Raw genomic sequence first — 144,179 nt, 5'->3', positions numbered from 1 at the left:
CATTTCTTCTTTTGTTTTTTGTTTTTTATGCAAGTACTTAGTGCTATGAACTTTCCTTTTATTATCACTTCCATTTTGTCCCATAATCTTTGGTATTTGTCAATTCATTTTCTGTAACATGAAAAATAAATCACTGGGGTTCAAGCTTCAAGTGAAATATCAGAAAAGCAAAGCAGTTGGCCCCTAGCTTACTTCTACCTCACTGTGAAATGGCTGATCCATGCGTGAGCTCTCCCCAAGTCTCAAACTGTTGTCTCTCCTCATTGTGGCTGGGAAATGAATCTCTTTCTCTGAGACCATGTCTCTGTCTTATATACTAATGTTGGGACTAAAGGTGTGAGCTATAATTATCTTTCTTTTTTATTTATTTTTAATTTAAATTAGAAACAAGCTCCTTTTACATGTCAATCCCAATTCCCTCTCCCTCCAATTCTCTCAAGCTCCCCACCTATGCCGTATCCCATCCCCTTTCTGCTCCCCAGGGAGGGTGAGACCTTCCATGTGGGATCTTCAAAGTCTGTCATATCATTTGGAGCAGGCCTAGACCTTCCCTCATGTGTCTATTCTGAGAGAGTATCCCTCTATGTAGAGTGGGATACCAAAGTTCAGTCATGTACTAGGGATAAATACAAATCCACTACTAGAGGCCCCATAGACTAACATCCTCATTCAAGGGGTCTGGAACAGTCCTATGCTGTTTTACCAACTATCAATCTGGGGTCCACGAGCAACACCTTGTTCAGGTCAGCTGTTTCTGTGGGTTTCCCCAGCCTGGTCTTGACCCCTTTGCTCTTTACTCCTCTCTCTCTGCAGCTGGATTCCAGAGTTCAGTTCAGTGCTTAGCTATGGGTGCCTGCTTCTGCTTCTATCAGCTACTAGTTGAAGGCTCTAGGATGGCATATAAGGTAGTCATCAATCTCATTATCGGGGAAGGATATTTAAGGTGATATTTTCGTTAATCCTATATATTGCGACTTTGCTGAAGGTGTTTATCAGGTATAGGAGTTCCCTGGTAGAAGTCTTCAGGTTGCTTATGTAAACTATCATCTTCAAATAGTGAATGTTTGGCTTCTTCTTTTCCAATTTGTATCCCCTTTGATTTCCTTTTGTTGTCTTATTGCTGTAGCTAGAACTTCAAGTACAATATTGAAGAAATATGCAGAGTGTGGGCAGTCTTGTCTTGTTCCTGAATTTAGAGGAATCACATTGAGTTTCTTTCCATTTAGTTTGATGCTGGCTGTTCGTTTGCTGTATATTGCTTTTACTATGTTTAGGTATGTCCCTGTTATCCCTGATCTCTCCAAGACATTTATCACAAAGGAGTGTTGGATTTTGTCAAAGGCCTTTTCAGCATCTAGTGAGAAGATCATGTGATTTTTTATTTCTTTGTTTATATGGTGAATTACATTGATGGATTTTTGTATGTTGAACTATCCCTGCATCCCTGTGTTGAAACCTACTTGATCATGGTGGATGGTATTTCTGATATTTCTTGGATTCGATTTAAGCTGTAGTAGTGTTTCTTTTACAAACTTGGATGCCTCTGTGTTTGGGGCATAGATGTAAAGAATTAAAATTTCATTTTGATGTATATTTCCTTTAAGAATCATATATTGTCCTTCACTACCATATTTGATTAGTTTTGGTTTGAAGTCTATTTTGTTGGATATTAAAATTGGTGTACTAGTTTGCTTCTTAGGTCCATTTGCTTAGAATATCTTTTGCTACCTTGGCATCCTGACATAATATGTATCCTTGATGTTGATTTATGTTTCTTGGATGGATCCTATTTTGTCATAAATATGGATCCTATTTTGTCATTCCTTTTTTTAGTCTGTCTTTTTATTGGGGAATTAAGATCATTGACATTGAGAAGTGTCAATCATCAATTATTGTTGATTTCTGTTATATTGCTGTTGATGGTGGTGGTGGTGGTAGTGGTGATGGTGGTGTGTGTGTGTGTGTGTGTTCTTCCTTTCTTTTGATTTATAGGCTGCTTATTTCCTATATTTTCAAATGTGTGTTTATCCTTCTTTATGTTGGAATTTTCCTTCTAACACCTTCTGTAGAGCTGGATTTGTAGATAGACATTGTTTAAATTTGCCTTTATCATGAACTCTCTTATTTTCTTAATCTATTGTGATTGAAAGTTTTGGTGGGTATAGTAGTCTGAGCTGATATCTGGGGTTTCTTATAATCTGCAGCACATCTGTCTAGGTCCTCTGTCTTTTTAAAGTCTCCATTGAGAAATCAAGTACAATTCTAATAGTTTTGCCTTTGTATATTACTTAGTCTTTTCCCCTTGTAGCTTTTAATATTCTTTCTTTGTGTAGTGTTTTGATTATTAAGTGTTGAGGGGATTTTCTTTTCTGTTCCAATCTATTTGGTCTTCAGTATGCTTCTTGTATCTTTATAGGTATGTCCTTCTTTAGGTTAGGAATTTTTTTGTATGGTTTTGTTGAAAACATTTTTTTCTGTGCCTTTGATCTGACTTTCTTCTTTTTCCTATATACCTATTATTATTAGGTTTAGTCTTTTTATAGTGCCCCAGTTTTCCTGGATAGTTTGTGTCAGAAGATTTTATATTTAATATTTTCTTTGACCAACATATCTATTTATTATTCTATCATACCTTCCAAGACTGAGATTTTGTCTTCCATTTCTTATATTCTGCTCGTGAAGCTCACCTCTCGGGTTCCTTTTATAGTTCCTATAATTTTCATTTTGAGAATGCCCTCAGTTTGTATTTTCTTTATTGATTCATTTCCAATTTTGGGTCCTGAAGAATTTTATTTCCTTACACTATTTGAGTATTCCTGGATTTCTTATTTCCTATTAAGGATCTCTATCATATTCATAAAGACTGTCTTAAACTCTTTTACTTGTGATTCAGCTATATTGGAATACTCAGGGCCTGCTGTGGTAGGTTAGCTGGGTTGTAGTGGAGACATATTGTTCTGACTATTGTTATGTGTTTGTGCTGGCATCTCAGCATCTGGATTTGGGATGATTATAAATCTAAATATTGACTTTTGGATTTGTTTTTGTTGAGTGGGTATTTTATTCCTTGGTTTTTGTTTCCTCTCTGTATTTTCAGGGTGCAATAGCTGATTGTTGAAAATTTTTCCTGCCCTGAACATCTGGTGTGTTCTTAGGGAATGCCTCTGTCATTGAAACCTCAGTAATTGTAATGAGTATGAAGAAGAAAGATTGGTGGAGATGGTCTTTGTCACACCTTGAGGATGGGATCAAAGAGGAAAGGAGACCACAGCAGGTTTGTAGCTACAGAGGCAGGGATGAGACTAGAGAGATACTGGATTTAAGGAGTGGGGGAGAGGTGGGGAACAGTCATTGGCCTACTGGTTGCACTGTTAGGGGAAACTCTTGAGTTAGCTGGGGGTGCCTGCTAAATTGGGGTTGGGATGCAAAAATCAGCAGATAAGGGAGAATTTAAGAGAGAGTGATCTGTGAAATCCACAGGAGATGGGGAGGGGCTGTAGCTGCTCTTCAAGTACAGCACTGGGGATGAGAGTGCTGAATTGAATCTGAGGAAGAGAAAGACAGGAGAAGGTCCATGGGCAGCCTACCTGGTTTTCTGGTAGGCATGGCCTCTGGTTTAACAGAGCTTCCAAGATTTTCTCTTAATATCATTCATGAAATTTGTTTCGTCTCATAAGTTTATGCTCATGTTAAGTTAACTTTTGTGGATAATGTGGGCTGAAGTCTCAGGATCATCTTTCCCATGTCACTATGTAGCTGATCCAGCACCACTTTGATGAAAACATTATAGCTTCACCAGTGAAATTAATTCACCTGACATTTTGTAATCTACTGACTGTAAAGGCATAGGCTAATATCTGTGCTCTAAATTTGGCATTTGCAACAAACTAATAAATTAAATATCACTATGCTGGTTTTCCAAACAAGGAGCTAAGAAGCAAGAAAGTTTGGTATGCATCTATACAGTAGGGTGACTATAAACAACAATGCTGTTCAGTGTGTTTCAATTATTGCTCCATTTCTGTGGTGGAACATTCATTCCCTTGCACATAACCTTTCTTTTCAGGGACTCTAAAGACTCAAAACTATTATTATAAAATGTTATACTGTTTTATAAAAATTGTGGGCAGCTATTGTTTTGAAATAAGTCCAATTATCCTGATAGTGAAGAAGTTCCATCTGTCTTTCTCCTTAAAGTAAAGTGAGAAGGCCTGGGCAACCTATGGGGCCTTGAGCAGTGGATCAGTGTCTATCCCTGGAATACAAACAGTCATCGTGTGCCCATAGCACAAAGAGGGATGCTCTCTCAGCCTGGACTCTTAGGGGGAATGCCTGGACCCTACCCGGAGTGAAATGACAGACTCTAGATATCCCCTATGTGGAAGGAATTGGCAATAGGGTGGGAGGCTGGGGGGGAAGGGGAGTGCGGGAGGAGGGGAGGGAGAGGGAACTGGGATTGACATGTAAAACAAGCTATTTAAAATTAAAATAAAAAATTATAAAGAAAAGAAAAAAGTAAAAATGTAACCTAAAATATGTAGGAGTGAATGTCACAAAGCTACCAGCCCAACAGGGCGGGGTCAAGGTAGAGATAAAAGGAAGTGAAAGGAAAAGAGGGTCCCCTTTTTTCTGCTGGAAGCCAGCCATGCTTCTGACTCCTGGTCAGTGCAACACACTCTCTCTCTCTCTCTCTGGTAAATAAATATATTGTTTTCCCTATATAGTATCGAGTATCGCTATAAAAATAATCTTTAAAAGTGGGAAATAAGGGTAAATACTTAAGGCAGTTAGATGCTATGTCTGTTTAGCAAGCTAACAGTGGAAGGCCCTTTCCTGGAAGGTGTGACCTCCGCAGCCACAGGTTCTTGGCCACGTTTAAGGGACCAGGTGTGATGAGTTTCCTCCCATAAAGGAATCTTAATTCCAATAAAAATATGTTGGTTACTCCCATAACTTTCATACTGCTTTTGCAGAAAAGGATGGGTGGTGCCAAGCTATTTCTGTACATCTTCATCCTTATTAGAGAAGCTTCTTGTAGTGAATGGCTGTGAATACAATGACTCACAACTAGTCAAAATACAGAGAAGAGATGACTATAGAATGCTCCGTCCCAAATGGAACATCTCTATTAGGCCCTTGGAAAGGCACGGGACATAGCAAAAAAGGGCATGGAAACCTTGTGGGAGCTAATAGTTGAGGAGGACATCTGTGCAATAGTGTCTTCCAGCTATGACAATGATGTTTCATGCATGGGGTCACAGTACCTGTGTCTGTCTACACAAGACCTCACAAGATCAAGTTAGCTAACATTCCAGCATGGGTAAGCGAGGGGTTTAAAAGGTTCCTAACAGCTATTGGGGTTGATGGCTGCTGGGGAGGGAGAGTCAGTTTTCTTCCAGGTTGTGGCAGCTGGTAGATTCCATCTGGTAAATGATCCTCCACACATGCTTACACAGGCAGCACAAATTGTACTCAATCTTTTTTTATTAAGTGAATATGGAGTTTGGAGGTGGGTATGTATTAAACATCTAGTAGAAGTTAGAGGAAGGCAGGGGGAGATATGAGCAAATACATTATATCCATGTATGAAACTCTCATGGAGTAGGTAAAGATAATGGAATTAAAAAAATAGATAAGAAATCCTAGTAGGTATTGATTAAAAGAAGGCATATAAATGTCCAACAGATACATGAAAAAATGTGCAAAATAACTAATCACCAATGTGAATCAAAAACAAAAGAAGATGTTAGTCAATTATAGTAATGATTATTATAAGAAGACTAAGTTAAACACTATTGCCAGTGGTATAGACACAGTGATGTAGAGACAGTGTAATGCTTCTTCAAAAAGGTAAACATAGAATTACCACATGATTCTGCAATCTTACTAACAAGTATGTATCCAAAATAAACAAAATTAGCATGTTAAAGAGACATCTGTGTTCGACTTGTTCATGGCATTATTATTCACAATAGACAAAAATGGAAATATTTCCAGTCTACCAACTGGAAATCAGATGAAAAATTAGCTGCATGTATATAATGGAATCTCATCAGCTATAAAAAGAATGAAAATTTGTCATTTTAAATAACATGGGTGGACCTGGATCTCTTTGTGTTAAGTGAAACAAGCCAGACACAGAAAGAATTGTAACATCTTGCCCATGTGAAATAAAACATGTTGATCTCATGGAAGATAAGAGTAGAGGGTGGTTATTGGAGGTTGAAGATGGTTAAAGTTGGTTCTGAGTTACAATAAATTAGGAACAAAAAAATTCTGGTGTGATAGATAAGCTATAATTATGTTCCAACATCCCTCCATTTTATTGAGAATTTCATAAATGCATATAATTTATTTTATCAAATTTACCCCATTTCCTCCCCTCCAAGTACTCCCCTATCCCCCACTCTACTTTTCTCTCCCAACTTGATGAGTTCCTTTTGTAACCCCCAAGTCTATTTAGTGCTTCCTGTACACACATGAGTATAAGACAATCTATCAGAACATGGGTAGGCTCTAGGGGGTTGCATCCTCAGGGAAAACTGATCCACTATCCTTTAGCAGCCAACAATTGCCAATAGCTTCTCATCAAAGTGTGGGACTTTATGAATCCCTCCTGTGTCCATGCTGGGAGTTTACTGCCTTGATTTTATGCAGGTTTTGTGCATGTAGGCACAGCTGCTATGAGTCAGTGCATGCAATGGCTCCGTATGTCTGGCATATACTGTTTTGCTGCAAGTATCACTACCTCTGGATTCTAAGGTCTTTTTCCCTCTTTTGTGATGATCCCTGGGCCTTGGAGAAGGAGCATGTGATACAGGTGTCCCATGTAGAATTGATCTATAACTCCAGAATTTCTTGTACAAATTTAATAGTTGTCTCTGTACTAACCATTATCTCTTGCACAAAGAAACTTCTCTGATATGTGTTAAATTATTGTACTAATCTAATGGTATGAGATAAAACCTAGAGGTTGTATCTTACACATTTTCTAATCTTATGGGCACAGTGTAACACTATATCCATTTTGCTGGATACTAGTAGTAGATCTCCTCTATGCCCTAGCTCACTGGTTTTTGGCCCAGTTAAAGGTCCCAGGCATAAAGTCAAATTCCATTTTTTGGGTTTTAAGTTCAATTGGAAATTGCTTGGTTACCCCAGTAAGATTCTAGTCACTATTGGGACAATGAACATATCTTTGCCAGCCTGTCATTATTGTAGTGGTCAAGGTTCACAGCTGCTTCAGATTGCTAATTGCTTTTCTACTATGGTAGTGTGCAAAGAACCTTTGCACTTCAAAATCTGCCAGTAGGGGTGGAGCTTCATTTTGAAAGTTTTGTAATAAAGAAATGATGGTTTAAACCTGATTTCAATAATATATGAGTATATTTATGTATTCAAGCTTTACATTTACCTAATAGCACTTACAGTTGTATTATTAGTACTAGTGAAAAAGTAAATATTATTTTATAACATCATAACAAATCAGTGATTTTCTATTCTTATGTCTCCCTGACAGAAATGACTAAAATTTTATCTTTGTTTCTGCTTTTCCAAACACTATCTGTCTATAAACCACCCCTTCATTAGAACACTTATTTCCTTTTGTAGAATGAAGTTTTTCCAGTACTGAATTGAAAATAAAGTGAATTAAGTTATTCAACTAAATTCCATTTAGTTTTTCTGTGACAATATTGATAAAATGATCACGAATTTGGGGAGTATGTTTAGTAATAAATACATATATACTATCTTCCACTATTAGGAAAGATAATTTAGACATACAAGTCCCGCATCCCTTCTTTTTGCCATTGGAAACTCCATGTAATAAATATTCTTTGTTCATTCATTTATTCACACAATAAATCGTTATTGAGTTTCTGCTCTTGGTAACAGGTATTTATGATTTACTCTCAAGTTCACTTGGGATGCTCTTCCTCACCACTCCCCATCTTCTGGCAGATATCGATTTGACCATATTGTCCCAGTTACCTATTCCCTTGTTCCTTCCTGCCTGCCTCAGCAGGACAAGGCTCAGAAGGCACAAAGACTTAGGTTTTAAAATCAACAAGAACTATAAAATAAGCATCAGGCCTGAGGCAAAAGCCTGTGTCCCATAGTGAAGTCTTCCTTGATTTGTTACTTCACATCTGTTCTCGTCCTTTCTTGGCTGTATTTCTTTTGTCCCCGAGAATTCTTAGTTCCTGGATATTGGCTTTGTGTTAACTACCTGCTTTGTTCTGCTTTGTTTAGTTTTATTTGCTGGTTTGTTTTAAATATCCCCCTCTACGTGTGTGTGTGTGTGTGTGTGTGTGTGTGTTTTCTACTATGTGGTAACCTTTTATTTTGACCCTTTTGACCCTATTCTTTATCTTGATTTCCTTAGACTGGGTATATTTCTTCTAAGAGCTGAGTTCTGTGTAGATACTCAATTCAGTCCAAACCCTCAAAGATTTGGCTGTGACCCAAAACTGGCTTGTTTTCTAGAACATGTCATCTGTTTTCTTTGATATTCCTCAGGCTCATGTACCACAAGTACAGTGATCATCAGGTTTTTGAAACTATAACAGATGCCTGACAGTCAGCTCCCATGAGGAAATGGGTTTTGATTCACAGATTTCAAGTCTCAGTCCATGATTGTTTGGCCACAGGAAGGACATAACCCCAAGGTCTTGGCTATGAAATAAAAACCTAGATTCCTGTGATCCATTTTCAGGAATGCCCCAGTGACCTAAACACATTCTATTTGGCCCCATTCTCTACTCCACTTTTTAAATTTAAGTTAGAAACAAACATGTTTTACGTATCAATCCGAGTTCCCTTTCGCTCTCCTCCTCCCCTGACCTCCTTTCTACTTCCCAGGGAGAGTGAGGCCTTCCATGGGGATCTTCAAAATCTGTTATATCATTTTGAGCAGGGCTTAGACCCTCCCCCATATGTCTAGACTGAGAGAGTATCCCTCTATGTGGACTGGGCTCCCAATGTCCATTCATATACTAGGGATAAATGCTGATCCACTATCAGAGGCCTCATAGATTGCCAAGACCTCCTAATTGAAACCCCACTATCAGGGGGTCTGGATCAGTCCTATACTTGTTCCCAGCTATTAGTCTGGGATACATTAGCTCCCACTTATTCAAGTCAGTTGTTTCTGTGGGTTTCTCCAGCCTGGTCTTGACTGCTTTGCTCATGACTCCTCCCTGTCTGCCACTGGATTTCTGAGTTCAGCTCAGTGTTTAGCTGTGGGTGTCTGATTCTGCTTTTATCAGCTACTGGATGGAAGCTGGGGATACACTAGAAAAAACAGATTCGTCGAACAAAGAAAATCTTAAGTCCAGCAAACCCCTATCACAAAATATCCAGGAAATATGGGACACCTAGAAAAGACCAAACCTAAGAATAATAGGTACAGAAGAAGTGAAGAAGCCCACCTCAAAGGGGCAGAAAACATATTCAAAAAATCATAGAAGAAAACTTTCTCAACCTAAAGAAAGACACGCCAAAGAAAGTACAAGAAGCTTACAGAACACCAAATTGAGTGGACCACAAAAAAGTCTCCTTGCTATATAATAATCAACACCACAAACATACAGAATAAAGAAAGAATATTAAGAGCCACTAAGGAAAAAGGCCAAGTAACATATAAAGACAAACCCATCCGAATTATACCTGTATTCTCCATGAAAAGTCTGAAAGTCAGAAGGCCCTGAATAGATATTCTACCAACACTAAGAGACCATAGATGCCAGCCCATACTACTATACTCAACAAAGCTTTCAATCACTATAAATGGAGAAAACAAGATGTTCCATGTCAAAACCATATTTAAGCAATACATATCCACTAATCCAGCCCTACAGAAAGTTTTAGCCCCATTTTCTAAATGTCCCATTATCTCCTCAGACTGTCAAGGTGACTTTGAACTTTTTAAAATGTGGGTCCAAGGAAGACACTTCAAATTTCACCGTTAGCAAGTGTATTAGTCCGTCTTGTGTTGCTATAGCATGATATCCTAGGCTTGGGATATTCTCAGTAAAGAAGCTTGATTGGTTCTTGATTTTCTGTCTGGATGTTTCAATTGTTTTGGCACCAGCATTATGGGGATCTTCCTTTAATCCCTGACTTTGGACAAGTAACAAAATGGAAACAAAATATCTGCATGCAGATGAGACTAAGCACAGGAGGCGGAAGTATTTTATAGTAACTATTGGAAAGAAGCTGTATCAATCCTCCATTAACTAATTATTCTCCCATAGAACCTTCCATGGTTCTACTACATTTTCAAAGTGACTGCAGTAGTCTAGGCCTACAGTATATGAAACTTTGAGTGGCATATTTCAAACCAAATCCAAGACATAGCAATAGGTTAGTGACTATTGTGTGTTCTGGCATAAGACTTAATAGGTTGAAATCACAGGAGTCAGTACATAATACATAAAATAGTTTCTGATATATTGTTATCAATAATTTTAAGCTGCTTAAGTTCTTCTTATTTTATGTTGATATATACTATCATAACCCAATCATATTGACTTTAGTCTGCTTTCCTTATAATCCATTTTTCACACATCAGTCCAGTAATTTTTCTTGTATTCAAACTATCACCTGCTCCTAGGGTTTAAGGTAACATATGTAATTTTGACTTGTTTACAAAACCTGTCCTTCCATTATTTTGGAGTTCTCCTTGTAGTCATGTAGGCCAACTTCTTGCCAATGTTACAACCATATTTTACCTTATTTTTTATTTTACATTTGTTTGCTGGTTGGTTGGCTTTATTGTGGAATGGTCCCCTGTGTCTCTGCTCTCAGTTGTGCTACCAATCATGACCAGAATATGACCTGGGTTGTTCGTGGTCTTGGTAACTTATTGTTTTGCTTCATTCCTCATTATCCACATTCCAGCTATCCTGCCTGTCTTACTTAGGGTTTCTTTTGTTGGTGGTGGTGGTGGCAGTCTTTTTTTTAAGATAGAGTTTCCTCTATGTAGCTTTATGGAGCCTCTCCTGGAACTATCTCTTGTACACAAAGCTGGTCTCTGGTCTCGAACTCACAGAGATCTAACTGCCTCTGCCTCTACCTCTGCCTCCCAAGTGCTAGGATTAAAGGCATGTGTCACTACTGCCCGGCCTTTACTTAGGATTTCTATTACTGCCCTCAAAACTCTCAAAAAAGAAAACATTTAATTGGGACTGACTTATAGTTTCAGAGTTTTAGTTCATTATCATCAGGGTGGGAGGCATAACAGTGTGGGAGCTGACATGGTGTTGGAAAAGGAGCTGAGAGTTTTAAATCTTGATCCATAGGCTTCAGCAGGAGACTGTATATTACACTGAGCATAGCTTTAGCATATAAGAAATCAAAGTCTGCCTCCACAGTGACACACTTCCTTCAACAAGGCCACACCTATTCCAACACAGTCACATCTCCTAATAATGCCATTCACTATGAGCCAAGCATCCAAACACAAGAGACTATGGCAGTAAATCCTATTCAAACCACCATGTGGCCTTATCTCTCTAAGATGATTCTGGTGCCTCTCAGTATGTTCTCACAGCAATTCCATTCTTTTATCTAGTAATATACCATATTCTCTATAACTATCTAGGTATCTGTTTTACTTCTTCACTGGGTATCAAGTTCTGCAGGTAAGAAGCTTACCTTGTACAGCCTTTAGCTATATTTCAAATGTCTAGCACAATTCTGAGTGTATAACAAGCTTCTAAGGGTTCTGTTTCATGTTTCTAAATAGTTAATAGTAGTCTGCAATGGTAATGTGGGAAAATGAAATCTACACATCAAATTCTGAGGATACTCATTACCAGGGATGAGACATAGTATCTGATGTAACCCTGTATTCTATAAAGAAAATCTACATAGAGAAAAGGCAGAGCTAGAATGGATTGATTAGTTCAAGAAAAGGCAGAAGGAAGAGACTGTTCCAGAGTGGCGTGACACATATTCTTCCATTGGTCTTTATAGAGAAAGTCATAGACTTTAGTAAGAATATTAAGTTGATAGAAAATGAAAGAAGGATGTGGGGAAAACGTGTTCCACTTGAGGGCTGCCTCCTCCTTTTGACTCCCAGATGGTAAGATTGCCACCTACTACAGACTCCATAGATAGGTTTCATAGGATTGTCCCCATGTGCTTCATTTATCTGTCACTTTTGTTTACTCAGATCTCTATACTTTACTAATTTGACTTGACATAATCAGGGCATGACCATGAGAAACAAGATGACATCTTTTAAATATTTCATTTAATAAGAAAGCACTGGTTGCAGATTCCTGTTACTTTTTATTAGGAAAGAGATTGGGACTATCTACCATCACTCAGAGGGTTAGCATGAATTTATAATAAAATTCTGCAAGATGTGTACAGTATCTACACTTTAACTAATGGAAATTGCTTTAGAATTATATTCATTTTTAATGACTCGTAATGAACTTTTGTCTTCCATTGCTCCCAGTCAGAAAGTAGCCCTTTAAGTGCCTTACAGTCTAAGAGAAACATACTCACTATGACAACTTCTAATGGTGCTTGTTCAGCCAAATGTGCTTTGGCTTTCCTACAGCCTCTTGAAAGTGACATGTCCCTATTAAACATGTAGTGTTCCTCGGTATCTTGTTCTCCTATATTATGAGGAGCAAATGCAAAACATTGAAAATCTACTGATTTCAACTACACTTCCTTGATAGACAATTAAGGATATAGAGGCATCCTGTTATGTTTATGAAGCTCAGAGCTCAGTGAGGAAAAGTAATCTATTGATAGGTCTTATTATTTCATCCACTTCCCAGAGACAGAAAATTTGATGAAAATGAAGAAAAAAATCTCACTATGCCTTTCACTGGGGTACTTTACACGTAATCATTGGAAACACATGGATTTCTTCCCATGTCATCTTCTATCATTACCTCCTTCAGATCAATTGTTCTCAGTCACCAAAGCAGAGAATGTTGGTCTTCTTTGTACACTGAAATAACCTTGTCCATCTACAGAAATTTTCAGTTTGTATCTTAGCATAGGAAGTGCATAACAGATTGAACAAACTATCTGTACCCAGAATACTAATAAGAGTAGTTAATTCTTAATTTCAGTTGTTAAAGAGAAATTGTGTGGGAGGTACCACCTTTAAGTTCTCACATGAATTATAAACCAGACCATCTTTGAATGATAAAGTACATAATGACAACACAAGTCATTATGTTGCTTATTATGGCCTACACAGTCAGCAGGCTTCTCTAAGTGACTATGTGGTCAGCAGGTAGTAATGTCCATGCTGTCTCAATCATAACCAAAATTGCCTAACCAATGGCCAATGACTGATTGGAGTTCTATAAATATCACTAAAACCCCAGAAGCAATATTGCTTACTTTACCACTTGAGAAAATAAGTTCACTTGCTTTCTTAGTTTCTACTCTCGTTGCTATGATAAAATAAGCCAACAAAAGCAAAAGGATTTATTTAAGTTCTCAGTTGAAGGTACCATCACGGTGGAGAAACGAAGGTACCTGGAACTTGAAACAGTCGGTTACATCATCTACAGTCAGAGATTAGAATGATAGATGCATTTGTGCTGATGCTCAGCTGGTTTTCTCTACTCTTAGATCATCCAGGATTCCCTGTCCAGGGAATAGGTTCACCCACAGTCAGTGTGTCTTCCCACTATAATTAGTGTAATCAACATAATTCTCCAGAAGCAGAAGCACATATAGTGGGTGACTGTAGTTTGTGTCAAGTTGACTACATTAAAAAGCACACCTTCTATTTGGTGCCGACGGTGGCTAAACTCTGTTCTCCTTCATGGTGTTATATATAAAGAGTTTTTTCCTCTAAGTTCAGGAGCCAGTTGCAAATTTTTAATCTTCTTTTCTTTTGCCTATCATTCCAGTCTATAAATACAGAGCCCAGCCATCTGTTGATTCTTCACATGTTCAGGTAGCATAAGGAGAAGTGAGACTTAACTAGGGACTGGAGTCCTGCAGAGCTCTCTGACTTTCTTTTTAATTGCCCCTGGGGCCAAAGAATGAAGTTTCTAAGTTTTAAAATAACCAGAAGTCATGTGTCCTCCCAGAAATGCTGCATCCTCAATGGGTCTATGTTCCTGCCTGTTATTGCCTTGTTGCCATAGACTTAAATTTTAGTGCCCAATTTAGTCTAGAACATTCACCCACCACTTGTTGGAATTTGAGAAATGGAGAAATGTTATACAGCAAAAATCAACGATTATTCCCAAGTATCAGGTTCTCAAAGAATTATCCATTATCTCATTCAATGAAGGTTTTTAAATGTATATTCTGTCAGTCATTCCTGCGAGCTTCAGAAAACCTAAAGTTCAAAAGCACAATTCTCTTTTTAGGGAATTTAGCATTTAACAAAGATGACAGACACACAAAAGAAAATTAAAAAGGCTGCCTTTATCTTAGATGTCTGTGTGAATTATAGCAGAAGCACAGGAAGAGAAACCCAGAAGTTTCTTTGGGGAGGGAGGCAATGATGCATTCATAAAGGAAGAAGATTGGTGCTAAACTCCCAGAGATTAACGGATTCTAGTGTGCAGGGTCAGGGGTACCACAGGCAGAAGTGTGGCATGAGTTAAGATGGGAACAGGGTGTACAAACGAAACCCTGTGGTATAGAATGCTTTAGAAGAAACCGGGGTGGTGAGTGGAACGGTTTGTGCCTCCATCTGCCTGTGATGCATCTCAGGGGCAAGGGAGGAAGTTGACATTAGGCAGAGTCCAGTTCAGTTGTCTTTTGCTTTACCTGAGTTCCACCAAGAACAAGACAACAGCACACATGACTTTCACCCTGATTACACAGACAAGATCTGTGGGTGTGACTCTGAACAAGCTCTTCAACACCTATCACAGCTGGTTCTGGTTGAAATACTTTGTACTTTCTCCTTCCCTGAGCTCTGTGGTTCATCTCTGGCATGTTTCCAGGCATCTCTATGATCCTTGAATCTGAAATACTTGGTGAATCTTGCAAGGTTTATAAATGGCAATTGTGATTTAGAAGTTCTGATTCCAGTAAATCAGGGGACAGTAGCTTAGAGAACAAACCTTGGCTTTGTCGAATGAGGTACTTATCCAGCAGATGTGTATGGATTCCAGATGCACATCAGCAGAAATAGAAAGAGCTGTTTCAGAAAGAATATTTAAAATATTATAATAGAAGTGTTTCTTGGGTAGCATCCTATGAAAAGGAGTTCATTAAAGAAACTCATCACTGATAGACCAAAGCCCAATTTTCCACTGGACATTGTCTTATAAGGCAATGACACTTGTGGAATATAATGTGCTGGAAACTATGTGCCCTCTATTTGTTGTTCCCTTAACAAAGAGATTTGTGATTCCAGATAACTGAAAGCATGTTTTGTGGGCTTTTTTTTCCATGTTGACCACTTAAGAGCAGGTTTCCACATAAAGAACAGAATATGTCTTGCTATCTTGCTATCATCCTTTGGAGTATTTGTCTCATTGATTACAAAATTCATAAAAAAGAGGAAAAATGACTTAGTAGGTAGAATTTTATTTTCTCTTTTGTAATATGTCTTCCAATGGGACTGCTACTGTTTTTCAACATATAAAGCTTGGCGATACATATACAATGATAGACATGATATCATAAAGTCTATTAACATTTTGTGATGACCTGTGAGTACAAGATGTGGCATTCTTCCAAAACAAGGAATGGCACCAACAAGACATAAGAAGAGATGCACACACAATTCCTCTGCCCTTGGAAGATGCTTCCACTCCAGACGTCTTTGATTACAGCATGCATCTGCCATCAGTTACCCTGTTACTTATTTGGCATAGAGTGGTTGGATTTGTGAGATGTTTCAAAAGGAACACACAAATTTAAGTGGGAAACCACATTTATCAAGGATACCATGATAAACATTGCTAGATTTCATTGGAGGAAGTCATTTAAACCTAATATTGGGCAGGTAGGAAAGGATGGGTTTCAATGGTGGCTATGTTTCTCAAATGGAACACGACATAGGTTGTAGAGCTTATTGTATTTTAAGATGTAGATAAACTGGACTGGGAATTCCCTCTTTTCCCTTGCATGTATGTTGAGAACCTTGGTGCTTCCTGTGGTTTTGCATGTCACAAAAACACATATGAAAATAGGTGTTTATTTCATTCGCTTATTCGGTCACATAGAAAATAATGAAGATGTATAGTACAGGTTGGTGTGGTAGATACAGGGCCTCCAGAGTAAAGATGATGCAGACAAGAAATGTGTATTACCTTGTTTCAGGCTGCTCCAGCAGTGCATATGCAGCAAACAAATGGGCATTATGTCTTCGTGAATTTTACATAACACTGAAATAGGCAAGATCAGTAATAACAAATAATGAAGAAAATATCAATAATAGGGCAGAGTGTTGTGAGTTCTACGTAGAAGGAAAAAAACACAAATCAAGGGAGAGAGGGGATGTTGAAAAGCTTTCTGATTGTTTTTAGACAAGGCCTAATTCTTTTACCATAGCTGACATCAAACTCTAAATTCTCCCATTTCAGCCTCTGAGTGCTGTAGCGGTAGGTCTGTTCTTCAAGGCTGATTTGGGAGGATTTTTTAAAATTATTTTTTTAATTTTATTTGATAGCATGTGTATGAGGTGTAACACCTAACAGGTGGATGTTACACAACATTCGGAGTTAGTTCTCTTCTTCCACCTTTATCTGGATTCCAAGTTCAAATTCAAGTTTCCAGACAAGCAACTTTGTCTGCTAAGCCCTCTTGTCATCCCATGAGAGATTACTTCAAATGAGTCACTGATAACGTAATATTTAAGCAGGAAAAAAAGTTGATGAAGTAGAGAGACATGAGGTTGTAGAAATGGAAAACATTCTAGCAATCAGACACAGCTAATATAAAGGCCCAGTCTAGAATTCTGTATAAGTGGACAGGAGTCAGCTGGGGAAAGTGGTAAGCATTAGAAGTGATGCAGGGGAGGGGATAACAGCTTTGGGAGCATGCTTACGTTGTTTGTACATATGTGAGTGAGAGGATGGTATAGGTAGGGCACTGCCTTGGGGTGGCTGGTATTAAACATTGCAGTCTAAGAGGGCCCCTTTGCCCTCAAGCTGTCAGAGGTTTCAGACAGACATTTATCTACTATGGCATGATGCATGTGGTTCCATTCATTTCTCAGAGCAGATGTGTGGTATCTGGTAACTGGTCCTAGCACTGTATGGATGCATCTCAAGGTCAAAGTTCTCACTCATTGCCCTTGGTGTTTTCCATAACACCTCAACAGCCAACATCAACAGGCTTGCTGGTGGATTCGGAAGTGATGCACAGGGAAGAGGTCTTCAAAGCTTCTGACTTCTGATGACACAAAACCCAGCTAACATGAAATTGTCATGTTTATATAGCAGCTCTTTGTTATAGAAACTTACAAGTTTCCTCTCATAATCCCTTCCCTAGAAGAAAGAGTATCTGCAGATGGAAGTGTATTTATATTGTATGGATATCAATATAAGAAGTCCCTGTCTATGAGAGATCATTAAAACAAAATAAACAAAAATCACTTTGTCTTCTTAAGTAAAGAATCCAGAGGCAGTATCCAGCTCACCATTTGAAACTGCTGAGTCACTTGCCACTTGAAATGAATTGAGGGCTGTTAAAGGCTTTATAGACGATTTCATTAAATATGTATTGAGCCAACTTAAGATGGAAATTGTTATGAAAACTGGCAACAGTTCAAACAGCAAAACGGTTCGGTTTATGATAGAGATGTTTTGCTCCCTCTGAGATTCCATGTTCCACTAGTCCACTCAAGCTGGCAAGGCAGGAGTCATCCACATGTGTCATGGTAATTGCTGCAACTGCTCGCATGGCTATTCTGGGAGCCAAGGAAAACATTGTGATTCCAGCCAGGTGTTCCCTTGCCCAGCAGGCTGCTTGTACTGCAAGTTCTGCACATTCACCTAAGTGCTGACACACGATTGCCTGCAGGTGGGATTTGAGCCCGCTGGAATAAGCAGGGCTGTGAACAGAGGAGTGCATTTGCAGTCACCACAAGCAGACTTGCAGGCACATATATAGGAATGACAAGCTTTTGTGGAGGTAATATGGATCTTGGGGGTGAGGAAGAAATGAGAAAGAAGGGAGACCTGAGCTTGCTGTGATGAAAAGAGTGAATGGCTTTGAATGAAACAGAGCCAGATTGGCATGGTCAATGTGGCACTCATTAATCCAGTGGCTAGCGTCAAGTTGTATAAAACAGCCTCTTGACCATATGCTTCCATGCCATACTGAAAATTATCTTTATTTTGCGTCTTCAACATAGGTGACGCAGGCACCTCAGGTTTAATTAATTTTTGAATGTATTTCTGGTATCATGAAAGATTATGCTCTGAAAACTAACAAGGATAAGGAAATATTGGAGTTGGTTTCAAACTACCCAGACTATATAAATTTGATAATCAAACAGTGGAGATGCGTCAGCAATTTAAACAGCTAAAGCCCTAATAAGTAAAAAGTAAATATAGTATTTTAGGAAAAACAGTGAGGGTAACTAAACTAAACTAAACTAAACCAAAGAGGGTGACAAGAACAGTGGAAACATTTGAGTTTGGAGTCCAGGTCAAAAAGCACAAGATTAAGATTGTAGAATGACATAATGACAAGCCTAAAAAGGAAGGCAGTGGACATGGGCAACACTGTGCTTTTCAAGAGTTTTCTATGTTCATCTGAGTTAGTATCCTTCTTGTTATGGTGCTGTTACCTGGCAGCACAAAATATAATGGGTACTTTCTGCCACTCCTATCTCACTGACTTCTGTGATTGAGCTCTTTTGTATTATGAAAAATAAGCTGGAGAACACCCTATGCTTACTGTATATTTCTGAATGTAGTCCTCAGTACAGGATGGTGAAGAATATGCAATTGTACACATTATATATTAAAGTACTGGGTGCCATGTCTGTTGGAAATGGTTATGGAAATACATATTTCTTTTAGAAGGTAAGTTCAAGAAAAGAATTTGTGCTTAGAATCTTTATGAAAAAGAAATCGACAAGTCTGGAAATCTAGTTCTGCATAGATCATATTGGGGTGATGCCCCTGTGTCAGAAATGGTATGGTTTGTAGATCTGTAGAAGAGTAGGTATTCATAGGAAAGAATTCTGGGACACCTAACTGCTCCAGGAGAACAGCAATGGATGAGACTGCACCAAATTCCCAAATCACAACTTCATTTCAAAGCCAGATCAGGACTTACAAAGCAGATTTTAGGAATAAATCTGACAGGGATGGTCTTGATACATTATCTTGCTCTGTATTGGAACTCTAACTACAAGAAAGTATTTACATACCCTGGTCTTGTTTAGCACTGGATATTATAACAGGATCACCATACAGTATCACTTCAAATCTAATTCTTAAACTCTAAATTTAAACTTGTGACAGTGATAAGGACAGTAATAATAAGAAGAGGTGCTATGTGTTTTTTAACAGATTATTTATGATACATCAAGGAGTTCTGACTACAGGAACTGGGAAACCATGGTGGAATATCTTCTCTAACTCACTCTGAATAATTTCAGTAGTACCCCTTATATTGATAGTTATCTCTGCTCAGCAAGTCTGGAGATTTTAAGTCACACAAGCCTCTCTACACCCAACCATACAGGATAGGTATTAGTGCTATGCTAAGAGTTGACAGTCATCGGCATCAAATTTGGTACACTCAATTCCCAAGTTCCAAAGTCAAGGAAGCTCAGGGGATAACTGGAAAGCATCAAGGGGTGGTTTACTGTGAAGGTGAAAAGAAAGCTCACAGAAGGATGAGCCCTCAGAGAAGTCTGAAATAAGAGTTATTCTGTCAGAGAAAGATGGAAGGTGGCTTGTCTATAACAAATCAGAGAAGATGGCATGGCCTGAAATAACACGGCAAAAGAGAGAGATACAAAATTTTCAATATTATGGGAATGTGAAGTGTAAGGCTGGGCATGTCAGGACATGTTGAGCACACAAGGAGCTTGCTTTGCAGTTCAAAGCAGTTTTGACTTAATTGTTTAGCCACCTGTTGGTGACTGAAAGGTCCAGTTAGCCCTCCATGTATATCTTCTGGATCTGCTTCTGCAGATTCAATCAAACGGATCAAGTGTAGGCTTTATCTTCTTGTCATCATTCCCAACATAGCAATTCCATTGAGTGAGACATTTCAAGTGATCTGGCAATGTTTTAAGGATGTGGGGGGGGTATGTATGATACATGTATTCATCAATTCAGTTTATATTTAGACTACATACCCACAGGTTTCAGCTTCTCAAAGAAGGGTGCTGAAACCCATCTTTCACAGAGGCAGACAATGACAGTATTAACTAGGAAAAGGAACCAGGTCAGTTGATGATGTAACATCACCAGATGCTGGGTAAGACAGACTCTTGTTTCCTGAGTGGTGTTGTTTATAATACCAAATTATGTCTAGACCACATCCCTAGCTAACATTAGTGGGTAAGCTCTGAGATCACAGTGCCCACCCTACCTCCTCTGTCCCCATTTACCTCCTTGTCATCTTTCTCCATTATGGCCTCTCTCCATTGTTTGAAATAAAAGCCTTTTACATTTACCATGTTAACGAAGTGGTGAGGGCTCTAAGATCAGGAAGTTTTGTGAGCTTTATTCAGTTCAGGGCAAAATAGTTGCAGCATTCCTAACAGGCTTCTTGAAAACGGAAATGCTTGAAAGGTTGATGCAACCTTAGGTGGAGAACAGTAGTAAGAAAGGAAACTGACCTGAGGCTTAAAATGCTCAAGCAGCCTCTACTGCAAGAGCACTTTGTGACTGTGTTCCAATCTCTAAACTTCTTTCTGCATGGAAGTCTGTCTCTGTACCCCTAAAGGAGAGTTCTTAGTTCAGTCATAATCAAAATGGCTTCTTATGTGCCTGGTCTAAGTGGCCCTTCCTGGTAAAGAAATATATGAGGGGACTGGTTCCTGTTGGATGGAGATGAGTCCCTAGTGTTGTGTAAACAAAGGAAAAGAGGAATGAAGTTTCAAAAAGAATAAGACAAACTGGAAAAAAGAAGTCCTTTAGTGAACTTCCCTGTTAAAGAGACAGCACCACTCTCAAGCAGTTTCCTCCAAGGGAGGGAACTTAGTCACATCTACTAGTTCTGCTTTGGTGGCAGGTTCCAGGAGCCTTTTCTGGAGTCTGATCCCTGGGAGCCAGCTTTTGAGCCAGATGAAGTCAGCTGAACTCCAGATGCAAATTGCACTCTGTTCCTCACGTGGCTGCTATTTTTAGCCAATACAGTATGCGATTTTTCTCAAGGACAACAGGAATGTTCATAAACTATGCATAGGTCGTGACGCTGCTTAATGGAAAAATAACCATTTGTTAACAGAGCATTAAATGTTTAACAGTCCATTATCATAAAATCTCTTTTTTTCATTTTGAGAATAGTTTCTAATATTCTTGTTTCTACTCTCCAGAAAAGTGTTGCGATGATGAAATTCAGAAAGGTACCTGGTCTTTTGACCCTTCCAGAGTTGAGTAGCTTTTCACCCAATTCTCTGGAAATGTCAGGCTTAATCACTCTATAATTATCTGTATCTCCTCCCAGACACTTTGCATAAACATTTAGAACAATTAGAGGCAGACTCACTTTATGATCCCATTCTGAGTACAGTAAGGATATGTACCTTCCTGGATAAAAAGGGACCATGGCCAACTTTGTTTGAAATGCCCAGAAAATGCTAAGAATGCCTGAGTTCTGTGCTTGCCACTGTGCTCAGAATTTCTGGCTATGGAGTCAAGTTTTACCTCTATATATCTCAGCTAGGGGAACTGAGAGCAAGTTGGTAGAAACAGGAGGCCAAAAAGAGAAAGAAGTGGGTGGTGTTGCTATCCAACGCTGTGCCAATCAAGCTGAGAAGTGCTATGAAGGAGTAAGAGCCAATACCCCTCACAGCCAAGTTCTTCCTCCTCCATGGCCAACATATTCAAGCAGGACTCATACCGATGCCAGGAAAAATGGAGGCAGAATTGCTGGGCAGAGCATCAATGGTGGTCAGTGTAGGGACATTGCAGGCTAGTTAAAAATAAATAAATGATAAGCAAACAAGCAAGCAAGCAAACAAAGGTTCATGTTCTATCTCCAGGCCCTGCGTGAAGCTTAGTTTATTCTCTGTTTGAAGACAAGCAATGTGGAAAATAGAGTTATGTGGCATCTTTACTCCCCTCTCATGAGGTCAGAGTGCCCAAGCCCATAAGTAGAGGCTAACCCTAATTCCCTTGAGCCTGAGACTGAGAGCTCTGTATTGCAATGCTCTGATCAAAGAATGGAATGAAATATTCATTATTACAGAAACTTCTGTCCATTTCGTTTTCCCATAGTACTTGTGTTTCCTTTTTACGATATTCCCAGAGGCTTTGGACAGAGTATTACTGAAAGATCAATAATAATTACAATAACAGAGAGGAAAACAGATCCAAAGTTGGCCTAGTCTTTTAAATTAGACTAACGAGTGACAGTCATATATCACAGACATTTAGAATTTCCAGGCTGGCAGAGACATTAGGGATTGGCTGGGTGAGCTCATCTGCTTTTCAAATGAGGAAGTAAGCAGAGGGCACAGGACTTTCCTAAGGCAACAACTCTCAGTGGCAACAGACTCTTCTGGAAACCAAGTAAACCAATACACAGAGAAGTTTCATGATTCGTCTTATTTGTTATCAATAACAGTCAGAATAATAGCAATTACATTTCTCTGACTAAACAGCTTGAGGCAATTTTGTGTTCATAATGGAAAATGATTATTAGCAGGGTTCTAAGAAGAAAGAGTGGGGTTGCATATGATTATGGGCCTTCGTTGGATGGTGAAATAGTAAGGTTGATGTTTGCAGGTTCATATTAACATTTCTAGGACAACTGGGGATGGGTTTAAGTTACCATCATTTATATATATATATATATATATATATATATATATATATATATGCATTATTGTTTAACGAACTTCAGCTACATGCATTTATCATTTTTGTAAAAATAAAGCATAGGCTATTGCATGGAGGCCCTTAGTAATTATATTATTCCTGGCCCTGACACATTGAGATATTTCGTATCAATTCGTATTTGTCTTCCTGTGTCTCAGAGGCAAAACGACATCCTGTAACCTTATGATGTGTGTAAGTCAGAATATACTGATGTCAAAACATGCAAAATTTAAGATTCCAAACCTTTTAGGTTTAATAGACTTATTTATATCTCTGAATCTTCTAAAGACCTTTTCACATTTATTAAATTCTCTGTGTTAATTTACCAATGTAGGTCTGTTTTAAAATAAATTTCTAGGGTTGAATATCCATTTTTAAAAATAAAGTGATTTCAACAACTTAATCACATTCCTATTTAGATGACCCATGTAGGCGTGGAGTTAATGCCTTTCTGAAATGAGGGGATGATGGAAGGGACAGTTCACTCTATTGATGTTCACTGTAGAACTGCATTAAGCACCTTTTTATTTGTCTTGCTGGTACCTTCCCACATCTTTTCTTACATCTTGCTTCAGAAGAAAGTCTTGCAGGGTTCCATTTAACCTGGCATTTGCCTGCCTGTGCATCTTGCTTTGAGAGCATAGTGGAAATGACCAGAAAGAAGTTATTTTCCACCTTACTCTGTGATGTCTTAACCTGTAGATGGCTGCCATTTATATAAAAATAATAGGGACTCTGGGAAAAAAGTCTTGAAGACAACTCCAATGTCATCTATCATTCCGCACCACATCTAATTAACAGAAAAGAGTTATGGTGATCGAATTTGGGGACTTTTATTGTAGAGGAATAAATATCTAAATTAAAATGCCTTTTTGGTCTTCCCACTTCTTGGTCTTATCCTTGTAACATAACCATTATAGTTAGAAAGTGCTTAGAAAATATTGTAGTAAAAAAATAAAATCTGGAAGTACTACACTCGGAGATGCCTAGGAACACATTGCCCTTGGATGCATCTCAGGACTGTGTGTAATCATGCAAACTGTGGATCTTTGTCTATAGCAGAGGGTGGCATGCTCTATCTGCTGGGCCCAGATCAATTGGCATGCCTGGCTGTGTAGATCTAACTTGCCTCCACAGTGGTTTGCAAGCAAGAATTAATGGAAGCTACAATTGCTAATGTAGTTTTCCCTTTGCATCTGCATATGCCTGTGTACCAAGCAAAGTGTTTGCATATGAATATTGACTGAGTTGATTGGCATGGATCTACTCTACAGGGCTTGGAAAATATTAGATTTCTTCTTCAAAGAAACCAGAGGTGCCAGACAAAGCCTATGAAAGGAATGTATAATTAAGATAATCAATTCTATTGTATTTCAAGGTTTTCTCTAGAACCATGATACCAAATAGAAAAGCCTAAGAAGTTTTTTTATAAAGGGGGGATGGATGGGGAGGGCCTTGGGTGGATTATTTTAAACCTGTTGGAAAATTAATCTTTAAAAAGTACAAGTGTGACAAATGGTTGTAAAGTCAATTGTGGAACAGGTCTTCTCATTCGTTTATTTATTTGTTCAAGTAGTTCGCATTTTTGACTGCTCACTGTGATCCAGGCCCTTTCTCAGCCAGCATAGACAGAGTTGTGAATCAAACTACCAAAAGCCTAATTGTCCTGGAACAAAGCTGCGTTAACCGTACAGTGTTCATTTCTAGGCCAACTTTAGAATAATTCCTAGTGATGACCAAGAAATACATATTTTTGGTTCATTTTTCTTTCCAACCATGTAGATGTATTTCCTATTCAGATGTTAATTGTTCCATTTGTCCCTGGATGAATCCAAGCCATCTGCCCCTTCAAATTTGACTTGTTAAGAGCTGAGTTAGGACCTTTCTCTGTCTCCAGCTCCCTGTTTCTGAAGTCCGCAGGGTTTGAACCATACAGACAGTGCTGCGTCATTGCCTTCTGTTTGGCTTATTACCAACGTGACCTCTGCATCTCTCTTAGTACCCTCTCTAAATAAATTTAAAACTTGAACTCCTTGTGCATCAGGCACTGAGAAAGAACATGGAGTCTGCACTTGACCTCATATCTTTTCATTCCAATTTTATAATAGACAAAAGAGATCTGAGAAATGTCTTTCTCAGTCTTAGAGGATTGAAGCGGTAGAATCCCTGTGGATGGCAATGAGCCTGCAGCGTTTAAGGCAGGGGAAAACAAGGCTTGAGGTTGCAGTACTGGGCTTTGGGCTGTGGGTTAGAATTGAATGCAGGGTTAGCATAGAACAGAATTTAGTTGGAACAGGGATTTGTGTCATTGTCCTACAAGGAGAAAAGCATCAGGCCTTGTACTGTCAGAATTTCTGGCCTTGACTTGGTCCCAGCAGCAGGAGAGACTTTCTTACAACAGGACACAGAGCCATATGGAGTCCTTGCTCAAGGCTCTGACAGTTGTTATTATCCCTTCAAAGAGAAAAGGAAAAAAATCTGCACAAAATATGTTCCTTTCTTGGACTTAAATCCTTTCTAGCCTGAAAGGCAAATGGGAAAGGTAGAGCTGGGTTTTCTCTGATTGAAGTTTTTGATTCATCTCTCCACTTTGCTGAAACAGTAAGTGTATCAACCTGTGTCCCTGCAGTCCACTCAGAGCAGCCCAACATGAGCCATGTGACTGCCACTTCAGGCTCTGATCTTTAACAAAGAAAATACTGTGTCTACAGAACTGACACATGAACAATGGTTGCAGTGCTAAATAGTGAATGTATGTGAACTTGCTTTCCTTTGTTTTGAGATGTGTTTTAACTGAACTACAGATACACCAAGGGAGGCTCTAGGCTCTACAGAACTTGAAGCCTGAGTATCTTTGGGGGAAACTGCGTAGTCAAGTTTCAGGCACTGTAGAGCAGGACATGAAACTACAGTGTTGGAGGCAAGGAGGCAACAACAACCTTCTGAACGTGCAACAACTAGTTCTTTCTCCAGAGGAAACTGAGGTAAAACCAAAGTTCTCATTTAAACTGTTTCTCAGTGCTTTCACTAACTGCACTGACTGGATCAGGTATCTTTGTTGAATATTCACCACTCCCTGGGCCATGTGCTATCTATGGTGCTCACGGGTGACCAATCTTGGGTTGTGTGCAGCTTACTAGGAAAGATGCTCAGAGCTGGTGATTCATTTTGTATGCTAATGTAAATAAATCCATACATTTTAAGTCCTTTATTTATCTCAATAAATACTTTCTGGAAAAAATGAAAGTCTTACTAAACTCAGAGCCTTTATCTGCTGCCACATGAGACAGTTCTCCTTTTCACTCTAATAAGATGGTTTGGACCACAGGGGCTTCTAGACAGGCAGAAGGAAGAGTCAGAGGCAGTAAAGAAGTCAAACCCCCTAAACTATCACCTCAATATTAGGGAAGAATGAAGGCTTGATCACCACACCATGTCCCTAAGAAGGAATCAGTAGAAGCCGGGGGACCCGTTGTGGGCAACTATACACTTAGCCATTCTCAGTTAGGTATGAAGAAATAGTACCATGTAGAAATTGCTCAAAAACCACAGGCTTTTTTGCTGTGAAAGAAGCTCACTTGTCTTGGTTTCTTTTTGCTTGGAATGCTATACTAATCAGAGCCTAAGAATTTAGTTTGGATTGCCTAGGGAATAGACTTTTCAATTAAGGAGATCAAGGCAGAATCGGTGGTGGCCGGGCAGCTTTAGTTACTCACCAGCCATATGGAAGGGATGGTTTAAAGGTGAGCTTTTAATCTCCCAGTCTTCTCTAGGGTTACAAAATGGTCAGAATCCCAACACACAGTACCCACATCTGAGGGGATAAAACATAAGAAATGCAGGCCTACCTTCCTCCTGCTAAAGAAGAGAAATTCTGGGTCTATGTAAAACCAGCTAGTACAAGAAGAAACATGAAAAGTAAGAGAAATGTAGCTTTGGTTGTTGCTTTTGTTTTACTTTCTAAGTAAAACTGGAGGGTACAATCTCCCAATGGGAACTTGGTTTGTAGCAGCTATCCCATGATCCGATTCTTATCCTTTACCATGTTTAGTGTCCCTGAATTCCCAATTATCCTTCTAAGTCAATATCCAAGGAAAACAGTGGTAATTAGTGCAACTTCCAAAGCTACATTAAGTCATAGGAAGACATTATTTTGTGTGATCAATAGTGATTTTCAGATTCCCTTGGGCCTTAAATAGTTCGATACTTCCTTTTCCAGATCCTCTTCTGTTACTGATCTTTAATAGACTCTTGCTTAATAATGGGTAAAAGGGTCTATATTATGCTCATAATTCCGGACACTGCCTTGGAGAAATAAGGCCAAACCCCAGTTCTAATCATCCTCATTGGCTGAATTTAGTTTAACTTACTGACTGACAAGCTTAGAGATGTTTTTGGAATTAAAAACAAATGAGACTGTTACAAGTAATAGCATAAGAAAACAGTTATCCTTACCTTTATACCACCAACTTAAACAACTGTTGAGGCCTCTGTTTATAATTTCCCAGGGTCTATCTACATGCAAACACATTTTACCAATTGTAATTTACATATCGCTTTACATTTTTCTTCTCTTAAGATTATATTTCCAACATTAAAAAAAATCCATTTTGGAAAGCTATAACTCTGATATTACTGTGCTGTAGTCTGAAGAGGCCTTTACTGCCTGAGGAATCCCAACAAATCATTTCTGGCTTCTGTCAGTCTCCAATGACACCATTTAGAAAGAAGTGGAGGTAAGAAATAAAAAATAATGTAACCCTGCAAGGGAAGAAGACAACAGAGTTGCCAAGTGCTGTTGTCTGAGGAGACATCTCTGGAGAGGCTGGGATGAAAGCCACACAAATTACTAAAAGCCATTTAAGAAATTGGAGACCCTTCAAGTGTGGGAGAGAGAAAGACATGAAGGATAGTGTGGTGTGACGAATTCTCTCCTTTTCCTGGAGAATGTGCGGTAAAGGTGGTTAGTTGAGTGGCTTCATAGATTTTCAAACAGAATGCTCTGAGAAAGAGAGGATGTGTTAATCACATTGCACTGGGGTTTGCAGGTTAAGTGTGGGCTTTGCCTGCACAGTTGAAGATTCTGTATTTCTGCTCCATCAACCCTCTGTCCTAGTCTTGACCTTGACAGAAAGGGCCTTTACATGGTTTGTGAGTTTCAGGTCCTTACTGAAATACTTGTCAGAACAGCACAGATGCCTAGCATAGTAGCACAGCATACAGGCTTATTTTCTGTGTTTACGTGCAAATGTTTGCACAGGCCCCCCATAAAGTCCATAAAGTCAAGGAGGACAAACGAGACAACATGCTCACCTCTGGTGTTCTTTCAGACTGGTGTTTCGTTTGGAATATGATTTGTAAGTAGTGGACATTCCCTAGCTGCTAGCATGGAGCAACATCTCAGACTAAATCTCTTGCCTTTGTAACTTCAGCTGCAGTACACTAAACCCAAAGGTTGTCCTAACTAGTGAGTTGAAGTAATAGGAAGAAGTGCAAAGAGAAAACCTGTCTTGTTTGCTGTTGTCTGGTAGCTTTAACTCTCCTGATTTGTTTACAGAAAGGTGTTGTTAGGGTGATGAAAGCCCTACTAGCTTCAGTACTCAAAAACATCCAATAATGATTTCCTCACATTTCAGACTCATGGAATATTCTGTGTCTTTATGTTTCCTTATTACTTCTTATGTCTGTGTCCTTTCTTAAAATATGGTCTTTATCGATATCATCCAAGTGTCCCTTCTGTTTGAGCATTTAACAATTTATGTGATTTATTTGATGCTTGGTCCCAAGGAGCAAGGGCAGCATCTTAAGCAGGAAGTGACTAGATGAGGAATAAGGAAAGTCAGATCATTAAGAGTTTACCAATGGATGAGCGCCATTTAAAACATGGCCTCTCTGTGAGCCCCACCAATGTTTAGTTATGGGACTGAAAAGAAGCTCCTATCAATTTCCAAATGAGAGCATGAGTCACGGATATTGAGTGTCCCACATTTTCCAACCAGCTAGTCTATAACCTAAGCATAATGGGCCCACACCAAACTCACAAGAAAAAAAAGGACATCAGGTTGGAGTGTGGGGGCAGGAATGTAGTTGTATGAATGAACTGGCGGTGATTATTTTTCATCTGCCCAGGCCTCAAAGGGCAAGACCATGCTCAGGCATGACCAGCATGAAACACATCACCTAGTCTATTAATTTTGCAGCTTAAAAATTACTGTTTCAGTGACTGAACAAGATTTCAGTTATAGTCTAAGGTTGGCTTTGTCCTGTTGTTTAACTATAATGTTGTTTCAGAAATGTTTGTAGGGACGATTTAGTTACTTCTTATCACTAAGTTCCACCTCTTAGCCCTTCAAATTCTCAACATATGGAGAACATATGGTAAGGGACAAAGCTACTTGAGACCCAAATTATGATTTATTTCTCTACTAAGTTTCTTTTTGAAATAGGTCAAATATGTGACATATTGATTTCACAAAAATTCAAACAGTTTCTCTCCTTCTGTCGTCCTTCCCCCTTCTTTTTTCTCCTCATTCTCTTCCTCATTCTGTCCCCCCTTTTCTTCTCCCCCTTACCTATCTCTCCCCTGTGTGTGTGTGTGTGTTTCTGTCTGTCTGTCTGTCTTTCTGTCTGTCGCTGAACAAGGCATTCACTGCTGACACATTTTACACATAAATGCACCTCTGAATGAGTTGTCATGCATGTTAGCATAATGTCACATTTGGTTTGATAAGAAATCTATTTTGAGCTGTATTTGCCATATATAAGAAGGAAATTCCATGTCTCCAAAAACTTGGAATGCAAAGTCTTCAATTAAACACTAATTATAATTAGAAGAAAAACAGGGAGCATTGTGTTGGAGGACAAGCTAGGCATGTCATCGAGTGTAACAAGCTTGTCATGTTAGTCTGATGGGAGTCTTTCCTGCAGGATGGGAGGGACAAACAGCCCTTTGGTATCTGCCATTGTCCCGATTGACCTAGGCCTCCGTGATAATCAGCTCCTACTCCAAAAGCCTTATAATCTGAGCACTTTTCATTTACTGTCCCCGGAGAATTAGCAGAATGAATTTATATTGATGACTCCAAGGTTGTGTCCCACAGCTGCCACCACAGGTTCACAGCCAAGATGAGCTTCCAGGATATCATCCAATGCTAAGAGTTTTACCCTTGCCCTCCCTGACTGAGGTCACTTGGTTTATAACAGTGATTTATTGCAGATTGAATTCGTCTGGTTCATTGTTCTGCTACAACCTTTTTAACTGAGCTGTCTGATGATGGCAAATGGCTTTAGGATTTAGGCAGTCACCGCGGAATGAAAGGCCAGACTAACATAAAGGTGGGTCAGCAGCTGGAATTCTTCTTTTTACCTGCAGAAGGAAGATGATGCCACCCTAGCCTGTCTGATCTAAGTCTGCACTGTATGTGTGTAGGAGTGGGCTCCCCTAACAGGCAGACTATCTGTCCTTATCACTTGCTAGGGTCCTGACTGACTTTTGAGAGGAGCAGCTGGCCACAATTAGAGCTCATAATCAGCCTAAATAGATCCTGATGAAGGTAAGCCCTTGATGCCATAGCTGGTTACTTCCTGACCACTACCCAGCACTTGACTATGAGGTGTTGGGCTGTAAAAGAAACCTCTCCTTCCAGAAGCCACAGACTTGGCAAGCCATGGCTGGCTTGGTAATATGCATATGGATAAGCCAATGGGCCTCAACTCCATTTCCTATTCAAGATTACTTCATCCCAAACCTCTAAATCTCGCTGAGCTCTCAGCCAAGGATGATTTGAGCTCTGCCCATTTCTATTTCTATCATTTGTGTCCTCAAGTAGCTCAGTATCTGCCCCCTTGAAGGTAATTACACATGGAAGGGTGACTGGCCCAGCCAGTATATGGTGCATGAGACTTTATACATCTCTGTAAAACCACTGAGCAGTAGCCTCATGCTCCACTGTGAGAAAGAGCTTGGCCTTTGAGTCAGATGGGAGTCCACAGTGCAGCATGTTTGTGCACTTTTAGGAACACCAAAGAAATCATGCCACTCCTCTCCATTTCAAACTTCCCGTCTATTACATGCAACTAATAATACCTAATTTTTGGAGTTGCTGTTAATAATAAATGAAACAAGATCAATTATACTGCCTGATACACAGTAAGCTCCCAATGAATATTAGCTTAAAATATATTAGCTAATGTAGTAATTTATAAACCTTGGGTTTGTAGGATATGCTTAATCCATTTTAATGATATTTACTGATATTAATGGCATCATGTGCCCTATATGATGGTATTTTTATAAGGAAATGATGATTAGGCCTATGGGAACACTTAACCAGATAGAATTAGAGGTTAGTATAGAGGGCTGGGGTGATTTTGTACTATAAAGTCCCAATAGGCCAGAAAAGGCCAGTGTCTGTTAATTTGGGCAAACCAAGACATGCATGCACTCATCAGAATGTGTCAGAGGCTGGACTGTGCAGAAGGAAACCTCAAATTGTGTGATTTTGAACTGACTGGGAGCTATTGCTCTTAGAGAAATCTTTGTTGTTTTACACAATGGGCAACCTTCAAATTCAGACATGGTAGGGATAGGAAACAGGTACAGGTTACACTTCCTATTGCCATCCCTAAGCAGTAGGGGAAGAGAGTAAAATCATGTCATTGTCATGTTTTCCATGGCCTGATGCTTTATGGATTCTGAAAACCAATCACTCTCATTATTTCACTATCACAACAATATGATGTATGGGTGCTGGGTTCGTTGACCACAACTGTAACTGAATTATGTGAAGAAACAACTTGAGGTGGGAATTTGTTTACTTTGGCCCATGGTTTCAGTCTGTCATCCTCAACCTGGTTAATGTGGGTCTGTGGTGAGACAGAGAGCCATAGTGCAGGAGACTTAGGGTAGAAATTCCTCTCCTCATAATGGACTAAAGCAGAATGAGAGGACCGGTCTGACCATGATGTCAACCTTCACAGGTAGGTACTCAGGTGATCACTTCCCCCAGCTAGGCCTTGCCTCCTAAAAATTTCAGCACTCTCAAGGCAGTACCACAAAGTTCATCCTTGGGGACCTAGTTCATTATCAAGCCCTAAGAGGTGTTTGATTCTTCTTCCCTGCAGAAGAGGTAAGAGGGCCATAGCAGCTACCCATTTTAACCAAAGGCAAATCTTGAGGCACCTGAGGTCAAATTCTAGCCTCTGCTGTTTAATATGATGAACTTTTGTTAGACTATCTAAGAGTCTCTCTATGTAGTACACACTGACCTCAAACTAATAATCCTTCTGCTTCAGCTTTCTGGGTGCTGGGATTACATAGAGTACTACTATGCCTAGCTCAAATTGTACTTTTAGTTTATGCTATCTCACTGTATTTGTAGAATCCATGAATTCTCCCTTAGAAGAAACTCAATCACACATGTTGACATGCCTGTGTAATTGGTTATACACAGTCACTGTGATAGTAAAAGAGAGTTAACTGTCTGATCATATCAGAAATATTAGATCTCCCTCTAATTAATACTCAATTGTGGTACATCACGTTATGATACAACCACAAGTCATTTGACAATTAGGCTAACAGCACAATTTGAAACAAAAAAGAAGGGTGAAGACAAGAAAGAAATAATGCATTCCATTACTTATTTTCTTATTTTTTTACCAGATAAAGTTGGCTTTAGAGGCATCAGGAAGACCACAAAGGGAAACAGCATTCACTGTGAGATAAACAACCAAGGATTCCAGGAGTTTGACTCATGCCTAGCTGTGAATCTCTGCTTTTGCTTCCATCAGCTACTAGGTGAAAGCTCATTGATGGCATTTAAGGTAGTTATCAATCTCATTATAGGGGAACAGCATTTAAGGTTGCCTCTCTACTATTGCTTGGATTCTTAGTTGGGGTCATCCTTGTGGACTCCTGGGCATTTCCCTAGTGCCAGGTTTCTCATTAAACCCATAATGGTTTCCTCAATCAAGGTATCTCTTTCCTTTTTATCTTTCTCTGTTCTTCCCCCAACTCGACCTTCCTGATCCCTCATGTTCTCTTCCCCTTCTCCCCTCCTCTTTCTCCTACCTCCCCCTACCCCAGGCTCCCAATGCAGTTGGAGAGAGGGAGGAGTGATGAGTAAATGGGTTCAAAACCATGCTGGCGAAACCCATAGAAACAACTGACCTGAGCAAGTGGGAGCTCACAGACTCCAGACTGATAGTTGGGGAACCTGCATAAAACCTAATTAGGCCCCCTGAATTTGAGTGTCAGGTGGGTAGCTGGGGCAGTCTATGGGGCCTTTGACAGTGGAACCAGTATTCATCCCTAGTACATGAACTGGATTTATGGAGCCCATTACCTGTGGAGGGATACTCTCTCAGCCTAGATACAGGTGAGAGGGTCTTTGTCCAGCCCTAAATGATGTGACAGACTTAGATGATCCCTGAGGAGTGGATGTGGGTGGAATGGGGAGATAGTGTGGGAAATGAGAGGACAGGAAGGAGTGAGCTGTGACTGGTATGAAAAGCAAGGTTGTCTCTAATTTAAATAAAAATTAATTTAAAAAGTGAGCATAAGAGGTAATGAGAGTAATCTGGATGTACATATGTACAGGAAATTGTGAAAATGAAGTTAAAATAATTGTAAAGTAAAAGTTATTTTAAAAAAGCAAGTGTTTAAAAAAGAACCAGGGGTTGTTAGCGTGAGTTTCTGTCACCCAATAGCCATGGAGCATGGCCTTAGCTTGTATAAGCAGCACAGGGAGCTCTTATTGCATAACAACAAAGCCTGATCACTCTTTTTTTTTATTTTATTTTCCAGTTTAAATTTAGATAAGAAACAAGGTTGCTTCACAAGTCAGTTGCAGGTTCCTCTCCCTTTCCCTCCCCTCCTCCCGTGCCCTCCCCCCAACCGCCCCATTATCCCCTCATTCCCCCAGGGAGGGTGAGGCCCTCCATGGGGGTGTCCATAGTCTGTCATTTCATATAGGGCAGGGCCTAGACCCTTCCTCAAGAGTTCAGGGTGAGAGTGCACCTCACATTGTTCTATGGGAGTCCAAAGTCCGTGTGTATACTTGGGATGGGTACTGATCTGCTGCCCAAGGCTCAATAGATTCCCTAGGCCTCCTCACTGATACCCAGATTCAGGGGGTCTTGATCAGTCCCATGCTGGCTTCCCAGGCTGATGCCTGGGATTCAAGAGTTAACCTTTGTCTGGTCAGCTGTTTCTGGGGGTTAAACCAGCCCAGTCTTAATCTCTTTGATCATCAGTCCTCCCTCTCTGTTACTGGCTTTCTTGAGTTCAGCTCAGTACTTAACCAAGGGAGTCTGCCTCTTCTTCGATCAGCCATTAAATGAAGTTTCTGTTTCCCAGACTCTCTGGCCATAGGATTGTAGGCTGGCACTCCCCAGATCTATGTCTAAAATCCATATATGAGAGAGTACATGCCATGTTTCTCTTTTTCTGACTGTGTTACCTCACTCAGGATGGTTTCTTCTAGTGTCATCCATTTGCCTGCGAATCTCATTGATTCCATTATTTTTTTCTGCTAAATAGTACTCCATTGTGTAGATGTACCACATTTTCTCTATCCACTCTTCAGTTGAGGGACATCTAGGTTGCTTCCAAGTTCTGGCTATTACAAATAAAGCTGCTATGAACATAGTGGAACAGACATCTTTGTTGTATGAATGGACATCTTTTGGATATATGCCTAAGAGTGGAGTTGCTGGGTCTTGTGGTAGGTTTATTCCCATTTTTCTAAGGAATCTCCATACTGATTTCCAAAGTGGCTGAACAAGTTGGCACTCCCACCAGCAATGGAGGAGTGTCCCCCTTTCACCACATCCTCTCCAGCATAAATTGTCATTGGTGTTTTTGATTTTAGCCATTCTGACAGGAGTGAGATGGTATCTCAGAGTTGTTTTGATTTGCATTTCCTGGATGGCTAAGGATTTTGAGCACTTTCTCAAGTGCCTCTCAGCCATTTTAGACTCCTCTATTGAAAACTCTCTATTTAGTTCTGCAGCCCACTTTTTAATTGGGTCCTTTGATGTTTTGGAGACTTGATTCATGAGTTCTTTGTAAATTTTGGAGATCAACCCTCTGTCAGATGTGGGATTAGTGAATATTTTTTCCCATTCTGTGGGCTGCCTTTTTGACGTGCTGACTGTGTCCTTTGCCTTACAGAAGCTTCTCAGTTTCAGTAGGTCCCATTTATTAATTGTTCATCTCACTGTCTGTGCTACTGGTGTTATGTTCAGGAAGCTGTCTCCTGTACCAATTCGTTCAAGGGTACCACCCACTTTCTCTTCTAAGAGGTTCAGTGTGGCTGGATTTATGTTGAGGTCTTTGATACATTTGGACGTAAGTTTTGTGCCTGGAGATAAACATGGATCGATCCGCATTCTTCTACATGCCAGTCTCCAGTTATGCCAGCACCATTTGTTGAAGATGCTTTCTTTATTCCATTGTATATTTTTAGCTTCTTTGTCAAAGGTCAGATGTTTGTACGTGTGTGGGTTAATACCCGGGTTTTCAATTTGATTCCATTGGTCTACCTGTCTATTTTTGTGTCAATACCAAGCTGTTTTCAGGATTATAGCTCTATAATAGAGCTTGAGGTCAGGGATGGTGATGCCTCCGGACGTTGCCTTGTTGAACAGCGTTGTTTTGGCTATCCTGGGTCTTTTGTTTTTCCATACAAAATTGATTATTTTTCTTTCAAGGTCTGTGAAGAATTGTGCTGGGATTTTAATGGGGATTGCATTGAACCAGTAGATTGCTTTTGGCAGGATTGCCATTTTTACTACATTGATCCTACCTATCCAAGAGCATGGGAGATCTTTCCATTTTCTGAGGGCTTCTTTAATTTCTTTCTTTAATGATTCAAAGTTCTTATGGTACAGGTCTTTCACTTGTTTGGTTAGCGTTACCCCAAGGTATTTTATGTTGTTTGTGACAATTGTAAAGGGTGATGTTTCTCTGATTTCTTTTTCAGCCCTTTTATCATCTGTATATAGTAGGGCTACTGATTTTCTTGAGTTGATCTTGTAGCCTGCCACTTTGCTGAAGGTGTTAATCAGCTGTAAGAGTTCCCTGGTAGAGTTCTTTGGGTCATTGATGTAAACTATCATATCGTCTGCAAACAGTGAAAGTTTGACCTCTTCCTTCCCAATTAGTATCCCCTTGATCCCCCTTTGTTGTCGTATGGCAATAGCTAGAACTTCAAGTACCATGTTGAAAAGGTATGGAGAGAGTGGACAGCCTTGTTTTATTCCTGATTTTAGAGGAATTGCATTGAGTTTCTGTCCATTTAGTTTGATATTGGCTGTTGGTTTACTGTATATAGCTTTTATTATGTTTAAGTATGTCCCTGTTATCCCAGATCTTTCCAAGACCTTTATCATGAAGGGGTGTTGGATTTTGTCAAAGGCTTTTTCAACATCTAGTGAGATGATCATGTGATTTTTGTTTTTCAGCTTGTTTATATGGTGGATTACGTTGATGGATTTTCGTATGTTGAACCATCCCTGCATCCCTGGGATAAAACCTACTTGATCGTGGTGAATGATTGTTTTGATGTGTTCTTGGATCCGATTTGCCAGTATTTTATTGAGTATTTTTGCACCAATGTTCATGAGGGATATTGGTCCTAAGTTCTCTTTCTTAGTTATATCTTTGTGTAGCTTGGGGATCAAGGTTATTGAAGCCTCATAGAAAGAGTTTGGCAAAGACCCTTCTGCTTCTATTGTGTGGAACACTTTGAGAAGAATTGGTATAAGCTGTTCTTTGAATTTCTGGTAGAATTCTGCACTGAGGCCATCTGGACCTGGACTTTTGAGAAAATCAACAAGATAGACAAATCTTTGTCCAAACTTACCAAACAGCAGAGAGTGAACACGGAAATTAACAAAATCAGAAATGAGAAGGGGGACATAACAACAGACTCCGAGGAAATCCAGAGAATCATTAGGTCATACTTTGAAAACCTGTACTCCACAAAATTCAAAAATTTAAAGGAAATGGATGACTTCCTGGATAGCTATCACTTGACAAAACTAAATCAAGAACAGATAAGCAATTTAAATAGACCTATAACCCCTATGGAAATAGAAACAGTCATCAAAAGCCCGATCACTCTTGCTCTGGGTCTTTGTACATTGAAAGTCCTCCTACCGGTGACAATGCACTTTACTTAGGAACACAACAGCTGCTATAACTAGTAGAAACAGTGTGATCCCATGGTAATAAGCAGTTTTCATAAATCTTAGAGTAATAGTTCAGGAATAGAGATTCTTTACCCTGCTTGTTGCATAGATGACATGGTTCAAAATTACAGAAATAATTTGATTTACCAGTGGTCACTCATGTCAAGAATAGTAACGCATTGTCTCATCTCCCACATTCTCCTCCTTAGGATAGATACATACAGTATACATATTGTGTCTCCCCATCTAGTTCCTTGGTTTATGGCTCAGCAAAATTCTCATTTATTAAGAATATTTATTAGGAATTCTGCCAAACACTTAGCTACATACAAAGGTAACAAGAGACATGTGCACACACCAGAGTACATGGTCTACCAGAGATTATCAAAATCTTCATATGCCTGTTGTTTGTGTGGTTGGAATTTCTCCAGGAATGGCTTGAATTCCCAGCTGTTCTCCATTACTCCATATTCAAGATACTGCCTAACCCTGAATTTTACTTTTTCAGTTTGCTTTTTATATCTCCTAGATTTCTATGTCATGAGAAAATTGTTTTTGCTGCCTTATAAATGATTCTTTCTTTGTCTCCCTATCTTTCCTTCCTCTTTCTCACTAACCCATTTTACATGTTGTCCCCACAATACCTACCTATTTTCCTTGCACTATTCTATCTACATTATATCACATTTATGGCATCTATAACTTTCTATCTTGCATTATACCTATGGATATACATATATTTTTTTACTAAACTTTTGATACTTGGGTAAAAATTTAAGTCTGTTTTATTCTGAATAAGCAGTCATTTCAATGAATGCAAGGACATCGTCATTTATTTAATTCAAATTGCCACTTCTGCTATGAATTTTACTATAAGCCTGCTGTGGTTGAATATTAGCTGTGTTGATTATTGAACAATGAGCACATGGATTAATTCCTCCTGTTGACTTTAACCATAAGCTAAGTCTTCAACAAACCACCCCCCTCCCTTAGAAATTTTGGGGCTAACGTTGATGATTCTTCTGTGTACATCATTGAGGATTATCTTCAGGTTAGATATTAGAGAAAAACTCTTAAACCTAGAAGGCAATTTAGTTGCTTCTTTATTACATTAGTATCACAGAGAAATATAACTAAACATCCTTTCTCTGTGATTTTTATCCTAACTCTTTGAGTGTGTCTTGAGCCTATGGGAATTCTTTTTGGAGAGTTGACGTGTGTGTGTGTGTGTGTATCACTATATATCTTGCTAATACTGAGTTCACAGGTTTGAATGGAAAGTCAATTTGTCAACTCCTTTCTTTCTTCTTGGTAGAATACTTTTTCTAGAATAGGTTTTTGTGTATATATTCTTTCCAACCTACTGTTTAAGCCATTTTCTATAGAGTTCCCACTAATTGTTTTACTTTCTCTCTTTAGCATCAAATAGCATTTACACATGTCCTCATTAATTAATATCCACCTTGCTTAGTGTTTGCAACATTGATTTCTAGTTACATAGAACAAAAAAGGGAAACAGTCTTCAAGATGATTCAGGACATCTGCACAATAGAGCAGAAATCTGACTGGTCTATTCCTGTCTTTGTTCACTCTTTGTGATTATAAGAACTTAAAACCAGCCATATTTGATTGGGTTTCATAATGAGGTCAGAGCCAGTGTCATATCCATTCTGATAGCAAAGAACTAACTTTGGCAATGCATTTTAGCATACATAATGTTTGTGTATTGTTCTGCATCACACAGCTTCACAAAGCAGCATTGAAAAGGGGTGCTATTAGCATGACACTGCAGGTGGAGACACTGAGTTTCATGAACAGTAGAAGGCTTCCTTTTGAGTCATCGGGATGAAGAATTAGGATCCCATTTCAGAGTTAAAAATTCATGATCATTTTTCTCTGTAATATTTTATTCCAGCAAAACTGAAAACTATGCATAAAAAGTCTGTCTGGCTACCAAATACACAGCAAGATTCACTGGTACATGAATTCCCAAGCAGTCCCTGGTTCATTCAGAGTGTCCATGGTTAAAATGTGACAGAAGAAGCTGCGTAAATCAATGGTGATGGGGTCAATTATTCAGTAAATGGTGCTGGGAATGTAGGCATGGTTTATGAAGAAAAACAAATCAATTTAGGTCCTCATTTACAACTAAACATCAAAGTAAAACCTCGATGAATTACAGATTCCCATTACAAAACAAATAAAATGGAAATAAATATAAATGAATAACTGCCCAATCCTTGATAAGGCAAAGTGACCATATTCAAAATTAATGGAAGACATTGAAAAGAAAGCAATCAATAGACACCAGTAGACAAATTTTTAAACTTCTTGTCAAAACCATAAATAACAAGTAATAAAGACAGAAAGCATCTATAACCCATGTGGCAGAAATGGCTTAATGCCTTTATCACATGAAATGCTTATGTAGATCAATAAAGTCTTTAAAACTGTTAATCAGAGAAAAGAAACAAGGGTTAGAAATATGTGAAAATATATTCAATTATTAAATGAAAATAGGCAATCAAAGCAAGAAGTTACTTTTGAAATGCAATGCCTGCAAAGATCCAGTGAGATAAAGAAACCTCATAGAGATGTAAATAAATTGATAAGGCTCTTTAGAAGTGCATTTGAACAGCTTGCCTGACAACAGTAAAAACATTCATATTCTATAACCTAATAATACTTCTTATAGGAAATTAGGCTAGAAATAATTAGATACATGAACAAAGCTGTTAATAAAATACCAGTTGCAACCTCACCTAAGATTACACATGAGGAAAGTAACAGGCTCTGGCGCTATGTAAGAATTGTAAAACTAAAGATTTTCTACAACCTCTTATAAAATGGTTGAAGAATAGAGAGCTTAGAGTATGTCCACATACATATATTCACTAAGTTCAATATTTTGAAAAATTGTACATGGTAAAATGCTATTGGTATAAGGTTGAGAAGCAAACAGGCTATGAGTTTGTGCATGCAGTATAATATATGCAAATCTATATGCAAATATGTGCACACACAGGGTAGAAAATACCAGATGGAAATGTGATAAAATGCTCACAGAGATTACTTTGTAGAGTTGGAATACTAGATAATTGTAATTTTCTTAATAGCAGTGTTCTGTGTTTTCCACTTTTCCCAGAAAGCACACACTACATTTAATAAAACAGCCTGCAGTACCGTCTGAAAGGATTCATGTTAGGAAAGAAAGGCTGATGATTTGGGTGAGAAGATTTTTTTTCCATTTTGTATGCTTTCTACAATATGCTTATATTTTAATCAGGACAATGTCTGAAGAAGAAGAAATGGAGATTGTCAGTCCACAGCATGGGAAACGCCACCGTGGAATTTAGAGACTAGACAGGAAAGGCATGACAGGGATGGTAGTGTCACAAAGAGGTTCTCTGAACAATGGTTTGCATTAATGCTTCAGAATCTTCACCTCCCTTTACCCACTGCACCTGCCAGTCACTGTCAAGTGTCCTCTCATTCTGGATGGCGTTGGGCTTGGCAAGTCAATGTACCATGCTGATGGATGTAGTATGACATATGCCTGTCTTGATGGCACTCTCATGACATAACCAAGCAGCACCCGTCCTCTGGAGGAGAAGGAAGACATGACTCAGTCTCCTTGCCATATCAGCTTGCCCAGACAGAGGGTGAACTCAGATAAGGCCAGAAGCATCTAGCCAATCCAGGTGCGACGGTTGTGCCACAGATAGACGCACTGAATAAATTCTCAATGTAGTAATATGCTGTCATAGCATAGTTTACTGACCAGCACTGTGGTGACAGCAGTATTTGATTCATTGCACTGTGATGATTCTTTGTGAATTACCAAGGCCATTCTGAATTCCTGCTTCAGTTGAAGTCTGCATGAAACCTTTCTCCTGACAATTATCTTTCCTTTGTTCAAAAGACATTCTCCTTAGTTAACTGATAGCACACAGAACAGACTCATGGGCTTTATGGAAGGAAAGGCATCTGTGAAAGATGTGAACGCTCCCATTTCTGCAAGCACACCTATATCCATATCTCACAAATCCCACCAAGTATCTCTACACAAAGATCAAGGTACATAGACATAAAAACCTTCCCATGGTTCCAATCAAATCGTGGCAATGATAAACCCCAGAGTCTGAGCAGTATAGCAGGTGGCTAGTTTTGTTTGGTGCTTCACTAAACAGCAAAAACTATCCTCCCATGCCAAGCTGTCGTTCTACAGTTCTTTAACCTTCAACACCAAATATTAAACCAAGTGCATGAATCAGAGGCATGCCAAAACTGAGAGATGGTGATCCAATGCCCGAGAACTCATTAAACATCATTCTGCTTCTATCCAAACACTGACACATGGGGAAAAAGGACCTTGTCAGTCTGACAGGCACATCAAGCTGTCAGCGACTGATGTCATCATCTATTTGAATTACAAAAGGAATGATAAAAGCTGACCGTTTACTGTGAGTCTAAATGGCATCAATATTGTGCTATACTCTTTGCACACATGACATCATAATAACCTGCCAAAGTAAGTGTTATTTCCTCCATTTTACAGAAAGTGTAAAACAAATGCATTAGCTGAGGTTAGGAAATGAGGTGAGATCATAGGCTGGTACATGGCAGACTGAGGGTTTGCATCCATATCTGCAGGAATTTATACTCATTCTTGCATGCCTAAATCAGTCTGCTTCCCATATCAATACCTTAGAGTGAACAGGCAAGCTGACTTCCGTTTATCTTGAAAGTTACATTTATTCTTATGAATCAGTAGATTGGCATTGCTATTTTAGAATAATATTGAGTTCCTAATTAGCCCACCTCTCTCCTCTGTGGTCTCAGTTGTTTGATATGCAATGAAGACTTTTATACTTGTCTTTCATACATATCTTATAATCTTAAAGCACTCCAAAAAATAACAATTCTCACCTGGCAATCTGTAGTCATTTTACTATGAGGACTAAAGGACAACGAGTTTTCTTCATTTGCTGCTTAACATACAGCACCTTCTGATTTTGTTAGTAGGATATGGTAATTGCAGATGCACTTGATTTCATTATAACTTTTCCCCTGCTGTTCTTGTGCTCATGAATGTAAATATAAAAGTATTATCTCCATATAGTTAATCATCGTTACATTGCATTGGACTAATCGTGGCAGTTGCACACACACACACACACATACAGAGAGAGAGAGAGAGAGAGAGAGAGAGAGAGAGAGAGAGAGAGAGAGAGGGAGAGGGAGAGGGAGAGAGAGAGAGAGAGAGAGAGAGAGAGAGAGGTGGAGGAGTTCCTTTCTTTATCCATCACTTTTACTAAGATGCTTGGGTCAACCTTTGGACCAACTGTGCATAGCCCTGGCCATTGCCTACTTCTTACTTCTCTATCGGGCTGTATGCACAGAAACTTACCTTCTGGGAAGATTTTAATACGATACTTTATGAAAATATTATTAATTTACAAAAGCTTTAAATCCTACTCTCTCTGGATTAGGTTTGCTCTAACTGGGACAGTGATAAACTCAAAATATTAAACTTTGGCAATAAAAATCTCAACACTGAGTGAAAGCTTATGAAGTGGAAGACATTTATAAGTGTGTCTTTCCCCCAGTGTCCCTCAGCTCACATTGTACAGATTTTATTTCTCTCAGCAGCATAGCCTTTCCTTACACAGTACCCATAGTGATAGATAATTTATAAGAAGGCTGCAAAACATAAATGCCATGCTTTCCCAAAACCATGAGAAAAATCAGACTACAACAAACAGAACTTCAGACCACACGCCTAGTGTTTTTATGCTTTAGCTTCTGCAGCAATGTTTTGATGTGAGTCAAGAAAGGTCTATGTCTTCCTGCTTTAGGATATTCAGTGGAAAAAACAGTGCTGATGGTCCTTGAATTAGGTAAGGTTTTGTCTCAGCACACCTATTACAAGCTGAAAATACTGTTGGGTTTAAAATACATCTAGTGCACTTACCTTATACAAGACCCTGGCTTATCACAGTGCATGGGTTTAGTTATGTTTGTTCCCCTCACGACTTCATGGCAGACTGGAGCTGTGATTCACCACTCCTGTCAAGCAGCAGGAGACATTATTTTGCATTTATCAGTTCCAGGAAAAGATCAAAATTCACAAAGCAGTTTCTACTGAATGTATACTGTTTTCACACCATTATGGTGTTGGATCTTGGTTAATCAGGGATTGTCTGTAATTATGAAACTTTGAGAAGATAACAGTATCAACTTAAGTAAATGTAAAATACTGTATCCACACACTCATTGTTCCAACTCCATACCTGAAATAATTTCTCTTTAAAGGTATGAATGTAGAAACATTTTCACACATATGCTTGCATACATGCTACATGTACTGCTATAATCCTGTCCATGGTCTTGATAGTTTTCTTTCTGCTAAAGAATCAAGTCTCGACTACTTTCCCATGGACTTCACAAAATGAAGGCACATAACTCAACTGTCAATATTTCTGGATTTAGAAGTACTTCTGCATAAACACCATAGAGAATTGGTAAGAAAAAAGCAGGGGATAAATGGAAGCCAAGTACGCTGTCTTTTACAACTACCGTGGTGTTTTGATCTCACTTCAGTAGCACATATCTCGGTGTGCCAGCAGCTAAGCCTCTAGCTTCAATACCGCATTCCTCAGAAGAGCCATCAGCACGGTGCTGTATACCCATTTCCTCGGAGATGAAACACTCCCTCTTGGAGAAAAGATGCAAACTTATAAGACTCTGGATGCTAATGAAACTCACAAGGCTCTGAGAGCACATAAAGTTACAAGATTTACAAGATGCCTCCCCAAGGTGATAAAAAAAAACTGTGCATAATTGCTGTGAGAGAGCGCCTGCTGTCTGGTGTCTCTGGTGGAGCTGCCTGCAAGTTGGGCAAGGTGCTTCTTCAGGGATGGAGCTTCTGAGAAGCATCATCCACGGTGAGGGAGGTTGGTCAAAAATGTGGCTGATTTCGCATCTCTATGCTCTTCTGTCTAACCCCAATAAACTTGGTGCTTCACTAAGGAAACCTTCAGGGAAGTCACTTTGCAGTGCTTTGGGTACCCCATCTGGGATGGAGATATTCCTTTGCGACTTCCTGGAGAAAGTCCAAGAACACATAGAGAGAAAAGATCATTTTATAATTAATCTTTCTTCACACAATTTCCTTCTACAAGAAACTAAGAAGCACAATGTTGATGGCTATGGGAAAAGTGATTTTTGCTTTGTTCTTACACATTCTCCATTAAATTGCATATGCACTGGGCACTTGCAGTCCAACACTGCTTCCACTTCTGTGGGAAAGTATTTAAAATCACAATGATGTGGAGTCTAGCAGAAAAAGAAGAAAATAAAGAGGCAGTTAGTTTTCTAAACAAGAATGCTTAGCCCTTCCCACCAGGCTTAGGGGAGTATGGTACTCTAAGCCGGGAAGGTTGGTGGAAGCATGTTCAGGTGTGTTGCTTTAGAACAGAGACACTGGTGGTAACATGGTGATGTGACGGGGCGGGTTTGGCGGACCACAATAGGCTTGGGATTGATTAAGTGTTGCCTGTTTGCCCTCCATAGTCTAATTTGAATAGTATCAGCAGCTACCCTTCCCTGGTTCCATCTGAGGGAAGTGTGGCTCATTGTGTGTGCACAATGAAAAGTACCTGAGAATGAGACAGGTTTTGATAAACCTTCTGTGAGATCTGTGCTCCCCTGTCTCTCTTGATGTTATCATTTTGTTCCTTTGGTTTTCTTCTAAGGTGATGTTGTGTCTGCCGATGCGAATCCATAGAGAGAGCATGAATCCAACCTGTCTGCTCTGACCGATACTAGGGCAGCCTTATGTAACAGGGTTTTTCACTGGACAATAGCTATCTCTGCTCAGGCTCCCGCTTTTTTACAGGCTTGAGACTGCTTCTGAGACTTTCCTCAAGGCTCTGAAGCAGGAAATATGGATGGGGGCACACAAGAAAGAAATATTGGTATTTGCAAGCCGAGCCCAGCAGTTTAGATAATGCACCTTGTGTTCACTTACTGAGAAACCTGAATGCCTGAAATTTCTACTCTATGGTTCAGTTTCACTGGAATCCATCCATGCAAAGTTTAATATAATAGTATGAACAACGTGAGCTAATCTAAATTGTTTTATTGTTCTTCATGATGCAAGGGAATTATTCTTCAGTGTGATCTGTATTTGAAGGCAGAGTAAAACAAACACAACAAATAAAATAAAATACCCTACCAGGAAAGGAATAGGAAAAGATACAAACCAAAAGTAAGCCTGTCCTCTGAAATATATGAAAGAGATCATTAGCGAGGCTCAACCAGAGGGCGCCCACTCTGGCCTGTCCACTCAGAACTACAATTGCCTTAGAATCAGGTTCCCTGGAGTGACTTCCTGACATGGACACATTCGTCACTGGACTGTAAGTGCAACCACTAGAAGTCAATAGGTTGTTGGTTCTTCTATATTGCCATGGTCTTTATTTACATTCATGATATGTTTTGTGTATCACTTTAAAGATTAAAGGAGAAAAGTCATATGGGTATTTCAAAAATAAATAATTTGACAAAATTCAATTTACTTTCACAAGCATTTTTACCAATTAAAATAGGGAAAAGCATCTCATTCTTATAACATAAATTGACCACTGCTACAAACTCAGTATCCTATTTGAAAAGCTAGGAGACATTGCTAAAGAAAAGTAGGAAATTTTCAGGGGTGCTTGGCATTATGATGTCTATGAAATAATAAGCTAGAAATAATATACAATGTAGTTAGACAGAAAAAGCAAACAATACCAAAAAGTAAATGGATTATTGCTATCAATGAATATTATTGTACTTTCCATAAAATACTCAATATAATTTCAAATATAGAATATCATAATTCTTAAGACCTGATATCATTTATATACATTGAAATTAACCAATAAAATCTTAACAATTTTTAGAACAATAACTATTTCTATTTAAATAAAAACTACAAGTTACCAAAGAAATTATCAAACAAAGATTGTGAAAAATTTGTATTGGAAAAATTGTAAGACTTTATTACAGGTAATAAAGTGATATACATACCTTAAATGATTTATATTGTATTTATTTTTAAAAAGACCAAAAGAATTAACCAAATGAAAAAAAATTTCAACTATAATTCTGAAATAATTGTTTCTGAAATTCATATGAGAAAATAATAATTAGGAATAACTAGGAATTGTATGCAAGAAAAACAAATTAAATTCATTGCATCAATATGATGAAGCTTGATAAAACTATAGTAGCTCAATATTGTGATCAGTATTCATAAATATTCATCTAGGTCAATAGGACAAAAGAGAAATCTGAGAATTGCCCTATACATCTTGAATTTATGTAAAAAAGGTTCCTATGAAGACAGAAGGAGAAACAATGTAAGTTTTTAGCTGAGTCAATTAGCTAAGTATATTAAAATAATTCAAGCTGTATCTCTACCCACAACCAGCTTCAAAGTAATTTCATAGCCATTGTACATCTAAATTCGAAACACAAGTGCAGGAATGGCATATGTTGAAACATGAGAAAGTATGTTTACAGCAGCAGAGGAAGAAACTATTTCTAGAAAAGACACAAAAGAATATACAATGCATGGAAAAATCATACTGAAATGAAAACTGAAACTTTGAAAACAGTATAAACAATTCTAAAACAAGTTGTCACTGACAAAAGATGCTTTCTTTGTATAGAATTGGAAAAGGTACATAGCTTAAGCATATAGAGTTTACTAAATACAATGACAAATGTGTGCCACCAAATAGAAACAAATGCTACTCCATGGGTACCAGACATTTACTACACATTTTACTGAAAGGGCCAATGTATGTTAAGAGATGGTGTGTGTGTGTGTGTGTGTGTGTGTGTGTGTGTGTGTGTGTGTGTGTGTGTTTCAGTCAGTCCTTGTCTATATATAATTTCTCATGAATGACCTTCAAGTTCATTTACTGTTCCATTATATCCCTTTTGATAAGGGATACCCACAATGACATTTTAATTGTTCATATATTATATTTTCACTTAAATATATTATTTTAATTCTTGTATAGTTTTGGTAATCTACCTTAAATACTGTTTTGCATTTTTGTGAAGAGTATTTACTTCATGCAACATTGTTGCAATAAATAATTGGTAATCTGATGATCCTAACATTTGGATCATTTTAGGATGGTATCTATTGACAATATTTTCTCTTTAGAATTTACCATATTTCCAATTGTCAAATGTTTTAATAAATGTGGGGTTAAAAAGTGTATCATGAAGTTTGAGTCTTACAATCCCTGGAGACTGTTGCTATTCCATTTGTTTAACAGACAGCAATCCTCATTAGGTGACAAAAGACCAATTGCAGATCTGTTGTGTGGAAAATATTTAAATATCTGAAATGCACTTAGTGTGATCACTTATGACTCATGGCTTTATGTTCTCTCAGCTTTAGAGAAAAGCACAGGGAATTATTCCAAGGAGTAGCCCACTGAGGCTGTCCTTGTATTAAATCAAGCCACTAATGAATACCTTGGGAATTTGCCTCTAGATTAGGTTCTTACAGCAAGTACTGTTTCATTTTCTATATTCAGAAGCTCAAAATGTCATTTTAGTGCTCAAAGGCCTTACCTTGTTGCATTGGTTATTTCTCATGTACACTCAGAGGCTTGTCTATTACATCTAACACTTTACTTCTTACAGACTTTATTATGCTGCTTTGGGTCTTAGCCCATCAAAGCTTCTATAACTAAAATAACAATAACAGCTACAGCAAACAGCTCTGGTAGCTGATAAACAGCAAGCCTTTGTTTTGCATACTTTTGTAGACTGGGAGGTGCTATATCAAAACCCCAGCAAAGTCAGTATGTGGAGAAAGCCTGCTATTTTTTTATAGGCAAGTTTCTTCCCATTCCCATTTAGTCAGTCTTTTCTTGAAGTGAGAGAGTTTACAGAATTTCTCTTGCAAGAGTGATCATTGATTAATGAACCTTACCACCCTGTAAAGGTCTCACTGACCAGAAACTCTCCATTAGCCTGAGATTTCAACATATGTTCTTGAGACAAACAAATTTTTCAGCCTGTTAATGTGATATCTAAAGTAAACTCAAAACTGGTATCATCCATCCAACACAGAGAGCTGTAGTGTCTGCTTCTGTGACTCTGTGTGCTTCTGGATATTGCCCACAAGACTTGGGCATTTAGGATCTCTAATCTGTTTATTCAAACCAGAAAAACAATTTTCTTCCAAAAATTTACCTACCAATGTCACTGTGCATAAAACTAATGTAGATATAGGTGATTAGAACTACCCTGAGAAACGAAGAAGGAAAGTGAGATGAAAATATAATGAATTAGAAACATGTGGGAGGCACAGCTCTAGACATGTCTCAGGGCATGTTTTCAAAAAGGTGGACAGGCCACGCCATGGACTGATTTACCATGACAAAAGAAAAGGGAAGCTGCTCTCTTTGTTTCCTGGCTATGGGTGACAATATGACCATCTGTCTCACATTCCTTCTGCCACAGCTTGGGTGACTCAAAAAAAGGCCTTCTCCACTGTGATTGTGTCCTAAACTATGGATCAATATGCCTGCCTTCCTTAAGTTTATTTTGTGCTATTGTATTTACTCACATCAATGATTAAAGTAACTATTATTGAAAATAGCAAGGATTTAAGGATACATGGTAGACTGGTATTATGACAAATCTGACCACATAGTTTGTAAGCCATTGAAACTGATTTTCGGGTAGAATGTTGAAGAATGAATTTTGTGTGAGGGAAAACCTCGAGTATTATAAGAACTTAATGCTCAGTTTGGTGGGGTTGTAGATGAATAGAAAACCAATTGGAAGGTAGAAAATCAAGACTGCTTATCAGGTTTCAGAGAGAAATATAAATTATACTGAGAATTTGGCAAGAGGCCATTTCTGCTATCTTGTGACAATCTAGTTTAGCAGAGGAAATTTCCTGTCAACATAGCATCTGCATATGCCATCGCTATTTCTCATTGCTCTTAGTCATATCCAGAGAGAGAGAGAGAGAGAGAGAGAAACAAAGAAACAAAGAAAGATTCTCTACCCATGGGACAGGTGAGATGAGGTGAGCCTATGAGCCTAACTTCTGGTGCCCTGAGATCTAAAGACTGAGCATGGAGGAGACTGGTGCATCCCAGCCCAACAGGATTCAGCTCGCCTAGAGACTACCAGCTTCCAAGTCCCATTCTCCATCCACAGGACTAGATAGGCCTGGGCCTGTTCACAGCCCTCATTCTGGTGATCTGTGCACAACTAGCCAAGGACAGTGTACTGCACACTACAGCCGCATCCTGGCAAGAACCAGCCGGCCCACAGACTGCCAGAGTCCAAGTCCCATTCTCTACCCATGGAACAGACGAGGGTCCAGCCTACACAGAGAGTGCCAAAGTCCTGATACAAGCACAGCCTCCATCCACGCAAGAGGAAAGCCACTGGGGTTTTGGATATGCTCCCACCCACTGGAAAGTAACCATGGTAACATACCCATCAGGAGAGGAAGGGACTCCTTCAGCACCCACAGGAAGAAGTGATAGGAAGGAGGCAATATAAAAACACACCCACCAACAGAAAAATCAATATGAAAAAACCTGGCCTTGGTAGCACACGCCTTTAATCCCAGCACTTGGGAGGCAGAGGCAGGCGGATCTCTGTGAGTTCGAGGCCAGCCTGGTCTACCAAGCAAGTTCCAGGACAGACTCCAAGACAATACAGAGACACACTGTCTTAGAAAACCAAAAAAGAAAAAAGAAAAACCAATATGACACTGCCAGAAACTAGAAAATCTACACCTGGAAGACCTGAACAGTCCATTGCAGATGAAGCAGATGAGAAAGTCCTTAAAAACAACTTCATGAAATGATAGAGGCCCTCAAAGAGGGTATAAAAAAATCCCTTAAAGAAATGGAAGAAAAAAACAAACCAAAAATGCAAGAAATGAAAGAAAAACAATCCAAAAATGCAAGAAATGGGAGAAAAGACAAACCAAAAAATTCAACAAATGCAAGAAAGAGAGGAAAAGACAAGTAATTGCAAGAAACAGAGTGCAAGGGTTGAAAGCTGAAATAAAGACAATAAAAAATGCCGTGTCTGCTGCGCAGCCTGTGTCCAAGAATGTGCGGAAGGTGTCAGGATTGATGACACAGAGACCAGTCGGTGGCTTCCAGAAGGCTCCTCAAGAAGGCTCTACTTTATTCTTACCCTGGCTGGTTATTATATGGCTTGACACCAGAGGCTGCGGTGGGGGATCAGGAAGAGGCAGTTAATCTTTGGAAAAGGTCAAGTTCAGGACCTTCCTGTGGGAGAGCCCTTATCAGGAACTTATTGTTCAGGTAAACATTTCTTGTGGACACTGGATTGTTTTCAGTAAACATGTTTTTAGTAAACATGGTCTTACAACTGCCTGCTCCCAGGCTGATGGGGAAGTGGGCCCCTGGCCAAGGTCTTTTGTTCCTACAAATAAACAAAACAAACAAACAAACAAAAAACACAGTCTGAAGGAATGCTGGAAATAGAAAAGCTGAGCAAATGGTCAGGTACTAGAGATGCAAGCATATACCAACAGAATATAAGAGATGAAAGAGAGAATCTCAGGTGTTGAACATACACTAGGAGAAATAGATTCATGGACCACAGAAAATCTTAATTCCAACAAATCCGTAACACAAAATATCCAGGTATAGGTATAGAAGAAGGTGAAGAAAATCACCTCAAAGGAGCAGAAAATACATTCAACAAAATAATAGAAGGAAACTCCCAACATAAGGAAAGGCATGGCAAAAGTACAAGAAGCCTACAGAACACCAAATAGAGTGGACCACAAAGGAAGTCCCCTTGCCACATAATAGTAAAAATTGTGAACATACAGAATAAAGAAAGATTATTAAGAGCAGCAAAGGAAAAATGCCAAGTAGCATACAAATGCAAACCTATTTGAATCATACCTGACTTCTCCATGGAAACTCTGAAAGCTAGAAGGTCTTGGGTAGATATTCTACCAGCAATAAGAGACCACAGATACCAGCCCAGACTGCTATACCCCGCAAAGCTTTCAATCACTATAGATGGAGAACACAAGATATTCCATGAAAAAACCAGATTCAAACAATAAGTATCCACTAACCCAGCCCTACAGAAAGTTCTGGAAGGAAAACTCCAACCCCAGGGAGTTAACTACCACCACAAAAACATAGGAAATAGATAATCCCACTTTACCAACACCCAAAAGAAAAAAAAGAGGTGGAAATCCACATATAATTCCACCACCATCAACCATTCCAAAACAAACAAGAATGAGCAATCAATGGTCATTAACATCCCTCAATATTAATGGTCTTAACTCACCCATAAAAAGACACAGGCTAACAGAATGGATTTGAAGACAGAATCCATCCTTCTGCTGCATACAAGAAATACACCTCAGCCTCAAATACAGACATTACCTCATAGTTAAGGGTTGGGAAAAGATTTTCCAATCAAATGGACCCAAGAAACAAGTAAGGGTAGCAATTCTAATATCTAACAAATTAGATTTTAATATAAAATTAATCAAAAGAGATGAAGGAGGGCACTCATACTCATCACAGGAGAAATCCACCAAGATGAAGTTTCAATTCTGAACATCTATGCCCCAGATACAATGGCATCCATGTTCATAAAAGAAACATCATTAAAATTCAAATCACATATAAAGCCCCACACAATTATAGTGGGAGACTTCAACACCCCACTCTTACCACTAGTCAGCACTACCAGACAGAAACTTAACAAAGAAGCAAAGGAACTAATAGAAGTTATGACCCAATTGGTATTAACATCAATAGAACATTCCATCCAAACACAAAAGAATATACCTTCTTCTCACTGCCACGTGGAACCTTCTCAAAAATCGACCACATATTGGCAACATACCAAACCTTAACAAGTACAAAAAAATTAGAATAACTCCATGTATCTTATCAGACCATCATGCATTAAAGATAGAATTCAACAACAACACAATCTGCAGAAACCCTACAAACTCATGGAAATTGAATAATGCACAATCGCACCATTCTTGGGTCAAAGAAGAAATAAAAAAAGAGTTTAAAGACTTCCTAGAATTCAATGAGAAGGAAGACACAACATACCCAAACTTATGGGACATTTTGAAAGCAGTGCTATGAGGGAAGTTCATTGCACTAAGTGCCCATGAAGAAAATGGAGAATAATTATACTAGAGAATTAACAGAACAACTGAAAGCTCTAGAGCACAGAGGAGCAAACTCACCCAAGGGAATACAAATTGGAAAGGAAGAGGTCAAACTTTCACTATTTGCAGATGATATGACAGTTTCTCTAAGTGATCCAAAATACTCTACCAGGGACTCCTACAGCTGATAAATACCTTCAGCAAAGAGGCAGGTTACAAGATCAACTCAAGAAAATCAGTAGCCTTACTATATACAGATGATAAAAGGGCTGAGAAAGAAATCAGAGAAACACCGACCTTTGCAATAGCCACACACAACATAAAATACCTTGGGGTAATGCTAACCAAACAAGTGAAAGACCTGTATTGCAAGAATGTTGAGTCTTTAAAGAAAGAAATTAATGAAGACACCAGAAAATGGAAAGATCTCCCGTGCTCTTGGATAGGTAGGATCAACATATTAAAAAACGGCAATCTTACCAAAAGCAATATACACATTTAATGCAATTCCCATTAAAATCCCAATACAATTCTTCTCAGACTTCGAAAGAACAATTCTCAACTTTACTTGGAAAAACAAAATACCCGGGATAGCCAAAACAACTCTGTTCAACAAGGCAACGTCTGGAGACATCACCGTTCCTGACTTCAAGCTGTAGTATAGACCCCTAGTTCTGAAAAAAGCTTGGTGTTGGCAGATAGACGAATGGAATCAGATTGAATACTCCCAACATTAACCAATACACTTATGAACACCTGATCTTTGACAAAGAAGCTAAAATTATAGAATGGAAAAAAGAAAGCATCTTCAACGAATGGTGCTGGTATAACTGGAGGCTGACATGTAGAAGACTCCAGATAGATCCAAATCTTTCACCATGCACAAAACTTAAATTCAAATGATCAAAGACATCAACATAAACCCAGCCACACTGAACCTATTAGAAGAGAAAGTAGGAGGCATCCTTGAATAAATTGGTACAGGAAACTGCTTCCTGAACATAACTCCAATAGCACAGACACTAAGATCAACAATTAATAAATGGGGCCTCCTGAAACTGAGAAGCTTCTGTAAGGCAAAGTACACCGGTTGGGAAAAGATATTCACTAACCCCACATCTGATAGAGGGCTGATCTCCAAAATTTACAAAGAACTCAAGAAGCAAGTCTCCAAAACACCAAAAAGTTCCAATGAAAAAGTGGGGTATAGAACTAAATAGAGAATTATCAGTACAGGAGTCTAAAATGGCTGAGAGACCCTTAAGAAAGTACTCAACATCCCTAGCCATCTGAGAAATTCCACTCTTAGGCATATACCCAAAACATGTACATTCATACAACAAGAGCATCTGTTGCACTATGTTCATAGCAGCATTATTTATAATAGCCAGAACCTGGAAGCAATCTAGATGCCCCTCAACTGAAGAGTGGATAGAGAAAATGTGGTACATTTACACAATGGAGTACCACTCAGCAGAAACGAACAATGAAATCTTGAAATTTTCAGGCAAATGGATGATATGACAGACTCTGGAGATCCCCCATGGAAGGCCTCACCTTCCGTGGGGGTTGGAGTGGGGATTGGATGGGGGACTGGGTGGCTGGTGGGGAGGGATAGGGAGGATGGGAGTTAGAGGGAGCTGGGATTGACATGTGAAACAAACTTGTTTCTAACTTAAATTTTTAAAAAAGGGAAGAAAAAAAATAAAAGCAAAACTCCTTGCAAAGAGCAAGTGAAAACAACAAAAACAACAAGAAAAGAACAAAAATAAAAAGAAAGGTAGGAAGGAAGGAAGGAAGGAAGAAAGAAAGAAAAAAAAAGAAAGAAGAGAAAACTGTGCAGGTTGGTGAAGAAAGGAGCGTAGGTGAGTTCAAAGTCACAGATAGGGCAGGTAAAAAGAAAACAGCTGGTGGCGCATGCCTTTAATCCCAGCACTCAGGAGGCAGAGGCAGGCAGATCTCTGTAAGTTCGAGGCCAGCCTGGTCTACAAAGTGAGTTCCAGGACAGCCTCCAAAGCTACAGAGAAACCCTGTCTCAAAAGACCCCCTGAATGAGAGTGTCAGTGAGGGGGCCTAGGTAATCTATTGAGCCTTGGGCAACAGATCAGTACCCATCCCGAGTATACACACGGACTTTGGACTCCCATCCAACAATGTGAGGTGCACTCTCACCCTGAACTCTTGGGGAAGGGTCTAGGCCCTGCCCTATATGAAATGACAGACTATGGACACCCCCATGGAGGGCCTCACCCTCCCTGGGGGAATGAGGGGATAATGGGGGGGTTGGGGAGAGGGCATGGGAGGAGGGGAGAGAAAGGGAGAGGGACCTGGAACTGACTTGTGAAGCAACCTTGTTTCTTATCTAAATTTAAACTGAAAAATAAATAAAAAAAAAGAAAACAGCTGGAATTAGAATTACTAGTGGTTAGAAGCATTAAAGAGAGGTCCTGTGAATGCATGGGGACAAGAAGAGAGCCTTCAAGGGTAAAAGCAACAAAAGTTTCAACCCATAAAAGTGCAAATACATTTGAAAAAGAGAGCCTAATTAAGAAATCAGGTGAAGAAGATTCCTGCTCAAAACCAACCACCTTGGTAACTGTTTTCCCAGATTCAAACACCAAGATACATGGAAGCCAGCACAAAGATGGTAGAAGAAGTTGTGACTACATCTAATGCTGGCAGTAGAACGTGGCAATGTTGCCCATGTGCTGCTACTTTTTCAAACATGCAAAATGTAGGGCTCTGAGGCCATGGAGATGTGATCAGGGTTTCAGAAGACTAGAGATCTCAGGTAATGCCCGTCTGGGTTGGGTTCCCAGTGAGGAGGCCAAGCGAGGCCACTGTATGTGCTGTGAATGTGAGGCTTAGGCTCTACATTCCTCTTCCTTACTTACTGATTATGGATGTGTTGCCACCAAGTGTGTCATGCTTCTTTTGCCAAAACTCAAGCCATTTTCACAGTCACACCATCTCCACTCTGGTGCCCTCAAACTGTGAGTCAAAATAAATCCTTCTTTCCTTAGGTTGATTAGTATTTTGTCATAGCAACATGAAAATAACCAGACCATAACCATGTTCTTCATACTCTTCACACTCTTTTCACTAGTTTTTGACTAGAGCTTTTTCTGTTGACATGAGAGAGGGAGGGAGGGAGGGAGGGAGAGAGAGAGAGAGAGAGAGAGAGAGAGAGAGAGAGAGAGAGAGTATGTAAGAGAGATTTAGACATAGATAAAAATCAAATTTCCTTTTTAAAGTTTTCTTAAAGTAATTTTAATTCATTGTTTTATGATTGAAATAAATTCTATAGTGCTGGCTGTAAGCATAGGTATTGATGGGTGAGATAAACAATGGCACTGAGTGACAGGCAATTATACCTCTGGCTTTTTATTATTGTTAACCTTTCCAGTTTAGGAAGAAAGGCCAATTTTTCAGTTTATTCAATTGGAATTTTAAGTATTTAAAATTCATAAATACAATAGTTTGACAATGAAATTAGACAGTATTTTCTCTATTTTCTCTGTATGTGAGAAAAATTATTTTATATTTCAATGATTATTTTTCTAGCAAAGGTCTGCTACCCTATTTAGCCATTGTTAGAAGATCTAGATCATAACAGGCCTCATTACTATGCAGGTAGTAATCAAACTAAAAATCAAACCCATCTGAAGCAAAGGGTGAGGAATCAACACTTTTTTGATCTTTCACAAAAGAACAAAACTTGAAGTCCAATAAACCTCTGGTTTCAGTTTTATCATGTACAAAGCATATTGAAAGAGTCTTCCTTTCAAGGGAAATCTGGACCCATTGAAAGACAATTACCTTTCTTGGACACCCACCAGTCAACTGAAGGGGTAAGGAAAGCTGCCATCTCAGCATCTTTTAGAAGCAGGGACATGGAGAAGGAAGCACAAAAGAATGCATTTCCCCAGAGAAAGGACTAGAATGCTGAATCAGCAGGAATATTTAAATACTAATTGTGGCAGATTGTTGCAGTCTGCCTGTGGACCTGAGGGAGAATTTTCTCAAGGCTGTACATAGACTTTAGGAGACAGGTCTTTGTGAACTCTACCTCCAGAAATCCTATTAGGTTCATAGGATGAAGGTCTGAGCAAACCACTCCCAGCTCTAGTCAAAAGATTTGGAGAGGAATTATTTTGAAGCTCATTGGAGGCCTCCTTTATAACAAAGGTCTAATTATTGGGAGAAAGAAACCTGAGAGTATTATCCCAGCTGGGGCAAGCAACTCTTCCTGCTAGCCTTCCTGTATTATACAAATTCCAAGGGGGTTGAGAGCTTTATATGAATGTTTATGTAAACATGTTGGGAATACCATCTCTCTGGAAGGGAGTGGTGACCAGGGAGTGAGGAGGAAGACTAGAAACAGACATAGCACTGGGTAAACATTTCTGAGAGGCACTGATGGGGTGACAAGTAATCGGATGCACTAGGACCTGTTCATCCCTCCACCTTACCAGCCCGTCAGCCAATGTCTCAGTGCAGTACCTGTGGAGGATCGCAAACAGTTCAGCAGGACACTCTCACAGGGACCACCTAGTGAAATCAGAAGTAGGAAGGAATGAGGAAACAAGAACCTTGGGGCAACTGTCATTCTCCAGCACTCCGCTCCAGCAAATATTATAGGCAGGCCAATTTTTTTTTTTTTTTTTTTGGTTTTTCGAGACAGGGTTTCTCTGTGGCTTTGGAGGCTGTCCTGGAACTCGCTCTGTAGACCAGGCTGGCCTTGAACTCACAGAGATCCGCCTGCCTCTGCCTCCCAAGTGCTGAGGCAGGTCGATTTTTAACCTGAGAAACCAAAGCCTTCGTGCTGTAGGCCAATTTACCTTTGTCTAACCGCAAAATATTATGTCTAGATTTCAGGGGGAAAAAAAGTATAAACCACGGAAAAAGTGAGGGGGAAAAATCACTCTACATTCAAAGGGCCATAAAAAGCAGTATAAGATATGGCACAGATATAGAACTATCAGTGTGAGGTCTCAAAGAAAACTGGGACAAATGGCTAATTGAAGTTCCTATTTAACATATAAAAGCAGAAACTCTCCCAACATGCCTCATACCTAGGGTTCCTCCAGGCACTTCTCACCCCCTCTTGCTGTTCTGCAGCCTGATCCCTTTGTAACTCAGTAATTTTGGCTACAGCACACTCTTGGACTCTTGGTTGCCTCTTCTGGTCCCTAGCTCTTCTCCTGTTCTCCCCCCTCCTCTTCCCTCTGGTGGTTGGGTGTAGTCTGCTGGCCATGTTCAGCCTGGACTCTGCCCTCTGCCTGCTTTCTCTCTTACATCAACAATAAAAATCTCCATACTTCAGGGGTAGCCATGGCCTCTTACTTTTATTTCATTTTTCAATCATTTGTAGTATTTGTCGACCCAATGGAGTTGTCACTTATCAAAGGGAATAAGAGTTTATTTTGGAGACAGATGTGGTGGACACCATGGCACAGGAACAGGGATTTGGGCGACTCCAGGAGTGGTGTTTCAGTATAGTAACAGCTTCATGAGAATTTGCAGCCACGGGGAAAAAAATATGTCAGAAACCAAGATACAATGATCATAGATGCAATCCTTAATTCTTCTGTTAGGTTTCCTTCGAGGTTATTAAGATATTCGTATTTTTAGAAAACATTGTTGCCACTAACAGAAATAGGCCAGGGTTCTACATCAGAGTATTGAACATTTTGACCTTAGGAATGTTTAATAATCTTTAATTAATGCCAACCAAGTTTTTCCATACTTTCTTTTACTTTTACATTTTACAATCCCCCATGCCATTTTTTAAATCCTTCTCATCTCCTTACCTAGTCAACTTGATGTTCCTTTCCACTATCTCTCTGTAAGAGAAAAAATCAAAAGCAAGCAAACAAAACAAAAATCAAAGATGAACATAAGCCCGCTAGCACGTACACACACACACACACACACACACACACCCCAAAATGGAAAAAGAAAAGCCCCCACATAAACAAAGTTCTTTATGTGTTGGTGAGCTTATCCTAGGCATGGCCCTGCCCCTAGCATATTTTACCTTCTAGTTTTGTTCTTATCTGTCTACTTTCATTTTGGAACATTCTGTTATCTTACCAAAAACAAAAACAAAACAAACAAACAAACAAAAAGTCCTAAGTTGCAGTTTAAAAGCATTTTTAATTTAACTTTTAAAAAATACATAGACCTATTGTATTCCCTCTTTCTTATTGTTTTTTTATTTGAGAGTGTTTGTTCTTTTATTTTTCTTCACGAAATTTAGAAAAAATGTATGTAATAAAATAACACCTTTCAATGAAAATCTAAGAGTCTGTATGAAAACAAGGGAAGTTACAACAGGCAGAACAATTTTAAAACAACTAGATCGAAGTCCTAGTATATATAATGCACACTTTGAAACTACCTTTCCAGGACTTTTTCATTTTGGCCCAGGGGCCTTGAGATACATTATTCTTCCAAATACATTGTCCAGGGAGAACTGACATCTAAGTTATATTTATGCTGTCATGAAGCACATTGTTCTAGATATCTGTTTACATGGTATTTTTAAGCCCTAAGCTGAATAAACAAGTATTTACAGACTGCCTTTTAAATAACTGTCTTGTATTGTTTTTTGCTTTTTCTTTATTCCCATTTTAAAATTGAAAATGGATTCTTCTCCCATAAAATACATCCCAAACTTAGTTTCTCCTCCCTTTTCTATTCATAACTGCCCCCTAAGTCTTCTCTTTTCCTAATCCATTCCCCCTCCAATCCTCTTCAGAAAAGAGTGGGCCTCCAAAAGGCAACAGTCAAAGGAGACAAACTGGATACAATGAGGTTGGACAAGGCAACTCAATAGGAGGAAAAGAGTCTTAAGTATTGGCAAAAGATCAGAGATACACCTGTTCCCATTATTTTTTCCACATATTTTTATTTAACTTTTATTTATTTTTTTACAAGACAGGGTTTCTCTGTATTGTTTTGGAGGCTGTTGGACTAGCCTAGCCTCGAACTCACAGATATCCGCCTGCCTCTGCCTCCAGAGTGCTGCCTCCACCTGCCTGGCTTTTATTTAATTTTTTTACACGTGTCACTTTCAGTTCTCTCTCCCTCCCCTCCTCCCCCACCCCCCAATCTGGGGGAACAACAGACCTTGGCCTGAGGCCTACTTCCCCAACAGCCTGGGAGCAGGCAGCTGTAACCAGTAGAAAACATGTTTACCAAAAAACAATCCGGTGTCTGTAAAAACATGTTTACCAGAACAATAAGTTCCTGATCTTTTCAGAAGGACTTGCCCACAGTTACAATGGCTTGACCTTTTCCAATGACTAACTGCCTCTTCCTGACCCCCCACTGCTGCATCTGGTGTCAGGGCTTCCCCCCAATGAAAAGTTAATGAGTAGAAACCCTTTTACAAAGGTAAACATTTAATATGGTAAGTAAGGAATCAGCTTTCTCTCTAAATTTTATCATGAAATACCCTGTAGCAAATTTTCTCTTTCACATAATTTTTTTTGTTCTGCTTAGGTGTCAAGGAAGAAGGCAAAGTCAGAGAATAGATTAGAGGGGAGTTGAGTATAATAATATTCCTTAAATTTACCTCTAGTTCTGACACAGTTCTAAATTTTTTAAAGCACTCGTAACTTTAACACAGTCACTAAGACTCTTACTATGTTTGTAAATTATAAATTTTCATCATTTCTTTTCTTTAGATAGTTTAAAACATCCAATAAAGTAGGCTGTCAATTCATTTATTTATCCTTCTGCTTAGGACTTCAAATTTAGCATGCAAATGAACAAACAACAGTAAAAAAAATTGAGGAATGAGAAATGTTCTCTGCTGAAAGAAACATACCTGTGCTAGACATGTCTAGGTTTTCAAGGGCTTACATGTTGAATTATCATAAAGTCAAAAACAGAAATAGCTGGAGTAACAAATGACCCTTGGTTTCTTCACATTCAAACATGTTCTCTCTGTTTGGATTTCAGTTTCCACTTTCCCCTTAAAATTACAATCTTTTCTATGATAGTTAGGGGATATGTGAGTGGATCAGGTCAAATTAATGTTTCTTTTGAGAGTATCTCCCTCTGCCCTCAAGCCAGGGTTGGCTCCTCCCACTGTGTCATTGGCTTAGTGTACAGATTAGAGTAAAACAGTGGAGACTCAAGACACTAGATCAGTGGTTCTTAACCTTCCCAGTGCTGCAACCCTTTAATAAAGTTTCTCATGTTGTGTTGACCCCCAATCCATAAATTATTTTTGCTGCTACTTTATACCTGTAATTTTGCCACTACATGAACCATAATGTAAATTTCTGTATGGTCTTAGATGAACTCTGTAAAAGGGTTGACTCCCAAATGTGTCACCAGCCACAGGTTGAAAATCACCTCTGCACTAGATGTTTGCCCTTCCATGTGCCTTTCCAGATGAGGCAGAATAACCCCTCCAACCCAGGAATGGGATATATTTAGATATATTTAGAGCTTCCCTCTAAAATGATTTCATACTAGAGTGTTTTACTCCTGATCCCTCTACCTAACCCTATTTGGATTAAGGGAACAAGTGTCTCTTTTGTCTGGCATCTGTGTGGTTACAGCAATTATAGAATTAAACTAAAGTAAAAAAAAACCAATATGCAATGAACAGGAAATGTTACAGAAGAACTCAGGATCAGATATTGGAAGAGTGGCAGAGGCAAAAAGACTAATGGTTGCAAATTAACAAATGTTCTGAAAACAATAAAAAATTAACTAAATTCCTTGAGATCAAATATGGTGAATTAAAACAAACAAAATAAGATATTATTTGAAACAAAATTTTATGAAATAAAAAGGAAAACAAACAGAAAGATATCCAATCATCTCAGAGTAAAGCAAGGAACCATTGTCCAAATCAAGAGATGGATGTCTAAACTCCAGAAAGAGCTCACCAATCATCTCCAAGGAAGCAGTGTCTGATGGATGTGTACACAATGATAACTGGTGACAATCTAGGTGACTCTTGTGGGGAAAGTAGATCATATCTGAATCTGAAACCCTACATAGGTTGCTAAAATCTGCCAAAGCAAAACACAGGCTCACCTCAAAGACAGTAAGAGACAGTTTATTCTGGAGCCAAATATGATCATGGCTTGGAATCTTGGATTCAGGTAAAAATTTGAATGTAGTAAGAATTTCACAAAGTTCTTACAGTAACATATAAAATAAAGTAATAATTAAGACATTTCATAAACACATTGTTGGCAGCATCAGGTCAGTGAGTGATGACAATGGCAATAAATCTCCATGTTAGATGTTACCTGATGACATTTTTAGCATGGGACTGGTAAAAGCTTGTTAGTGCCTTCCAAAGAATTTGCCAAAACCATCACAAGCATAGAGGTGGAAGGTGAATGTCTAGAAATGAACTTAAAGATAACTTTGGCCCAGTACTTGCTAGTTTCAACTCTCCAGTCGATCATCCTTGTAGCATGTTTGACTTGGGTGAGGCTTTTGTAAATGGTAACTTCAGTGTTTGCTATAATTAATGTGACAAACATGTAAAGGAAAAATAGGCAATATATAAAAACAATAGAATCAGAATATGGAAAAATCTAAGGAATCATTATAAAGAAAAATCTAGCAATCAATATATTACAATAGATATGAAGATTTTCCACATCCCACTCACCAATAGTCTTTACATACTTGCAAAAATATTGACTTTGATTACAAATTAGTAGAAACATAACAAACTGAATTAGAGAGGGTAAACAAACTCTTCACAAAGTTAAGGTGATACATTATCTAGAGTTGCAGAACAATACTGAGTAATATAATGCATAAAGACTTTAAGTTATATTTTTGAAAATAATATAGTACCTGGGAGGTAATGTCATATGCCTTTAATCCCAGCACTTGGGAGGCAGAGGCAGGCTGAGCTCTGTGAGTCTGAGACAGTCTGGTCCACAAAGTGAGTTTCAGAGCAGCCAGAACTGTTACACAGAGAAACCCAGTCTCGAAAACCCAAATAATATAATAATAATATACATTAAAATAATTTACAAACTTATGGCAGACACAAAACTATCTGACTGTCTCTTTGTCTCCTAAGCACATCACATTGAAAGTACAGAACGTGAAAAGAAAGACAAATGCTAAGAGATAAAATACTATTTTTATGGTAACAAGGATAAATTTTACTATAGAATTTTTGAAAAACTATTGAGTAAAGGTGGAGTTCAATGGAATTTTTAAAATAGTGAAGAATAAGCTAATTAATCAAATCTTTGTATCCAGTGAAATTATCCTTCAAAAGTAAAGTTGAAATGTTTTCTCAAACAGACAGAAATTTAGGGCAATTTATCACCAAAAATCTGCTCTGAAAGAAATAATAAATCCTTCATGGAGGAGGAGATTGATGTTGACCAGAAACTGGGATAGAGGGGAGTATGAAAATAATAAATAATGGTGAAATAAAACATCTTTTTCTTATTGTGTTTAAAGCATAGTTAAAAATAAGCTTAAAACCCCTTAAAGAAGCAATACTTTGTGTAATACCACACATGGACAGTAAGCCAGTTGAGTTAAAGCCAAAAACACTCTGGATATATGGAATGGAAGCTTTAGCCCCATATGAGTCACAAATTGTTATTTGAAAGTAAAGCTAAACTAGTTAAAATATAAATTGTAAATTATACCATGACCACTAGTTTTCATTAAAAAGTATTTAACCAATATGAAGGAGGAGATAAGATAAAATTAAAAAGTTCAATCAAGACAAATAAAGCAAGAAAAAGGAAGTAATTAACACAGGAGATAGGTAAGAAGCAGAAATTTAAAGCAAGTAAATTTTATTAAAAGTCATTTTAAATACTGAATTAAAATGGCTGACTACATGAATTAAAGATATGTTGCTACCATGGAGCAAAATCGTAAGTTGTAACTGTGTGTTGTTAGTAGGAAACTTGATTTAGTTATAACAACTCAGATAGGTTAAAAGTTAAAAGACAGAAATATAAAGCATGTAACATTTATCAAAAGAAAATTGGAGTAACTATAGTGATTTCAGATTTTAAAACAAAGGAGGTAATCAAAAATATGTTTATGCATTACATAATGGTAAATCAGTTCTGCAAGAAGAGAAATCCTAAATGTGCATGTATAATACAACATAATATCAAAACATATGCATAAAATATTTCAGAGATATTAAAATAGACATACCTAATACTTAGGTTGAAATCTTTAGTACACTCTGTCGGTGTCCAGTTGAATAAGAATAGATCAGTAGAAGTATGGGTGATTTAAATGGTACAATCAATAATGCTGATCTAATTGACAGTTATTGAATCTTCACTTAACAATAATCCAACCCATATACTTCTCAAGCTCATGTGGATCATTTACCAACAAAACCCATACTCTTTGTGATAATCCATATAATAATAACTTTCAATATGGAAATCATGAGTATATTCTCAAAGTGAAGCTGATTTAAATTAGAAATCAACAAGAGTAGAGCAGCTGGAAAGTCTCCAAATATCTTGAAATTACACAACATATTTCTAATTAATACACGCATCAAAGAAGCCTAGTGAGAAATTTAAAATCTTTTATTTAGTTGAATATAAAATATAGCTTGCCAAGAGTTGTACAATGTAGTGACTACAGTAATCACTGAAGTTAGCATGAATTTTCTAATGTATATATATATGTTGGTGGGGTGTATGTAAAGAACGAATTTCTTAAGTCAACCACTTAAATTCCTACCTTAAAAAATCAAAAGAACTATTTAAGACTAAATCAAGCAGGAAGAAATGTTTAAAATTTACAGAAGAAATTGTTTTAAATCTGAAGAAGAAAACAATAGCAAAATCATTGAAGAATGGTCCCTTGGAGATGAGCATAAGTTATAAAATTTTGACCAGACTGAGAAAAGAAAAGAGAGGGAGAAAGAAAGTTCTTATCACCAGAAAAGAAATAAGGGTGATGGTTATAGAACTTGTGAATACTAAAATCATAAATCCCATTAGCAACACCATGCTGTGCTAAAGGAGAGTCCTTGGAAATGGACAGTAGGTGAAATAGCAAGACTGGTAGATTCTGTACTTCTAAAGGGAGTTAAAGCACTAAATTGACTTCTCAGACAAGAAGGCACCAAACGTAGATTGTTTTATGGTGTCATTTGGTCAACATTTAAGTAATAAATGACACCAGTCTACACAATTTTATCTAGAGAGATCTCTCCTAACTCTGTATGATACTTTTCAATCATGAACGTTAACATCTAATGAAGTTCAGAACAAACAGATATATCATGAACCCAAGATACAAAATTCATTAAGAAAATAGCACTGTACTCAACTAGAAAAAGTAATGTGAAGGCTATAAAACTTCAGAATCAAAGAATACACCTATTTTATCCACAGATAACTCTAAGGAGAGCTGCCTTCAAATTGGAAAATAAATGTAACTTCTAGAACTAATAATCTATATAGCAAGATTATGCAATACAGGATCAAGCAAATTTACATATATTGATGCTGAATGATTAAATTATCTAAGATTTAACAGTGTTTGCAAAGGTATGACAAATTTTACTTTCAAATGCCTTACAAATTTAGACTTAACTACAGGAAATAAGTACAGGATATATACTTATAAACTGAAAAAAATTATAAATCATTGATCAAAATAAATAAATATTTCTATTAAATTAGTTTGAATAAAATTTTGTTGTAGTACCTATTTAATTAAATTTGCAGATGATCTGAAATCCCAGCATATGTGCTTGAAGCTGATACTATAGTCATAAGCAAATAGATGCTAAAATGTGTAGGGGAAGGCAAAAGGCTAGAACAACTGCAGAACTGCTCAAGAGTTGAAATATTAACTGCCAGAATTTGAAGGCTACAGAAAAAGCTAGAGTAATTGTGACAGAGTGTTGTTGCTGATGAATTAATCAGATAGATACATTAATAAAACCAGAAACCAGCCAGCATTAATTTAGTCCACTAACTTTTATGCGAGGACTGGCTTTCATGAAGGGGAGAATGCATTGTTATAAAGGGCACGATGGCATAGCAAGGGTTAAATTGGGGACAGGGTTACAGGGAGAGAGACAGTGATAGATGATAGAGAGAGAGAGAAAGGAGCCACCATTTAACCAAAAAAATAAGTACTAACAACAACAACAGTGCCAGGAAAGGATTGGGTTATTTCTTTTGGTGCTTTTGGCTAGTGATTCCCTTGACACATTTCAGTTACTGCCGGTGCTCTTAAATCCCTTCTAGAATTTGACAGGAAGACACTATTGCAGAAGATACCACCTACTTGAATCATATAACACAAAGAATCAAGCTAGTACTGACCAGGAAGCTTCATTCCTACTGAATAACTTGCACAGTGCCGGAAGGTGTCATGAATTCTATTGGAGGAGAAACCTGATCATCACTCTCACCCATCTATAAAGCCTGCAAGCTACAATAATGACCACCCGCCTGACATGGGAGAAACCAAGTACTTAATGATGTATTTAAAGACTGTTCCAAAAAGTGGAACCCATACCTGGCACTGTCAAAGGGGCTGAGAGTCTACAGCTAGACAAATCATAGGCTCTAGGAGAGAGCCCAGTATATAGACATAGTATTAAAATGAATATTTCAACCCTCATTAGAGAAGCTACTATTTGCAGCAGATGATGCTTAACACAGGGACTCACCACTGGCCAAGGGACAAAAAATAGGAAACTATAAAATACTCATCTCTCACCTCTAATTGGAGTATACATATATATTCTCACTTCTCCTCATCTCAAGGCTCAAGGATTATTGTGTCAGAGGTGAAACACAGACTATAAGAGCCAGAGAAGATGGATGACTACAAGACAACATTATTGGGGAAGAATGCCTAAGACCTGTGCAAACCAAAAGCAGAAAAAAAAATAAAAGGAGAAGGGAGTTGGACATGAAACCCCACCCTTAGCCACGTAGCTGTTAACAATTGTTAGCAAACTATTGGAGAGAAAGTGTCAGTTTTCTCTGAGTGTAGCCACTGGTAAGTTGACCACATTCTGATGGAAAGCTACACATCTAAGATTATTTGAACAACACAAATTGATCTTGATGGAAAAAAAAGGAACATAAAATTGGTGAATGAAAAAAGGGAGCATAAATCTGAAAACAACCAAGGGAGTGGGGATGAATATATGAAAGCACAAAATTCTCAAAGAATTATTCAAGCTGGGTGGTGGTCGCACACACCTTTAATCCTAGCACTCGGGAGGCAGAGGCAGGCAGATCTCTGTGAGTTTGAGGCCGGGCTGGATCAACAGCCTCCAAAACAATACAGAGAAACCCTGTCTCATAAAACCAAAAAAATTATTCAAATTTGAAGTACAAAACAGTTGAATATATTAAAGACCAGTTTTTCAAGGTTTATCCACAACCCTTGAGCAATCTACAACTCATGGGACTTATCCCATGAAAAAAACTTCTTATACATTAGACAAAAATTAACCCTAAATAGATAATAGTCTTAACATAGAAAATAATATTTTAAATAGAAAGACTAATAGACATAGAATGACTAGAAAATGATCTGCCACTTTGAGATTTTTTTAAAAATTGGTTTTATTTGTTTTTTTAATTTTTATGTTTAAATTTAAATTAGAAGCAAGGTTGTATTTTTAAATTGTGTGTGTGTGTGTGTGTGTGTGTGTGTGTGTGTGTGTGTGTGATGGTCAGAGAAAACTTTGGGTATCAGTTTTCTTCCTCTACCATGTAGATCCTTGGGATTGAATTCAGCTCCTTAGATGTTTGGTTGCAAACATCTTTGCCCTCTAAGCCATTTCACCAGTCCCTCATATTTGAAAACAGGGATTTAGAGGAACAACCATAAGCAGTATCTGAAGAAAAAAGAAATGGTTCTATTTACTTTTACTGAATTAAAAGTGTTAGCTTTGGCAAAGACATAGGAGATTTCAAAGTCAAGTTGAATATTTAGTGAAAATATTTGGAAAACAAAGATCCCTAAAAACTCAAAAGTATGAAGCCTAACAAACCCCATTAAAACCTGGGCAAATGATCTGAATAGACACCTCATCAAAGAAAATAAGCAGTTGCCAAATGAGCAGATGAAAAGATACTTGATGCTCAACCTCGTTTGTCACCAGAGAAGTGCAAATTAAACTAATATGAAAAGCAGCTACAGAAAGAAAAGATAGCACCAGATATGAACCTTCAGGAACTCTCATTCATCACTGATTCTAAACACAAAATGGTATAGCCTTTGGAAACACTAGAGGAGTCCTATAAAGCCAAATAGCACTTCCCATTCAATCCACCATCTCTCCTAAATGTCTGCAATTGGATATAAAAGTTTACATATGATAGTTCATGGCTACTCAGTCTATAAGCTCCCAAAATTAGAAATAATCTTTTAATAGACAAACAATGGAACTGTTGTGTGTTTTTGAGGGATGACTATTCAGTGTTGATAAGTTGTAAACAATACTAAGTGAAGGAAGGCACACTGAATAACTACATCCTGAATGATTTCATTAATAAGATAATAGTGAATAGCCAAAATATTGAGATGGTTAACAGATTAGTGGTTACCAACAGCTTGGTATAGGAAAGAATTGTGTAAATGGAACATGGGACTCTTTTGCAAGCTTGAGAAACATCTGATTTTTTTCCTGTAGTGGTGCAAACTTGGCCCCATACATTGTTACAACCTATTGAACCCCGAACTATATGATAAATCTTAAACATGCAAATTCAAAAATCACCTAGAAGCCTTGAGAATGGAAGGCAGATTGTGGTGTTATTCTAAGTGCAGTACAGATGTATGAAACAGGAATTCTGAAAGGTTGTGAAGTGTAAAGTGATTGGCCAAAGTAATTTGGAAAATTTGTAAATTCTCTAAGACGAAAGACTGGAACAGTGCTATATAATAACATCTTCTAGTAGTTAAGATCCACTGCCTTAGTAAAGTCCCTAGTTACCAAATCTGGAAAGCCTCCTGGAATCAAATAATGGCATAAATGGATGTAGAAGACTGAATCCAATTCTCTTATAGCTAGAGTTAGAAGTCACACATAATCAGACATGGTTGAGAAGTCTAGGATGATGCCATTATAACTTTACGTGGAGGGATATGTTGTTTACTTACTTCTTTCCATTAATAAATATAAGAAAATCATCTTAAAAGTACAAACAGGAGGACAGTTCAAAATAGTTATTATTTTCTTGAATGATCAAAGTAGGAGAAATTTTCAAAATCAAGAGGAATTCAGATACATGGTGATTGATGTAGCATCTCAACACAGGTAAAAGAAGACATTGGAAAGATAAAAAAGTATGGGGTTTAATAATGATCTGTTAGTGTTGACTCATTATTCTTGGAATTACACCACAGTGGCACATGATACTGGTGGACTGGAAGGTGGTGATGGTTATATGAGCCTTCTCATTAAAAATAATATCTTATCTTTCCTCCATTGACTTGAGACACTAACATGATACATTTTTAATTCTCTGGAAAGCTGTACATTTTTAGATTCACTCTGTTTCATTGGTTTGTCTATTTATGTTTGTAGCACACCAGTGTCATTTTATAAATTTCTTTATCTGATAAAGCACTGTTCTCTTAATTATTGTTATTGTTAGTGAATTCGGGTGTCCTTTTATTTGCATGAGTCCACATGACTAGTTTCACAAATGTATACTTAATCACTGTTTTAATGGATTTCCATCTGTGTGTTAACTTATAAACAAATTAAAGCCTTCTAAATGTTGATTATAGTTATGAAGAAAAAAGAGATATATTCTTCTTTGTATGGTATGTTTACACAAATTTTATGTTTTGACTGATATTGTCCACAGTAGTTTATCTTGTACTTATTATTAGGTGATTTTATTTAAACAAAATTGAAAGGTATTTGTTTTATATAATAAAACTATAACCAAACACCTCATATTTTCTTGATATTTCTAATGATTTCTCAGTTGACTGTTGAGATTTTCACATCTCCACTAATCATATACTGTTGCTAAGTTTCCTTCCCAAAGGTCAACATGAGCTATATCTGCCTCCTTCCTCCTGTATTCTCAGTGACTTACAGGGCAGTCCATCCATAGAGGTTCACTCTGGAGAAACAGTGACTTTATCAGGGCTTAATAAAGAGCACTGGGTAAGGGGGTATAGACAAGAGCATGAGTGATTTCAATGTAGCTACACTGGAAGGTCTGCACCCAGCATGGATGATGAGTCTACCGCGGCTCTGTAGATGAAGGTCCCTAGTCCATCTCTACCTATATACTCTAGCCCAGTGGTTCTCTACCTGTGGGTCATGACCCTTTTGATTCCCTTTCATAGGAGTTGCCTACAATATTTATATTAGGATTCCTAACAGTAACAAAACTATAGTTTTGAAGTAGCAACAAAAATAATTTTATGGCTGGGGGTCACCACAACATGAAGAACTTTATTAAAGGGTTGCAGTTTTAGGGAGGTTGAGAGCAGTGGGTGGCCTTGAATGAAGGCCCCATGATCATCCCTCCCCTTTCTTTCTATGAGTAAATGTCAATTCTGATCAAGCCCAACTCTGATGATCTTTTAGGAGCAAGCTCAGTCCAGCTCCTGAAGACGGCATCAGAGTGGTTCGGAGGATGGTGCTGTACATCAATTGCCTCTTCATCTGGCTCTTGCATTCTTTCTGCCCATCTCTTCCACAAGGGGCCTGGGGCTTGGAAGGGATGACATAGATGTCTAACTATTCTCCTCCAACTCCAGGGAAGTATCAGACCCTCATATCTTATCATTAACTGTCTCTACAGAATAACTATGTCAGTCTCAGGAGTCTCCCTCCTACTACAAAACACAAGTGAGAAAAAGGACAAAGAAAACATAAAAGAGAAAAACATCCAAATAGATAATGACTCCCTTAATATTCTATCATTGTAAACCCACATGTCAGGAAGCAGACCAGTCAATACCCCATTTAACAAAACTATCTGAGTTACTTTTCCACTGGACCCCATGACTTTCTGGTCACAGGATTTTGTCTAAATTACCAGTACCAAATATGTTTTTTTCTGGTGATGTGGACTTAAAGTCCACTCAAGATTTTGTCTGTTACATAAACAGTCTTTGCCACTATTGCACAAGCTGTCATATCTTGCATGACATTTTCATTGTGAATCATTCATGATATACAACAGAATAGGACTTTCTGAGGACTTACTATCCTCAGCAACCTTATTACCATATTTTTAATCTACAAAATTAGCCACAGGAAGGGGGAAATTCTGGCGCAGTTATAGCTGTATTACTATAAGTTCTGTAACAAAAGCATGGTATATATTCAGCAATATAGTTATACTGGTTAACTCTGCAATGCTACCATCAGATTTTGGTAGAAGCCTTTATCCTTTGGGGATCTCTAGGACCTTCTTGGCTATGGGCTAGTAGAGAGGTAACCTACGATAGCAGTAAGGCTTCTCAATCAACTAAATTCCTGAAGATGATAGCACTATAGTCTATAGGATAGTCTTGTATAACATATTTCCTGAAGGTGACAGACAGCCTTCCATTTGATCTCTGTATTATAGATATACTGCTACATAGTTCTTGATTAAAAATTGTCCTACTTCGTCACCCCTAAGGCAGTTTTCTGGTATGACCCTGGTAAAACTTTCCCTGCCTGATTAATATTTTGCCCTCTAGTCTTCATTGTTTTCCCAATTTAAGAATCTCTCTATGATTCTAGATATATGGCTCAGATATTAGGAGCACTGACTACTCTTCTGGACAACCTGGGTTTGATTTGTAGCACCCAGCATGGTGGTTCACAATCATATGTAACTTCAATTCTAGAGAATTCAATGGCCTTCTGTGTCCTTTTCAGATACCAGGCATGCATGCAGGATACAGAATACACCCAGGCACATAAAATAATAATAATGATGATGATCCGTGTCTCATGCTGATTTCAAATTCACTATGTAGTGTAGAATGACCTTCACTTTTACTCCCCCTACATCTACCTCTCAAGTACTGGTACCACAGACATGTACCACCAGACCTACTCTGTCAACTGAGATATACCCCAAGCTCCCACTTCTAGTTTGCATTGCATACCCAATATTTATATTTTTTTCTGGTGATTAGACGTTGTCTTTTTCAAGATAAAAAGCTAAGCATCAAATACCTGTTGCCCAAATAGGAAACACATAGTTTAGGGAATACAGAATCCATGGTCCAAGAGCTACTTGAACCCACAGACACCTCTAAGAGCTAGGTGAAAAGAAGTGATGAAATTTAATGAGTGTAAAACTCCAAAGGTTTAAGATATTTTCAAATAGTGCTGCACAAACCTCAAGAACATCTTCTTGTTCTTGATAATAGAGCCAAAGTCACAGTTTCTTGCCTCTCCAGTCTCCAGGAAGCTTCTGGGTGTATATACATATCCATAGTACAAAGATGAAAGGACCACATCAAGGACAAACAGAAGGCAAGTAGTAGAAGCAGCAGCCATGCACAGTGGGAAAAGCCATGACTGCTGAGTAGTGGTATGTCCCAGTCCTCACTGTTGATTCTGACAGAAGAGTCCAAGGAACCTGAGATGCCTGGAAGAGAAATACTTAGAAGAATCACTACCTGACAAAGCTGTGCGGAGCCCTCCCTGCCACCAGACAATACTGGGAAAATGACCCACCAACTACCACAAAAAAGGAACTATTTATGGGCTCATATACTGAGACTTATGCATGATGAAGTGCTTAAATAAAATAGACACTTTATCCTTTGTAAAAACTGGCATTCCTGGACTGCAAAGTAAGCAGACACCTGAAACTATATCCCCATTCTATATAGTACCAACCCCATGGACAGAATGTGGCTTCTGCACCTCCATGTGACATCTTACACTGTTGCCATGCTGCTTGACACACAGAAAGGCTTTGCGTACATTTATTACCATCATTCAGTTTTGTATCACCAAAGAGGGAAGAAGAGTTTCTTCCCATAACCAAATTGTAGGTAACAGACACTGCCACTGAGTTCCCAGCCTCAGCGTACAGCCATGCTGAGCAGACTGCCCTTGATTGACAAGCCAGTGTTGAAGGAAAACGCACTGCAGATTCTTGACCCCTGCCCAGCCTCTTCCAATTGCAGGCATCATATCTATCTTCTTCAGGGGTACCAAAGGCTATTGATCTGTTATCCTGAGACATACAGGAGCCTGAGAAACATCAAACCAGAGTGTGTAGTTAAATTTCATACCCTGGCGGATATAATGAGGTGTTTGAAAATAGGAGGGAAATAAAGATAGAAACACAGCAGTCTCTCACACAAAGTGGAAATTCACAGCAGTGTTGTGGGGAAGAGGAGGTTCTAAATTTGACATGTGAATGTAATCCTAGCCTTGCTGTTCAACTCAGAATACTGACAGTTACCTGCCGAGAGAAAGCTTGAGACATGAACTACCTTGCCTTCCACACCACGATAATGCATTTTCCTCTGCACATGGGTGATAACAACGGCTACAATAAGAAAACATATTTGGGTTCTAGAGATGGTTCAGCAGATAACACTCTTGTTGCACAAGTGTAAGGGCCTGAGTTCAGTTCTCTAGATCGCATATAAATCTAGATATGGTAGCACGTTTCTAAGCCCAGCTCTGCTAGGGCAAGATAGGAGGCAGAAGGAGGGAGATGCCTTGAAGCTTATAGCCTAGCTATCCTGGCATATGCAACAGCCAATAAGAGACCTCATCTCAAACAAAGTGAGAGGCAAGGACAAACAACCAAGGGCTGTCTTTTGTCCACCACAGATGCACCTATACGCTCACATATGAGTACGTACATGCACATACATAGAAAGATTAAAAAAGAAGCCATTTTTATAACAGTTTAGAATGTTGTCAAGGAAATAAAAGAAATCTGTAAGTATATAGAAAGTTCCAGTCACTTTCGTTTTTTTTTTTTTAACTCTGACTGGAAAACTAATTGTATGAGAGGTTTATTAAAATGATGGCACGGGCAATGATATACAGTGAGTAAAGCCCATTACCAACTGCATGTTACTTCCCTATAAATATGAAGTGAGGAATAGAGGAGTGTGGCAGTAGAATTTGCTTGGCATGGATACATAGGGCATCTGCTTCCTAAAAAGATTTTCTACTGATTAGCCACATTTAAGCATCGGCACCATGTTCATGGAAAGAAAGTGTAGAGCAGTCTCTAAAATAAGCGGGGTGTCAGTTCACATTACACTCATGCTCAGACACTCCAGTGATGCCCTGGAGGTGAAGCAGATCTGCAAACCTCATGAATCATATTCTGTAAGACTTGCAGAAAATGGATAGGTTGAGATCCGGACACTTACTGGTGTTAAAGCCTGCAATTACATGGCTGTTTTTTCTAAGGAAATTAAGAGAGGTAGAGAAATGGTAGGAAGTGTTTTTCTACTGATATAGTCCCTTTTAGGCCACTCATATAATAGCTTCAGTATTAAAAAAAAGAAAGTGGTCTCTGTCTTCCATATTGTTTGGCTTATACTGTCATTAAATCAATGTGATGCCACACAATGAAATGATGTACTTTATCTCTTAAACTCACTTGAGGTCATAAGGACATGTGTTAATTGACTACCTTTTTTATCCTTTCCACATGTTAATATTTCTTTGTTTTTAAACAAGAATGGTTCACCCAAAGAACTTTCCTGTACGGATTTATTTAGGGTTTCATTTGTTTGTTTGCTTGTTTTTCACTTAAGGGTCAGCGGATGTTTGTGGGTCAAAATACCACCATTTAACCCCTCCCCTGCTGTGACTGGAAGAGTTCAATTGAACCTGTTTAAGAAAACCCCAGATAATTTTTTTTTCTCATCAAATGATACAGAGAGCTGGAGACACTTCTTAGAGCTTTCACAGTTCTTTTGTTTAAAGGCAACACTAGAATGTAGGTGTGTTCATTCCTTGACTGGCTTTCTTTTTCCCACAATATTCTGAGTACTAATACATTATTATTATTATTATTATTATTATTATTATTATTATTATTATTTTGTTTTCCAGAAATCAAAGAGGAGATGAGAAAACGTAATACTCTTTTGTCTTCTCAAACCTTGTTTTGGAAGATCTCAAACTTGTCACTCTGGTTTCTTAAAACATAACCATTTGCTCTGATTTGGAATTCCTAAAGTTGTAATCTACCATGTAGGGCCCTCTTGTTTGACCATTCATCAGGCGTTTTCTGCTGAGAGCCAGAAACTTGGCTCACTTCTCCACCCTGCACAGAGAGCTTCATTTGTGCTGATTACCCAGCATTTCACATAAAAGTCATTAAGAATTCTGTTTCAGTGAATAAAAGAATGTAAATGAGGTAATTATGAGCTCCGCTTACCTTACTAACCCTGTGCATTGTGCAATCATTAATGCTTGCACATGATCTACTCACTGGAGAAACTAGAAAGATAGAAAGTAATATCGCTGTGAAAGAAAATTGTGTTGAAGTTTATTCTGTGCAAACTTTTTTTTTGTTTCAATTTGAGGGGTTAAGGACGGAGTCTTTTAATGTAAACTGTGAAAAAGACAGCATGAGAAATGGCTTTGTGTTGCTGCCTCTAACCCCCACCTCTCCTTTGCATAAATTAACTTCAAGTTGCAGGGGTTTTCTCCTAACACATTTCACACTTGTAGAGTGGCATTCATCTGAAGAACTCTTTAAGACACATCGACATGCTCCTTTCCACTTGCTGGACAAATGCATCTTTCCACACAGCATAAGTTGGTTGTTAAGCTTTAGCGAGCAGAATGAAGCAGGGGCACTTACATTACTGTGGGTCAGGGATAATGTGGTACCCAAAGCTGACCTTGAAGAAGCCTCTCATCTTTCCTCTTGTGATGAGCCCATTATCTTTGTCATCTCAGTGCCTCTGCCTTGTACACCTACCTCCAACATTCATAAAATATCTCTGCGTCTGCCATTGTGTTCTGCTACTCTTGCCACAGGAGTTGGCGCTATATGGCCCAAAATTGTCTAGTCATGTATGCTCTGCCCTTGATCTAGGAGAGTTTTGTATGTTGAAGGGTATGACTCCTGAAATGCCCTCAGCGTAAAGAAGAGGATAACAAAATATATGAGGAGTATAATAAGACTTCTGCTCCTTTCTAGTTACAGGCCATTAAAATATAAGGAGGGGGTTGATGGACTCTGTCTTTACAGACTCTGTAAAGAACCACAGGAAGAAAGTCCTCCCCACTTCAAAAGTAAAGAGCCAAAAGAGAATAATCCAGCCATCGGAAATAATCTTTGCATCTTGTATCCAACTGTGTCCTCTCTGAGTAACCATAAAGCTCTCTTTGTTTCTTTTGCTTTTTGAGAGTTTCATACATGAGTATTGTGTTTACATCATCTCCACCCCAACCTCTCCTCCTTCCAACTCCTACTCCGTCCCTGAACTAACTCACAAATTGAATATGTTTACCTATTATTCTTAAACACACATGCCCATGTATATAAATACAATCTGCTGAATCTAGTTAATCTTTAGTTTTTCTCATATGCAAATGTGTTTAGAGCTGGCCAATTGGGAGTGGTGACTTATCAGTGGTCTCTTCTCTGTAGGAAACTGAATGTCCTCTCTTAGTAGCTTCTAATTGCCTATAGCTTTTCTTATTGGGTAAGGCCTTGTAATGTGAGATTTCTGCCTCATATGTTGGGATGACCACTGTTATTACTGTAGATCTTATTAAACCACTATATGACTAAGGCTTCATGAGTGAAGCTCTATGCAATATCTAGAAGACTCAATCTTGCAGGAGATTTCCTGGCCCACTGGCTGTTGCATTCATTCTGCTCTCTTAGTTGTTCGGCATTGTAGACAGACCAAGTGATCAAGTGAGGATGGACACCCCAAGGTCAGTTGTTCTCTGCATTTTGACCAATTGCAAATTTCTCTAATGGTGTCCTTCTGCAGTAAAATGAAGCTTCTTGAGTCCCACTTTTCTGTGACTCTAAGTGTTGAGGGAAGTCCTGTGCATTTGTCAATAAAGTACTGTTGAGCCAATAGGAAACCTAGATAGGAGGGACTAGGAGTCCAGGAGGACTCTGGGAAGGAGAAACACAGAGAGTCAACATGTAACCGCCATGGGGGTAGGAGCCCAGAACTATTCTCCGGTAAGAGACATACTTAGATTAACAATTATGGGGTAATTACTTAAAGCAGAGCTAGCCAGTAAGAGACAAGCAAGGCCAACACCTTCATAATGAATATAGCCTCTTGTGTGTTTATTTGGGACTGATGCGGCTCTAGAACCAGGCGGGCGGAAAGGCTTCTCTCAAGGAAAAAGCTTCTCTTAACAGAATGGTTGTCGGGAGTGGGATTGAATTTCCACGCAAAACAACGAAAGCTTTAAAGGAATTTTAGAAACAGAAGAACAGAGAGAAGCACAGATTTTGGTAGTAGCATTTTTCTCAGGTGTGCTCTGTTTTGCTAGCAACAAGCTAAGATTCACGTGGCTCGCTTACCGGAGTCTTTCTGACTGGACACAAAAAGAAAAAAAAAATCAGCCAGCAAGGTTGTTTTAAGAGACTCTGCTAACGATTGAAAGATGTGTACATACAGCTGGAAGTGGCAGCTTTTGCTGGAGGTCAGCATGGACGGAGGCGGTAAGCTGGAATCACGCTTATGCCCACCATCATGAAACGGCAGTTTAAAACAGCCGCGGTTTTACAGATAAGACACGTGGCCAGAAAAACATAAAGATTTACAGTAAAGTCAGACTTGGATGAAGAAAATCTCTAAAGGTTTACAGTGTGTTTAAAAATATACGTGAGATTGAGAGAGAAAATGAAACGGCAAAGTGGTAAATAAATACAAAAGCTGGCTGTGGTGGCACACGCCGGTAGGAATTGCTCCAGAGGCAGAGGCAGGAAGATTTCCAAAGACAAACCCTGTCTCAGAGAAAAATAAATTAAAATAAATAAAGTAATAATATATAAATAAATAAGCCACGTAAAGATGGAAAATATGCAGAGAGTCTGGATACTGTATGCTATTATGTTTTTCAGTTTTTTCATTACTAAGGAAGGAACAACTAAAGTACACTTGATTATAAATGCTGCTGAATTAATTCAACTTCTATCTTTTAAAAATGCCTTGACTTCAAAATTTAAGTATAAGGATATGTTACTCGGAAAAGGAGTTTTAGTTTATGTTTCCACAGAAAATGAAAAGCTGAGGATTCCTTCCAGGCTTCTGTGGTTTGACGAACCAAGACCCCCGGAAGCAGTGGACCAGGTGTTCCATCTATTGAGACAGCTAAGATGATGCGGTTTTACAGACCCCGAAAATACGGACTTATACAGGTTTCTGAGTTTTGTCATGATCCCCATGGTATGAACAGCGCCCCCTTCCAGCAGGAAACAGTTTGGAATGAGCGACGTCCCAATTCCCATCTTGTTTATAAATCTTTTTCATTTAAATGGGATTGTTTATAATTGGTTAATGATCACAACCAATCTCCTTTTAATGGTAAAAAGGGGAATTATGATATGGGTATTGTTTTTCATTTATTGATACAAATTCAAGGTCAATTTTGTGACATGTATACTTCTCCTCTTGATTAAGTATTGTGCTTATACTGATCTTTTAAAACGTAATGCATAATTGAATACAGACTATAGATAGTTATTGATAATAGAATTTATAGTTAGGTAAGTTAGATTTTCTAGATATACAGAAATATATTTGAGATAGATAAACAGTCTTCAAACCTCTCAAAGACCTTCAGAAAATGGCATTTAAAATGGTTTAGGGTTTTTCTTGACAATGAGAAATGTCTGCTCCTGGCAGCACCAATTATGTCTGAGAGGAAGATGGGCATCGAAGAATCTTGTTATGGAGTTTGTTTTCAACATACCAAGATTAGCCATTTGGGCAACAAACTGCTCTTGCCTGTACTGCTTGACTGTTGTTGTATAAACTGGACATGCAGGACCCACAGAAAAGTGACTGCTGAACTCAGTCTTACAGGGTTCCTACTTCATGGAAGAGTCTACCAGACTTTCTGCAGGACAAAGAAAAATGACTGACAGACTGCAAATGCAGATGGACAGTTTTGAAATTTCCTGCTTTGCTGAGAAATCTTCTGGATACATTGTGGCCTATGGGCTGAAGATGGATGCCCCAACGTTACAGAGGAACTTTGGATGACTGTCCAGGTAGCAAGATGTCTCTGATAATCCTAGTGTTTATATATTATCCTTCTGTGGTCTTTGATGGAGTTGAAGACAGATAGTTATAATTATTCTTTAGTTATGATAAAAGATAAGCTACAAATAGATCTTTGGACTCACAAGAATGGGATGGATGATATTTTCTTTAAATCTTGCTAAAATATTGTAACTATGTTCTTATTTGATAACTGTTCTGTTATACAAAATTTGGCTGTGTTAAAGTTAAGACCTTTCTTTTTGTTTAAACAGAAAAGAGGAGATGTTGAGGGAAGTCCTGTGCATTTGTCAATAAAGTACTGTTGAGCCAATAGGAAACCTAGATAGGAGGGACTAGGAGTCCAGGAGGACTCTGGGAAGGAGAAACACAGAGAGTCAACATGTAACCGCCATGGGGGTAGGAACCCAGAACTATTCTCCGGTAAGAGACATACTTAGATTAACAATTATGGGGTAATTACTTAAAGCAGAGCTAGCCAGTAAGAGACAAGCAAGGCCAACACCTTCATAATGAATATAGCCTCTTGTGTGTTTATTTGGGATTGAAGCAGCTCTGGAACCAGGCTGGCGGGAAGGCTCCTCTCAAGGAAAGCTTCTCTTAACAAAATCTAAGGATGAATATTTAGATGTAGCTAGGAACTATGTTACCATAGGAAAGTGATAGCAGTAGGCCTATGACCTCTCCAGCCTCTTGTAAGTGGCCAAGTTTATATTACATGGCATGATGTACCTCCTATTGAATGAATCTGAAATTCAATTTGGTAGCTTTTGGTTACCCTTGAGAAATAAGTTCCATTATTGCAATATTGCACCCTTGGAGATCTCTTGTTTTTCTGGTCATTATTGTGTTTCATAGGCCCTATAGCTAGGTAGCGCTATGGGTTGTTTACTCCCTTGGCAGCTTTCAGATGCTGTGACATCTAGTCCTCAGAGCAAAAGCTCCCAGGTTAGTGGAAGATTACTTTCTCAAAATCCTCATGGCAAGTGTGTGGTATCCTTAGCAATAGAATATTACTTTAACTGCTGGGGGGCACCCAAAGGTAATAGCAATAGCCTATACTGTTTGGGGAATATCTTGAATTTCCCTGGATAATAATTCTACAGATAGTCTATGCCTCTTGGGGAGCATTATCACAGCAAGTGGTGCAGTTGCATTTAAGCTCTGTATACAGATATACACATATGTGTATATTATATATGTAAACCTCCTGATCATATGGTATTATAAATTTTGTTTTAAAATAAAATTTGATAAGTCTTTTAAAAACTAAAATTAAGAATAGTTCTCCTGATGCAGAAATTGGTGCTTTCAAGCAAGATACTATAAGAAGAAAATATATCAGGTATAAGTGAATAAAGTTCTATTGAGGTAGAAATTCCCCTTTAATAGTCTCAGCTTTTCTTCTACTTTAATTGTGTGTGTGTGTGTGTATGTGTTTCTGTGTGATATAAGAATGAAAATATTGTAAGCCTTTCTCTATTTTATCTAAATTTTAGTAAAATTTACTCAGGTCATTAGGATAATTGGTAAAAGCAAAATGAAATAAGATGAGATCCTACCTTCTGTCATGATCTTTGGCAAGACATGAAAAATAAAGATAAGGATTGGTCTCTGCCTTTTTGAAAGAGAAGACTCTGTAGCAAAGTGAGCATTTCTTTTTAAGTATTACAGTGGCTACTGTATGTCAGATGAGTGTTTGCAATGGAGTCGGTATGAGGAAAAGTGTGAAAATAGAATACCATAAGTATATATAATGTAGAACCAAAAGATATAGAAGTGTACAGGCTCAATCCATTAGACATATCCCCAAACTCCTCTGTTTGTGGGCTGAGAATTTGATGGGTCACATTCGTATGCAGAGCACTTTGCACTGCAATGCAGGCCATTGGCAGGGGAAATGATGTCTACCATTCAACACACATCTAAATCCAAGATGGAATCATTAATGGAAGGTTTGGGGACAAGCCAAAGCCCTAAAGTCTGTTGCTGAAAGACAAAATTATGAGAGAAAATGTTCAGCTAGATTGATGGTGTTGGCTGTTGACACATTGAAACACGGTGGGAAAAAAATAACAAAACAAAACAAGGACAAAAAAAGAAACATCAGTATCTTATTAGAATATTCCAACAGGCTTATTGCAATATTTCTTCATACCTGGACCTTAACCTCCAAACTCTTCAATTACCTTCAGGTACTGCTGTGAAGGCCAATTGACTCTGAAGAGCCTTTTAAAGGGCAGAGCCAGAGGCACAAGACTGACAAATCATGTGTGCTTAAACTGTATATACACTAAATATTGCTCTCTTTTTATTTGCTGAATCTTTTTTAAAGCATTTTGACATTTTGCAGACAGTGTCTAATCCACAAGATGCTGAATGCCCTACCACCTCTAACAATCTGTGTCAACCATAGTAACTCATGTCACTAAGTGTGATCAGTTTTGGGAAACAGACCTTTTCGGGAGATAGGTGAGATATTATATATATGTATATATGTATATATATGTATATATATATATATTGTTTTAAGAAAGACACAAAAACAAACAGTGCACATGAATTTCTGGACATGTAACATCTCTACACTTACCTTATTGAAATGGCTACAACTGGAACAATCTTGTTGCAGACAGGATGAATCAGTCATTAAGCTAAGGTGGGAAACACAAGGCAACAGGAACTGATCTCCTTAAGATTTTGATAATACTTTGCTAAATCTTTGGTTTTCATGTTTTTCCAAGACATTCCCAAGAAATAGAAGCTGTTACCATTGTCCACAGTTGTCTCCAAGAAGTTGAAGGTAAGATAGCACACACTTCAGACACAGAATTCTGAAGAACCAAGACACAACTGACCAAAACCTCTCCTCCTTAAAGACTAGCTTCCATTACATAAGGAAGTACTATCTGAACTGCCAAAGAAGGAAATCACTCAGTAGTCCATCCTAGCTGGGATGCCTATGAACACAATCAATGATCAGCAAAAGAAATCTCTGCAGGTGCACTAGTGGTACTCATAGTTTGGTGGTAACCAACAACTATATAATTGGACTTAAGGCCTGTTGAAGAAGCAGTAAATTATGCCTGGTTCTGTAAACGTGGTCAAATACCCATGACATGGGGCCCTATCCTTACTTCAAGAGCCACAGACAATTAAAACTTCTGAGAGAGGAAGAATTGGTTTTCCCCAGAGATAAGCATCCTATATGGTTATCCAATCATAAGTAGTTAGCCCTATGTTAAAAATATACAAGCAACATTAAACAGATTCAGCTGGTTTCATTTATATAATTATTTGCATATATATGCAACAATAATAATTAAAGGATAAAAGGACATGAATTTCAAAGGTGTGGACATGGGAGGGGTTGAGAGGAAGAGAGAGGGAAGAAAAAAAATCATATACATAAGAAATAATATATATAAGAAATAAATTATATATATATATAGTGTGTGTGTATGTGTGTGTGTGTGTGTGTGTGTGTGAAATAAATCTTGCTAAGGTTTCAAAACCCAAATGTGGACAAAATATAAGAACCTATATTTTCACATACTACTCAGAAAATATGACTATGAAATACTATGTCAAATATTTCCTTGTTTCTATTATATGTGTGTGCATATCTATCTATCTATATAAAATTTTTAAATAATTTTTTATTTAGAAACAATCTTATTTTACACATCAATCCCCCATCATGATCCCTCTGTCTCCTATCCCCCCATGGCTCCCACTGACGCCCCCAACCCACCCCCCACCCACTCCCCATGGATAGTGCGTCCTTCCATGTGGGATCATCAAAATTTGTCACATCATTTGGTTTAGGGCCTAGCCCCTCCTCATGTATCTTGGCAGAAAAATTATCCTTCCATAGGGAATTGGCACCCAAAATCCATTTGTGTACTTGGGATAGATATTTGTTGCACCGTTAGAGGTCGCATAGACTACCCAGGCCTCCTAACTGTCACCTACATTCAGAGGGCTTGTTTCAGTACAATGTTGGTTCCCCAGCTTCACTACTGGGGTCTCTTTGCTCTCATTAGGTCAGGTAAGCTGTTTCTGTGGGTTTCTCCAACATGGTCTTGACTGCTTTGCTTATCCCGCCTCCCTCAACAACTGGATTCCAGGAGTATGACTCGGTGCTTAGCTGTGGGTGACTGCTTCTGCTTCCATCAGATACTGGATGAAGGTTCTAGGACAGTAATTAAGGTAGTCATCAATCTCATTATAGGGGAAGGCCATCAAAGGTGGCCTCGCAACTAACGCCTAGATTCTTAGTTGGGGTCATCTTTGTGGAACTCTGAACATTTCCCTAGTGCCAGATTTCTCATTAAACCTATATTGGCTCCCTCTTTTAAGGTATCTCTTTTCTTGCTCTCCTCAATTCCTCTCCTGATTCAGTCTTTCTGAACTCTCTTGTTCTCCTCCCCCTCCTCTTCTCCTATTCTCTGTTTCTCTTGTTGTCTTAGCTATGTTACATTTAAAAAATTTTTAGATGATCTATTTAAATTTTTCATATTATTCTTTTGAAATCTCATGTGACCTATGACAAGGAATTTGGTAAGAAAGCATGGAATTTTCCTCAAGTGTTTTGCCGAGAGTGAGTCCACTCTTTCCAGCTGGGTTTGAATATTCCAGCAGTCTCTGTAGAATTTTTGCCAGGGCATTTGGTACTGCGGATCATCCACTTAGGTTTTATAGCTGCAGCTCATTTGCATAAGTAAGGACATTACCATTTACATAGTCTTCCAGAGTAGAAAATTCTGGTGCCCTTTTCAGCAGCACTTCTCTGTTTAACAACCTTGGTCAGCTTCCCACTGCTGACTACATTCTATTTGTCTTATGAAGTTTGTTAAGTGAGCCCCAACCTGCAATTTCAGTCTCTCCTACAGCAATCCAGAAATATTGTGTCACTGTCAAATCATGTTCTTGCCCTATCAGTCTCTGTCTCATTCCATCCTTACTACCTAAACTCTTGGTCATTTTTCTCCATGGTGACAATTTTTATTTGTCACTCAGAACACTGCTCAAATGTTAGCTGTGTTGAGTGCAACTCCCCCTCCCTTTCCAGTTATATTAGAGCCTGTCTTTAATCCTACACATACCTTCTGCAGTCCATGCCTCATTTACTGTAATTCATCTCCCACTAATATTTGTTTGCCTTAATATCTGTAGATTTTTTAACATGTATTTACGTGCATTCTGTGACAGCTGTCTCTTAAGAGAGACTTTGTAAGTATTTGATGATTGAATGAATTAGTGAGTGGATGAGAAATGATTGAATGAGTTAATTAATTATTTGTTAATTAATTATTAGGGATTATTAAGAATTCATGCAGTACACAGTTGGAGAGAGTACCCAAGACGAATCACTAACCACAAAGAAACTAAAATGAAAATAATACAGTTTGATGATCTAGGAGAAAAAGAACAAGGCTAAATATTTAAGAATCTTTTACTATCATTATTTCTTAAGTAGTGTTTATTGAAGCCTGTTGAGTGCAGGACATTTGTGTTTTCCCTGAAGCATTGTCTAACAACTTTTAAATTTTATTATGATAAACTATTAATGACAACCTAATGGAAAACAAATGTCAGTGGCTCAAGAAAACTGTTATTAAGATTGAACTCGGCTATAAAAGTTCTTCTGAAAGGATTTAACACCTAAATTATCCATGTAAATGGCAGGTGGTGTTTATATGTAATCATTAACTAAATAATATTTAAAATGGGAAGATTTATAGTGTCTCTTTGCAAAGCAACCTCAATGATCACAGAAACCCTGTTTTTTCTCTCATGACCACAAGTACTTGTTTAGTGAAAGAATGAGTACAATCAGCTTAATGACCTTACTTCTCCCATGAGAATACTGATGCTCCAACTAAAGGGGAGTAGAGAAGATTAAGTGATATGGAGTTAGAATGTCTGGGTTCAAATCATAGCTTCTTACTTACCTAATTTCTATGCTCTTCAGCTTTCAATTGCTGTGACAAGAAGCAAGAGAAAAATCAGCAAAAGTGTTTCTGGAGTTTTTTCTTGTCCCACCAGGTCCTGCTGCTTCAACCCCAAATAAGCACACAGTAACATGGAAATTCATGCCCCATGTTGCTGGCACCATTTTGTTGCTGGATTTATTTTTTGGGCTGCAACGTCCTGCTGCCACTTCAGCCCCATATAAGCACACTGATGCTATATTAATTATAAAACTGTTGACTGATGGCTAGGGCTTCTTATTGGCTAGCTCTGTCTTAATTATTAACCCATTTCTATAAATCTATATATTTCCACATGGTCTTGGTTTATGAAGAATGCCCACCAAGTCTTATCTTCCTGGTCTCTACATAGCGTTTCTCTCTGCCTACCTTTCCCAGAATTCTCCTCGTCCCCTAGCACAACCTATCTTCTTGACTCTACTGGCTCTACTGGCTATTGGCCAAACAATGTTTTATTCATCAACCAATGAGAGAAACGTATATGCAGAAGGACATCCCCCATCACATAAGGAAGCAAAGGTTAACTTAGGACTAGAACAAGTTAACTCCATGGTTTCTGGACTCAGCCCATCATTTGGTGTACACTTCACCTCAAACAGGCAGAGAGCAGAAAGAAATACATAATGGGAAGGAAAGAAGATGGAAGGAAGAAAATTAAAGAAAGAAGATGAGGGGGCTGGGTACAAAATAGGCTTTTTAAATTCATAGGCAAAGTAACCTACTTTTGCCATGTAGGACCTAAGCCTGTATTGTGAAACATTTTCTTGGCAGTTGCAGACAAATGTTTAGTCAACCAGCTAAGGTACTGATGACATACAAAAACAATGATTCCTTCCAAGTCTAGATTGTTGAACCAATGTGTTTATTGTGAATACTAACAAGACATGGGTGATCCAGAGTTAGTGACATGACTGAAAATCATATCCCAGCACAGGTGACAATAAAAGCTATGCCTCAGAGCTCCCTGAATAACTTGAAGGCAACTCCATCATAGAGTCCTCTTCCTCCTCCCCCTTCCTCCCTTTCCCCTTCCTCGGGCATTTACTGCTCATAACAATCTGACCTTGTACATTTTGTAATCTTCCTGATCCTCTCAATTTCATTTGCTTCCCAAGTCCTATGAGTCACATTCTTCCCTTAGGGAAGGAATGTTTCAACCTCTAAAAAATGGTTCCATGATGCCTCTGACACTTTCTGCCACCTCCACTGAATGCCAGTGATGAGGAAAAAAAACTCTCATCTTCTAGACACTTTGCAGAAGATTTCCCTCTGAAAATGACAACATTGGAGAAGAAGACTTCAATACTTGAGGCTTTTACTGGGGGCAGGTTGCAAATTTAAGCCTGTCTTCTCTGAACCTCAGTTTTGTATCCAGTAAAATGGGAGTAGTGATAGAACTAATGTGACAAAAATACGTATCTATAAAGTACCTAGAATATAGTTAACATTCACTAAACATTATTTATCAATATATAGCCACAATGATAAGCCCTGACAAAATTCAAACTATAATCCAGGTCCTGTGAGTCACATGAATGGAAAAAATTGTTTTCTTATCACAAAAAAACGCTTAAATGAATTGATATGGATAGAAATAAAGCAATACCAGTCTTTTGTTTTGATAACCATGATGGATGGGACTAGGAAAGTTTGTTGCACAGAAACTTTGCCAACTACGCATGACTGTGGAAACATTTCTCATTCCATTCACAATACATGTCATCCTGACTCCATCAACCAGTATCACCAAAGACATAGTGAAGCCTGGCCTTGAACCAAGACTGGAAACTATGTTTGAGGGTAAAGTGAAGAACGATGAGTTAAGTGAAGCTTAGCAAGGGTCTTACAAAGCTTAGAGGTACTAGCAACGTTTTACAAAGTGCAAAGCATCTGGAATTATGTAACTACTGAGTATCTGACATGAACCACAAGGATGAATTCAGTTTTTGTCAGAAATGTAGAAAGTGAACGCAGATGAAAATGTGGGTGAAAATATAGCAGTAAATGCTTTATAAAGAGATTAGAGGAGAGATTTAAGGAGAAAAAATAAATCACATTGGATATAACGTAAAATTTTTACTGTTCATCTGAAGGGCACTTGCTTTGCATAATAAACAAGATGATCAACACTCTGAGCTTTCCTGGATTTCAAGGAAAATATACTTTAAGAGTTCATTAAAAGCTATCCTAGGCTAGCTGGTCATCAGAAAGTTCACAGAGGTCAAAATGTTGCTGATTTGAGCATAAATGAGTCAGAAAAGTGTAGTTGGAATTTCCTTTCAAATGAATGAGAAAAAACTCCTCCTGGCAAAATCTATTTTGCACTTCTACCGGACCAGAACCTCTAAAATGTATTCTAAGAAAAAATCACCTGAAACAATGTTAAAGGAAACAACAAGGAGCTGGAAGAAAGGAGAAATTGCACAAGTTCTTTGGACTGTGTGTCTTTGGTTCTGTTCCCTGACTCAGACCTCTACTCTGATTGGAGCCATTCCTTTCCACCTGGTGGGAAGGAGCATGACAATGTAGGATTGTTGGGTATTTTTCAGTTCTATAACAAATGGGTTTTGAGCTGTGGGCTGGAAAATGCCAACTCTAACAGTGTTATTGTAATAAAATGTGAAGGGTCTCTAGCCTTCAATCCAGCCTTTATATTAAGAAAATTTAATATCAGATCAGTTCATTTTAAATTTCTTTGTTAGAAACTCCAGAAGTTATTTGTGCCATCAGTCCAAGAGACTTTCTTAGAGGCATTATTCGTAATTTCTTGACCTGGAAATGGAGTTTACAAATGAGTTCCTCCCAAGCAAGTTTGGCTTGAGTTTTTCTTTGAGAGTGGAAGGTCACAACCTCCTGAAGCTTCGAGACTTCATCTTAATTGGATTCAAACTTGACTCAGATCAAGAAACACATATTTTCCCATTTAGAAGTCTGGAGTACAGAAAATTGCAGGAGACTTAAGAGTACACACTAGCGGTTTTTAACAGACACAGAGAGATTAGTATTGTGGCTAAACCTATTCTCCATACAGTATTTAAATGAATTATGTGTGGAAATCGTGTCCCAGAGGGCATCTTAATTTGCTAATAACGGTAAACCACATAGAGGATCAACCCTTTCCAAAGACATTGAAAGGATTTTGCAGGATTTGTGCAGATTTAGAAATGGTAAGTATCAACAAACAGATGTCATTCCTGCCCAGTTTTATTAAATTGCAAAAATAATTTCTGAAACAGGGGGGCGTGAGAATATTATTCCACTACAGTGGTAGGTGTGGGAGGAGTAGAGCTGAGGTGCAGATCGCAATCAAGCAAAAGGAAAATCTGATAGTCTAAGATTAATTATATATATGTGTGTGTGTGTGTGTATGTGTGTGCAATCAATTTTAAATCAGCTATTTTGAAATTTATGTTCCTAAATAAAAACTGGTACATTAATCTGCCCTCATATTAACCACTTTCCAAATATCTAATGACTGAAATTAATAGCATATTTGTAGGGATTGACTTAGACAATATTCAGAGTAAATCTAGTAGTATTAATTATGGTAATATTTGGTACCATAAGCAACAAACTCAAGAAACGTATGAAGTCTACCACTTATAGACATGTGTTTGACAAGAAAGCAGGTATTTTATAATGGATGAGCAGTTTTCCCCTGGTTGTTATTCATGGCCTTGGGCTTCTCTGACTCTAGGTTATATTGAATTTTGGGTTCAATATCTCTTAAGGCCTCAGGTCCTCTGTTAAATCTTCTCTCTCCAACACCTAATAGGAGCCAAAGGAAAAAAAGGAGTGAAAACATCACACCTGCTTGGTCATCTCAACCTGTACTGTTTTAGTTCATTTCTACTCATATTCCATCAGTTCTACCATATCCCAACCAGTCATGTTCATACTCTATGCAAAATAGTCTGAAACTATAACTTTCAAATGTGTAGTTACTCAACATTAACTGGAAAGCGTGACATTGCTCTCTCCCACATTTACCCCTTTGTTTACCACAGATGATGCTCTTCTAGTTCTGTTCCCACAAGTAAGATATTTACTAAAGAAAAGGGAAAGAGAAACTCAATATCCCACTTCATGCATACTTCTTGATGGATGTCCAGCACCTCAATACTAGGATCATATAAGAACAAGGACTCTGAATTCAGGAACTTATCAATCAAAATGTAATCTGTCCCTTAAATGCACTGTAATACAAAGAGTAGTAGGAAAGACAGCACGATGAGAAAAAAAGAATTGCCTTAATAAAAAGAATGAACGTGAGACCAAATAAAAAAGTTGCTGATGCAGAGAAATGATGAGTTATTGTAGAAAGGGTATGCTAACTGTAGACAAGCTAAGAAATGGCTCAACTGTTAAGAGTGCTGTTTACTCTCCCAGAGGACTCAAGTTTGGCTATCAGCACCTGTAACTCCAGTTCTAGGGAATCTGATATGTCTGGTCTCCTCAGGCACCTGCACTAACTTGCCCCAACGTGCCATAATTAAAAATAAAACAAATCTTTTAACATTAGAATCTTTTTTATTATTCAATTGTGTTTATAATAGTGTGTGTGTGTGTGTGATTGCACCTTATTTGTTCCCATTAGATGCCAGAGATAAGAGCTACTCTTGGAAGTCACTGAAAAAGAAACACCAATAGCTATCTGAACCACCATACGGAACACTCCACTAAAAAAAAACTTAGCATTGTTTAAATCTATATTAAAATACCACACTTAGGTACCGGGCGGTGGTGGCGCATGCCTTTAATGCCAGCACTCGGGAGGAAGAGGCAGGCAGATCTCTGTGAGTTCGAGACCAAGCCTGGTCTACCAAGCGAGGTCCAGGACAGGCTCCAAAACAACACAGAGAAACCCTGTATTAAAAAAAAACAAACAAAAAAAAACAAAAAACCACACATATGTAAATACTGTGCTCTCTCTCTCTCTCTCTCTCTCTCTCTCTCTCTCTCTCTGTCTCTCTGTCTCTCTCTCTTACACACACGCACACACACACACACACACACACACACAGTGTGAGAGAGACAGAGACTTTGAATCTCAATACAGAGGCAGATATACCTTGCTACAGAACTGATCCCAAATTTCCAGAAACACAAACATATTTTCATATCGTTTCTAACTCCCCCTTAACACAGTTCCAGTATTTGACTACCCCAGAAGAGGATATTAGGGATGGAGAAAGATCTCAGTCATTTATGTTTGATTTTAGGATCTAATAATAAACAACCTTCAAGCTTCTCCCTACTTTATGTGATTTTAAGAAGCTTAATGATAATAATAAACTCACAGAAGTATGGCGTTTGTGTGTCAAGAATAATAGCTGAATATTAGCATCTTGTGACATAATCTATAAAGTATAAAAACTGTCACATGATAATCAAGCATAGATAAAGCAATTCATTTTTTCCTTCTAACTACTCCATGGGGATGATGATGATGATGATGATGATGATGCCTGTGTGTGTGTGTGTGTGTTGTCTGTACGTTTATTATATATATACGTGATAAATTTGGACGCATACTTGTACTACCACCATAATCAAGGTTATATTAATAACTTGGGCAGGGCCTAGGAAGATAGCTTAGATATTGAGAGCACTTTATGCTCTTCCAGAGGACTTGGGTTCCATTCCTAGCACTCACATGGCAGCTCAGAGCCCTCTGTAACTTCAGCTCTAGGGAGTCACTTAGGTTAGGCCTCTGCAGACATCAGACACACAGATGGTACACAGACACACTTTCACACAAAACAGTCCTGTACAAAACATTTTTAAATTTTACATTTAAAAAATCAATCAATCTCAGTTTATATCTGTTCTTTTTAGTATACTTTTATTTTGTGATTGAACATATAAAACTTCAATATAAAATTTCCCCTTCTAGCAATTTTTTTCATATCAGTTTTATTTAAAAATCTGATGAAATTCAGTAGTAAATTCACTTGGTTCTGGGCTTTTCTGAGTCAATATTTTTCATTATTGCTTCAATCTCATTGCTGCTTTTTGCATAGTGTACATGTGGAAATGCAGGTGTGTGTGTGTGTGTGTGTGTGTGTGTACGTGTGCAGTAAGTTTAATGTACAGCATTGTGATAGTTTTGATTGTCAGCTTAACTGATTGAAAATGCCTGTGACATTAGTGATAGGATACCTCTGGGTTACTTTTGGACATCTCCAGTGAGGATTAAGATTCTTTTATAAGGAGGAAATTCTGACTAAATCAGAAAACTGGTAATCGGCATTAAGGGCAGGGTCAGTTTTGTGCCTAAACCTGAGCCACATGATCCTTAAACCACTGGAAGCAGTTGGGAGATGAATTAAAAAAAAAACATTTGGGAAAATCTATATGCTGTAAGTACAGCTGAAAGGGTAATTCTGTTGAGCACTAAGAAGGCCAGAATGCTAATAGGGGTGTGGATAGTAAATGTGCACACAGGATTTCTAATGGAAACCAGGACTTCATCAAAGACTGGATCACAAGCCACTCCCAGACAGAGAACTTAGCTACATTTTGCCCATGACATGAACACGAGACTTCTGTGGAGAGGCTGAGTCTAAAGGTGCTAGACAAGCTTGCAGAGAAAAAAAACTTTTTAAAATAGTTTTTATTCTTTGTTTTTATTATTCTTTGAGATTTTCTTACAATGTTTCTTCATCATGTTAACACTCAAATTCTTACCGTAATCTCTCTATTTTTCTACCCCCAAATTTGTGTCTTCCTTTATTTTTTATTTATTAACACATTGAGCCCCATGCTCTTTATACTTCTGTGTGGGGGGACACTCACTGAAGTGTGCTCAGCTTATCAGGAGTCACGTGTAGAGAAAACTGATTCTCCATACCCACAAAGCAATCAACTGTCCATAGTGCCTCAGTTGGGGGTAGGATTAATGAACCCCGTCCTATTACATACTAGAATATTGACTAATTTGATCTTGTGCAGGTCTTGTGCAGATGACCACAGCTGCTGTGAATGTAGCAGAGCAATAGTCATTTCATGTCTGGAAAACTTTGGCTCTGGTCATTCTTAATGTTGGTTTCTTACAATCTTTCTGCTCACTCGTCTGTGATGGTTACTGAACCTTGAGAGGGAGTGTGATATGGGTGTCCTGCCACAACCAGTGTGGGTTGAGTTCCAGGAACCTGACTGAAAGTATTGAGGGAATGAAGGAAGAACAGAAAACCTGGGCTCATGTGGACTTGCTTTCTTTGATGAAAGCTCAGGTTTTGTTTATTTGTTGTTAGTTTTTTCTTTTTGTTTGTTTTTTGTTTTTGTTTGTTTGTTTGTTTGTTTGTTTTTTACGAGACAGGGTTTCTCTGTATTGTTTTGGAGGCTGTTGGTCCAGCCTGGCCTCGAACTCACAGAGATCCACCTGCCTCTGCCTCCCGAGTGCTGGGATTAAAGGTGTGTGCCACCACAGCCCAGCTCTTTTTGTTTGTTTTAAAGGGCAATACATGAGGATAGCTGGCTAGTCTCAGGAGGAGGTCTCTGTCTCAGGCTGTAGCATCCAGGAGGTGGAAGTTGTGCTTGCAATTTTTTTTGTACACCTGGCCAGCATTCAGACTTACACCAGAGCCAAGCCTTCCTCTGAGCCTGGCACAAGATAGTTTCCTAATTACCGTGTGTCAGTGGCATTGTGTCTGTGACATGGCCATGCCTATGTCAAACAATATATATTCACTCAGGATTCTGTCATCTATATATGCACTCACCAACAGATGGCTCTACTGTGTATAATATTCCATTTGACCAATTATGAGTTCTTGAATTAACCACAATCCACTGTACTAGCAAATGTCTCTGATGATGTCTGGAGAGCTGTACTAATCTATGGGTAGAGATATAAAAATTTATAGGGAATTTAACACAGTATCTCTTTAGCAAAATAACAGTATAGGTTCACCCCTGGATCCTGTGAGCTCTCCAGATGTGGGGTCTTGACCAGTGTTTCCACCACTGCACCCTTAGAGTTAATGTGTTGTGTGCTGTGCTGGTCATAGTTGTGGTTCACAGGTATCATAGCAGGGTAGGACTGTTGTTTGCTTCCCTTCTTTGGAGCTTGCATATTGCCTTCTGATACCATGAAAGCTAGTCCTTCAGGGAGGGGACATTCAGGAGCATTCCAGCTCAAGAGCCTTTGAGTCCAATATCTAAAGTGAATGGTGTCTTCAGTAATAGGGACTTACTTTCTATCTCTGGGGGCAACCACAGGTAATAAGAATGCTTTAGGAGTCTCTTGGATAAACCAACCTAAGTCAAAAGAGGAATTCTCATAATTGGTACTTTGTTTTTTTTTTAAGATGGTCTTTGGCTATTGGAGAGAGCTTGGTCATGTTAGCCCAGATGACAAATTTTATTTAAACCATATGTGTCTATTTACACATAGACTTAAGAGTTACAGGTATTTTTAGATAGTTAATTGTATGATTCTCAATGACATTTCCAGACATCCTTACCCTCCTTTCTCTGTATTTACCTTCTTATCTCTCCCTAACAAGAACTCCCCGCCCTTTCCTCATTTCTATTTTCATGCTGGCACAATGCTGTTTTGATAACTAACTCTAACTTTGTAATATATTATGATGTTTGAAAGTAAAATGTTCTCAGATTTATTTATTGATCAAAATTCATTTGGTTATCCATGGTCTTCTGTGGTACCATTTGAATTTTAGGTTTATTTAATCTATTTCTGGAAAGATGCCATTTGGACTTTAATAGGGGTTGTGTTTTATTTAAAGGTCGCTTTAGGTTTAAACTGCTTTTATTTATAGAATAAATTCCACTCTTTTGTAGAAAATTGGTAAATGGATTGTCTCAACTGAATCATCATCAGAGAAAAAAATCAAAGTAACCTCAATACCAAATGTCTTAAGTTCTGCATATTTTGGGAGTTTTATTGTTTTTTCTTCAAAGGATTAAGAAGTCTTAATTTTCCTTTTAATACAAAATCAAACAACATTTATCCATTTAAGGTACATATAGGTGGGTGCTGAAAATTTCCAGGTTTAGATGTACTTCTCCTGAAACTGTCAGAATATATGGATAGAAGGATAACAGCTTTATGTCATGGTGTCAATATCACAGAATGCATACATATATACTTAGCACAGAATGCATACATATATACTTAGATAGCATTGCCTGCATGCTATATGAAGTATAGTGCATTGCTAATAGGGTCATGAAGAACAGAAGAGATTAAATCAAGGTCAAGAGAAAATGATAAAACCAAGAGAAACAGCACTGCTGTTGTAACTCTACATGTCTTGCAATAAATAGGAGCAGTAAAAATAGTAAACAAAAAACCTATCATAATTTATTACCATGAACACATATTACATATTGTTCATGATAATATCCTATACCTTTATATGCCTCGAAGCCACAGGATATTACAACATTTCTGATGAGTAGGTAGGAGAATTTTATCTCCAATCTACATTTCTGGACTCGTGGTTATACATGTGATCCATGTTGATTAAAATGTCTTCACATGGAGTACTTGAAGAATTTGATCATGGAAAATTGTGTTTTACAAACTTAAGTCTGATACAAAGCTTCGTCAACAAATTTCCTTAGAGGAGAGAAATTGCACTGGTTGGTTTTATAAGATAGAGTTTCTGTCTCTTGAATCAGGGAGTCCTTAACCAATGGAATTAAAGAAGAATATCTGGAGGTATTTACTTTAAAGATGCACAGAAGTTGAATGTGTTGGATATGTAAGGTGGTTAATGTATATTACTTTCTTCAGGTTGGATAGCTTATAATTTTCACTCTTAATATGGAAGACATGCCGGTTGTTTTCTCCATGCTAAATGACTTTTTATTCCTGTTCCTAAACAAAATGAGAAGGCAAACATGCAGTGGGACTGTTTCCCATTGCTTATGATCACCCAGTGATTACCTACATTCTTGGCATTCCACATACTCTATGGAAACATACAGAGGGTTATATATCATAGATAGGCATTCTTGTAAAGTAGGAGGTAAAATGTGAGTGCTTGGATGTATTTATTAGTCAATTTGCTCAATTTGTTAACAAATTTGATCACTGAATACTTCAACTTTATACTGGGAGGGATGTCTCTTATTGAACAATCAGCACTGGAAAAGCTATCCACAAATTAAGGTTCCATGTCCTTTTTTTTTTTAATATCTCTAACCACACTCATTTCAGTCATTAATTCAAGAACAACCAAAGCTTAAAGTGTTGAAAGGTGAAAACAAGCAAAAATCCAACCAATTGGGATTGTATGTAAATGCAAAGCAAATGAATTATTCACATGCTCTGCAGGTTGTCTTTTTTGATTCTTAAAAGAAATAGAAAGATAAATTTCTAAGGAACAAAAGTTGTTAAAGCTTGGAGCAGCTTGCAGATGTGCCTATAATGTCTCTTTAGGAGGCCACTATGCATGAACAAATTCTCATTGCCCCTACTAAATTGCACCATGATCTATGGGATAAAATGGTAGCCCATTTTCTGGTAAAATTTTATGGCATCTTGGCCATTTCACATAAATTGTATTCATTGCATATGTGTGTAAACACACTCAGGACACACACACACACACACACAATGCTATTAAAGTTCATTGTCAAGACTTACATTTGGGGTTCCAATAGGGCTGTCTGTGAAAGCTGATCAGTTGTAGGAAATGGGATTGCAAGAGCATGTCACAATGAAGGGCAGGTCAAACTAAGTGAACTATCCAGGCTTTGGTTCAGGAAGAGCCTGAAAGTCAAGCAGGAGAAGAGGAGGAACACCTGAGAACAACATGCAGGGATGGTGCCTTCCACAAATGAATCATTAGTTGGTGGCACACAAATGGAGAGCCTTAGAAATTTCAGACAGCTATAGAACTCCTTTTGATTACCACACTGCTAGGCTTGGAGGCTTTTCCTTTAGGAACTATGTTTTCGAAGCGCTTGTATTGTTGATGAATGTGGGAAGGAAAAAAACAAAAAAAATGTCAAAGATCCAGCTGAAATGGTGAGGAGTTGTAGCGATGAATGGGAAACAAGAAATAGCTGAAAATAAGTGCATCAGAGAAAGAAACTTATATCACTTTAGAAAATATGTGAAAAGACAAATGGGAAATAGAAAACATCATTGGGAATCCCATAGCTGGCGCTGTTTTGACACAACCTCAAACAATAATGAGTCCTGAGGGACAGTGCTGAGGCATACAGATTTTTTTTCAGGTAAGAAGGTAAGAGAAAGTAAAGTTGGAAACTAACTTTGTAGTCTATGAATCTCTGACATATATTCCTTCATTAGAAAGTGCTAATACTTATGATACATAGATAAACTGAAATCTTATTTTAAAATTTACACTTACCTCATCTTGAAATATTTGTTCAAGGTCATATGGTTGGTAAATGGTAGAACCGAGATGCAAGCGCAGATACTCAGATAATATTTCTGACTCTTTCCTAACACAGGGATGTAAACAAATGTAATAAAATACATTTTAAAATGAAATTCTGAAAGGGGAGGATTTGGCTGGAATCCCTGAGATTGTGCCAACAGATGCTGCTAAACTCAAAGTGTGGTTCATTAAGATTTTTTAATTTGTCCAATTATAAAATGAATAAATATAATTATAACATAAATGAAGAAAATTCATGCCCGAGTAATAACAGCTTTGGATGAGGCTTTAAGCCTGAAAACACATTGAATTCCAAATCTTCAATATGGAGCATTACCTCCCTGAACAGAAAATAAATTTCGTGGTTTTGAAGTTTGTTATTATTATTATTAGTACTAGTAGTGTGTGTGTGTGTGTGTGTGTGTGCATGCATACACAAACAGGCATACATATCTAAAGGATCACTTTTCCTTGTACCCATTTTAGGGTATCAAGCAAATATGAGAAGTGCTTCTAACCACTGACTCATTTTGCCAGTGCAGAATATGAGCCTGATATGAGATATAACCACCTAGAAGAAGAAGCAGACTCCAGCACCTAGATGATAGCCTGACCCCACTTTTCCAAATGGGAGGTCCACCAAGAGAGGGCATTTAAAATTTCATCCCATAAGTGTAAGTGCATACATGCTGATGAGTGAGGTATTTATGAAATTTGAAAAAAAACAAAGGACTGTAATTAAAAGCACATGGAATTCTCTTAAATTGTGCCAGGAGCCCAGAACATGGGGATTGTTTTCAAGTATGTCAGGAGCCCAGAGTATGGAAAATGTTACATTATATTGTAACAATCAATCATTGAAATTTCATACAAAATACCTAAGAATATGTTTTAATATTTGCATTTAACACTTTACTGGAACCATTGACTATTAGTTTTAATTGTAAAGACAGGTTTTAATGTAATATGTACAAAGATATTTATGTACACAAATGCATTCTAACTACACCTGTGTGTAACACTTTCTATTTTCAAACATCTTAACAATTTTAATAAACTACTATCACATTTTATTTATTAACTCATATATTTTGTTGTAAACATCATTAAGAATCCTTTTTCTTCTTTGATACACCACTTAATGAGTCCAATTATCTAATTCTTTGGAACAAAAACAGTTTCCATGATTAAATACACGTTTCATACAAATAAGTGGATTCTATCAAAAGTTTGTTGCTATCAGCATAGAAGTGCCTTCAATCATGATTACCAATTTCATGAATAGTATTATGCTTAAGAAAGGCTTAATATTACTTTGCAAAACTCCCCATTTTAAGCTTATAAAGATTAGGTAAATTAATGTTCAGTAAACAAAAGATAATATCACCTTTGATAGACTAGCAAATCTGTCTCCATGTATTCAAAAAGGGTGTGAGAGCATGCTAGTTAACTAACTGAAGGAGCTGTATGGATCCATTTACACCTGAACCCCCAGGAAACATTCAGAAATGCTGTGCAGAAAGGCTCAACCATTCTGATCCCTTAGTAATTGGTATTCCATGGCACAAATTTGTGGTGTGATATGTAAATTCAAGTTTAATTTTCTATTATTACCTTTAAAATGCTTTTTGTTTATTTGAAAATTTTAAACATGTATTTTGATAATATGTCATTATTCACTTCTAACTCCCCCTATATGTTCCTCATCATGTCTCCTCCTCCTTCCATTGAGTTCAATCAGAACTTTTTCCACAGAGCCAACTACTGGAGTATAAACAACCCATCAGTAGGCACAACTCCAAATGAAGTTAATCTGTCATTCTCAACAGCTGTCAACTTCCACTATCTTCTTTTATAGGGATGAGGCCTGTAAGGCCATCCACATTCATACTGGAATTAGCTAGCTCTTATCAAATAACTAGAGCTGCTATGAGTTCATTCAGTGGCCATGTCATGTCCCGAAGATCTAATTCCACAGTATTTTATTCCATCTTCTAGCTCTAAGTATTCTTTATATTCCCTCTTTGATGCTGTTTCCTGAACATCTGAGTATGGGTGGATTTGTATAGATGTACCATTTATGGCTGAGTACTCACAGTCAAATATCTTCAGTCATAAGTTTCTACAATCACTGCTTCCTGATGCAAATGTTGAGCGCACCATACATCTATGGGTATAAACATAAATATTTATAAAACACTTTTACAGTTTGACCAATTAGAAAAACAGCAGTCACTTCTCCCTGCCCTTGCTCTTTGACTTTACTACACATAGTTTTTTTTTATCAAGTATATAATGCCAGGCATGAATTCTCTCCTGAGAAGGAAACCTCAATTCAAATCAGAAACTGATTATTTATACCCATGACCATCATGCCACTATTGCACCAGTGGACACATCTTATCTCTTTGATTGGTATTGTAGCATGCAGAGTCCAAAGATGGATGAGACTGTTGATGTGGTCTGTTCTTGATGTCCAAATAGGCCTCTCTTACCCAGCATGGAGGAAGTTTTCCAGTCAGTTCAAGATTGATTTCTATACTTCCTAGAGTGTGAGGTATCTTCAACAATAGGTTCTTATTATCTACTTATGGTAGAAAACCAAGTGTGTTTTTGAGGACCTCTCTATGGAGATTTTCACTTAATAACCTATTCCTTCTGGAAGTAGTGTCCAATCACTCAGAGTTTCTCTACTCAAACTCCTTTTGGTATAATTTTAAATTAGCTTACAAACTAGGTGATTCCCATAAAAAATTCTCATTTATCCTTGGTTTTGGATAATCACCTTTCCTTCTTCTCCCCTGCCCATCCCTGTCCCCCAGAATTTCTATCTTCTTTCATGTAATAAGTATTCTACTTTACCCTCTGATTATAGTTTTAGTTAGGTTACAAGATAGTAGGTTTCCATTTCTCATCCTCCTTCTGCTTATTCTTCTTTGTCTTCATCTTCCTTGTCTTTAATGAGGTCTCACTATGCATGCCAGGTTAGTCTAGAATCTGCTCTACAGAATAGGTTAGCCTTAAACTCCTCAAGATCCTCCTGATTCTGGTACCCAAATGCTGTAACTAAAGGTGTGTACCACCACATAAAGTTATACCCTTTATTTTTATTAACCTCTTTCTGCCCTATCATTTCTGATATCTCTTATGCCACTCTCAATTTAAAAGTTTCTGCCATAGTATTCTCCCTTTTAGCTGGCATATTGTTACCTCTACCCCTCCCCCCCTTAATGCACTCCATACAACCCATTTCTAGTTTCCTGTTTTCTACATGCATGCCAAGTTAAACACAAAAGAAAAGATTCAAAGTTAGCATAAACACGAGAAAGAAAGTGTAGCATTTGCTTTTCTGGGCCTGGGTTACCTCACTTAATTTTCTCCCATTTGCCTGAAATTTAAGCCTTTCATTTTCTTTCCAGCTAAATAAAATCTGCTATGTATATGTATCACACCTTTCTTGCTCATTCACCAGTTGATGGAAGTGGTGATGCTTAGTTTAATTGCTATTTTGATAGAGTCACCTGGGAAGAGAATACAAATGAGAAATTGTCTTCATCTGTTTAGCCTGTAGGCATGCTTGTGAAGGATTGTCTTGATCCCACATTAATTGATATGGGAAGAGAGAACTCACTCTGAGAAGCACCATGTCTTAGACAAAGAATCCTTCAATGTATGTGTGTTAGAAGAGGTTTAGCACATGTTAGGGTTCATGAATTCCTTTCCTTCTATTGTGCATGCAGTGTGATTAAGTTGCTCTAAGTTCCTGATACTTTGATTCCCCTACTATGATGGACTGTACCCTGGAATTCAGAATGAATAAAAACCTTCTAAGTCACTTTTTGTCATGATATTTTATCATGGTGATAGAAACAAAACTAGGAAAGATACTGGGATTAATTCCATTGCCTTGTTATTGTCAATGGGGCAGTAATAAACACGGATGTGCAAGAATTCCTGCAGAAGTCTATAAATTATTTTGGATGCATTTCAGGAGTGGCATAACTGGGCCATGAGATAGTTCTTCTATTTCTAATATTTGAAGGAGCCCTAAGGCTGATTTTAAAACTGGCTGCAATAACTTCCACTCCCACCAGCAACCTATAACTATCCCCGTTTTCCTTCATTCACACCAGCACTTATCTCATATTCATTTCTGTTCCTGATGAATGTCATTCTGACTGTGGTGAGATGTAATCATAGACTACCGCTAACACTCATTTCTCTGATGGCTAAGGATGATGGACACATTTTTAATTGTTTTATTCTTTTATCTTAGTTTCATTTGCTTGATCCTATATTTTTTGTCTTTTCTTTCTGTGTTACCAGAATCTTGTTCAGAATGGCCTTACCTAAAAATAAGATACAGCATACCCCCTAAAGTTTCCAATTGCAATGTCAGAGTATCATATCTTATCTTGAATATTCCTGATATATTTGATATTTAATTTTGTGTACAATGAGAAATTTTTCTACATATTGAAATCCAGGTTTTACAGCTCCATTTGTTGAAGAAGACATATTTCTTCACTGGGTATTTTTGTCATCTTTATCAAAACTTGGGTAACCACAGATGTGTGGAGTCATATCTGGGGACTCTATATGATCCTATCTATGGTATAATATGGTATGCTTTATGTTGGTATTAAATAATTTTTATGTTGGTATTAAATAAATTTTATGTTGGTATTAAATAATTTTTTATTTCCATAGCTCTTTAGTGTTGGGAATAATGTGTGGTCATTTGGGCATTTTCTCTGTGCTTGGTCTTTGGGTTTCCATATCAATTTGAAGGTTTTTTTATCTATGTTTGTGAGGAATGGCCCTAGGAATTTGAATAGAATTGAATCTACAAATTTATCTTTGTAGGATAGCCATTTTCACATAACTAATGTTGAACCATGAGCATGGGAGAGCTCTGTAACTTTTAATTTTTTTCAATTTATTTTCTCAGTGATTTAAAGTTTTCATTGTAGAGATCTTTGTTTTCATTTGTTATACTCAGACATTATATTTGGTCCATTGTGAATGGGATAGTTCCTTGATTTCCTTTTCAGTGTACTTGGCGTTGGTGTATAGTAAAAGTCTGGTCTTTGTGTATTAAATTTGTGTGTTGCAATTTTGCTAAAAATATTCATCAGTGTTAAAAGTTTTGTGTGTCAGGAATTCAGGGACTCTTAAATATTGAATCTTCTCATCTTTAAGTAGGGACACATTGATGTCTGTTCCTATTTATATCCCCACTTTGTCTTGCTGCTCTAGCTAAGACATCAAACATAAAATAAAATAAAAAACAAAGAAAGAGTGGTTACTTTTATTTATTCTTGATTTTATTGGGAATGATTTCTTTTAAATATTTAGTAGTCTTTGCTATAGATTTTCATGTAACCACTAATGTGTTAAGGTATTTTCTTTCCATCTGTAGTCTCTGTGACTTTTGTTATGAAGTGGTGTTAGATTTGACAAAGGTCAGTTCTGAGCTAATGAAAATCATGTGATTTTTGTATGTTAGTCTATTTATATGAAGAATTCTCATTGATTTAAGTATATTGAACCATACACCTCTAGAAGAGTCAAGTTGGTGATGATGAATGATTTTTATGTGATTTTTAAATTCCCTTTAACAGTATTTTATTGAAAATTTATACACTGATGTTCATCCTAGAGATTGATCTGTAATTTTTATCTATTACATCATTTTTTTCTGTTTGGGTATCAGGGCAATCCTTGCTTTACAAAATCAGACTGGATGCCTTCCTCCCTTTTTTACTTATGAAATAATTCAAGTTGTATTGGTTTTATAGTTTTTTTTGAAATTCTTACAGAATTCATCAGTGAATGCATTTGGTCCTAGTTTTTCTTTGAGTTGGCAGAGTTTTGTTTGATGCTGTGATCATAGCGATAGCCATAAATCTGATTAAGTGGTTTCTTTCATCTTTCCTTAATTTTGGTATAATATATGCATCTGAAAATGTATCCATTTCTTTTGTCTCCCAATTTAGTGGGATATGAGTTTTTAAGATATGTTGTCATTATTTTATGGATTAAATTGATATCTGGTATGATATCTACATTTTAATCTTCAGCCTTATTTATTTGGATATTGGCTAAGGGTTTGTCAGTATTGTCTTTCTTTTAAAATAATCAACTTATTATTTTCTTTATTCTTTGTATTGTTTTTCTTATTGTTTCTACTTAATTAATTAACTTATGTCCCAATTTTGACATTTCTCCCAATTTACTGCTTTGGGTTTTCATTTTTTGTTTCTCTAAGGCTTTAAAGTAGCTAGTTAAGTTGATTATGTGAGTTCTCTCAAGTTTTTTTTTTTTATGTTGGCACTCAGCACTGTAAATTTTCCTCAAGACCACCTTCATTGTGTCCAACCGAATTTGGTATGCTGTGTTTGTATTTTCATTCAATTCTAGGTAGTTATTTTATTTCTTTCATTACCTGTTCACTACTTATAGTGTGTTGTTTAAGCTCTATAAGTTTGTGTATTTCTGTAGTTTATTGCTAATACCTAACTTTATTCTGTTGTGGTGAGATAGAATAAATGGTATTATTTCAATTTTTCTTTATTCTTCACTTTCTTTGCATTCTAATATCTGATCAATTAAAGTTTCATGGACTGCTGAGAGAAGTAATGTGTGTTCTTTTGTGTATAGCTGCAATGTTTTGTAGATGACTGTTAGGTCCACTTGATTTATAGTGCCATTCAGATGCAATATTTCTCTGAGATTGTTGTTTTGTTTTGTTTTCTGAGTGATCTATTCCTAAGTGAAGGTGGCTACATAACCAGATTAATTTTTGTCAATTTGACATCAGTTAGACTCATTTAAGCATTTTCCTTGATTAACAACAAGTGCTGTGTGAGGGCCCAACATATTGTGGTTGATGCTACCTTGCACAGCTGATCCTGAACTGTATTTTAAAAATATCAGTGAGACATGAAAATCAAACCAGTAACTAGATTTCCTGGCTTCAGCCTCAGTATCTACTTCCTGAGTTCCCACCCTGGCTTCCTTCTCTAACTGATGCCAGTCATTAGTGGTGCACACTTTTAATCCCAACGCTCAAGAAGCAGAGGCAGGTAGACCTCTGTGAGTCGAGGGCAGTCCAGTCTACAGAGCAAGTTCTAGGACAGAGAAGCCTGTCTCAAGAAACCAAAAATAATACATAAAAAACAAGAACAAAGTATGAACTGAACTAAATTCTTTCCTCTTCAAGTTGCTTTTGGTCATGGTGATTATAACAGCAATAGGAAACAAAACTGGGACAGTATGGAAGTCACAGATTATCACTATTTTGGGGATACACTGTGAGTTCCCATTTTGGCTTGTTTTAATGAAATTAGTTTTGAGGTAGTTTGATGTGTTTTAATTTAGAATTATAATATTCTCTTGATTAATTGATCACTTAATGTCTATAAAATAATATTTGAGTAGTTTTAAAGTTCATTTTGCCAGATATTAGAGTAGATATCCCTGTCTCTTCCTGATGCAATATTCTTGGAGTATCTTTTTCAATTATTTTACCCTAAGCTGATGTCTATCTTCAATTTTCAGGTGTGCTTTTTGAAGACAGTAAAAAACCTCGATCCTGTTTTCTAATCCAACCTGCCAGTCTCAGTCTTTTTTATTGGGCAATTGAAGTTATTAGTATTCAGAGAGATGACTGAAACCTGTATATTCATTTCTGTCCTTCTGTTGATTTTGTGCTGTTTGTTTAAATTTATTTGCACTGACTCTTCTGATGCCTTTTATTTATTCCCTGTGGAGTCTTGGGTATATTTTCCTTCTCAGTTTTAAATTTTCCTTCCAGTATTAACTGGAGAGCTGGATTACTAGTTAAAAGAATAATTAAGTCAATATTTGTTTTATAAATTGTATTTAAACTAGAAACAATCTTATTTTATATATCAATCGCAATTTCCTCTCCCTCCCATCCTCTCATGCCCTCCACTGACCTCCCCATCCCTTCCCCCATCCACTCCCCAGGGAGGATGAGGCCTTCCATGAGAAATCATCAAAATCTGTCAAGTCATTTGCTGCAGAGTCCAGGTTCTCCTCTGTGTATCTAGGCTAACAGAGTATCCCTCCACAGGAAATGGCCTCCTGAAGTGTGTTCATGCACTAGGGATACATTCGGGTACCACTGCCAGAGGCCCATAGACTTCCCAGTGCTCCTAGCTGACACCCATATTCAGGCACCTTGTTTGGTCCTATGTTATTTCTCCAGCTGTCAAACAGGGGTCCATGAGTTCAGACTTGTTCAGGTCAGCTGTTTCTGTGGGTTTTCCCAACATGGTCTTGACCCCTTTGTTCATCACTTCTCCCTCTCTGAAACTGGTTTCCAGGAGTTTGGCTCAGTGCTTAGCTGTGGATCTCCGGTTCTGCTTCCATCAGCTACTGGATGAAGGCTCTAGGATGGCATTTAAGGTAGTCATCATTCTCATTATAGGGGAAGGGCATTTAAGGTAGCATCTCCACTATTGCTTAGATTCCTAGCTGGGGTCATCCTTGTGGTTCTCTGTACAATTCCCTAGTGCCAGATTTCTCTTTAAACCTATAGTGTCTCCCTCTAATGACGTGTCTTTTTTCTTGTTCTCCTCTTTTCATCTCTGTACTCAGTCTTCCTGATCCCTCATGCTCTCCTCCCTTCCCTCTTCTCCCCTCCTCTTTCTCCTACCTTCCTTCCCCTCCTCCCCTGATCCTAATTTGTTCAGGGGCTCTTGTCTCTTTACCCTTCACTGGGGGGCCATGTATGTCTGTCTTAAGGTCCTACACTGGATTCCTAGCTTCTCTGAAGCTGTGGATTGTAGGTTGGTAATCCTTTGCTCATGTCTAATATCCATATAGGAGTGAGTACATACGATGTTAGTCTTTCTGTGACTGGGTTACTCACCTAGGATGGTTTCTTCTAGTTCCATCCATTTGCCTGAAAATTTCAAGATTCCATTATTTTTCTGCTGAGTAGTACTCCATTGTGTAAATGTACCACATTTTCTGAATCCATTCTTAGGTTGAGGAGCATATAGGTTGCTTCCATGTCCTGGTTATTACAAATAATGCTGCTATGAACATAGTTGAACAGATGTCCTTATATGAATGTGCATCCATTGAGATATGCCTAAGAGTGGAATTGCTGGATCTTGAGGTAGACTGGTTCCCGTTTTCCAAGAAAACGCCATACAGATTTCCAAAGTGTCTGTACAAGTTTGCACTCCCACCTGCAATGGAGAAGTGTTGCCCTCTCCACATCCTCTCCAGCATAAACTGTCATTGGTGTTTTTTATTTTAGCCATTCTGTTGGGTGTAAAATGGTATCTGAGAGCTGTTTTGATTTGCATTTCCCTGATGCAAAAGATAAATTTCTTAAGAGTCTTTCAGCTATTTTAGATTCCTCTATTGAGAATTTTCTGTTTAGTTCTGTACCCCACTTTTTAATTGAATTATTTAGTGTTTGGGTGACTAGCTTCTTGAATGAGTTTTTGTATATTTTGGAAATTAGTCCTCTGTCAGATGTGGGGTTGGTAAACATCTTTTCCCATTCTTTGGATTGTTATTTTTGTCTTGGTGACTGAGTATTTTGCCTTACAGAAGCTTCAGTTTCAGGAGGTCCCATTAATTAATTGTCAATCTTAGTGTCTGTGCTACTGGTGTTATGTTCAGGATGTAGTGTCCTGTGCCAATTCGTTCAAGAGTACCTCCTACTTTCTCTTTGTGGCTATTGTAAAGAGTGGTGGTTTTCTGATTTCTTTCTCAGCCCATTTATTTTTTATATATCAGCTACTGATTTTTTTTAGTTAATCTTGTATCCTACCAGTTTGCTTTAGGAATTCCTTGGTAGAATTCTTCAGGACACTCATGTAAACTATCATATCATCTGCAAATAGTGAAAGTTTGACTTCTTCCTTCCCAGTTTGTATCCCCTTCATTTCTTCTTGTTGTCTTATTGCTCTGGCTAGAACTTCAAGTATAATATTGAAGAGATATGGAGAGAGTGGACAGCCTTGTCTTGTTCCTGACTTTAGAGGAATCACATTGAATTTCTCTCCATTTAGTTTGATGTGGGCTGTTGGTTTGCCTTTTATTGCCTTTATATGTTTAGGTATGTTCCTGTTATCCATAATCTCTCCAAGACCTTTATCATGAAGGGGTGTTGGATTTTGTCAAAGGCTTTTTCAGTATATAGGAAGATGATCATGTGTTTTTTTTCCTTTTTAGTTTGTTTGTATGGTGGATTACATTGATAGATTTTCATTTGTTGAGCCACCCCTACGTCACTGGGATGAAACCTACTTGATCATGGAATATGATTTTCCTAATGTGTTCTTGGGATTCAATTTGCCAGTATTTTATTGAGTATTTTTGAATCAATGTTCAAGAGGGTGATTGGTCTGTAGTTTTCTATCTTAGTTGTCTTTGTGTGGTTAGAGTACCAAGGTAATGGTAGCCATGTTAAAAGAGCTTGGCAATGATCCTTCTACTTCTATTTTGTGGAATAATTTGAGGAGTATTGGTATTAGCTCTTTGAATTTCTTATAGAATTCTTCACTGAAGCCATCTGACCTGGGATTTTTTTTTTTTGGGTTGGGAGACTTTTGATGTCTGCTTCTATTTCGTTAGGGGTTATAGGTTTATTTCTTATCTGTTCTTGATTTAATTTTGGTAACATATATCTCTCCATTTCCTTTAAATTTTCGAATTTTATTGAGTACAGGTTTTAAAAATATGACATAATGATTCTCTGGATTTCTTCAGTATTTCTTGTTATGTCCCCCTTTTCATTTCTGATTTTGTTAATTTGCATGTTCTCTCTCTGACTTTTGCTTAGGTTGGATAAGGGTTTGTTTATCTTGTTGATTTTCTCAAAGAACCAACTCTTTGTTTCATTGATTCTTTGTATTGTTTTCTTTGTTTCTACTGTATTGATTTCAGCTCTCAATTTGGTTATTTTCTTGGCATCTACTCTTTTTGAGTGAGGTTGCTTCTTCTTCTTTTTTTTTTTTTTTTAGAACTTTTAGGTGTTCTGTTAATTCTCTAGCGTGGCTATTCTCCAGTTTCTTCACGTGGGCACTTAGTGCTATGAACCTTAGCACTGCTTTCAAATTCTCCCATATGTTTGAGTATGTTGTGTCTTCATTTTCATTGAATTCTACAAAGTCTTTGATTTCTTTCTTTATTTCTTCTTTTACCAAGGAGTGATGCAGTTGAGCATTGTTCAATTCCCATGTGTTTGTATGGTTTCAGCAATTTGTGTTGTTGCTAAATTCTAATTTTAAGCCACCTAATAAGATACAGGGGATATTCCATTTTTTCTATCTGTTGAAGTTTGCTTTATTGCTGAGTATGTGGCCCTTTTAAGAGAAGGTTTCATGTGGCAATGTGAAGAAGGTATAGTCTTTTGTGTTTGGATGGGATGTTCTATAGATGTCTGTTAAACCCAACTGGGTCATAACTTCTGTTATTTCCTTTATTTTCTTTGTTAAATTTCTTTCTGGAAGTACTGTCAGGGGTGAGAGTGGGGTATTGAAGTCTCCCACTATAAGGGTGTGGGGTTTAATATGTGATGTGAGTTTTAGTAATATTTCTTTTATGAATGTGGGTGCCTTTGTATTTGGTGCATAGATGGTCAGAACTGAGACTTCACCTTGATGGATTGTTTCTGGTGATGAATATGAAATGACCTTCTTCATCTCTTTTGATTAAGTTTAGTTTGAAACCTAATTTGTTAGATATTAATTTAGCTTTTATAGTGACAATTTAGTTTGTTCTTTAATTATAACAGATAGTCTTGTTGATTATACTACTCTAGGTTGGCAGGTTTGGTCTTCCATAACTTAGAATACATCTTTCTAGGACTTTTTGTCTTTAGAATTTCTCTCAGATAATCAGTTGTTATTCTGATAGGGCTATCATTATAAGAATTTTGACTGTTGTCTCTCATAGCTTTCAATGTTTTTTGATTATTTTGTGTTTTTATTATTTTAACTATAACATGTCATGGGATTTTTTTTCTTCAAGTCTTTTCTATACATCTCTTCAACCTGACATGTTGAGGTTTGGGAAAATTTTCTCGATGGTTTCTTTGAAAATATATTCTATGCTTTTGGTAAGACTGTTACCTTGTCTTCCTCCTCCTTATGTTTTGCCTGTTGCTCAATGACTTGGTCTTTTCGTTGTGTGACACAGCTCTCCATTTTCAGTTCCTTATTAAACTATTATTCACTTTTACTTAATGAGCCAGTTAAATGCTTCTCATAAGCCCTATTTTATAACTGAAATTTTCCATTGACCTTTTTGATGTTTTTATTTCTAGTATCATTTTAGTTTTTCCTTCCTTCAGTAATTCTGCCTGTTTATTGAATTCAATTTTTGTGTCTTGAATAAACTTTCTTATTTCATTCAACCCTGTTTTTGTTCAGCTGGAATATATTTTTTCCATTTATTTCTTGTTTTATTATTTATTTTTACGTTTAAATTTAGATTAGAAACAAGGTTGCTTCACAAGTCAGCTCCAGGTCCCTCTCTCTATCCCTCCTCCCATGCCCTCTCCCCAACCCCCCCCATTATCCCCTCATTTCCCCAGGGAGGGTGAGGGCCTCCATAGGGGTGTCCATGGTCTGTCATTTCATCCAGGGCAGGGCTTAGACCCTCCCCCAAGAGTTCAGGGTGAGAGTGCACATTGTTGGATGGGAGTCCAAAGTCCTTGTGTATACTGGGGTTGAATATTTACCTACTGCCCAAGGCTCAATAGATTCCCTAGGCCTCCTCACTGACACCCCCATTCAGGGGGTCTTGATCAGTCCCATGCTGGATTCTCAGGCATCGGCCTGGGATTCAAGAGTTAACCCTTGTCAGGTCAGCTGTTTCTGGGGTTAAACCAGCCCAGTCTTAATCCCTTTGGTCATCAGTCCTCCCTATCTGTTACTGACTTTCCTGAGTTCAGCTCAGTGCTTAGCCATGGGAGTCTGCCTCTTCTTCCATCAGCCACTGAATGAAGGTTCTGTTTCCCAGACCCTCTGGCCATGGAATTGTAGGCTGGCATTCCCCAGATCTATGTCTAAAATCCATATATGACAGAGTACATGCCGTGTTTCTCTTTTTGTGACTGCGTTACCTCACTCAGGATGGTTTCTTCTAGTATCATCCATTTGCCTGCAGATCTCAGGATTCCATTGTTTTTTTCTGCTGAATAGTACTCCATTGTGTAAATGTACCACATTTTCTCTATCCACTCTTCAGGTGAGGGGCATCTAGGTTGCTTCCAAGTTCTGGCTATTACAAATAATGCTGCTATGAACATAGTGGAACAGACATCCTTGTTGTATGAATGGGGATCTTTTGGATATATGCCTAAGAGTGGAGTTGCTGGGTCTTGTGGTAGACTGATTTCCACTTTTCTGAGGAATCTCCATACTGATTTCCAAAGTGGCTGAACAAGTTGACACTCCCACCAGCAATGGAGGATTGTTCCCCTTTTACCACATCCTCTCCAGCATAAATTGTCCTTGGTGTTTTTAATTTTAGCCATTCTGACAGGAGTGAGATGGTATCTCAGAGTTGTTTTGATTTGCATTTCGCGGATGGCTATGGATGTTGAGCACTTTCTCAAGTTCCTCTCAGCCATTTTAGACTCCTCTGTTGAAAATTCTCTATTTAGTTCTGCAGTCCACTTTTTAACTGGATCTTTTGGTGTTTTGGAGACTTGCTTCTTGAGTTCCTTGTAAATTCTGGAGATCAACCTTCTGTCAGATGTGGGGTTAGTGAATATTTTTTTCCCATTCTGTGGGCTGCCTTTTTGTCTTGCTGACTGTGTCCTTTGCCTTACAGAAGCTTCTCAGTTTCAGGAGGTCCCATTTATTAATTGTTGATCTCACTGTCTGAGCTACTGATGCTGTCTATATGCAGGAAGCTGTTTCCTGTACCAATTCGTTCAAGGGTACCACCCACTTTCTCTTCTAAGTTCAGTGTGGCTGGATTTATTTTGAGGTCTTTGATCCATTTGGATTATTTTAAATTCTGATTGTACTTTTTTGTGTTAATGATATATGTACCCAAACATACATCTTGTTCGTGTGTGTGTGTGTGCACACTCACACACATGTGAAAATGTTTACCTGCACATTGTAGAAGCCAGAGGTCAACATCAGATGTTTCCCTTGACTGCTTCCCCAATTATATTTTGAGGTGGGTCTTTCACTGAACCAGGGGTTCACCAATTCAGCAGGGCTGGATGGTCATTGAGCTTTAAATATCTACCTGTCTTTGCTTCCTATTAGCATACCATGATCATAGGTCCTCGTGCTTGCCTGACAGATGCTTTACTCTCTGAACCAACTCTGTTGTCCCTCATTGTGGCTTTATGTTATTTGTAACTTTTTATTGATTCTTTGTGGATTTCACATCATGAATCCTAAGAACACTCTATCGCCTCGCTTCTGCCCTCTTCCCTTACAACCTCCACTCAAAACAAAATTTAAAATTGAAACAAAAAGAACAAAAAACAAAACAAACAAACAAAGCAAAACAAACAAAAGTCCAAACACACAAACAAAAAATCTCAGCGTGGAAGCTATAGTGTGTTCCATTGAGTCACACAGCGTAACCTTTAGTGCATATACCAATACTTGTTCATTGCAATGAGTCATTGGTCTGGTTCAAGAACTCTGGTTTCTGATACACTTTTAATAGTGGGACTTCACTGGGACTCTTCTTCAATATCCTACTGTTGTCTTGTGTCATGGAGATCCTGTAGCTTTGGATCTGCAGGTCATACTCTGTCACATGTTCCAACAGTTTATAGATGAGGTGGGTGTTGGGGTGGGCTACCTCATAATTCTGGTTCTCGGTCTGGGTTGTAGCTAGCTTGGTCAGGCTGCCAATTTTCCTTCATTGTCACCACTAGGATGAGCTCTCCTTACACTCCTCAGGCTAGCTTGCCCAAAACAGCAGGCAGCAAGAAGCAGGGAGAGTTCCCCTGTATTTTTAAACAACTCTATTTCTTATTTCTTTTTAGATTTTTTTCTACTTAACAATAAGCCATCCTTTTTTTTTTTTTGGTTTTATGAGACAAGGTTTCTCTGTAATTTTTTGGAGGCTATTGGTCCAGCCCAGCCTTGAACTCACAGAGATCTCCCTGCCTCTGCCTCCCGAGTGCTGGGATTAAAGGCGTGCACTACCACTGCTCGACCAACTATAAGCCATCTTAATGACTTTTCTTACTTTAATAAACTTAATTTCAAAAATTTACCAAAAATGAATATTGAGTCAAATATCTTCTGTGTGTTGTTAATATTTACTGGTCAAACCTGATTAAAGATTCTTAATTATATTTTGTGTCCATTTCATTAAAGTATATTCTTTGTATCACACCACCGTCTGCTTTAGTATCACTGTTTCCTCCTAAGGCTTCCAGGATATGGTGCTGCACTTAAACAGTGTATTTCTTTATATTCTCCTGTGGTAGTTTCTCTGATTTGTCTTGCTCTCAACAACAATGTCCTTGAGACATATTTTATGGAAAGACATAGTTTGGGCTGCCTGGGGTTTATCTCCAGTAAAGACGGGAGTTAAAGGTTTTTTGAAAGACGGTCACATGGGTGAAGATGTGGTGTTTTTCATATTTTATACCAGGACCCAAATATTCAATATGACTTGCGGTGAATAGAGTCCCTGGCAAGACAACAATGTGCAGGGCTCACCAGTGCAGTGTTACTTTTCTTCTTTCCCATTGCAGTCTTTGATAGTTAATCCCTAAAAGAAATATATAGTTAAGGGGCAACAATTGTTGTCCTTCTTTAAGGGGGGCATGTCTGTTTACTGTTTGGAATTCTTCATTAGAAATTTATTTTTTTCTTATTTAGTTTAGTGTTTAATTGTTCATTCATATATGTAAGAGTTTGAGGTTATTTACTTTGTCCTGAAGTTATAACCCAGTAGAATGTTAGTACTTTTTTTTTTAACTTAGATTATCTAGCTCTGGGTACTGGGGGTCTTTTACTTGGTTTCTACACACACACACACACACACACACACACACACACACACACACCTTTGTTTGACCTTTTATGTTATTTGATTACCTCAGCATTGCCTCACTTTCTAATGACAAGATTTTTATAGAGTTAATCTTACATGTGCATTGTTTCCCTTGCCCAAGAATTTTCTTGTTTTTTAAGGAGTCTCTACTAGTGAATAACACCACTGGAGAAGGCCTGGCCATGACTGTGGTTATTGCTACTGGAACATCATTGTTCTGTGTCCTTCCCTAGGAATATGCATGTTTATGTAGATATTTGTACTGGTATGTCTCTATCTTAAGCTGTATATGAATTTATTTGATTTTTCTGTCCCTGCAATGTCATCACCTTTATGCCAGTTTTCCCCTCCTCTGCTCATCTGTAAATGGCTCACCCCAAATGGCATCTCTCACCTTTTGTTTAGAGTTTAAACATTTGTCTAATTTTATTATGTATGCATGGCAATTTAACAATGGTGAAGCCATTCTTTTGTAAGAAAGAGCATAATGTACAATAAAATGTTTATTCATAATTCCTTTTGCCTTTCTTAAAGTTTGCAGTTATTTCCAAGGTTACTCAGTTTTGAAGCTCCTCCCTCCTATCCTTTCGATAGTGGCATCACATGTTTGTAACACACTTGGATTCTTTTGTCATGGTGTCTACTGTATCAACGATCTCCTCCCTCACTATTGAATTCTTTCCAAACTTTGCAAACATATAAGTTCACTTTTTCTGCTGTAAAATTATGGAGATTTACACGAAATAGTATGAATTGTTTTAGCTAAATCATTCAAATATGAGATGGGGTATATGGCAACCACTATTGTAGAACATATGAAATGGCTTCATATTCATAGAAAATGCCTTATATTTCACACAGTTCACACTCTCTTGACCCTAAACTCTTTACTTTCTACTTTAGCTTTAAAAACATTGTCTTTTCTACATTGTCACACAAGTGAAATCAAAAGGTAAAATTTCATTTTCACTTAGAAATTCAAAAAATTGAATAAACATTGCAGAATTTATGTATCCATGTATTGAAAGATGTGATTTCTTTCAATGTGAGGAGTGTATGAAGAAAGGTGACATGGTCATAGGTGTTCAGGTTTTTCCATGGTTATAACTTTCAGACTCATGTGGATAAATGCCTAACGTGATTATTAGAGCACAATGTCAGATTAAGTTTAGTTTTGTGTTTACTGTCAGCCTGTAGTTTAGAAACTGTATCATTTTGCATTCTCACCTGCAATATATGGAAGGCCTTGTTGTGCATAAATACTTGACAATGATTTCTGCCAGCATTTCCTTTTTAGGCTTTGAATTAGCACTGTAAAAAATCATGTGAGTATATCTTATGGTTAGATTTCCTATTTATTGATCTTTTAAATATTAAATAGCAATTTTTAAAAACTTGGTCAATGTGTATAAATATAGTCACATAAGATTAAGCATATTGATTCTATGGTGTAAACAATATTTTCTAAATATCTGATGTGCAATCATTGTATAGATCAAGGTAAAAAAAAAACTGTTTCAGACATTCAAATCTTCATGAGTTGTCCATTCAGGATGAACATGGCAGTGTGTTCAGTAGCTTGTAATCTCAACCTTCTGGAAGCTGAAGCAGAATGATGACTTGGACTACAAAGAAATAATTGTCTTTAGAAGCAAATGAATAGGGCTGGAGAGATGGTTCAGCAATAAACTTGCAAGAGACCCAAGTTCAGTTCCCAGCACTCATATCAGTAGATTGACAACCACCTGTAACTTTGGCTTCAGGGGATTGAATACTCTCTTCTGGCATTTGTGGGTACCTGCACATACTCATACGCAGTTGTAAACATACACAAAGTTTAAAAATATAAATCTTTTAAAAGAAGCAAACCAATAAACAAAACATACTGAATTCATTCTCTTATGAGAAGGTAATAATGACTCTAATTAATATCACCATAGGTAATTTTGCTTACTCTCTAATTTATGGAAATATAATCATGCTGTTTGCACTCCATAGTATTTGGAGTCTTTCATTGATTATTATGTTTATGAGGTTCATCTGTATAGTTTTTCCTATAATAGTCTATTTTCTGTATTTTTAAAGTAAGCCACATTACACATATATTACAAATCCATGTATTCTGTAATTCGGAGGCATGAATAGCTTCAGTTTAGGATCGCCATGGGGAATGTTGTTATGCATAGTAATATATTTCTCTTGGTTCAACACATTTATGCATGTATGTTTGGAATAAACTTAAAAGTAGAATTTTGACATAAATCTTATTCAGATTGACTAACTACTGCCCAACAGTTTCAGTGTGATTAAAGGAATACATGCTTCCAGGATTATTCAAATATGGGTTGATTCATAATGGTTCCCAACATGATATTGACAGAATATGTTTGTTAATATTAGTCCTTATTGTGCGATCATGTGAGTATACCTGTGCCTGTGGATGACTGATTGCAGTTTTTTTAGCTTTGGTAAGTATTAAGGTTACACACCTTCCTGATCTGCCTGATCACCTGGTTATCTGCCTTTGCAAAATGATTCATGGGAAGTTTACCCAATTTTTTATTTATGTTATGTAAATTTTAATGGTTTTTAAGAATATGGCAGATCCTCTGTACATAATCTCATATAGATGTATGTATTGACAAAAATCTCCCATGTTTTTACTTTAATTTACATCTCCTTTATTAGTGAATTTGGAAAGCAAAGGACAGACTCAATGGAATCCATTTTATTGATGTTTCACATAGTGGATATTTTGGAAACCCTCTTTAAGGAGTTTTTGCTCACAATTATGAAGATAAACATCTTAGTCTATAAACTTGGCACTATTAACTTCCCTGATTAACTGAGGGTTTTTTTTCATTCATTGCTGGAGTAAAACACCATTACCAAAGTACCTTGGGAGAGAAAAAAAAATTGCGAGTTACAGTCCATCACAGAGGGAAGTCCAGGTAGGGACTCCAGGAGGGAACTGAAGCAAAAGCCTCAGAGGAACAACGCTTTCTGGTTTTCTCTTCATGGTCAGCTCACCCCAAGTTTTAATGCAACTTATGTCCAGCTGCCCAAGGTCTGCACTACCTGTAGTGGGCGAGTTTCTCCCTTGTCAATCATCAATCAAGGAAATGCCTAACAGACTTGCTGATAGACCATGTATATGAGGGCATTTCCTTAATTGGGAGGCCCTCTTCCCAAATGACTCAAGCTATGTCAAACTGATGTCCAACTAACCACCGCACTGTGTAAGTCCAATTTCATTTTATATGATGAGAGAAGAACAAGTTTTGGTTTCATTTTAATAGAAAATCTGATTTAATAGAAAATCTGATTTGTTCAGCTGTGATTACCACTGTAGTGATTTTCACAACACTGGTTGTTGCGAGTATCAGATGCATTCCAGATCTTCTATTCTCTTCTGTTGAATTGCTTGCTTAACATATGCCATTTTCACTACTTTATTACATTTTTATTATTTTATTCTCAGGGCAGGCTGATTCTAGCTCGTCTCGAACTCTCAGCTCTCATGCCTCACCCTTCCAAATGCTGAGACTGAAAATGTGTCAGCATGCACAGCTCAACACTGTAGCTTTATTTGGGAGGGAAAAAAACCAAACCTCATGCTTTTTAGTTTCAATTTTATTCTCTTTCTTCATAACACATGAACAGACACACAAGCACACAAGCACACACACACACACAAACACGTATAACATAAAAATTTTTAAGTAGCATTCCAATATTCCTAAAGAAATAACCTTAAATATACTGAGATTTTTTAATTGCTGATAGTTAGACTATCTTCGAATTAAAGGCAACATTGAGGAGAAATGACATATTTATATCATCTCTTGAAACTTATAAGCCTTGTGTTCCCATATTCTTTTAGATCTCTCATTCTCTGCAACGTTTTCAGTTTTATGTGTAGCTTCAACACCTTTTGAAACAACCGTTACTAAGTATTTGATGTTTCATGTTCTTATAAATAGCTTGGTTTCTATTTTATGTTCTAATTGAACTTTACTGATATGACAAAAGGATGCAATTCATATATTGTATTTTGACCTTGTGTTGTGCTACATTTTGGCATTCATTTTTTACTTCAAAGCTACCTGCAGGCTATTTTTGACTATCTAAAGCACAGTAATATCATCCACAAGTAGTGATAATTTTACTTTGCTTTTTAGTGCTTAACTTTTTTATACTGTGTCATATTTTATTGACTAAAACCACCATGATAATACCATGCATTATATAATTTTAATTTTTTTCTTATTCAAAATACAAACACTGCTTCCTGATCAACTTCGATGTGGTGTGCCTATGTTATAATTTACATAAATCCTAAATGTTTCAAACTTTTTATTATTATGGCTTGAAAGTAACTGTTTAGTTTTAACTAAGTATTCACTATTTTCTCTTCATCATGAAGGTCATTCAACTAAATAAGTTAAGTTTTTCTATAAAAATCCTGGTTTGGGAATTTATTTCTCTATAAAATGTTAGTAGTAAAATCTGTCGACTTTCCAAGTTTCTGACATCACTTGCCTTTTGTTTTTGGAGTTTATTTTATTTTTATTTATTTATTTATTTATTTATTGGTTTTACGAGACAGGGTTTCTCTGTTTTGGAGGCTGTTGGTCCAGCCTGGCCTGGAACTCACAGAGATCTGCCTGCCTCTGTCTCCCGAGTGCTGGAATTAAAGGCGTGTGCCACCAACGCCCGCCTGTTTTTGGAGTTTATGTTCACTTCACCTAGAACTTTCCTATGAGCTTCATCAGCACTACACAGCGTCTGAGCATTTGTAGATACCACTACACCGCCCTCTGGCAGATGTCATTCTCTTTGAAGACATAAGATCTTTCTCCTATCGCTGCTTTTAACGTTTTCTCTATTTCTTTGATTTTCAGAATTCTATGATGTGCCTGTGTGTACTTTTCCTTGTACTTAGTATTCTGAGACTTGTGGATGGTCTAGAATCTGTTCATATTTTTAAAACTACATTTTGAGAGTTTTTTTTTTTTATCAGGGATTCATCATCCTTCCATGGGCACTCTCTTTTCATCTAGGTCCACAACTGGCAGATGGTAGAACATCCATGATGGAGCATCTGTTTCTTATCCACGATTTTCATTTATTTATCTACCCCTTTATTCTTTCTTTAAAAAGTAAAATGCAACCAGTTCTTATTTGTGGGAGAGTTCACATAATTTTTTCTGCTTCATGTCTTTTTCTTATCTTTTTAAAAAAAATTGTTTATTTGGTTTTGGCTAGAAACTTTTTATTAACTTCCTAGTAGCTTTAAGTAGGTGGATAGATGTATATTTGGATAAAGGAAGACAGAGATTGATACATAATAGGTAATTAGAAAGGTAGATGTGTAGGTAAAAACATAATTGTTTAAGAGCTAGACAGCAAAATATGGATTACAGATAGAGTGTAGTAGCACATTTGTTTGAACTTGAAAGCATCTTTTCAGAGCATCCAGTGTGTTTCCAACATTTATTTGTTTATTTATAAATCTATACATTCATTTATCAATTTATTCATTAATGTATTTATAGTGTTGACAGTTAAGGTTGTGTATATTTACTATATGAAAGAATTGATTTGAGCTATGTAGACAAGGCCTTTTAAAAATTCTAGAGATACAACTGTACCATATGTCATTTCTTTGGATTTTCTTTTATTTCTTCCAAAAAAAGGAAGATTCCTTCCCCTCTTGTGCCTCCTAGGAGGATACACCTGCCTCAAAGTTAGTATTCCATAGATTGTAGATGTAGGTGGTTGACATTCATCCACACATAATATAATATTAATTTAATATCTTTTATTTCTAGACTCTCATATTTTCTATATTTGCTATCTAGGGCCACAGACCTTCCGATTGGATTCCTCTATAGTAAAATACAGTATGGCTGGAAATGAAACAGTTTTCTTTTGCTAAGGAAAAATGGGGAGCTTAGAAATACTTTCTACACAGTTTTTAAAATAACATTTTATGGAATCATTGAGAACATCACACAGTGTATTTTGGTACGCCAACTACCAGATCCACCACCCACCTACCCATTCAATTTGCTCTCTTTGTAAAAGTTATTTGTAAATTAGTATAATTATATGATTTTTTCCTCTCTCCAACCCATCACATATGCCACTTCCTTAATTTCTCTAGAGTACATAACCTCTGCCTCCCCCCATACACACATACTTTTCAAAGCCTTTCAAGTTCAATTTGTGTTGTTTAAATACTTCTGGGTGATAAATCAATCACTAGAGCATGTTCAACCTACCAAAGGGCTACAGCCTTAAAGAAAACTGACTGTCTCTTTACCCAGCAGCTGTCAAATGCCAGTAGTTTCTCAGCTAGGGGTAGAACTTCTTGCCTACATTACCTCTTCTTCTGTGATAGTTTGAATGTAATTGACCCTCATAAACTCATATGGAGTAGATTAGGAGGTGTAGCTTTGCTGCAGTAAGTATTCCTTTTTGGAGGAATTATCACTATAGGAGTGGATTTTGAGAGCTCATATATACTCAGGCCACTCCCAGTGTTTCAGTTCACCTCCCATTGTTTTTGGATCAAAGATGAAAATTCTCAACTCCTTCTCCAGCACCATGTCTGCCTGCACACAGCTATCTTCTATCATGATGTTAATGCACTGAACATCTGGTTTTTAAGCCACTTGCACGGCAGGAGTGGAAGAAGTGGTCCTGATGGCTTGGGCACAGGAGAACTTGCTCTGCCCCTTTTCTAAGGGGGCAGTCCCAGTGGCCCAGACTGACCAGCTCAACTACCACCGAGGTTCCTATCCTGGGCCTTGGGTTGGGTCACCCTAAATCTTCCCTTATCTGTGACCTGCTGAAACTCATGAAGGGATTTGTCCTGTGGAATGATAGCCTCAGGATCTCTGTGACTAGGGGTAACAGAGGGATATTTGAGAGGAATTTTGGTGAGGGTAGAGTTACGATGGTATGTCAGAGGCCAGAGACCTTGAACCAGACCAATGATTCATTGCAATGAACATTTGTGGGTGGGATGATTGATGCAAAAGGGTATACTGCTTGAAATACTCCCGATCCCAATGCAACTAGTACAAATGAAAGATGGAGCAGTGAGATTGTTATTTTGTTTGTTTTGTTTTCAGTCAATTGTGGGGGCTTTTCTTTGGGGGATGCTGCAAGGATTAGAGGCAGATATGGAGGGATTTGTAGGGGAGTGGGATTGGGAAGTATGATTTATGCATCCTGGTATTTCTTCACAGCAATAGAAACCCCCTACTAGGATGGTACCAGGGACTGGGGAATTGCTGTGATAGTCCTGAATATTCTTTTGTTTGAAGGAATATGAACCATGGGACTGCAGATTAGAAAAGTTTGGGTACGATTTATTGAGCTATACTAGTAGAAACATGGAAGACAGTGGTGCCGTGTGTGACCTGATGAATTGTTGGGGCTTGGTTCAATAGGTTTCAAAGGAGAAGAATTTTAGTGTATTGCCTGGAAACCATTCTTGTGATATTTTGGTGAATGTGAATGCTTTTTGCTTTTCTCTGGAAAGTCTGCCTGAGATTAAAGTGAAGAGTTCTAGATTAATTCTGCTGGCAGAAGACATCTCTAAACAGTCTAGTATTGACTCTGCCATGTGGTTACTAGTGTTAATTTTAATGAAGATTTATAGTGAAAAGGAGAACCAGAAAGTCGACTGGATCTAAATCCTGTGCTCATGGAGATAAACAGATTAAGAAAGTGAATAAAGGGAGTGGTGACCTCAGAGCAAGATCCCATCCAGCTAAATTTTCAACTTGTGGAAGGGAATTAAAGAAAAAACTTGCAGCCAGTTGTCATGGTATACACCTTTAATACCCGCACTGGAAAAACACAGGCTGACAGATGTGAGTGAGGACCAGCCTGGTCTACAGAGCAAGTTACAGACCATCCATGCTTTGGTAATGAAGGTAAGCACTGAAAACAGAACAATGGTGAAGGTATAGTTAAAAGATCTCTGAATTCAAGGTTAGCCTTTTCTACACATCCAGTTTCAGGACAGCCAAGTGTAGACAGTGAAGGAAACCACTGAAAAGAGGAAGCTGGTGAAGATGCAACTGAACAATGTCACCATGTTCTAGCCCCAGCATGCAGGAGAACTTGGCAGCTTAGGCCATGTGATTCTGGCTTTAGAGTAAAGGATATAAGAAAGGGGTTATGGAACATTCCTCAGTGACTAAGGAAAACTGCTGAGGCCAGGCATGTTGTCAGGTGAACCCGAATGGAGGCCTAGAGAGGCCATTGTGTGAAACTGTGAAGAAACCTGGATTTCCTTGGAAACCCCCACAGTGTTAGAGATGTCAGAGTAGTACATGCTGAGAAAAACTGCTAACCTCGAGTGGAACCAGCCCAAGAGAGAGATGTGTGTTGTAGTCAATGAAGTTGAAAGGAGTTGGAGATCTGAAGAGTTTTTTTGACATCAAACATGGAGACACAGCGTTTGGAATTTTCACAGCTGGTTTTTGGTCTTGCTCTGGTTCAGTATTTCCTCACTATGCTCCTTTCCCTATGTTTTGAAATGGTAATGTATGTCCTGTGATATTATGTGTTGAAAGTATGTGATCTGTACTGATTTTGATTTTATAGTGGATTACAGTTAAGATATTACATTAATTTCAGAAGATACTTTGAACTTTTAAATATTATCGAGACCGTGATATACTATAGGGACTTTAGAAATTGAACTAAATGCATTTTGCATTATGATATTATTACTATCTTATGGGGACCATGGAGGGAAATATGGTAGTTTGAATGTAATTGACCACCATAAGCTTATAGATAATGGCACTATGAGGAGATATAGCTTTGTTGGAGTAGGTATGGCCTTGTTAGAGGAAGTGTGTCACTGTGAAGGTGGACTTGGAGGTCTCATATATGCTCAAGGCACACTTGGTGTTTCAGTACAGTTCCTGCCACCTGAAGATCAAGATGTAGCTTCTTATCCATTCTCAATTCATGTCTCCATGCCACCATGATGTCCCACCATGCTGATAATGAATTGAAACTCTGAAACTGTAAACTGCCACCCAATTAAATGTTTTTTTTTTATGAGTTGCCGTATTTATGGTGTCTCTTCACAGCAATAGAAACTCTAACTAAACACCCTCTACGGGTGTATCTAGCTTGAGCTTTCATAGACTTGTGTGTGCTGTCACCCTGTTCTGCTGTGTCCCCAAAACAAGTTTTAGTATAGTAATCTACTACCTCTGGCTCTTACAGTCCTGACACTCCTCACTTCTGCAAAGATCCTTGACCCTTCAGAGGATGGTTGAGAGATAGATGTCCTATTTAGGGTTGAGTTATGCACAGTCTCTTACTCTGGACCTTGAGGAACTGTGAATCATAACCAACTAAAAGAAGCTTCTCTGATGAAAGTTGGGAGTTATAATAATCTGTGCATATAGCAATGAGTCACTAGAAGACAGTTTAAAACTATGTTCATTTAGTAAAACAATAGTATTAAGTTCTTCCATGGGGTCTATAACCTATCTAACCCCAGATTTTTGATCCCAATTATGGTACCAGATATGGTTTGAATCTTGTGGAGCAGGCTTTATATCTAATCAGAAATATTTGGTTACTTCCAAGACATCTGTGCCAGTAGTCACCGGTGGGGTTATCTTACAAGGCCAATTGTTAATGTAGTTTTCAGGTTTTACAGACTCTCTGTTCACTCTCAACCGATTTTCTGCCATCCCTACCTTCTTTGGGTACTTCAGTACTTCAGATCCTTGATTCTTTCCAAGATTCTGCATGAATAATGATCTGATAGTTTAGTTTGTATTTTTATAGTCTTTTGATTGTGGTTTTTCTGCATTCTGCCACATTGTGATGCTTCAAGCAAAGATCTCCAAAAATTTAGAACTAAGGCCCTAGGAGATAATTGCTTTATTTAGTTATTCATTTATTTATTGTTTGCTTTTTGAGACAGGGTTTCTCTGTAATGTTTTGTAACCTGTCCTGGAACCTGCTCTGAAGACCACGCTGGTCTCGAACTCACAGAGATCCGCCTGCCTCTGCCTCCTGAGTGCTGGGATTAAAGGCGTGTGTCACCAACACACGATGCTTTATTTTTCATTAACTGGTGCAGGGCACTGCAGGACACTTTGAGGCTAATGATGCCAATCCCACTCCAGCCCTGCGTACCCAGAAAGCATACTCCTCTTACTCTTTATTGACTGCCCTCAGTTTTCCCCAGAATGTATCAAACATAGTTTGTCCTTTTAAAGAGATTTATTTATTGCACATGTGCGTGCGTGTGCATGCACACACACACACACACAGAATATTGATTATAACTCCCCGTTACCCCTTGTTATACTCATTTCACCCACTTTCTTTCTCCTAAGATGTTTCCCTCCAGCTCATATAATTTGTTTCATTCTGTTTAATGTGCTTGTGACCCACACTGTGATTAATTAGCGTTGGTTTTGTCTGATATTTTGTGTGTGTGTTTTGTCCTCTTGTTTGTTATGAGCCAGGGTCTTGTCCCACAGCCTTGACTGGTCTGGTACTGGCTATGTACCTGATCTCAAACTTTCAATAAGCATCCTAGCTTAGCTTCTCGAGTACTGGTATGCACAACTGTGACTAGCTCCTTTTTTATCCTTCAGCACAGATAAAAGGGTGGAGATGGGGGTGGATCTAAACCTGCTTTTAGTGTCAGGCATTTGAGACTTGTCAAAAGTCAGACACATGCAAACCTACAAATGTCAAAATTTTAGCTGCCATTATCCATAATCATCAGGATTTGACTATACAACCCACTAATTTGTAGCGCAAAATGAAGTTCAAAGTAAAGACACCTTAAAATTACTTCACAGACTCAAACTGGACTTGCAGTTTTTTCCACCACCATGCATGTTTGTTGAATGGTAGACACTGTAAGAAAAGGGAAGATAGTAAGAACTGCCATTATTACCGCTGTTAGAGGCATTAGTTTAGACTTCCAAAAACTTAAACATTACTTTTAATTAGATAATGAAAAATATTTTCCTTAATTTTTAAAATAAAACAAGATCTCACCTCACACTTCTCCAAGGGAGAATAGAGGGAGGTCCTATTTTTTTCCTTAAGGTGGTCTTCAGTCAACACTGTTAAGATTTTAGTTTCATTTAGGGAGTCACAGGGTAATAGAATCATGAGTGATGCTTGAGTCACAAAAACCTTTGTTTTCTTTCAGTTTTTACTTTCAAATTGGTTTATTTTTATTTCACATAGTTCTGGCTGAAAGTAAAAAAATATTTTAATTAAACATTTTTCCAATGAATGATTAACTGCTTAAAAACAAGTAGAAAGGTGAATAGTGCATACAAGAAATCTCATTTTTATGCTAATAAACTATAAAGAGAGTCCCTAGATAAAAGCCTTACGTTAGGTTTGAGTGTCAACAATTATATCAGCACTTAATATTAGAAATTGACTAATGGATAATCCCATGGGGATGGCTTAGATTCATTTGCAATTATTTTTAAAATCCAAATACTTAAACTAAGAAGCAAATTACTTTGGTATCTTAGGTTTTTCACTTGTGATTGGCATACCCCACCCTGATCTGCACTTGGGGACATGGAGAATGGGGTATGATATAAGTAGGACACTTGGGATACGCTTTCTCATGCTGAATACTGAGGAGTCCATAACTACAGATACAAATAATAACAAGTGTGTGTTTGTATTATGCACCCATATCCTTAGTAGTTTGTCTAAATGTGTGATCCACAACGATTTTCAGGCTTCACTTTTAAGAGGCTAGGTCTCTAAGCACGTAGACAATGACGTTGGGTAGATCTTAGGTATAACACTTGGAAACCCTTATGCCAGAGGATATAAGAGGACAGGGTGGGGAGCTTACTGAGAGAACTGTTCCATTTGCCAAAGTGAGGTAGCGAATAAGGAACATGCAAATCCCTTTAGAGCATCTGGTAGATGCACTGTAATCTCTTTCCTATTCAGACCTCATTTCCTCTCTCAACAATGCCTTCTACAGCAATCAGGAACCATTCATAGAGCTGTTTCTTAGGTTATTTATTATTTGTGCCTATCAGCTTGATGAATTGAGGAGAGGCTCAGGAGCAGATGCACATGACCTACTTTTCTGTGCCAGCCTCTCCTGCCTTTGCTTTCGCTGGTGGATAGACCTGCAGTGGCCCATTGATTTGGAGTAGTTGTAGATTAGTGATGGCAAAATTAGTCTTCATGTACCCTGTACAGCCCTATTCAGCACCAATCAAGAAGGGCAGCATGAAGTGCAAATCTATTTGCCTCTTGCTATCCCCTCTCCTGTTACACTAAAGGATTACAGGTCACCAAGAAACACAAGATATATTCTCTCTCTCTCTGCCTGCCATGTCTCCAGCCCAACCAGCATCCTCAAACTGGAGTTAATTTTTCTCAGAGAACTTTATTTTTCCTTCCCTTATTTTTAGCTGCAGACTTGCGGTCTTTGTTATTGACCTTGTGAATTACAGCCTCCTGACGCAATGGGAGCTTTTAGCTCTCTCTGAGAGTCTCTTTATGCTGCTTTCACAGACATACATTCTCACTAAACCCTGTTCCTCACATTCTGGGAGCAAGCAGCGTCCATCCCCTTTCCAATCCTCTCCTGCCTCCCTGGATTTATGCGTTACTTGAGTTCATCACGTTCTAGCCTCTAGGTGTATTTCCTAATGAAATTTTAAAATAGGAAGGCCTTCCTCTCTTGGTTAAGGGATCCAATGACTTTTTTGTTTTTGTGGCAATGCACCAAGGCTCTTGTGTAATGCTGACAAGAGGAGAGGTAGGGATGGATAGCAGGTGATGGCGTTTTGTGTTTCTACAGAGGCAGTCAAGCAGTGAGTAGCCTTTAATTCAATTTTAGGTACAGTTCAGGAAAAACAAAGCAGGACTAGCTGCCATCTCAGACCATAGAGCTTGAGACTTATGTTTTCTTTGTCCCAGTAATTGGACTTGCAGTGACCTATTGTTGCCAAGAATTTGAGCTCTGCAGCCACATTATCAGGGTCAGGGAAATTCTAACATGACCAAGGCACATTATGGGACTCTGGTGTCTTGCTTATCTTCTTTGTTCTTCAGTCTCTTTTGGTACCAGGTAGACCTTTATTTCTGCCTCTTAGGATTCTGAGCTGAATAATGTGGGTTTCAACATCCTGTAATCTAATACATCTGTTAGTGTGCATTGCTCAGGTTATACAGATAGCTGCTTGAACCCTGTTATCCACTACAGTCGTCATATTTATCTCATCTTTGGTACTTGCAAACAACCATGTATTCCATAACACTGTATCATCCAGTCAATCCTTTGACAACTGTATTACATAAGGTGTATGTATCTGGGTGGGGGTTGGGGCTTGGGTTATACTTAATCCAAACCAAATAGTGTCCTGTATTTAACTATCTCCTATACTTGCCTGCTTCGGGTGGGTCATGAAAAGACACTATCTTAGCAGGTGACTTCTTTATGGGAAGGACCTTTGTATTAATCCTACTATATGGGAGTGAACAAGGTGGTAACACTATTGGCAAGAGAAGGTGTGCTTCTCTGACTCAAGTTGAAATGTTAGGGCTCAGTACCCAAAGTTTCTTCAGGCTGCCCACATGGCCACATTCAGCTTTTAGGATTCCACATCTTTCCAGTTATTGCCCTTGCTTTATAGATACTAGAGTGGCACCAAATTCAATTTGCATTATAAGTCAACTACTCCAAGATTCCCAGTTTGATTTTCTCATTAATCTCGGCCCCTGGGCTACAGGGAATAAACACATTCTAGGCAGCTTTGAAGGCTTCCAGGTCCTGCATGCAGCTTTTGATCAGAGAATGTGAAAACCCAAGCTCCTCCTCTCTTACTTTGTTCATGAATATCAGTAATAACAAGCTAATCTCAGTATATTGCTTAGTGTGACGAGAGTGTTCAAAAGCATCCCACACTTGTTTATGCAGACTCTGGCTCCTCACAAATGTTCTATCAGCAGTACTCTCTGGGATGATTTGTCCAACCGTGTGATCAGATCATGCCAGGGGCAGCTGGTGTTCTTTTTACTGTGTGTTAACATTGTCTTTAAATGGGATCAGATTTGAAATATTAAGAATCTGTAGAAACAGTTCAGAAAATTCAACTTCAACATTGCTTCCTCAGAAGCACCATTGCTACCCAAATATGTCTTAGTCAGCTAATGATACCATAACAAAACTGCACACACTGGATGGCTTAAGCAAGACAAATGTATTTTCTGATAGCTATTGAGCCCAGAAGTCCAATACGAAGGCCATTGGTGTACTGTGCTCTAGTGAGGCCTGTCATCTTCCAGACTTCTACCTTCTCGTTTTGTTATAACGCAGCTTGTTTTGTCTCTGTGTGTGTTCTTAGAATTTTTTCTCTTCATAAAAGAACATCAGATTTCTAGAGACCCTTGCCATTTACAGCCAATCCTATTTGATAGTGCCCATCCTTGTGACTCCATTTCATTTTTATCTCCTTATAAGCCATATTTCCAAATAGAGCCACATTACAAATTAGGACTTCCCATATGAGTTTAAAGGGGTAAGTTCAGTTTATGAGCTGTTAAGACAGTTCAGTGGGTAAAAGTAGTTGCCGCATAAGACTGGTTACCTGATTTCAACCTCTGGAGCCCACTGTGAAAGAAGACATTCCTGAAAGTTATCCTCTAACCACACACACACACACACACACACACACACACACACACACACACACACACACACACATCCCTCACAGTCACAAACATGCAATCACACACATACAGGCACACACACATAAACATACACGCCACACTCTGATACACACACACTAATAAATAATGTTTTAGAACATTATAACATACCAATGTGGTGCAATGTTTTGGTGAGCAGTGAATGTGACTGTGGGTGTGTTACCACCTCTGGCAAATGCGGCTGGGTACTGGTGGCTGAATGCTTTGAGAAGCTCCTCCCCATGGTAGTGCACTGAAGTATGGATGAGATCTTAACTTTGCTGTAGGAAAAAATTCCAGAATAAGCTGGTATGCAGTAAGTTGTATCTGTTAAGTAAAGATAAGAACTTGGAAGCAACCTAGATGTCCCTCACCTGAAGAGTGGATAGAGAAAATGTGGTACATCTACACAATGGAGTACTATTCAGCAGAAAAAAATAATGGAATCATGAGATTCGCAGGCAAATGGATGACACTAGAAGAAACCATCCTGAGTGAGGTAACCCAGTCACAAAAAGAGAAACATGGCATGTACTCTCTCATATATGGATTTTAGACATAGATCTGGAGAGTGCCAGCCTACAATCCTATGGCCAGAGAGTCTGGGAAACAGAAACTTTATTTAGTGGCTGAGCGAAGAAGAGGCAGACTCCCTTGGTTAAGTACTGAGCTGAACTCAAGAAAGCCAGTAACAGAGAGGGAGGACTGATGATCAAAGGGATTAAGACTGGGCTGGTTGAACCCCCAGAAACAGCTGACCAGACAAAGGTTAACTCTTGAATCCCAGGCATCAGCCTGGGAATCCAGCATGGGACTGATCAAGACCCCCTGAATCTGGGTGTCAGTGAAGAGGCCTAGGGAATCTATTGAGCCTTGGGCAGCAGATCAGTACCCATCCCAAGTATACACACGGACTTTGGACTCCCATAGAACAATGTGAGGTGCACTCTCACCCTGAACTCTTGGGGAAGGGTATAGGCCCTGCCCTATATGAAATGACAGATTATGCACACCCCCATGGAGGGCCTCACCCTCCCTGCGGAAATGAGGGGATAACGGGGGGGGGGGCACGGGAGGAAGGGAGGGAATGGGAGAGGGACTTGGAACTGACTTGTGAAGCAACCTTGTTTCTTATCTAAATTTAAACTGGAAATAAAATTAAAAAAAAAAAGTAAAAAAAAAGATAACACACACTTAGATTTAAGCAAAACAATAAGAGAATAAGGCATTTGCCTAAGGACCTTGCTATGTGATTTGGGTGTTTCTAATGTTATATTGCTTAAAAATATAATTCGCAGTCAGTTTCAAGGTTAAGCAAAACCAAGCACATAAGTTAAAAATCATCCCTGGCATACAAATAGACTTTGAGTGCCCATGCCACAATATGGGAGGCTCTCTTAGTTGGAACCCTTAGGAGAGGACCTAGGCCCTGTTCTGGATAAAATGACAATTACTGGAGATCCACCATGGAGGGCCTCACCCTCCATGGGGATCAGAGTGGAGATTGGGAGGGGGACTGGGGGATCTGGTGGGGAGGACAAACGAGGAGGAGAGGGAGCGGAAGCTGGGATTGACATGTGAAACAAGATTGTTTCTAACCTAAATAAAAATAATAATAATTTAAAAAGTTAGAACTGGTTTATTTATCTATCCTACTGCAAAGAAATTCCTTCACTAAAAGAAACTTCAGTGTGATTGAGAACAAGTGATTATCAGGTGTAGGAATGAAACAAGTTCGAATGGCATCAAGAATCACGTACCCCTTAGCCTTCAGGTAGTTATTTGCTGCTTTAGCATTCTTCCTTGAAGCATCTTTCAGGAAAAGGACATTTCCCTCTATGCATCACGATATCTATGGAGACATTCTTGACAGCTGTTTTAATTTTGCCAATTGTGATGAAATTCTTGGCTCTCAGCCATTAAGAAACATGAAGTGTGGGGTTCCTTACTTTCCCAGGCCCTCCCATTTTCCCCATTCTACTTCAGGTTAAATTTCTTTTTAATAAATCATTGGCACAGGTCTGAGGCTCCTGATCTTTGTTTGTCTGATTATTTATACATTTACTTTTAATCATGTGTACGTGTGTTTTTCCCATGAAGATATTTCTCATGGGAGTACAGGTGTCCAAGGAGAGCAGAAGCATCATCTCCCTTGGAACTAGAGTGGCAGATGGTTGGGAACTGTCTGGTTTGCCTAGTGGGTACTAAATTTGGGTACTCTGCAAGAATATTGTCTCCACTCCATGACCTTTCTTTATAAACAATTGCTCCATCAATCATAATGGGACAACTAGTGAAACTGGTGTTCACAGCGTATTTGCCTGACAACTGGGGATTGTAAGGTCCATGACATTTATTTATTTATTTGTTTGTTTGTTTGCTTGTTTTATCTATTTATTTATTGGTTTTTCAAGACAGGGTTTCTCTGTGGCTTTGGAGGCTGTCCTGGAACTAGTTCTTGTAGACCATACTAGTCTTGAACTCACAGAGATCCACCTGTCTCTGCCTACTGACAGCTGGAATTAAAGGCATGCACCACCACTGCCTGGCTTAGTTTTTTTATTTTTAATATAAGTTGTTTTCTTTGAAAATGTTCTACTACATGCCTATAGTGTATCTTGATCATGTACAATCCTCATTTCCGTCCTCCAGCTCCCTCCAACTCCATTCATCATATCTCCCTCCCAACCTTAGGCCTCCTTTTAAAAAATGTTAATTAATTAATTTTAACCCAGTGTGTCTAACGAGTGCTACCCATGCTGCACAAGTAACATGTTATCCAATGGAGCATGAAGAGTATACCAAGGGCCACACCCCTAGAAACAAAAAACTCCCTGTCCTAGCAGCCTTAAACTGCCAATAACACCTCAGGTAGGGGTGGGTCTTTGTTAGCCTGGTCCCACTTTATGCTAAAAATTTTAAATAGCTTGGTAGGTAGCAATTGCTCTTGTGAGTTCATATATGCAACAATGATCTTTTGTCCATAGGACAGCATTTCACAGAATTCCTCCCTGTAGTTATCAGCTTTCACATTCATTCTGCCCTTCTTCTATGATGTTCTCTGAGTTGTAGAACAGGGGATAGCATAGATGTACCATCTCTAGCTCTACAAAATGCTTTGTAGGTTACTGGCAGATAAAATACACCAACATCCCAATAGTCTTATCTAGCATCTCACCCTTCATTCTGAAACACCAACCTTCTAGGCAGGATGAGCTCATCGGTGCAATAGTGATGAAACAGTGTATGGGGTCACCAACCGCTCTCTCGATTGGATGTTAGGCCTGTTATACGGGAAGGAATTCATGCCTGATACTGCAAACATGGTCAAAATTCGTAGCTAGGGAAGTCATAGACCCTAGAGAAGAACCTACTGATGCTAATTTTCTAAATGGTCATGTTGCTGACCTGCCTTCTAAATATTTATGTTTATATCAACAGATATGTGCTTCTCATAAACTTAGTGCAAGAAACTTCTTATTGCAATTCACAGTGGTTAATATAGAGATTCATTACTTCTCAAAGCAATGAGGATACAGACTTTCATGCTCACTCATTCCCTGTGACTTTCATTAGAGAAGACTGGATTTTCAGCTCTCTGTTACTAGTTTTTAACATTTTTGCAAAAGTAGAAATGAACACAGACTGTCATTGCATTCTCAGGAATTACCCAGGATGAACTCAAAACAATTCACTTACTTTGATTACATGGTGACTTCTAGTTCAATTATTTAGCAAAATTGATCCTTGTAATAATATGTTGAGGACCATAAATGAGAGCTCCCTTCATGCCACACTTTGAATAACACATTTTTATAAATAAACTGTGTTTCTTACAAAAATGTTACATAAACCATAGTTAATGTACTGATTTCAGTTCCAGTTACTTGAGACATCAAAAAAATCAAAAGTTCTAGACATCCGGGAGCCTTCATCCTGTGACTGATGGAAGCAGAGGCAAACACACAATTAATCACTGAACTGAACCCAAGGAACCCAGTGACAGAGAGAGAGGAGTGATGAGCAAATTGGCAAAGAATGGGCTGGCAAAACCAGCAGAGACAGCTGATCTGAACAGGGGAGAGCTCTTGGATCCCAGACTGACAGTGGGGAGACCAGCATGGGACTGATCTGGATCCCCCAAATGTGAGTGTCAGCAAGAAGGCTTGGGCAACCTATGGGGTCCTGAGCTGTGGATCAGTGTCTATCCCTGATATACAAACAGTCTTCGTGTACCTATAGCACAAGGAGGGATGCTCTCTCAGCCTGGACTCTGAGGGGAGTGCCTGGACCCTACCCAGAGTAAAATGACAGACTCTGATATCCCCTATGTGGAAGGATTTGGCAATAGGGTGGGAGGGTGGGGGGAAAGGGGAGTGCGGGAGGAGGGGAGGGAGAGGGAACTGGGATTGACATGCAAAACAAGATATTTAAAATTAAAAAAATTGAAAAAAAATCAAAAGTTCAGAGCCAGGTTAATTTACAAAGCTGAGTTCAAAGCCTGGGAAACTCAGGTAGATCCAGTCTTATAATAAATAGTAAAAAGTGGGTGGAGATATATCTCATTGGTAAATTACTTATATAGCGTGCTTAAGGCCCTGGGTTCCTTAAAAATAATCCACTGGAGAAAGGGAAAGGGAAAAGATCTCCTGAGTAATTGGGATTGTAGGAGAGGGGACGGAGAGTTAGGAGAAAGAGAAGAGGAGAAGAAGAGGGAGAGGAGGACATGAGGGAACAAGAAGAGTGAGTCAGAAGAAGAATAGAGGAGAACAATAAAAGAGATACCATAATAGAGGGAGCCATTATAAGTTTAAAGAGAAATCTGGCACTAGAGAAATCTTGCACTAGGGCTACCTTAAATGCCCTTACCCAATAATGAGATTGATGACTACCTTATATGTCATCCTAGAGCCTTCATCCAGTAGCTGATGGAAGCAGAAGCAGAAGCAGACACCCACAGCTAAACACTAAGCTGAACTCCTGGAATCCGGGTGCAGAGAGGCAGGAGTGATGAGCAAAGGTGTCAAGACCAGGCTGGAGCAACCCACAGAAACAGCTGACCTGAACAAGGGGGAGCTCATGGACCCCCAGACTGATAGCTGGGAAACCAGCATACAACTGATCCAGACCCCCTGAATGTGGGTGTCAATAAGGAGGCCTCAGAAAGCTATGGGGCCTCTGGTAGTAGATCAGTATTTATCCCTAGTACATGAATGGACTTTGGGAGCCCACTCTACATCGAGGGATACTCTCTCAGCCTAGACAAATGGGGAGGGTCTAGGCCTGCTCCAATGATATGACAGACTTTGACGATCCCCTATGGACGATCTCACCCTCCCTGGGGAGCAGAAAGGGCATGGGACAGGTGGTCAGTTGGGGGCAGTAGAGGAGGGGATAGAAAGGCAACTGGGATTGGCATGTAAAACAAGCTTGTTTCTAATTTAAATTAAAAAGATCACAAAAAATAATTAAGTAGGGGATATGCACTGTATGTAATAACATATGCAGTTAAGTAATGATTCTAATATCAAATGGCCCTTACCTAGCGTGTGTATGAAACAAATCTAGACAGGATAAGGGACAATTCCAGAGTATAAACTCCTCACATTTCCTCATTTGCTGAATGGATCTTGAAAGAAAAATCCATTACCTCACATTTCCCTGTGAAACAAAATTCATATATTGTTTGTTTCATATGATACTTGGAATCCAAAGGCCTCCCTTACTGTGTGCCAATAAATTTTACTTATTTAAAAAGATAGAAATCAATCTCTGAAAGAAATTATGTTGCACTCACATATCATTGTCTGCCTTTTCTACCCAACTTCATCTTTTCTCTGTATATTATTAAAAAGGAAGCACACTTTCTTAGAAATCACCATCAGAAGTAAGCTGACACCCACCCCTCTTTGAAGCTAAGGTATTCTATAGAACTGTAATTTTTCCACATGTGGGTTACAACCATGACAGGGGTGGCAAATCAGATGCACAATATGTCAGATATCTACATTTTGATTCATAGCTGTAGCAAAATGACAGTTATGAAGTAGAAACAAGAACAATTTCATGCTTGGGGATCACCCCAACATGAGGAACCGTATTAAAGGGTAACAGCAATAGGAAAGTTGAGTATATCTAGTCTATATTCTTATCCTATATGTTGTCACCACTTCTCTGTCTTGATAATCTTTTTCTGAGTGTATTCCACATCTTTTTGTTTGTGCAATTTTCTAGATACATCCAAAGAGTTCCAAAACATGTTCTGGTTCTCATCTTCCTTCCCATTCTTCTTTGAAACAAGGTCTCACATATCTTGGGCTTGCCTGGAACTCTGTATGCACTTTAGGATGACTTGCACTTTTGATCTCCTTTGGGCACCCTGAGGGCTGGGGTTACAGGTGTGTGCTACCACATCCAGTTTACATGGTGCTGGAGACTGAGCCCATAGCTTTGGGCATACTAAACAAGCACTTCCCTTCCAATGAGCTCTATTCAACTCTCCTATTTATTATATGGCCAAGCTACCCAGAACCTTTGCCTATATCCTATAGCTGATTAGTTTTGGTCCACTTGACACAAACTACAGTTACCTGGGCAGAGGTAACTGCCCAATTCTTCCTCTACTGAAGAATTGCCTCCACCAGACTGGCTTGTGGCCATGCTTATCAGGCATTTTCTTGAGTAATGCTTGATGTAAAAGGGCAGAGTCCACTGTGAGCAGTGCCAGCCCTGGGTCTGTGTAATAAGACAGGTTGTACCAGCCATGGGAGCAAGCCAGGAAGCAATGGTCCTCTGAAATTTCTGTGTTGAGTTTCTTCCTTGAGGTCCTGCCTTGTAACCTGTAACCTGTAGGTAAGTAAAATTTGCCTACCCTCCAAACTGTTTTTTTTTATGAAGTGTCTTAGCACAAAAAACAGAAAGCAAACGTGGACTTTATGCTACAGCTTACCTCGTTGCTAATTTCCTCACTCATTTTTCTAACTCATTTTTAGTACACAAATCAGAGTGTTCATTAAAAAGTTGTAGATCTGATCATATTGTTAATTGTTTTCAATAGCATTGATGGCACCCATGGCATGCATCTCAGAAGCAAATCAAATTCCTCACCCAGCCTCCATAACTCTATAATCCTTCCTTCGATCTTCTGCCACCCTACTCACCTACACCCACTGCTCCAGCCATGCTGGCAGTAACTCCCTCCCTTGATTGTTCTCTGATGTATCAAGGCAGATCGTGACTGTACCAAAGACTTTGTTTAGTTTCTTCCCTCACCTCACTCAGATCCCGATGTAGATATTACCTTGTTAAGTAGGCTGCTGATATCAACTCCTTTTGCCAGGCAGCCTGTCCCGTACAGTCAGTCTGGGTTAGGTCTCGCTTTTTCTGTTTGATAGATTTACATATATATTTACCCTTATGTGGTTAATCCTCACATAGTATATATATTTTGTCTATACTTGTTTTCTCTTTCATACTGCATAGCCTTTTAGAGAACAAAGATTATGTCATTTTGCTCACATCTATGTCCCTATGAATGGAGATGTTTGAGACACAGAAGATTTTGACAACATGAACCCAATAAATGAGTAAACCAATGAGCATGTTTATTAGAGAGTAACAAAGTATGTGTATTACAAAATTTACATGAAATAGACATTGAAATTCCTTTTAAAATATGTATTTTATTAATTCATTCAGAATTTTATAACAGTGTATTATGAACATAGTCATCCTCCACTCTTCACCATAATTCCTGCTGCATTTACCTACCCTACCTCACAACTCCTCTCAGCTTCATATCCTTTTTGTTTTCTCACAGAATCCAGTTTGTGCTGCCTGTATATTCCTAGATGTAAGGCCATCTTCTGGAGCCTGATTAGCCTACCAGGGACACACCCTTAAAGAAAACTGACTTTCCTCCCCTAGAAGCCATCAGTGGCCATTGTCTGCTCTGTAAATGGTGGAGGGTCATGAGCTTATCTCTCCTCCATGCCAGAACACTGACAAACTTGTGCATGCACAAGTGAAAGTCCTGATATTATCTCCTTTTCATGAATGGAGTATCTAGAGATAGTCTAGAACACAGAGAGGTCAAATGGACAGCAGAGGATTCCCAATTCTTTTTGTTCCTTTAGCTTGTTTTGTACAGCAGTTCAATTACATGTTCTCTTAAAAATACTTTCTTTGTCTCTAGCTCATAAAATCTTAAAAATACAAGTAATGTCATGGATAATTCAAAACTCAGGTGGATCTGGCTTACCTCTGGTGCTCTCAATCTAATTGGTCCTTCCACATGCTCTTTAAAGTCTCACATTTGCAAGGCAGTCTCTTACAGGGAATTTGACCCCTAGGCCAGCTTTTCTGAGGATGAAGCTTTTGGAATCTGTTTTTAACTCCTGACCTTTCCTGTCTTAGGTTGGACTCTTCAGTCAAGTTCTTCCCTTCTTTGGTTCACTCTTCCATTGCTATCTGTGTGTATCCCTTCACCTTCTGATTTCCCAAGGCTCCAAAGAAGGTCTATTTCCTCATCTGGTCTGCACAAACCAGGTCTCCAGGGCCATCATCCACTAACCCTAATGAGGAAAGGGGACTTGAAAAATAATCACTTTATAATTTAAAATATTAAAATTAAGTGGGAAGCTAGAATAAGACAAGCTTAGGGAATAAAAAGGTTGACCACTAGATACACAATTATTTTCATTTTACCATTTATCAGAAAAACACAAGAATGTCATCTTCAAGCATTTTTAATGCAAAAAATCATCTATAAGCCTGGTGTTTATATGCTACTTAAACTTTACTTTCTGATTTATGAGCTCATGTATCAATTGGCATGGTTTTCTGAAGTGATAGACCAGATATTGAGAGAAAACTTAACACAGGAAAAACCTTAGTGGCAAAATTTCATCTGTAATCTTCTATATCAAGAATACCAGCTGGGCATTAGTGGTGCATGTCTTTAATCCCAGCACATGGGAGGCAGAAGCAGTTCAAGGCCAGCATGGTCTACAGAGTGAGTTCCAGGATAGCCTCCAAAACAATGCAGAGAAACCCTGTCTTGAAAAACCAAAAAAAAAAAAAGAATGGCTCCTTCACAGTAGGAGTAAATTCAGTTCTTGTATGGAGGAACTTTGCTTTAAATATAGTCTTCAAAGGTTTAAATGGATAGTGTACCAATAAAGAAGTCAGCAAAATAGACAGGGAAACAGATCCAGGAAAAAGAACCATTAGAAAGCAGATCATAAAATCAGACCTAAAACCATTATAGGGATTTTAAGAATAGCTATAAAATATAGTGCATATGTTAAAGGTAATAAAAAGACCATTAAAATACATTGAAGAACAATGGACAATTACAAAAACCCAGAATACTTGGTTAGGAACCAAACCCAACAACTAGAGAGGAATAGGATAATCACTGAAATAAAAATTTACTGACCTGGCAAGATAGCAGATGTGGGAATTAGTACTCATAGATAGAGTGAAAGAAATAATTTAAAATATGCCATAAAATATCTTTAAAAGCAATGGACTGCATGAAAAATAACAGAGAGAATAGTGTTCTTGTTTGAGGAAACAAATCCAAGAGACAGAAGTGAAGCAGTCTCCAAGGAGTAAATGACCAAAAGTGTTCCATGATGAATGAAAGAGATAGAGTCTCAGATTTAGGAAGATTAATGGATCACACACCACAACATATACAGCAGTCCACCACCAGAGCCCCTAATAAAAATGTTTAGAACAGGAAAATATGTCTTAAATGTCTGAAAAAAAATTTCCAAGGCAAGACAGATTCCTTCCACAGGGCTAAGCATTTTATTGATGGATGGCTCTCAATAGGTACAAGAGGAGTCAGAAAAGAGTGAGATATGAGAAGAAACTGTGAAAACCCGAAGCCTGTGTTCTCTAGACAAAGGCAAAAGAAGGTATTTTCAGAGAAAAACAGAAAATTATTAATCAGAATCAATCTATTTGAGGAACACAAATTATTTTCCTTTAGAAAGATGAAACAAAATTGTAGAAAAAGTATAGATGCAAAAAGAACTATAAGGAAACAGAAAACACACCAATGTCCAAAATGACAAGTTTAGTAAACAACTAAAATGAAGCGTATGTATGAGGAAGGAGCTATGTGTGTTAAGGGCAGAAGGAAAAGTAGAGCAGAACACACAGATTTTCACATCCTGTTGATTACAAAACATGAAGTGGGAAGGGATCAAACCATTAAAAGCTGATATAAATGTAAGAAACAAAATGAGGGCACAATCTGTGTTAAATCTTTCAGCAAACAATGCCATAGAGTGGCAGCCCTTTTCAGACTAGATTTTTAAATATTATATTTTTTTGAAAAATGCATACACAGACACAATGTATTTTGTTCATATCCAAAACACAATGTTTTTCTCTCAGACTTACCACAACACATTTTCCTTCCAAACCTATTTATTCCCTTTTAAAAATGAAATGCACTGATCTAGTCAGTGCTGCCCTTCTACACATGAAAGTGTATCATTTAGCTACATAGGTGAACATGAGCTATCAAAATTTACTGGACACTAATAAAACAGGAATTATCTGTATAAAACAAAATACTAACAAAAATGCTTTCTGCTATTTTTGTTTCAAACAACAGAAAATATAACCTAAAAACAGCTCTTTGGATAGAGTCATCTTATATTGCTTAAAGCTGAAATTCATGGGAAAGATTCTCGGTTCTATGTAACAACAGCAAAGTTTTATAGTTTCAAAGCAATCCTTCACTGAACTTTCAGTGAAAAGTGAGAAACTAACCACTGTAGCAAAGAGTTTAACAATACTATCTCAGAAATCAATAAACTAAGCAGATTGTTTCACAGTATGAGGGGAAAGAACTATGTGGGTATAGAAAACCATATCCAGATTTTATGGGCCGCCTGCAGGTGCTTGGGGTCTGCCACTGCAGCTTCCATCCCAAGAGGCAGGAGGCAATGCACCCCAGGAGCCTAATCTCTGGCTCCACCCACGGGATTAGACTACTGCCTGTGCTTGGGGTCTACCACTCTGTCTTCTATCCCAGCAGCAGGAACCAATGCTCCCTAGTCTCCTGCTCCACCCATGGTACAAGACAAGCCAGGGCTCATTTCCTGACCCCTTGCCTGGGCCTGGGCTCTGCCACTGAGGCGTCTATCCCCGGTGGTGGCAGAAGCCAAATTACCATAGTTTCCTGCTCCACCCATGGAACTAGGACTACACCCACTGCTGATGCTTGGGATTGCCTTAGTGTCTTCCATCCCAGAGGCAGAACAAACTCACCCCAGCATCCTATTCTCCTGCTCCCATCCATCCCAGTGGGATCCAAAGCACCACAGCATCCTAGTCCATTTCTCCAACCACGAGACCAGGAAGTGGAGCGCTACCAGAACAGTGGACATGCTCTGGTCCCATACACACCAGGAGAGGAAGAGGCACCCTCTGGAACCGACTGCAAGAACAGATGGGAAGGAGAATTTATAAAAGCAAAAGGAGACACAGAAAAATCAATATGACACCACCAGAGTGAGAGACGCTACACCAACAAGACTGGAACACCCCAACACAAATGAACCAGATGAGAATGACACAAAAAAACAACTTCAGGGAAATCACAGAGGCCCTCAAAGAGGATATGATAAAATCCCTTAAAAAGATGGAAGAAAAAACAATCCAAAAATGCAAGAAATGGAGCAAAAGACAAAGCAAAAATTGCAAGAAATAATTCAAACAGTGCAAGGGCTGAAATCTGAAATAGAAACAATAAAAAAACACAGTCTGAAGGAAGGCTGGGAATAGAAAAGCTGGGAAAATGGGCAGGTACAATAGATTCAAGCATAACCAACAGAATACAAGAGATGGAAGAGAGAATCTCAGGTGTTGAAGATACACTAGGAGAATTAGATTCATTGATCAAAGAAAATTTTATGTCCAACAAATCTCTAACACAAAATATCCAGGAAATATGGGACACCATGAAAAGGCCAAACTTAAGAATAATAGGTATATAAGAAGGTGAAGAAACCCACCTCAAAGGGGCAGAAAACATATTCAACAAAATGATAGAAGAAAACTTTCCCAACCTAAAGAAAGACATGTCAATGAAGGTGCAAGAAGCACACAGAACAACAAATAGAGTAGACTCCCCCCAAAAATCCCCTCAACACATAATAATTAAGACCCCAAACATACAGAATAAAGAAAGAATATTAAGAGCAGCTAGGGAAAAAGTGCAAGTTACATATAAAGGTACACCTATCAGAATTACACCTGATTTCTCCATGGAAACTATGTAAGCCAGAAGGTCCTGGATATTCTACCACCATTAAGAGACCACGGATACCAGCCAACACTGCTATACCCAGCAAAGCTTTCAATCAATATAGATAGAGAAAACAAAATGTTTCATGACAAAACCAGATTTAAACAATACGTATCCACTAACCCAGCACTACAGAAAATTCTGGAAGGAAAACTCCAACCCAAGGAAGTTAACTGCAACCAGAAAAACATAGGCAATAGATAATTCCACTTTACCAACAGGCAAAAGATAAAGTGGTAGAAATTCACATACAATTCCACCAACCACAACCATAACAAAACAAACAAAAATGAGCTACCAACGGTCATTAATTTCCTCAATATTAATGGTCTTAACTCACCCATAGAAAGACACAGGTTAATAGAATGGATTCGAAGACAGGATCCATCCTTCTGCTGCATACAATAAACATATCTCAGCTTCAAAGATAGATGTTACTTCAGAGGTAAGGGTTGGCGAAAGATTTTCCAATCAACTGCACCCAAGAAACAAGGTGTGGTTGCAATCCTAATATCTAACAAATTAGACTTTAAACTAAAATCAATCAAAAGAGATGAAGGAGGTCACTTCATACTCATCACAGGAGAAATCAACCAGGATGAAGTCTCAGTTCTGAACATCTATGCCCCAAATACAAAGTCATCCATGTTCATAAAAAAAATTACTAAAACTCAAAGAACATATAAAACCTCACACACTTGCAGTGGGAGACTTGAACATCCCATTTTCACCACTAGACAGAAAACTAACAAGGATACGAAGGACCTAATAGAAGTTATGACCCAATTGGGTTTAATAGATATCTATAGAACACTCCATCCAAACACAAAAGAATATACTTTCTTCTCAGCTCCACACAGAACCTTCTCAAAAATCAACCACATACGTGGCAACACAGCAAACCGCAACAGGTACAAAAAAGTTGGAATAACTCCATGTATCTTATCAGACCATCATGCCTTAAAGTTAGAATTCAACAATAAGACAAATTGCAGAAACCCTGTAAACCCATGGAAATTGAATAATACCCAATTGCACCACTCCTTAGTCAAAGAAGAAATAAAAAAAAGAAATTAAAGACTTCCTAGAATTCAATAAAAATGAAGATACTACATACCCAAATGTATGAGACACTTTGAAAGCAGAGCTAAGAGGAAAGTTCATAGCCCTAAGTGCCCACATGAAGAAACTGGAGAATAGACACCCTAGAGAATTAAAACCACAACTGAAAACTCCAGAGCACAGAGAATCAAACTCACCCAGGAGGAGCAGATGCCAGGAAATAATCAAATTGAGGTCTGAAATCAATAAAGCAGAAAGTATGAAAATGATACAAAGAATCAATGTAACAAAGAGTTGGTTTTTTGAGAAAATCAACAAGTTAGACAAACCTTTATCCAAACTTAACAAACAGCAGAGTATGAACATGCAAATTAACAAAAATCAGAAATGGAAAGGGAGACATAATAATAATGGACATTGAGGTAATCCAGGGAATCATCAGGTCATATTTTGAAAAGCTGTAATCTACAACATTTGAAAATTTAAAGGAAATGGACAATTTTCTGGATAAATATCACTTACCAAAATTAAATCAAGAACAGATAAGCAATTTAAATAGTCCTATAACACCTAAAGAAATAGAGGCAGTCATCAAAAGTCTCCCAACCAATAAAAGCCCTGGGCCAGATAGCTTCAGTGCAGTATTTTACCAGAAATTCAAATAACAGGATATACCAATTCTCCTCAAAGTATTCCATTTAATAGAAGCAGAAGGGTCTTTGCCAAACTCTTTTTATGAGGCTTCAATAACATTGATACCCAAGACACACAAAGACACAACTAAGAAAGAAAACTTCAGAACAATATCCCTCATGAACACTGATGCAAAAATGCTCAAAAAAATACTGGCAAATCGGATCCAAGAACATATCAGAAAACTCATCCACCACGATCAAGTAGACTTCATTCCAGGCATGCAGGGATGGTTCAACATACAAAAATCCATCAATGTAATCCACCATATAAACAAGATGAGAAACAAAAATCACATGACCATCTCACTAGATGCTGAAAAAACCTTTGACAAACACAACATCCCTTCATAGTAAAGGTCTTAGAGACATCTGGGATAACAAGAACATATCTAAACATAATAAAAGATATATACAGCAAACCAACAGCCAGCATCAAACTAAATGGACAGAAAATCAAGGCGATTCTGCTAAAATCAGGAACAAGACAAGGCTGTCTCCTCTCCCCATACCTCTTCAATCTCAAAGTTCTAGCTAGAGAAATAAGACAACAAATGGAGATCAAGGGGAAACAAATTGGAAAGGAAGAGGTAAAACATTCACTATTTGCAGATGATATGGTAGTTAACATAAATGCCCCAGCTGACAAACACTTTCAGTAAAGTGGCAGGATACAAGATCAACTCAAGAAAATCAGTAGCCCTACTATATACAGATGATAAAAGGACTGAGCAAGAAATCAGAGAAACATCACCCTTTACAATTGCCACAAACAACATAAAATACCTGGGGGTAATGCTAACCAAACAAGTAAAAGACCTATATCAAAAAAAATTTGTGCCTGGGGACTGTGTACTGACTGCCACAGAGCCTCCCATCCTGGCTGGAACCAAGCACCCCAGATCCCAGGTCTTCTCTTCCACCAAGGAGAAAAGGAGACCAGCAAGTCCAGGTAAACAAGGCCCTGCATTTGGGCCTGTGCTCCAGTGCCTGGGGATTGACTGGGGACTGCCACAGTGCTTCCCAACCCGGTGGGAGGCAGGTACCCCAGATCCCAGGTCTTCTCTGTACCAACAAGACCAGGGGACCAACAGGTTCAGGTAAACAAGGCCCCACATCCAGGCCTGCCTTCCAGTGCCTGAGGACTGCCTACTGACTGCTGCAGGGCCTCCCATCCTGGCAGGAGCCAAGCACCTCAGATCCCAAGTCTTCTCCCCCACCAAAGGTAGCAGGGGACCAGGTGGGAGACTACACACCCCAGATTCCTGTGCTTCTTCTCCACCCATGGGACCAGGACTAGGACCAGGAAGAGAAGAACTACTAGAGTATTGGACTTTCTTGTACCCACCAAAAGGGAACTCTGCTCCCCTTACCACCAGACCAATAAGGGGCTCTTTCTGCACCCACTAGAAGAAGACGTGGGAAAAAGACAAAACAAAAACACACTCAGCAACAGAAAAATAAATATGACTGTTGGGCCTAAAAAAAGGATTGGATGCAAGGCTCCCTGAGTCTGACTTGAGTTTTGGGCTCAGATGTGAGGCCCAGTATAATCTCCTGAGCCTGGCTAGAGTTTGGTGAGCTGTCTCTAACCTGTAACCTCTACATGGGGGTGACACAGCCAGATCTGATGCAAGATTGCCCCCTGCCTAGCTACCTGCCTGCTTGGTGGAATACTATTGGCCCTTAACTCCTCAAGTCACCTTACCCTATCCTAAGATTCCCAACCTCTACCTCAGTCCTATATAAGTTCCTGTGTGTTGGAATAAATGGAGATCCTGCTTCAAGAGACTCCTGACTCAGTGTGTGTTTTTCCCCCAGTAACTAATTGGGGGAGGGTCTGAGTCCTAGACACTCACCATCCTATTCAGCCAGCTCTTCCCCTGCTCTACCTGCAGGGATGATCCTACATATGACACCCCCAGATTCTAGAGACTCCACACCAGCAAGACTCCAACATTACAATGCAAATGAAGCAGAAGAGAATGACCTTAAAAACAACTTCATTAAAATGATAGAGGCCCTAAAAGAGGATATAGGAAAATCCCTCAAAAAAATGTAAGAAAAAACAATCCAAAAATGCAAGAAATGAAATAAAAAGTAAACCAAAAATGCATGAAATGGAAGAAAAAACAAACAAAAAATTTATAAAATGCAACAAATGGATGAAAAGACAAAGCAAAAATTGGGAGAAACAATTCAAACAGTGCAAGGGTTGAAAACTGAAATAGAGACAATTAAAAAAAAAAACACTATCTGAAGGAAGGCTGGAAATAGAAAAGCTGGGCAAACTGTCAGGTACTACAGATACAAGCATAACCATAAGAATACAAGAGATGGAAGAGAGAATCTCAGGTGTTGAAGATACACTAGGAGAAATGGATTCATCAACCAAAGAAAATCTTAAGTCCAACAAATCCCTAACACAAAACATCCAATAAACATGGGACACTATGAAAAGACCAAACCTAAGAATAATAGGTATAGAAGAAAGTGAGGAAAACCACCTCAATGGGGCAGAAAACATATTCAACAAAATAATATAAGAAAACTTTCCCAACCTAAAGAAAGATATGCCAATGAAGGTACAAGAAGCTTAAAAAACACAAAATAGAGTGGGCCACAAAAAAGTCTCCTTGCCACATAATAATCAAGACCCTAAACATACAGAATAAAGAAAGAATATTAAGAGCAGCTAAGGAAAAAGGAAAACTTACATATAAAGGCATACCTATCGGAATTACACCTGACTTCTCCATGGATACTCTGAAAGCCAGAAGGTCCTGGATGGATAATCTATGAACACTAAGAGACCATGAATGCCAGCCCAGACTACAATACCCGGCAAAGCTCTCAATCACTATAGATGGAGAAAACAATATATTCCATGACAAAACTAGATTCAAGCAATACATATCCCACTAACCCAGCCCTAAAGAAAATTCTGGAAGGAAAACTCCAAACCAAGGAAGATAACTACAATAAGAAAAACATAGGCATTAGGTAATCCCACTTTACCAACTGCCAAAAGAAAAAAAGGGGTGGAATTCCACACATAATTCCACCACCACCAACCATTCCAAATTAAAGATGAATGAGCAATCAATGGTCATTAACATCCCTCAATATTAATGGCCTTAACTCACCCATAAAAAGACACAGGCTAACAGAATGGATCCAAAGACAGAACCCATCCTTCGGCTTCATACGAGAAACACACATCACCCTCACAGATAAACATTACCTGAGAGTTAAAGGTTGGGAAAAGATTTTCCAATCAAATGGACCCAAGAAACAAGCAAGGGTAGCAATC

Source organism: Mesocricetus auratus, unplaced genomic scaffold, assembly GCF_017639785.1.
Source record: "Mesocricetus auratus isolate SY011 unplaced genomic scaffold, BCM_Maur_2.0 Super-Scaffold_100022, whole genome shotgun sequence".
NCBI classification, from domain to species: domain Eukaryota; kingdom Metazoa; phylum Chordata; class Mammalia; order Rodentia; family Cricetidae; genus Mesocricetus; species Mesocricetus auratus.
The sequence above is the reverse complement of the archived record's forward strand: the minus strand, read 5'-3'. Positions refer to the sequence as shown.